This window comes from Phyllobates terribilis, unplaced genomic scaffold (genome assembly GCF_046119375.1).
Source record: "Phyllobates terribilis strain yellow unplaced genomic scaffold, ASM4611937v1 Scaffold_1__5_contigs__length_1240528914, whole genome shotgun sequence".
Lineage (NCBI taxonomy): Eukaryota > Metazoa > Chordata > Amphibia > Anura > Dendrobatidae > Phyllobates > Phyllobates terribilis.
Window position 1 is genome coordinate 445806462 of NW_027362761.1, and position 144179 is coordinate 445950640.

The window sequence follows — 144179 nt, forward strand, 5'->3', positions numbered from 1 at the left end:
TTTATCCTTTATCCGCTGCTGAGACCCGGTCGATGTCCGAATATATTGAGGAGAATCTGGCCAGGGGATTCATCCGGAAATCTACCTCCCCGGCGGGAGCAGGCTTCTTTTTCGTCAAAAAGAAAGACGGCTCTCTCCGTCCCTGTATAGACTATAGAGGCCTTAACCAGATCACGGTGAAGAATAAGTACCCCCTTCCGCTCATTCCGGAGTTATTTGATCGTCTGAGGGGGGCTAGAATCTTCACCAAACTGGACCTCCGTGGGGCGTACAACCTGGTTCGTATCCGTCAGGGGGATGAATGGAAGACGGCATTCAACACCCGGGACGGCCACTATGAATATCTGGTAATGCCCTTTGGTCTCTGTAACGCTCCTGCCGTCTTTCAAGAGTTGGTCAATGACATCTTCCGGGACCTTCTCTACTCCTGCGTAGTGGTGTACCTGGACGACATCTTGGTCTTCTCTCCGGATCTCCAGACTCACCGGAGGGACGTTCGTCAGGTCCTGCTCAGGCTCAGGCAGAATCACCTCTTCGCTAAATACGAGAAGTGCCTCTTCGAGCAGACCTCGCTTCCGTTTTTGGGCTACATTATTTCTCAGACCGGCCTACGAATGGATCCAGAGAAACTGTCTGCCATCGAGAAATGGCCTCGACCGGAGGGGTTGAAGGCCATTCAGCGATTCCTGGGCTTCGCCAACTACTACCGCCTCTTCATACCACACTTCTCTTCCCGGACTGCCCCAATTTCCGCGCTCACCCGTAAGGGTACTAATCCCAAAGAGTGGCCGCCCGAAGCAGAGGAGGCCTTTCTTTCCCTAAAACAGGCCTTCTCTTCCGCCCCGGTGCTGCATCGCCCGGACGGCAACAAGCAGTTCTTCCTGGAAGTTGACGCCTCCTCCTCTGGAGCCGGAGCGGTACTTACTCAAAAATCATCTTCCGGGAGAATGGTAACTTGTGGCTTCTTCTCCAAACTCTTCTCCTCTTCTGAGCGCAACTATTCCATAGGAGACCGAGAGTTATTGGCCATCAAACTGGCATTGGAGGAGTGGCGTTACCTACTCGAGGGGGCTCTTCACCCGGTAATAATTTACACTGACCACAAGAACTTGGCTTACCTCCAGCATGCCCAGAGACTTAACCCGCGCCAAGCCCGGTGGTCCTTGTTTTTTGCTCGCTTTGATTTTGTTCTTCATTTTCGCCCGGCTGACAAAAACGTCAAAGCAGATGCCTTGTCCCGATCCTTTCTGGTGTCCGATCTCGAGGAAGAACCTAAACATATCATCGATCCCGCCAGAGTAATGCAGGTGGCTCCCGTGAGCCTAAATCGTCTCCCTCCCGGTAAGACGTTCGTATCAGTACCTGATCGGGAGAAGATCCTACACTGGGGTCACTCGTCTAAACTAGCTGGCCACGCCGGTCAGAAAAAGACCCTCCAGCTTATTGCCCGGCACTACTGGTGGCCTACCCTGCACAAGGACGTAATAGACTTTGTTTCTGCCTGTGTGTCCTGAGCCCGCAACAAAGTCCCGAGACACCTGCCAGCCGGTCGCCTTCTTCCGCTTCCTGTGCCTGCTGCCCCCTGGCAGCATATTGCTATGGACTTCATAACTGATCTCCCCGTCTCTGCCGGTTGTACGGTCATTTGGGTGGTCGCTGACCGCTTTTCCAAGATGGCTCACTTTATTCCCCTGCCTGGCCTCCCGTCTGCACCCGAGCTGGCTAAAGACTTTATCCGCCACATCTTCCGTCTTCATGGCCTGCCCCTCCACATCGTGTCGGATCGTGGGGTACAGTTCACCTCACGTTTCTGGAGAGCCACTTGTAAACTGCTAGACGTTACCCTGGACTTCTCTTCCGCTTACCACCCACAGTCCAATGGTCAAGTGGAGCGGATCAATCAGAACCTGACCAGTTACCTCCGGCACTTCGTTAATGCCCATCATTCTGACTGGGTGGATCTCCTACCATGGGCCGAGTTCTCCTATAACAATCACGAGAGCGAATCCTCCTCCAAATCCCCGTTTTTTGTAGTCTTCGGTCAGCATCCTCGGATTCCTTTTCCTGTCTCCACCTCTGTGGACAACCCGGCTGCGGAATCTCTAGTTAGCAAATTTTCCTCCATTTGGGAGAGTACCCGATCCGCACTCCTTCAGTCGTCCGAACGGATGAAAAGACACGCTGACAAAAAACGCCTGGATCCTCCACAATTTCGTCCTGGAGATAAAGTCTGGCTCTCATCTAAATATGTCCGACTCAAGATACCTTCTTACAAGTTAGGGCCTCGGTTCATCGGTCCTCTGGAGGGCATCAGTCAGATCAACCCGGTGGCCTATAAATTAAAACTCCCGGCCAACTTACGGATCCCTAACTCCTTCCATGTATCTCTCCTCAAACCTGTGGTACTTAACTCTTTTTCCAAGTCTACAGGTACGCCTCCTGCTCCGGTTTCTGCTGAGGACGAGTTTGAGGTAGAGAACATTCTTGCCACCAAAAGGGTAAGAGGAAAGACCTTTTTTCTAGTAGATTGGAGGGGGTTTGGTCCTGAGGAGAGAACGTGGGAGCCCCGGGAGAACATCCATGCCCCTCTTATCCTAGCTAAATTTCTGTCTGGCCTAAAAAAGGGGGGGCCTAAAGGGGGGGGTACTGTAGCGCCGGCGTCCCTGCCCTCTGCTAGGCAGGGACGCTGTTCCCCTCACCTCCCTGCTCCGTGCCCGGCGTCCTCCTCCCGCTCTGCTGGCAGCGCGCGCTCCTTCCCGGCCACTGTGCTTAGGGCGCGCGCGCTCTCCCTCCCTCTTAAAGGGGCCGCGCGCGCCGTCCTAAGGAGTCACCGGCCAATGGCCGGAGGACTTCACCATATATAAGGCACCTCCTCCAAAATGGAGGTGCCCGAGCAATGTTGTTGCACTGTTCACTACTCTGCTTCAGCCCTCAGGTCCCGTTGCCAGTTACCTGCCAGTTACCTGCCAGATTCTTGCCTGATTATCTGCTACCTGCCTGCTAGTCTGAGGTCCGACGATCTGCCTTACTACTCCTGTCAGTCTGTCTAAGGACCAGTCTGCCCGCTCACCTGGGAGCGCACATCAGCCACCTGCCTGCTTGCCCGAGGTCCGACGGTCTGCCTTCCAACTCCTGTCAGTCTGTCTATGGACCAGCTTGCCCGCTCACCTGGGAGCACACACCTGCTACCTGTCTGCTAGCCTACCTGGAGGCTCTGCCGTCACGTGCTGTGACCACCCGCCTGTCCAGAGACTTCTGCCCACTCATCTGGGAGCGCTCATCTGCCGCCTGTCTGTTGGTCTTCCTGGAGGCTCCGCCGTCACATGCTGTGACCACCCGTTTATCCAGAGACTCTCGCCTGCTCACCTGGGAGCTCAAGTCTACCATCAGCCGCCACAGGTCGTACCAACCCTTTACCCAGAGACTGCCCCGGTCACTTGCCGTGACCATCTGCCCGTTCATTCAGAGACTGCCCCGGTCACTTGCCGTGACCATCAGCCCGTTCATCCAGAGACTGCCCCGGTCACTTGCCGTGACCTCCAGCCCGTCCACTCAGAGACTGTCCCGGTCACCTGCTGTGACCTCCTGCCCGTCTTCCCTGGTCGCCACCCGCTCCCTTACAAGGACTGCCCCCTTGTATAGTAGCTCAGAGGTTCCGCCTCCCAGACCCGTTACAGTAGCATTGCCCTTAAACTGAATGACTTGGGGCAAATGTTTGGGATATTCTTCCACAAGCTTCTCACAATAGTTGGTCAGAATTTGGGCCCATTCCTCCTGACAAAACTGGTGTAACTGATCCAGGTTTGTAGGTCGCCTTGCTCACACCTGCCTTTTCAGCTTTGCCCATAAATTTTCAATAGAATTGAGATCAGGGCTTTGTGATGGCCACTCCAAAACATTGACTTTATTATCCCTAAGCCACTTTGTTATCATTGTCCATTTGGAAGACCAATTTCAGCCCAAGCTTTAACTTCCTGGCTGATGTCTTGAGATGTTGCTTCAGTATTGCCACATAATCTTCTTTTGTCATGATGCCATCTATTTTGTGAAGTTCACCAGTCCCTCCTGCAGCAAAACAACCCCACAATATGATGCTGCCACCCCCGTGTTTCACAGTTGGGATGGTGTTCTTAGGCTTCCAAGCTCCCCTTTTCCTCCAAACATAACGATGGTCATTATATCCAAAAAGTTCAATTTTAAATTAATCAGACCACAGGACATGTCTCCAAAAATTAAGGTCTTTGTTCCTGTGTGCATTTGCAAATATTAATCTGGATTTTTTATGTTTCTTTTGGAGTAATGGCTTCTTCCTGGCAGAGTGGCCTTTCAGCCCATGTTGATACAGTACTCGTTTCACTGTGGATATTGACACAATCTTACCAGCTTCCGCCATCATCTTCACAAGGTCTTTTGCTTTAGTACGTGGGTTGATATGCACATGTCGGACCAAAGCACGTTCATCTCTGGGACACAGAACCCGTCTCCTTCCTGAGCGGTATGATGTCTGGACATTCCCATCTTGTTTGTACTTGCGTATAATTGTTTGTACAGATGAACGAGGCACCTTCAGGTATCTTGAAATTGTACCCAAGGATGAGCCAGACTTGTGCAAGTCCACAATTCTCTTCTTGATATCTTGGCTGATTTCTTTAGACTTTCCCATGATGCTACACAAAGAAGCAGTGTGTTTCAGGTGTGCATTAAAATACATTCACAGGTATGTCTCTATCTCATATGTTGACAAAAAAAAACTATCAGAAGCTTCCAAACACATGACATCATCATATGGGCAGTCCAGAATTGTTTAAAGGCATAGTAATCTTAGTGTATGTAAACTTTTGACTCTGCAGTAAGTAATAAAAATGGCTTAAAACATTCTCTCTCTCTCTCATTATTCTGGCATTTGGCAAATATTAAAAATGATGGTAATCCTAATTGACCTAAAACAGGAAAGGTTTATTCAGATTTCATGTCAGATATCGAGAAAAACATGCATGTAAACTTCTGGTTTCAACTGTAAGTACTCTATACACCTGTATATTTGATGTGTGCATTTGTAAGTGATAAATATTCTTAGCAGTGTGACTGACTTGTTTATGTAGCTTGTGCAGAATTATGCCCATGCTGTGTTTGTTAATGCTTGTCTGATGTATGCATTCATTGTCAGTCCTACACTTCTGTGATGTGTGCAATGTTTATGATATCTGCACTTTACTTATGTTATGTGTGCGCTGTGCTTATTTGACATGTAGAATGTGTGCACTGTGCTTGTGTAAAGTGTAGAATGTGTGACTGTGCTTGTGTAAAGTGTAGAATGTGTGCACAGTGCCATGTAGAATGTAAGCACTGTGCTTGTGTGATGTGTAGAATGTGTGTGATGTGTATAATGTGTGTGCTGTGCTTTTGTGACATGTAGAATGTGTGTGCACTATGCTTGTGAGCCATGTGGAATGTGTGCACTATGCTTGCTTGATGTGTAGAATGTGTGCTCTGTGTTTGGGTGATGTGTAGAATGTGTGCACTCCACTGATGTGATGTGTGTAATGTGTTTTGTACTTAAATTGACCTGTATTGTGATTTTCTGATGTGTGTCTGTAATGCCAGTGATGCACTACTCTTCAGGGTGGTGTGCTAGTATTATCACTCCACTAAGGCAAGAAGAAAAAAAAAAAAATGTAGTTTGTGACGCCAGGGTGCACTGTATTAACTTCTGTTATCTGGTGTGATGGTATGTTGTGCACCCAATAATCTAGAAAAACAGAGACAGGGACAGGCTGTTGGTAAACTTTACTTCTTGTAAACAAATACAGGTAAATCCAGACAGATGATTCAGCAGAGATTCTATTTCAATGCAAAAAGCAGTTAAGGCCCCGTCACACTTAGCGACGCTGCAACGTTCCCGACAACGATACGACCTGTCAGGGATCGTTGCTGCGTCGCTATGTGGTCGCTGGTGAGCTGTCAAACAGGCAGGCTCACCAACGATCAGGGGAGCAGCGACATCGTGGAAAGAATCTTTCCACGATGTCCTGCTCCGGGTTACCAGCCTGCAGCTGAAGCAGGAGCAGGCTGGTAACCATGGTAAACATCGGGTTACTAGGGGCACACGCGCACCTACTAACCCGTTGTTTACCATGGTTACCACTCTGCTACAGTGAGCGGGAGGTTACCGCTCACTTTAGCAGGCTGGTAACCATGATAAACATCGGGTTACTAGGGGCACACGCGCACCTAGTAACCCGATGTTTACCATGGTTACCACTCTGCTACAGTGAGTGGGAGGTTACCTCCCGCTCACTGTAGCAGAGTGGTAACCATGGTAACCATCGGGTTACTAGGTGATGGTTACTAGGTGCGCGTGTGCCCCTAGTAACCCCATGTTTATCATGGTTAAGAGCCTAATCGCTGCTCCCGCTGGTCACACACAGTGATGTGTGCTGACCAGCGGGAGGGCAACGACCAAAAAATGGTCCAGGACACTTTGCAGCGATCAGCGACCTCACAGCAGGGGCCTGATCGCTGCAAAGTGTCACACATAGCGACATCGCTGGTGAGGTCGCTGTTGCGTCACCAAAACCGTGACACAGCAGCGATCTCGCTAGAGATCTCGCTATGTGAGATGGGGGCTTTACTTTCCAGTTTGATAATGTAGATCCACCAACTGTGCAATGACTCCTGAGTCCTAGCTTCTGCTTATCTGTACAGTCCTTATCACACAGCTGATTGCAGCTGCCACTGTGGTCTCTCATATACCAGATATCTGAGCTTCCATACCTGTTCCTCAGCTTATCACAGGCAAGATCACACACCACACCATGTCTCCTACTCTCTCAGCACACAGCACTAAGCTCAGGACCTTGGCAATGTGGTCTAACCATGTGACCTTATTGCCATATATGGAAAGCAGGGCTAATTCATTAACTCTTAGTAATCTGATAATGTGTTCTGCTAAGTAGTGTTGAGCCACCCCCGAAGTGTTCGGGTTCGGTTCGTCGAACACCGGGATGTTCGTGGAACTGTTCGTCGAACACCTTAGAACACCGTCGAACACCGTTAAAACCAATGCCAGGCAAACAAAAACACATAGCAAACACATAGAAAACACCTTCAAAGGTGTCCAAAAGCTGACAAACTGCTCAGAAGACACTCTCTTTAAAAAAGCCGGCCGGCAATTCAGCAGTGGTATACATCGGTACCCAACAATTTAGAACAGAAAGAATAGAGCATCACACATAGATTAGATAGATAGAAACATGTCAGTCACATATATAATAAATACAGTGATAGTGTTGATTACTGTACTTGTCATTTAGTGTTAAAATAAAGGATTTATTAAAAAAAAAATTGGTGTGGGGTTCCCCGTAATTTTAGTCTCTAGCGGAGGTTAAGCAGACGGCTGGGGCAGATGTTTGAAGCCTGGGAAGGGGGTAATACCCACGGAGCTTCCCAGGCTACTAATATCAGCCCCCAGCTGAATACCTAGCCTTTACTAGCTATTAAAATGGGGGACCCAAAAAAAAATGACGTGGGGTCCCCCCTATTTTAATAGCTAGCAAAGGCTAGGCAGACAGATGGGGGCTGATATTAATAGCCCAGGAAGGGTGGCATGAATATTGGTCCCCTCCCAGGCTAGAAACACCAGCCGTCAGACGACCCAGAAATGGCGCATCCATAGGATGCGCCAATTCTGGCACTTAGCCTCGCTCTTCCCACTGCCGGGATATCATTCATTGCTGTCCCCCATATACTCCCCCATCATACCCAGTGGTAAGTAGGATTTATTTGACTTATGGGACGTAGCATTTATGCACACTAATCTATAGTACATACTTCAGCTTTTCTGGCTGGACCCATGGATACCACAGGGGGCTTTATATTGGGGTGAGGCAATGGCCTTTCTAATACTTTGCACATTACTCTACCTTGATTGAAATTTGGAGATTTAATATTTTATGACTGTTGATGTATGCATTTTAATTAATTACAAATAAAAATCTTTTTTATGCCATATATACTCGCTATTCCTCTGTTTTTTTCATGTTTATTCGAGTAGGCACTTGGGTGATAGGCACGGTATGTTGACTGGTGGCCTGGTAACCTGATCCGAGATATGAAGGCCAATTCTTGTTTACTCTTCCCACTGCCCTGTAGCGGTGGCAGTGGGGTAATAGGGCTGGGGTTGATGTCAGCTTATAATGCCAGCTGACATCAAGCCCAGGTTAGTAATGGAGAGGCGTCTATAAGACACCCCCATTACTAACCTCATAGTGAAAGTTAAAAAAAAACACAAACATCCAGAATAAAGTCCTTTAATTGAAATAAACACACAATTCTTTAATGTTCTAAATTAAACTCTATTTACCGTCACGCCCATTCCAGCTGAAGCCAACGATCTCCTGCAATAAAAATAAAATAATAAACCAACCTCATCCTTACCTTTCCATGGCTCCCAGGACAGCTTCAGCTCTGCTACATCGAGATGACAGGCTGCACCGCAGCAGAACGGTGCCATCCAGCTCCTCAGTGAAGCTCCTCAGTGTCTGGCTGTGACGGCATCCAGATGAGCCGAGTTCATGTCCAATGAACTCAGCTCACCTCATGCACGTCACTGACAGCGTGGGAGAATTCTCCTGCGCATGCGGTGAGCGCAGGAGAATTTTCCCACGCTGGGATGGCATTGAGATGACAGCCTGGATCACAGCCTCCCTGCGCTGCGGATTCCAGCCCCCAGCTGCCTAGTTGTACATGGCTGGACACAAAAATAGGGCGAAGCCCCACGTATTTTTTTTTAAATTATTTCATGAAATAATAAAAAAAAGGGCTTACCTATATTGTTGTGTCCGGCCAGGTACAAATAGGCAGCTGGTGGTTGGGGGCAGCCCGTTCCTGCCTGCTGTACTTGGCTGGCATACAAAAATATGGCGAAGCCCACGTCAAAATTTTTGGGAAAAATTAATTCATTAGCCTTCTATTTATGCCTGCTTAGCTGTCTGGTGAAGATAGCCCTAGGGTGGGAGGCCATGCTTAACACTTAAGCGGTGGGACGATGGATGCTTCCTTTTTCTTAAAAAGTCGATTTGCTATAAATAAGTTGGTTCCATTATTTGATATTCTTGCTGCGTGATTAGAGTGGCGAATATATCTGAATGAGGGTGAGGAGGTGTACTATATCCCCCGGTTTTTTGATTGTGGTAGTGGATTTCTTTTTTCCTTCCTCCCTCCCCAACCACCGCTCTGTAAAATGCAGATTAGGATCGGCGGTTTTGGTTTCAATAAAGCGCTAGTGTAGTGTTCAAGATGCGCTTCATTAATGCATACATGCATTCCAGTAACCGGAAATAGGAAGGACGTCACCGGATGTGATGTCAGCGAGATGCTGTATGCGTTCCACCTGGATGGTGGATGCGTTCCAAATACCGGATATACCGGCCCACGTGACCGGATGTGACGTAGCGGCGTGTTGTTAGTGCGGCAGTTTAAAGGAGACATCGTGTAGGAAGTGAGAGGTCGTATAACAATAACCTGAAGGATTCTTTTAGTGAGGCTCTGTTGATTTTCTCTGACACGGTCCACGGTACCTTTTTTGAATAAAGGGCATGTGGGATTTCACTGTATAGTCCATGTAACCTTATTGTTAAAGGGCATGTGGGATTTCATTGTATACCTAAGGTTTTTGATAATGTATTGCACACTCCTGTGAGATGAGTCGCAGGATTTATATACAGTACAGACCAAAAGTTTGGACATACCTTCTCATTTAAAGATTTTTCTGTATTTCCATGACTATGAAAATTGTGCATTCACACTGAAGGCATCAAAACTGTGAATTAACACATGTGGAATTATATACTTAACAAAAAAGTGTGAAACAACTGAAAATATGTCTTATATTCTAGGTTCTTCAAAGTAGCCACCTTTTGCTTTGATGACTGCTTTGCACACTCTTTGCATTCTCTTGATGAGCTTCAAGAGGTAGTCACCGGAAATGGTTTTCACTTCACAGGTGTGCCCTGTCAGGTTTAATAAGTAGGATTTCTTGCCTTATAAATGGGGTTGGGACCATCAGTTGTGTTGTGCAGAAGTCTGGTGGATACACAGCTGATAGTCCTACTGAATAGACTGTTAGAATTTGTATTATGGCAAGAAAAAAGCAGCTAAGTAAAGAAAAACGAGTGGCCATCATTACTTTAAGAAATGAAGGTCAGTCAGTTTGAAAAATTGGGCAAACTTTGAAAGTGTCCCCAAGTGCAGTTGCAAAAACCATCAAGCGCTACAAAGAAACTGGCTCAAATGAGGACTGCCCCAGGAAAGGAAGACCAAGAGTCACCTCTGCTTCTGAGGATAAGTTTATCCGAGTCACCAGCCTCAGAAATCGCAAGTTAACAGCAGCTCAGATGAGAGACCAGGTCAATGCCACACAACACAGAGTTCTAGCAGCAGACACATCTCTACAACAACTATTAAGAGGAGACTTTGTGCAGCAGGCCTTCATGGTAAAATAGCTGCTAGGAAACCACTGCTAAGGACAGGCAACAAGCAGAAGAGACTTGTTTGGGCTAAAGAACACAAGGAAGGGACATTAGACCAGTGGAAATCTGTGCTTTGGTCTGATGAGTCCAAATTTGAGATCTTTGGTTCCAACCACCATGTCTTTGTGCGACGCAGAAAAGGTGAACAGATGGATTCTACATGCCTGGTTCCCACCGTGAAGCATGGAGGAGGAGGTGTGATGGTGTGGGGGTGCTTTGCTGGTGACACTGTTGGGGATTTATTCAAAATTGAAGGCATACTGAACCAGCATGGCTACCACAGCATCTTGCAGCGGCATGCTATTCTATCAGGTTTGCGTTTAGTTGGACCATCATTTATTTTTCAACAGGACAATGACCCCAAACACACCTCCAGGCTGTGTAAGGGCTATTTGACCAAGAAGGAGAGTGATGGGGTGCTACGCCAGATGACCTGGCCTCCACAGTCACCAGACCTGAACCCAATCGAGATGGTTTGGGGTGAGCTGGACCGCATAGTGAAGGTAAAAGGGCCAACAAGTGCTAAGCATCTCTGGGAACTCCTTCAAGATTGTTGGAAGACCATTTCCGGTGACTACCTCTTGAAGCTCATCAAGAGAATGTCAAGAGTGTGCAAAGCAGTCATCAAAGCAAAAGGTGGCTACTTTGAAGAACCTAGAATATAAGACATATTTTCAGTTGTTTCACACTTTTTTGTTAAGTATATAATTCCAAATGTCTTAATTCATAGTTTTGATGCCTTCAGTGTGAATGTACAATTTTCATAGTCATGAAAATACAGAAAAATCTTTAAATGAGAAGGTGTGTCCAAACTTTTGGTCTGTACTGTATGTGCTAGGTTGGTGAATATTATCTTGACCTATTATACATCTTTTTGAGCACATGTATGGTATCTCTATATGATTGTTACTAAAAATGTCAACCAACACTAGTAAGGGTAATATTTAATTATATGATCCTCTATGTTCTGGATGTACTGAGGCTGACTCTTTTAAACCCTATATACTCGGTACTTGGCATTTTGAGGTGTGGTTTGCATGTATATACAGCTAAATAAAACAATATAACACACAAAAAGCTCAAGCTCAAGTGGCCCAGCTTCAAAAGGAAGATGGATAAAATTTGTAGATAAAAAATAAATTTTATTTCCAATCTTTAAAATCAACAAATAATTAAAAATAATTAAAAAACAGAGACCTTCGGGTTCCATCCATCAACATCATGCATAGATAACAGGAAGCACAGCTTCTCAAATAAATACAAAATAATTGTATAACATAGTCCCATACAATATCAAAACGTCCTATATCAGCCAAAAGTAGCCAGGTAAATACACCCAAAACTGCAGACTAAATGACAATACTGGACTCAGTTACTAATCTCAGACATAAAGGTGCAAAGTGCATATATCAGGGAAATCCCTTATTATGAATAGAGACAGCTGGATGTAGATAAACAGATATAAGTAGATAAAAGTAGTGAATCAAAACCGGACTAGAGGATATATGTATTAACTCACATGAGGAGGGAAGGAACCTACCCCGACGACGCCGTTTCGCAAAGTGCTTCAAGGAAATTTTATCCATCTTCCTTTTGAAGCTGGGCCACTTGAGCTTGAGCTTTTTGTGTGTTATATTGTGAACTCAGGAAGTATATTTATGTGACCTTTGTGACTTGTATGTATATACAGCTGTAGGCTGTTGATGGTAATTCAGAAGACCCAGGGTTCATTATATGGCTCTTTGGGTTTTTTTTTTCAAGAAATTTTAATATATATTTAATTAACGTTATATTTTAACTACCTTGCTTATGATTTCATTGATCTGGTGGTTACCCCGATAGCTTGTAACTGTATGGAATAATGTTACTTAAGGCTGTGTGCCCACTATGCGTTTTTTAAGCATTTCCGCAACGGCAATTCCGCTGCAGAAACGCTTAAAAAACACATGGTAGAAGGCCAGCCACGTTCCCCAATGATAATCCGCATGCGCTGTGCACATGCTGCGGAAATTTCCGCTGCGGATTATCATTGCGGAAAAATCTGCAGCACTACCAATTATTTTGCGTAATTGCAGCATTTTCGCAGCCATTGACTTGCATTGAATCGCTTAATATCCGCATGACTACATGGGCACATGCGGATATTAAGCGATTCAATATGAGAAGGAGACTCTCATCCAGACCCGGGTACCATAGTACCTGTAAAAAAAAATAATTTAAATAAAAAATATACATTATACTTACTTTCCGATGGCCCCCGGTCTCCTGTACGATGCGTCCTGGCTTCCTGGCAGCTTGCGATGGTGTAAAAGGACCTTCCATGACGTCATTTAGTCATGTGACGGGTCACGCGACCGCTGACATCGGCGGTCGCATGACCTGTCACATGACTAAATGACGTCATGGAAGGTCCTTTTACACAACCGCGAGACACCGGGAAGACTGGACGCATCGGAGAAGGAGACCGAGGGCCATCGGAAGGTGAGTATATGTTTTTTTTGTTTTTTTTTACCATTTTTATTCTTTTTTTTTAACTAACTTTGTTACACTATATAAAATCTATGGATTTAAATAGTGTGACCAAGTTGTCAAGCACTTTTCCAAGTGATGCTAAAATCGCTTGGAAAGCGCTTGACAACCCGCATGTGAAATCGCATGATCAAAACGCTTCACATCCGCATGTCCCTGGCAGGAAAAACGCATGTACAATCCGCATGAGTTTTTTTTGCCAGGGAGATGCAGAAACGCTCAGGAAAAATCCGGAGCATTTCTGCATCGTGGGCACATAGCCTTATTCTCAAAATATTGTTTCTCAAAACCATAATGAAGTCTAACATGTTTCTACTTTTGAAGGGATAGTTTTTATGCTAAACAAGTAAGGAACCACATATAATAATATACTGTATTTCTTGGATTTCACAATCACTAGGGGCACTTAGCCTAAAGGGATTTTCTGTTTTAATTCTTTTAATGCCCTTAGCCTTCTGCTCTGAAACAATGAAATCAGAGTTATTCATCTGATCGGGTTAATTTACTTTATATTTTGATAGATCTAGCATTTCTGAACGCAGCGATACCAAACATGTGTATTTTTTTTATTATTATTGTTTTATTTTGAATGGGGCAAAAGGAACGTAATTTTTTTTTTTTTTTTACTGATTGCCTGTGCTACATATAGCAGGGCCTCAGCCCGGTCATGGGCGGGTGTTCATAAATTTACAATAACAGGCACGGAGGGTCTTCTGCAGACCCCTAGCTGTCATGACAACCCATGGGCACTCCGCATTTAAGCGACAGGGGTGCTAATGGAAGTGTCCTATATATATGCTTCCGGTTTTTGCAGGTTAAATGTCACTGTCAGAGATTGACACCAGCATTTAACATGTTAACAGCCGTGAGTGGATCGCGAATTTACCAGCCACTGTTAGCAGCACATGAACGCTGATCAGCACCAGAGCCCGCATCAAATTAAATGAAATTACCTTGGACGTACCTATAAGTCTAAGGTCAGAAAGAGGTTAAACCATGTGACTGCTGGAGCTAATCACTGCGCTCAGCAATCATGCCAAGGTAAACTGCACAAGTTGCTGAACCCTGTGATTGGCTAAAGTGGTCAGACGTGACAATACTGCTGCAGCCTGTAAACATAGATGGAGTAGTAGCAAAGAGACATCACTGGACCAGGTGAAAATGAGTAACTAATTTTATTTTATTTTTTTCCTAGCGCAAGTCGATGAGCATAACAAAAATGAAAAGATCCCTTTAAATGGAATCTGTCAGTAAGATCAACCCTGCTAAGCCATCTATATGGGCATAGAGGTCATAGGAAGCGGAATAAAGTGATACCTTGATATCTGCGATCTGACATCTTATTCCAGAGAAATACATGTGTTATGCTCGCACCCCGGACTGACTGGCGTGAGCGTGATTAGTGATCCCACTGTATCATGAACTGAGGAGTGCCTGGAGGGGTGTAACTAACTATCAACCCCATCCGACCAAGGTCACACAGCGGCTCAGTCGACTCCGTGAATCAGGGAGGAACCGAGCAGAGGGACCAGGTGCTACTTCAGGTCAGACCCCGGTCACAGGTGTTGACACACACCGGGGAATGTAGGAACAGGCAGGTTAGCTGGTATGCAGACAGGTGGGCACTGGCAGGCACGGCTGGTATGAAGGCAGGTGGGTACTGGCAGGCACGGCTGGTATGAAGGCAGGCGGGTGCTGAAAGGCACGGCTGGAATGCAGACAGGCAGATACTGGCAGGTATGAACGCAGGCTGGATAGGGACCAGAACAGACTGGGATACAGGAACAGAGCCGCAGATGCGGTGGACTAGCAGAGCAAAACCGCAGGAGCAGTGAACAAGCAGAGCGGAGAAAAACCGCAGGTGCGGTGAACAAGCAGAGCGGAGCAAAACCGCATGTGCGGTGAACAAGCAGAGCGGAGCGTAACCGCATGTGCGGTGAACAAGCGGAGCAGAGCGGAACCGCCGGAACGGTGAACAGGCAGAGCAGAGCGGAACCGCAGGTGCGGTAAATAAGCAGAGCAGAGCGGAACCGCCGGAGCAGTGAACAAGCAGAACAGAGTGGAACCGCAGGTGCGGTAAACAAGCGGAGCAGAGCGGAACCGCCGGAGCAGTGAACAAGCAGAGCAAAGCGGAACCGCAGGTGCGGTAAACAAGCAGAGCAGAGTGGAACCGCAGGTGCGGTAAACAAGCAGAGCAGAGTGGAACCGCAGGTGCGGTAAACAAGCAGAGCAGAGCGGAACAGAGCAGAAGGTTAAGGCAGACAGGACAGGGCTCTGTTCACATGGAACAGACTGGAAGATACAGGAAGATAGCTAGAACACAGGAGGTAAATATGGAGGCAGGGAAACAGAACGAGCAGAACCAGATACACACAAGGTACTTACAATGAAGTAGCGAGTGGACACAAAACTCACAAACAGAAGTACAGAGACAATGAGTTGGAGTTAGGTGCAAGTTAAGACACTGCACGAAAAGGGAAGGTACAAACATAGAAACAAACAAGAAATGGGCTAGGACACTGTTCAGACAGGAACTGAAACAGAAACAAGATACAGAAAAGAGCCTGGGAACTCAGCCCCTAGGGTGGCGGAAACAGACAGGTAACAGGCCTGGGTATACAGCCCCCAGGGCGGCAGAACAGACAGGTAACAGGCCTGGGTATAAAGCCCCCAGGGTGGCGGAACAGACTAGATACAGGACAGGACCTGGCACTTCAGTTGCAAAGGACAAACTGAGAGAAAGTGTTGCTAAGGCACCTCCTACTGGGTGGAGGGGGTTTAAGTATCCAGTGACACACAGCAATAGGCTGGGGACGCATTAAGACTGTACACACAGTAGCTATAAGAAACAGGCAGAAAGCCGCGCCGACGCCCTAAGCAATCAGACAAGAGACATGTACACAGCAGGTACAGGAGCAAAGTGTGCAGCCTGGACTGACATGTAAGATTGCGGTCTTGCATGGTGGGAGGTGGTGCACTATTCAAGCACGCCGCCGGGGATGGTACAACATGTTTTTTTATATGTAAATAAACTGTTACAGGCTATGGCTGGACACTGATCTGCATCAGTGTCCATTATTATACATGAAGGGGGAGTTATCAGTGTGATGTGTGATGGCCGCTTTCTGCTCTCCTGATCTCACTGCAGAGCTGTGTGAGATTATACCTGACACATCTGCAGGTTCCTCTCCGCTTCACCTTCCATCTCACAGACAGACAGGGTGGCTATACAACAGAGTTGTAAGAGCTGCAGCAAATGTGTTTGTAATGAGACAATTCAGTTACACTGTTCTACAGTATGTTGGTTACAAGTCTCATACTGGTAATGCCCCCTTCATGTAAAATAAGCTCTGGAAGCAGAGTTATCTTCCAGGCAGCACCCTCCCCATATCCTGGAAGAGGTCATTTACATATAAGAAAAACATGGATTTTTCTGGAATAAAACATCAGATCGCAGATATCAATATATCAATTTATTCAGCTTCCTATGACCTGAGTGCCCATATAGGCTTTGGAGGGTTGATTCTACTGACTGATTCCATTAACTCCTTTCCGACGTGGTACATAATAGTAAGCACCACGTCGGAACCCCCAGTTTAGCGCGGGCTCCAGAGCTGAGCCCGCACTGAACCGGGCACATGTCAGCTGATTTATACAGCTGATATGTGCCTGCAACAGCCGCGGGTGGATCGATCGCGATTGTTAACTAGTTAACTATCAATCTCTGACAGTAGCATTTAACAGCGCCGCGACGGAAACGCGTCACTAACGCCGCCCATCGGTTACCCCGTCACATGATCGCGGGTCACCAATGAGTTGACATGACAACCCGGGGTCTTCAGCAGACCCCTGTGGTTGTCATGTTCAGATTGCTATGAGCGTAGCCCAGTGATCGGCGCTCACAGCAAGTGAGCACATCTGCTGCTTCTAGTCTCCCATGGAGACTATAGAAGCAAGCAAAAAGTTAAAAAAAAATGTTTTTAAAAATATTAAAAAAATATAAAAGTTTAAATCACCCACCCTTTTGCCCCGTTCAAAATAAAATAAAAAAAACCACATAGACATATTTGGTATCGCTGCGTTCAGAATCGCCTGATCTATCAATATAAAAAAAGAATTAATCCGATTGGTAAATGGCGTAACGAGAAAAAAATTCTAAATGTCAGAATTACGTTTTTTTGGGTTGCCACAACATTGCAATAAAATGCAATAACGGGTGATCAAAACATCAGATCTACCCCAAAATGGTATCAATAAAAACGTCAACTCGGCGTACAAAAAATAAGCCCTCACCTGGCCCCAGATCATGAAAAATGGAGACGCTAGAAGTCTCGGAAAAGGGCGACTTTTTTTTTTTTTTTTTTAAGAAAACTTTGGATTTTTTTTTCACCACTTAAATAAAAAGGAAACTATACATGTTTGGCTTCTACATGTTTGGTCTCGTAATGACCTGGAGAATAATAATGGCTGGTCTGTTTTAGCATTCAGTGAACGTGATAAAAAAAACAAAAACAACAACTGCGGTATTGCACTTTTTTTGCAATTTCACTGGACTTGGATTTTTTTTCCCGTTTTCCCGTACACGATATGGTAAAACCAGTAATGTCGTTCAAAAGTACAACTTTTCCCACAAAAAACAAAGCCCTCATATGGTCATCTTGAACAAAAAATAAAAAGGTTATGGCTCTGGGAACAACGGGAGCAAAAAACGAAAATGCAAAAACGGAAAATGATCCGGTCATGAAGGTGTTAAAGAGAGGAGAGGGGGGGGCGTACACAATTCTTGCACAGGGGCTCTTTGCTTTCAGTGTCTGCCCCGATGGATAGGTTATAATTTTCAAACCTGGGATAATCCTTTGATGGGTTAAAGGACAGGTCTGCCTCCATCATTGGAAGCTCAGATCACGGCAGAGACTGATTGTTTTAAAGTTGTTGACCAGGCTTGGGACAAACGTCTCTAGGCAATCTTTGTGACTGCAGAATTATGACAGCATACGATATGCACCCTGTCACGGTCTTCACATCATGTGACTAGATGTTGTCATTCGCATACTTGCAGTCACATGCTGACAACACGTGTCCTGGGCCGCCATTAGGGCATTACTGTCCTTAATTGGTGTATGGGGCCCAGTGAGCAGAAGCCCCATACATTTGCTTCTGCTCTCCGGGCCCAGGAACAGGATTCTGCCGATTCACTAAGTAATTGAACGTGTGTCCTTGGACACACATTCAGTTTATTTATTTTCCTCACTTATATAGCATCATTAATTCCACAGCGCTTTACCGACATTATCGGCACTGTCCCACTGTCACAATCTAAATTCCCTATCAGAATGTCTTTGGAGTGTGAGAGGAAACCGGAGAACCCAAAGGAAACCCACACAAACACGGGGAGAACATACAAACTCCTTGCAGATGTTGTCCTTGTTTAGAATTGAATCCAGGACCCCAGCGCTGCAAGGCTGCAGTGCTAACCACTGAGCCACCATGCTGCCCTATTGAACTCTATTGTGGTGGCTCCCTGCATGGCATTAGTTACCAGCCACAAGCTGAAGTCGGCACGCACGTCACCAGAATATGATGTCACTCCCATGCGCCAGCGCCTCAAACGGATGAGGAAGAGGGCACCGCTGGACAGCGGCCATGTAAGGAGAAACTTTTTTTTTTAATTTTTTGTACTGAAAGCCGCAATATGGGGCAAGGATGGGAGAACATGAGGGTAGGATGGAGACACATGGGGCTAGGATGGAGACACATGGGGCTAGGATGGGGGACATTATTACTGTAAGGGCTAATTAAGGGATATTATTACTGATGCCCCATCTCATGCTGCACATAACACATCTGCATCTCTGGCTGCTATGGGCATAAAAGGGGACAAACTTATGGTGTGGCCCCCATGCTCCCCTGACCTCAACCCCATTGAGAACCTCTGGAGCATCATCAAAAGGAGTGTCTATGATGGCGGGAGGCAGTTCACATCTATGCAACAGCTCTGGGAGGGTATTCTGTCCTCATGCAAAACAATTGGAAGCAGAAACCATCTAAAACCTGACAAATTCAATGGACGAGAGAGTTCAGAAGCTCCTTTCGAACAAGCGGTCCTATGTGCAAATGTAACATCACCTAGAATAAAGTTTTGAGTTGAAAACTGTTTGATTTCAGTTTGTAATAACCTGCTAATGCTTATAATTTCAAAAATGACCATTTTTTTGGTTCTTTATTAAAATGAAAAGGTTGAAAACTCTGCTGTGTATAATAATTTGGAACATGCATTTTGAGTGCAGTTTGAGTTTTTTATTTTTTTAAAAATATACTGTTATCATAGGCAGTTTGTACAAAAACCTTTCAATTGTACTCTAATAGTTATTTGACTGGAAAATTACAATGACTGCAATTCATATAGGTAATTTGGGAAAATCTGAGAAAATATTATTTGCATAATAATTTGGAACACAGTGTATTTTATTTTTGAGATTCTGTGTGGGGGGGGGGGTTCTGTTACTGTGCAGGACGGCACTATGTCGCTTTTTTTCTTCATCTGGCATAGTGTAGAAGTTGGGGAATGTGGTCTGAAAGTGGTCCTCTAGATAATATGTTATTTTCTGCAGAGACGAGTCTTGGTTGGAAGAAGTAATGATGGCCTGTGCTGAATGAAGAAGAAAAGCGAAGATGAATATCTTCAACTAGAGACGTTAATGGTGAGTCAGTGTGTTACCTGTACACTTATACTATATAGTGAGCTCCTGTGTATAATGTCACTGGTAATCCCTGTACACTGACACTAAATACAGAGCTCCTGTGTATAAGTCACCAGTGATCCCTATATACTATAAACAGAGCTACTGTGTAAAGTCGTCACTGTTAATCCCTGTATTACCTGCACACTGACACTATACAAAGCTCCTGTGTATAAAGTCACTGGTGATCCCTGTATTACCTGTACAGTTACACTATATACAGAGCTCCTGTATATAATGTCATCAGTGATCCCTGTATTACCTGTACAGTGACACTATATACAGCGCTCCTGTGTATGTCACTGATCACTGTATTACCTGTACAGTGACACTATCTACAGAACTCCTGTGTATAATGTCACTGGTGATCACTGCATTACCTGTACACTATATACAGAACTACTGTGTATAATTTTACTGATTACTATATTACCTGTACACTTGTACTATATACAGAGCTTCTGTGTATAATGTCACTGGTGATCCCCGTATTACCTGTACACTGACACTATATACAGAGCTACTATGTATGTCACTGGTGATCCCTGTATTACCTGTACACTTACATAGTTACATAGTTTATAAGGCCGAAAAAAGACAAGCGTCCATCCAGTTCAGCCTATTTCTTGTGCACTGAAGCTATTCCGCAGCGTTGATCCTGGGGAAGGCAACAAAAAAACATGCGGTATAGGCCAATTTACATCATTGAGGAAAAATTCACTTCCCGACACCAATCTGGCAGTCAGATTAAATCCCTGGATTAATTAACTAAGCATAAGATGTAATTTTATTGTTCTCAAAAAAGGCGTCCAGGCCTCTCTTTGAACTCATTAAGTGAGTTGGACATCACCACTTCCTCTCCCAGAGAGTTCCAGAGTCTCACGGCTCTGACCGTAAAGAATCCCCTTCTATGCTGGTGCAGGAACCTCCTTTCCTCCAGACGCATAGTGTGCCCCCTCGTCTTTGTCACCATCCTTGGTATAAACAGGTCATGGGAGAGATCTCTGTACTGCCCCCTGATGTATTTATACATGTTTATGAGGTCTCCCCTAAGCCTTCTCTTTTCCAACGTAAATAGGCCTAATTTTGACAACCTCTCTGGGTATTCTAGTCCCTCCATTCCCTTTATTACCTTAGTCGCCCTCCTTTGTACCCTCTCTAGCTCCAATATGTCTTTCCTGAGCACCGGAGCCCAGAACTGTGCACAATATTCTAAGTGCGGCCTTACCAGCGCTTTATACAGAGGAAGAACAATGTTCTCATCATATGCCCCTATTCCTCTTCTGATGCATGCCGTGACTCTATTTGCCTTCGCAGCTGCTGCCTGACACTGGGCACTCCAATTTAATTTGCTATTAACCAAGACGCCCAGGTCCTTCTCCATGTCAGATTTCCCCAACGGTTTGCCATTTAATATGTATGGGTGACTGCTGTTTTTCTTTCCCATGTGCATGACCTTCAATTTATCGGCATTGAACCCCATTTGCCATTTTTTGGCCCAACTCCCCAATTTATCTAAATCCTCCTGTAGCTGTGCCCTATCCTCATCTGTATTAACTACTTTACAAAGTTTAGTATCATCTGCAAATATTGCTATTTTACTATGCGCTGACACTGACACTATATACAGAGCTCCTGTGTATAATGTCACTAGTGATCACTTTATTACCTGTACAGTGACACTATATACAGAGCTCCTGTGTATAATGTCACTGGTGATCACTGCATTACCTGTACACTATATACAGAACTACTGTGTATAATGTTACTGGTGATTACTGTATTACCTGTACACTTATTTATTTTATTCATTTATATAGCACCATTATTTCCACAGCACTGCACAGACAATATCGGCACTGTCCCCATTGAGGCTTACAATCTAAATTCCCTATCAGTATATCTTTGGAGTGGGGGAGGAAACTGGAGAACCCGGAGGAAACCCACACAAACACGGGAAGAACATACAAACTCTTCGCAGTTGTTGTCCTTGGAGGGATTTGTACTATATACAGAGCTTCTGTGTATAATGTCACTGGTGATCCCTATATTACCTGTACAGTGACAGTATATACAGAGCTATTATGTATGTCACTGGTAATCCCTGTATTACCTGCACACTGACACTATACAGAGCTCCTGTGTATAATGTCACTAGCGATCACTTTATTACCTGTACAGTGACACTATATACAGCGCTCCTGTGTATAATGTCACTAGCGATTACTTTATTACCTGTACAGTGACACTATATACAGCGCTCCTGTGTATGTCACTGATCACTGTATTACCTGTACAGTGATACTATCTACAGAACTCCTGTGTATAAAGTCACTGGTGATCACTGCATTACCAGTACACTATATACAGAACTACTGTGTATAATTTTACTGATTACTATATTACCTGTACACTTGTACTATATACAGAGCTTCTGTGTATAATGTCACTGGTGATCCCTGTATTACCTGTACACTGACACTATATACAGAGCTACTATGTATGTCACTGGTGATCCCAGTATTACCTGTACACTGACACTATATACAGAGCTCCTGTGTATAATGTCACTAGTGATCACTTTATTACCTGGACAGTGACACTATATACAGAGCTCCTGTGTATAATGTCACTGATCACTGCATTACCTGTACACTATATACAGAACTACTGTGTATAATGTTACTGGTGATTACTGTATTACCTGTACACTTATTTATTTTATTCATTTATATAGCACCATTATTTCCACAGCGCTGCACAGACAATATCAGCACTGTCCCCATTGAGGCTTACAATCTAAATTCCCTATCAGTATGTCTTTGGAGTGTGGGAGGAAACTGGAGAACCCGGAGGAAACCCACACAAACACGGGAAGAGCATACAAACTCCTTGCAGTTGTTGTCCTTGGAGGGATTTGTACTATATACAGAGCTTCTGTGTATAATGTCACTGGTGATCCCTATATTACCTGAACAGTGACAGTATATACAGAGCTATTATGTATGTCACTGGTAATCCCTGTATTACCTGCACACTGACACTATACAGAGCTCCTGTGTATAATGTCACTAGCGATCACTTTATTACCTGTACAGTGACACTATATACAGCGCTCCTGTGTATAATGTCACTAGCGATTACTTTATTACCTGTACAGTGACACTATATACAGCGCTCCTGTGTATGTCACTGATCACTGTATTACCTGTACAGTGATACTATCTACAGAACTCCTGTGTATAAAGTCACTGGTGATCACTGCATTACCAGTACACTATATACAGAACTACTGTGTATAATTTTACTGATTACTATATTACCTGTACACTTGTACTATATACAGAGCTTCTGTGTATAATGTCACTGGTGATCCCTGTATTACCTGTACACTGACACTATATACAGAGCTACTATGTATGTCACTGGTGATCCCAGTATTACCTGTACACTGACACTATATACAGAGCTCCTGTGTATAATGTCACTAGTGATCACTTTATTACCTGTACAGTGACACTATATACAGAGCTCCTGTGTATAATGTCACTGATCACTGCATTACCTGTACACTATATACAGAACTACTGTGTATAATGTTACTGGTGATTACTGTATTACCTGTACACTTATTTATTTTATTCATTTATATAGCACCATTATTTCCACAGCGCTGCACAGACAATATCAGCACTGTCCCCATTGAGGCTTACAATCTAAATTCCCTATCAGTATGTCTTTGGAGTGTGGGAGGAAACTGGAGAACCCGGAGGAAACCCACACAAACACGGGAAGAGCATACAAACTCCTTGCAGTTGTTGTCCTTGGAGGGATTTGTACTATATACAGAGCTTCTGTGTATAATGTCACTGGTGATCCCTATATTACCTGTACACTGACAGTATATACAGAGCTACTATGTATGTCACTGGTAATCACTGTATTACCTGCACACTGACACTATATACAGAGCGCCTTTGTATAATGTCACTGTTGATCCCTGTATTACCACTACACTTTACACTATATACAGAGCTTCTGTGTATAACGTCATCAATGATCCCTGTATTACATGTACACTATGTACAGAGCTCCTGTGTATAATGTCACCATTGATCACTATATTACCTGTAAAGTATACAGTGGGGAAAAAAAGTATTTAGTCAGTCACCAACTGTGCAAGTTCTCCCACTTTAAAAGACGAGAGAGACCTGTAATTGACACCATAGGTAGACCTCAACTATGAGAGACAAAATGAGAAAACCAATCCTGAAAATCACATTGTCTGATTTGCAAAGAACTTTTTTTCAAATTTTGGTGGAAATTAACTATTTGGTCAATTACAAAAGTTCATCTCAATACTTTGTTATATATCCTTTGTTGGCAATGACAGGGGTCAAACGTTTTCTGTAAGTCTTCACAAGGTTGGTACACACTGTTGCTGGTATGTTGGCCCATTCCTCCGTGCAGATCTCCTCTAGAGCAGTGATGTTTTTTGGCTGTCGCTGGGCAACACAGACTTTCAACTGCCTCCAAAGGTTTTCTATAGGGTTTAGATTTGGAGACTGGCTAGGCCACTCCAGGTCTTACGAAGCCACTCCTTTGTTGCCCTGGCAGTGTGCCAAGCTGAAAGACCCAGCCACGTTTCATCTTCAATGTCCTTGCTGATTTAAGGAGGTTTGCACTCAAAATCTCACGATACATGGCCCCATTCATTCTTTCAAGTACACGGATCAGTCGTACTGGTCCCTTGGCAGAGAAACACCCCTAAAGCATGATGTTGCCACCCCCATGCTTCACAGTAGGTATTGTGTTCTTTGGATGCAACTCAGCATTCTTTCTCCTCCAAACACGACGAGTAGTGTTTCTACTTTGGTTTCATCTAACCATATGACATTCTCCCAATACTCTTCTGGATCATCCAAATGCTCTCTAGCAAACTTCAGATGGGCCCAGACATGTAATGACTTAAGCAGGGGGACACGTCTGGCACTGCAGGATCTGAGTCCCTGGCGGCGTAGTGTGTTACTGATGGTAGCCTGTGTAACGTTGGTCCCAGCTCTCTGCAGGTCATTCACTAGGCCCCCCCGTGTGGTTCTGGGATTTTTGCTCACCGTTCTCGAGATCATTTTGACCCCACGGGGTGAGGTCTTGTGTAGAGCCCCAGATCGAGGGAGATTATCAGTGGTCTTATATGTCTTCCATTTTCTAATTATTGCTCCCAGTTGATTTCTTGACACCAAGCTGCTCGTCTATTACAGATTCAGTCTTCCCAGCCTGGTGCAGGGCTACAATTTTGTTTCTGGTGTTCTTCGACAGCTCTTTGGTCTTCACCATAGTGGAGTTTGGAGTGTGACTGTTTGAGGTTGCGGACAGGTGTCTTTTATACTGATAACAAGTTCAAACAGGTGCCACTACTACAGGTAATGAGTGGAGGACAGAGGAGCCTTTTAAAGAAGAAGTTACAGGTCTGTGAGAGTCAGAAATATTGCCTGTTTGTAATTGACCAAATACTTATTTTCCACCAAAATTAGAAAAAAAATTCTTTCCAAATCAGACAATGTGATTTTCAAGATTTGTTTTCTCAATTTGTCTCTCATAGTTGAGGTCTACCTATGATGTCAATTACAGGCCTCTCTCATCTTTTTAAGTGGGAGAACTTGCACAATTGGTGGCTGACTAAATACTTTTTTTCCCCACTGTATATAGAGCTGTGTATGTCACTGATCACTGTATTACAGGTACACTGACACTATATACAGAGTTCCTGTGTATAATGTCACCAGTGATCCCATATTACCTGTACACTGACACTAATACAGAGCTCCTGTGTATAATTTCCCAAGTGATCACTGTATTACCTGTACAGTACATATTATCTCAGGTAAAAATAGAGTCCACCTCACTCGCATGCACAATTTGAAGATCGGAGGCAAAGGAAACGTACGTGCCTTGGACGTAGATGATTGCAAAGAAAGAGGAATCCAGCTCCACGGAAATACAAAACTCTTCTTTATTGGTGTGAATAGAAACACTTCAGTTGGTGAATTTAAAATGCCATGGTAGTTGATAAAACAACTAGTTTCAGGTAATAAAATCCTTTATCATGTTTAATCATATTACCAGTACACTGTATACTATGTACAGAGCTCCTGTGTATAATGGAACTTATGGTAATATTAGCATTCCGTTTTTTTTTTTATTATTAATGATCAGTATTGTAGAATTCAGTCACTATGTGGTGGTAATATGTGCTCCGGTCAAGGTGTGGTGGTAATATGTGATCCGGTCATGGTTTGGTGGTATTTTTCTCTTGCATGTGGTATAATTCGGTCGCTATGTGATGGTAATATGTGGTCTGGTCATGGTGTGGTGATGTTTCTTGTATGTGGTATTATTATTCAGTCACTATGTGGTGGTAATATGCGATCTGGTGATGGTGTGGTGCTATTTGTTAAGCAACCAGGCAACAAATATATGAAACAGGTCCTAATTTATCAGCAACAACCAGAGGAGAAAAGACCCCTAAAAAATTACTTTTATTAATTAAGTCTCAAAAGGACTGAAAAAATCCATACACGAACAACAATAATCCTCAAAAAAATCTTCAAAAAATGGGACATCAGATACAGATCTTATACCGACAGGAAGGAATACAGATTAATACTGTCCCTAATTCCTCTCCCTTCCTGGCAGCGGAGGTTGGCACCCTAATTTGTACTTTGTGGCGCCCCTGTTCGACGTCGCTTATGTCCCTACAAAGACCCTCTTCAAAATATTAAAAAAACACAATAGTGAGAAAAGGGTAGAAAAATAAGTGAACGTATAGGTTTAGAAGCCGATATATAATAATAAATATGACCAAATCTGTTCAATGGGACAGATGCCAACCTGGAGACCAGAATAGATGATCAATCCTAATGTTGCTTAAATAAATCAATTCATAGATAGATGTACTTTAGCAGCTAGTATCCTGATGCATTATAATGATCCACTACACAGCTATCTTGATCAATCTGTCTTGAACAATGAATAAGAAATCTCCAGTGTGGGTTCCACACAGATAGGTATCACATATATAGCATAGGGTTAGATAAAATTAGCCATTAGAGCAAAAGATTATATGTAGAGGGCTATTTAACACAATTGTCTCTAGGTCTTCAGGCTACAACTTGAGCAAACAATCTGACAATTCATACAGATAAAGAATGGCACTTAAGACTTAATAGTCCCATATAGATAGTCCCAAATGAAAAATGGCACTTATCATTAGTAGACCCTTAGTCCCTCTGACAATTCATACAGATAAAAATGGCACTTAAGACTTAATAGTCCCATATATAGTTCCAAATAAAAATGGCACTTATTACAAGTCCCTTAGTCCCAATGCGTTTCCCCTGGATTCATCAGGGGACCTTAGGAAGACATCAATCTCTCTCCTCAGACAACTAGTCAATGCTGCGTGTCTGGAGGGAAACATCCACATCCCATATATATATAAGAAACCCCCACCAATATATAATTAACATACCCCTGTTATGACTCCCAATGCGCACGTCTCATGTTTGCAGCCAAATACAAGTCTGTGAAACGCACAGTGTGCGTGTGGAACGCACGCCGGCGGAAGTGACGACTCACTGATGAGGCAAACCGGAAGTGGGATCACTGGACCGCATCTAGAGTTGCCGGAGCACACAGATGGAAAGCAAACCTGGAAGACAAGCTGACATCTAGTGGTACCTGCCAAAATGACAGAGAGGACGCCAATAACCACCCAGGAAGCCAATAAAAACGCGTTTCCACCAGGGTTCATCAGGGCACCTGAGGAGAACATTAATCTCTCTCCTCAGACAACCAGTCAATGCTGCGAATGAGGATGATACGCAGGATGATATATATGGGATGTGGATGTTTCCTTCCATATAAGCAGTATTGACTGGTTGTCTGAGGAGAGAGATTGATGTCCTCCTCTGGTCCCCTGATGAACCCTGGTGAAAACGCGTTGGGACTAAGGGACTACTAATGGTAAGTGCCATTTTTTATTTGGGACTATCTATATGGGACTATTAAGTCTTAAGTGCCATTTTTTATCTGTATGAATTGTCAGAGGGACTAAGGGTCCACTAATGATAAGTGCCATTTTTTATCTGGGACTATCTATATGGGACTATTAAGTCTTAAGTGCCATTCTTTATCTGTATGAATTGTCAGATTGTTTGCTCAAATTGTAGCCTGAAGACCTAGAGACGACTGTGTTAAATAGCCCTCTACATATAATCTTTTGCTCTATTGACTAATTTTGGATCTAACCCTATGCTACTGTATAAATGTGATACCTATCTGTGTGGAACCCACACTGGAGATTTACTATTCATTGTTCAAGACAGATTGATCAAGATAGCTGTGTAGTGGATCATTATAATGCATCAGGATAATAGCAGCTAAAGTACATCTATCTATGAACTGATTTATTTAAGCAACATTAGGATTGATCATCTATTCTGGTCTCCAGGTTGGCATCTTTCCCATTTCACAGATTTGGTCATATTTATTATTATATATCGGCTTCTAAACCTATACGTTCACTTATTTTTCTACCCTTTTCTCACTATTGTGGTTTTTAATATTTTGAAGAGGGTCTTTGTAGGGACATAAGCGATGTGGAGCTGGGGTGACACGAAGTACAAATTAGGGTGCCAACCTCCGCTGCCAGGAAGGGAGAGGAATTAGGGACAAAATACGGACAGTATTAATCTGTATTCCTTCCTGTTGGTATAAGATCTGTATCTTGATGTCCCATTTTTTGAAGATTTTTTTGAGGATTATTGTTGTTCGTGTATGGATTTTTTCAGTCCTTTTTAGACTTAATAAAAGTTATTTTTTAGGGGTCTTTTCTCCTCTGGTTGTTGCTGTGGTGGTATTTGTCCCTTGTATGTGGTATTATTCATCACTATGTGGTATTATTCATCACTATGTGGTGGTAATATGTGGTCTGGCCATGGTGTGACGGTATTTGTCCCTTGTATGTTGCATTATTGGTCATTTTAAAAAAATATATGCGACTAATTTCCTTAAAGAAAAATAAAGATATACCTAAAAAGAGTATTGGATATTTTAAGAAAAGTTTAATAGGTTAGAGCAGAGTAGGGCCCTGCCAAAAGAGTCTACCTTGTATAATGTCACTGGTGATTACTGTATTACCAGTGCACTGACACTATATACACAGAGCTCCTGTGTATAATGTCACTGGTGATCACTGTAACATAGTAACATAGTTTGTAAAGCCGAATAAAGACTTGCGTCCATCAAGTTCGACCTGTTAGTTCTGTAATTGCTAAAGTTGATCCAGAGGAGGGCAAAAATGATTTGGCCAATCTTCACCTGAGGAAAAATTCCCTCCCGACTCTGAAACCAGCAGTCAGAATAAATCCCTGTATCAACCTACTATTTTATTTTTAAGTATATGCTGAAATCTGCCTGGTATCTAGAAATGCATCCAGTCCCCGCTTGAACTGGTGTAGTGAATCCGACATTACCGTCTCCTCACTCAGTGAATTCATATTCTCACTGCTCTTACCGTAAAGAACCCCTTCCTATGCTGGTGCTGAAACCTTTTCTCTTCCAGTCTTAGTGAGTGCCCTCTTGTTACCGTAATATCCCTCCTTTTGAACAAATCCCGGGCAAGATCTCTATACTGTCCCCTAACATATTTGTACACATTTATTATGTCCCCCCTCAACCTTCTCTTTTCCAGGCTGAATAGTTCTAGTTTTGCCAACCTCTCTGGGTATTGCAGTCCCTCCATTCCCTTTATTAATTTTGTTGCCCTCCTTTGTACCTTTTCAAGCTCATTTATATCCTTTCTATATATTGGGGCCCATAACTGAGCACAGTATTCCAAGTGTGGACTGACCAGTGCTTTGTACAGTGGAAGAACAATGTTCTCATCCTTTGCAGCTATACCTCTTCTGATACATCCCATTACCCTGTTTGCCCTTACAGCAGCGGCCTGGCTTTGGGCACTCCAATTTAGTTTGCTATCAATCAAGATGCCCAAGTCCTTCTCCATCTCTGAATTCCCCAATGATTTCCCATTCAGTGAGTACTGGTGACTTCCATTTTTCCTTCCCATATGTATGACCTTACATTTCTCCTCGTTAAACCTCATTTGCCATTTAATGCTCCACCTACCCAGCTTATCCAAATCCCTCTGTAGGTCTGCACTGTCCTCTTTTGTATTAATTGTTTTACATAACTTTGTGTCATCTGCAAATATTGATATTTTACTATTTATCCCGTTGACTATGTCGTTAATAAAGATATTAAATAACATTGGGCCTAGTACAGACCCCTGTGGTACCCCACTAGTGACGCTTACCCAATCTGAGAATATTCCATTTATAACCACCCTCTGCCTTCTATCCTTTAGCCAGTTAGCTACCCACTTGCAGACATTTTCCCCCAGCCCCATCATTCTCATTTTGTATACCAACCTATTATGTGGCACGCTATCGAACGCTTTTGAGAAGTCGAGATACACGACATCCACTGGTTCCCCCTGATCTACTCGAGAGCTAACCTCCTCGTAGAAGTCAATCAGGTTTGTTTGGCAGGAGCGATTCCTCATGAATCCATGTTGGTTCGGGATTAAAAGATTATTAGCATCAAGATGCTCCGTAATTGCCTCTTTAATGAAGCTTTCAAAAATTTTGCCCACAACGGACGTCAGACTCACCGGCCGATAGTTTCCAGCGTCACTTTTCGCTCCCTTTTTGAATATTGGCACTACATTCGCCTGTCGCCAATCAAGTGGCACAGACCCAGTCTCAACAGAGTCCTTAAATATAAGATATAACGGTCTGTCTATCACATTACTTAGTTCCCTTAGTACCCGTGGGTGTATGCCATCAGGTCCTGGTGATTTGTTTATTTTAATGTTACTGAGGCGTTTCTGTACCCCAGCTTGGGTTAGATTTGTCATACTTAGTGAAGGATTAAGCTTGTCACTTCTCATTTCTCCTGTTAGTTCGATTTCCTTTGTGAAAGTTGTCGAAAAAAAAATATTTAATAGATTAGCTTTATCCTCATCTTTCTCTATGATTTTGCCTTCCTCACTTTTTATCGGTCCAATATTATCCGATTTAATCCTTTTACTATTTATATACGTAAAGAACAGTTTGGGATTTGATCTACTTTCCCTAGCAATACGTCTCTCTGTTTCCTCCTTCGCTATTTTTAATTGTTTTTTACAGGTTCTCGTTTTTTCCTTGTAACACATTAGTGCCTCCTTACTGTTTTCCTGTTTTAATCTCTTGAATGCCTCTTTTTTGCTATTTAACGCCCCTTTTACGTTCTTGTTCAACCATATTGGTTTCCTCTTATTTCTGGCCCTTTTATTCCCATACGGTATATATCTCTCGCACTGAGTATTCAGAATTCTTTTGAAGGTTTCCCATTTACTATTCGTATTCCTTTGATTAAGAACTTTGTCCCAGTCAATAAGTTGAAGGCTTTCTTTCAGCTGATCAAACTTCGCCCTCCTAAAGTTTAATGTTTTTGTTGTTCCCTTATTGATAACCCTACTGAAGGGCATTTTGAAGTCGATAATATTATGGTCGCTATTACCTAGGTGCCCCCCTATCTGTACCTCAGTTATTCTATCAGGCCTATTAGTCAATATTAAGTCCAACACGGCCTTCCCTCTCGTTGGTTCCTGCACTAGTTGGGAGAGATAATTATCCTTAATATTTGTCAAGAACCTTTTTCCTTTCTGAGATCTACAGGTTTCTGTTTCCCAGTCAATATCCGGGTAGTTGAAATCCCCCATTACAATCACTTCATTATGTTTTGCTACTTTGTCTATTTGTCCTAATAGCAGATTCTCATTCTCCTCTGTTATATTTGGTGGCTTATAGCAGACCCCCAGTAATATTTTATTATTATTTTTAGTTCCCTCTATCTCTACCCACATGGACTCGACCCCCTCTTCTCCCTCTCCTATATCTTCCCTTAGTCTGGGTTTTAGACATGACTTTACATATAAGCAGACTCCTCCGCCTTTCCCCTGTTTCCGGTCCCTTCTAAATAAACTATAATCTAATAAATTTACCGCCCAGTCGTAGCTATCGTCTAGCCAAGTCTCTGTTATACCTACGATGTCATACCTCTCCTCCGATATAAGCGCCTGTAGCTCATCCGCCTTATTGGTCAGGCTTCTTGCGTTGGTCAGCATGCAAGATAAAACTTTGGGGTTATTTAGCATCCTATTCTTCTCTAACGATCTAACTGTACTATCCCCACCCCCCTCTCCACCCTCATTATATTCACTTCTCCCCTTCCCCCTTGCTTGCCTCACATCCCACCTATTTCCTTGGTTTCCCCCCCCCCGTCTCTAGTTTAAAAACTCCTCCAACCTATTAGCCATCTTCTTCCCCAGCACCGCTGCACCCTCCCCACTGAGGTGCAGCCCGTCCCTACGGTAGAGCCTGTAGCCGACCGCGAAGTCGGCCCAGTTCTCCATGAACCCAAACCCTTCTGCCTTGCACCAACTCTTTAGCCACTTATTCACCTCCCTAACTTCCCGTTGGCGCTCCTGTGTGGCTCGCGGGATTGGTAGTATTTCTGAAAAAACTACCTTGGAGGTCCTTGCCCTAAGCTTCCTACCTAGGTCCCTGAAATCATTTTTAAGGACCCTCCATCTACCACTCACTTTGTCATTGGTGCCGATGTGGACCATGACCGCTGGGTCTTCGCCAGCCCCACCCAGTAACCTGTCAACCCGATCCGCGATGTGCCGGACTCGAGCGCCAGGGAGGCAGCACACCGTTCGGCGATCCCGGTCTTTGTGACAGATTGCCCTGTCTGTCCCCCTAATAATAGAGTCACCCACTACCAGAACCTGTCTTGCCTGCCCTACACTTACCCCCTCCCCCTCATTACTGGAGCATACACTCCCCCGGCGGTCAGAGGATCTGTCGTGCTCCAATAATGCCGGTTCTGAACCAGCCTTCCTATACTTCTTCCCTCTATCCCTCCTAACTGTTATCCAGCTCCCTGCCTGTTCAGCCTGCACTTCCCCTCTATGCTCCACCCCCAGTATTGACCCATTGAGTGTCTGCTCGGTGAGCAGCAAACTCCGTTCCATGTTGTCGATGCTCCTCAGTACCGCTATCTGAGCACTTAGATCCAGAATTTGGGCTTCCAAGTGCACGATATGCTCACATCTCTCGCAGCAGTATGGATCCTCGAGCGGTTGCTCACGGAATGCATACATTGCGCAAGATGTACACTGCACGGCTCCGGCCAAAATGGACGTCATTCTAAATATGGGGATACAGTCAGTATATATATACAAGTACAAAACACAATTACTTATATATAGGTGTATGGACGGGGATCAATTAGGGATGTGCAAGTGTATCAATTAGATATCGGCGTGGGATCAGTTAAGTATCAAGTATGGACGGGGGAATCAGATAAGTAGGTCAGGTGGATTAATTAAGTAAAAAGTAAAGTAAAGAAAGAATGAAATACAGTCAGCAATTCAGTCCTAAGTCCTCCCTTCCAAACTCCCTGAATCCAAAGTCACTGAAAAACAAGTCACACACTTACTTTCGTTCGCACTTACGCTCCGGACACACGCAGCTCGTTCACACTCGCAAACTAAGAGATTTAAAGAGTTTTTTTTTTTTTTTTCTTCCTTTTCCATCAATGCACCCTTCACCTCAATGCACTTCCAAAGGTACACTATATACAGAGCTCCTGTATATGTCACCAGTGATCACTGTATTATCAGTACACTGTATATTATGCACAAAGCTCTTGTGTATAATGGCACTCATGGTAATATTAGTATTGTTTTTTTTTTATTAATGATAAGTATTGTAGTATTTGTTTACTTTGTGGTGGTAATATGGATCCGGTCATGGTGTGGTGGTATTTGTCCCTTGTATGCAGTATTATTCGGTCACTATGTGGTGGTAATATGAGCCTGGTCATGGCGTGATGGTAATATGTGATCTGGTCATGGTGTGGCGGTATTTGTTCCTTGTAAGCGGTATTATTCGGTGACTGTGTGGTAGTAATATGTGTTCTGGACATGGAGTGATGGTATTTGTCCATTTGTATGTGGTATTATTGATTATTTTAAAAAATGTATGCGACTCACTTCCTTAAATAAAAAACAAATAAAAATATACCTAAAAACAGTATTGTGTATTATAAGAAATGTTTAATAGGTCAGAGAAGAGTAGGGCCCGGCAAAAAGAGTCTACTTTGTCGTGGTGACGGCTTAAAAAAGTGTTTTGGCCAAAACAAAAGTACGTGATATGGTGTTTGATGGGAACTATTAATATGTGATTGGTGATGACGTAGCGCCGAAGTGGAGATTTTCCAAGAGTGGGCGGTGAACTGTGGAAGGTTCGAGGGGTGGATTCTCCAGAGGAGGGGGGGATTTGCCAATGAGGGGCCCAGAAATTCCCGGTGCCAGCCCTGCACATGTGCGCACCTTCGCTCACTCACTCTTTTTCTTGAGAACTGGTTAAGACCAGTTGACCCTTCACCAACAGTTAGAAAATCACAGCATCTGGTCCAGAGAGGCTCACAAGTATGATTATCACCAGACACGTGGCCTCATGGTGCCATCACAGCCCCTTTACAATACATTATTGCCACCCAATGACACTGAACAGCACATGCCCCAATAGTCTCACACTTCCTCCTATTCGGTAGAGCCCCGTAGCCCGCCTCCACTCCTCTATGGGGATATTATATTAAAGCCTATTCACACCAGACTTCCCTGGCTATGCAGGGGATCTCGCGGTTACAGCAGCACAGCGCTGAGCGCCGTCACCCTGGCAGCGGCCCCTGAGTTTCCGCCTGACAGAGACAAGCCCATAATAGACATTGCTCGACAGCTGCACCAACGTTAATGAACTTCCTGCCGGAGTCTCGGCGGCTGAGCAGCTCCATCCAGGCACTACTTCCCCTCAGCCAGCCGCCGGAAGTACGCCGCTTACGTCACCCCGAGCCGCCACTGTCTAGGATTCGCCTCGTGTGTACACGCCCCTTTGATAACTCCGCCCATCCTCCGCTCTGCACTCACCTAGAATCGCATGATGACCACGCCCCTTAAGTGACGACGAACACGCTGTTGCCGAGTGCGGGGCGGAGTCAGCGGTTTTCGTGTGAATCCACGGCCTGAGCTACGCGCCCTGCAGCGCTCCCGTGACGTCACGCCTGGGGTTTCCATCCATCGTGAGTTTCGGAGGAGCTCGGCGGCGTCATGGCGGCTGCCAGGAGATAAGGAGAAGGTGGCCGGGAAGAAGCGTGTGACCCGCGGTAACCTCCGCCGTCGCCGCGCTCCAGTGAGACTCGGCCGAGTGTGGCTGCGCGGCCGCCGCGTCCTGTAAACAAAGGCACGATAACTCTCCTTGAGTGGGGATTGGAGGGAGAGTCGGAGCCGGAAGGAGGCCCAGGCCTCGGGGCAGCGCGCACGTAGCGGCCTGTGTTCGCCCGGGACGGTCAGTGACTGGAGGCTGCCGAGGACGCGGCAGGTGAGAGCGCGGCGGGAGATGGCGGAGCAGGCGGGGGCCGGGAGCAGGCCGCGGTGAAGGACTTCTCCAGGGCGCAGGAATGCGGGCGGCTCCACTGCTCGGGCCTGAGGTGCTGGGCTGCCGGCCGCGGGGTTGAGCAATCGTGTGAACACAGCCTTGTTACGTGTGAGCGGCGCAGTGACCGCTGCTGTCGGGAATGTCGTGATAGGACAGGCTAAGCGGCTCACTGCTGCCGGCTATATCGTGATAGGACAGTGTAAGCGGCTCACTGCTGCCGGCTATATCGTGATAGGACAGTGTAAGCGGCTCACTGCTGCCGGCTATATCGTGATGGGACTGTGTACGCGGCTCACTGCTGCCGGCTATATCGTGATGGGACTGTGTAAGCGGCTCACTGCTGCCGGCTATATCGTGATAGGACAGTGTAAGCGGCTCACTGCTGCCGGCTATATCGTGATGGGACTGTGTAAGCGGCTCACTGCTGCCTTCTATGTCGTGATAGGACAGTGTAAGCTACTCACTGCTGCCGGGTATGTCGTGATAGTGTAGTGTAAGCGGCTCACTGCTGTCGGGAATGTCGTGATAGGACAGGCTAAGCGGCTCACTGCTGCCCGTCTATATTGTGATAGGACAGTGTAAGCTGCTCGCTGCTGGGAATGTCGTGATAGGACAGTGTAAGCTCCTCACTGCTGCTGGGAATATTGTGATAGTAGTACTATTCATTATAAGCTCCTCTCTGCTGTACAGGAGCCTGTAATACCTTGGTGATACTGTACATTATACGCTCCTCTCTGCTGTATAGGAGCCTGTAATACCGTGGTGATACTGTACATTATACTCTCCTCTCTGCTGTATAGGAGCCTGTAATACCGTGGTGATACTGTACATTATACACTGCTCTCTGCTGTACAGGAGCCTGTAATACCTTGGTGATACTGTACATTATACGCTCCTCTCTGCTGTATAGGAGCCTGTAATACCGTGGTGATACTGTACATTATACACTGCTCTCTGCTGTATAGGAGCCTGTAATACCGTGGTGATACTGTACATTATACTCTCCTCTCTGCTGTATAGGAGCCTGTAATACCGTGGTGATACTGTACATTATACGCTACTCTCTGCTGTACAGAGGTCTGTAATACCGTGGTGATACTGTACATTATACACTGCTCTCTGCTGTATAGGAGCCTGTAATACCGTGGTGATACTGTACATTATACGCTCCTCTCTGCTGTACAGAGGTCTGTAGTACCGTGGTGATACTGTACATTATACGCTCCTCTCTGCTGTACAGGAGTCTGTAGTACCGTGGTGATACTGTACATTATATACTCCTCTCTGCTGTACAGGAGCCTGTAGTACCTTGGTGATGCTGTACAGAGGCCTGTAATACCGTGGTGATACTGTACATTATACTCTCCTCTCTGCTGTACAGAGGCCTGTAATACCGTGGTGATACTGTACATTATACACTACTCTCTGCTGTACAGGAGCCTGTAGTACCTTGGTGATGCTGTACAGAGGCCTGTAATACCGTGGTGATACTGTACATTATACTCTCCTCTCTGCTGTATAGGAGCCTGTAATACCGTGGTGATACTGTACATTATACGCTCCTCTCTGCTGTACAGAGGTCTGTAATACCGTGGTGATACTGTACATTATACGCTCCTCTTTGCTGTATAGGAGCCTGTAATACCGTGGTGATACTGTACATTATACTCTCCTCTCTGCTGTATAGGAGCCTGTAATACCGTGGTGATACTGTACATTATACACTACTCTCTGCTGTACAGAGGTCTGTAATACCGTGGTGATACTGTACATTATACACTGCTCTCTGCTGTATAGGAGCCTGTAATACCGTGGTGATACTGTACATTATACGCTCCTCTCTGCTGTACAGGAGCCTGTAATACCGTGGTGATACTGTACATTATACGCTCCTCTCTGCTGTACAGAGGTCTGTAGTACCGTGGTGATACTGTACATTATACGCTCCTCTCTGCTGTACAGAGGTCTGTAGTACCGTGGTGATACTGTACATTATACTCTCCTCTCTGCTGTACAGGAGTCTGTAGTACCGTGGTGATACTGTACATTATACGCTCCTCTCTGCTGTACAGAGGTCTGTAATACCGTGGTGATACTGTACATTATACGCTCCTCTCTGCTGTACAGAGGTCTGTAATACCGTGGTGATACTGTACATTATACGCTCCTCTCTGCTGTACAGGAGCCTGTAGTACCTTGGTGATGCTGTACAGAGGCCTGTAATACCGTGGTGATACTGTACATTATACTCTCCTCTCTGCTGTACAGAGGCCTGTAATACCGTGGTGATACTGTACATTATACACTACTCTCTGCTGTACAGGAGCCTGTAGTACCTTGGTGATGCTGTACAGAGGCCTGTAATACCGTGGTGATACTGTACATTATACTCTCCTCTCTGCTGTTTAGGAGCCTGTAATACCGTGGTGATACTGTACATTATACGCTCCTCTCTGCTGTACAGAGGTCTGTAATACCGTGGTGATACTATACATTATACACTGCTCTCTGCTGTACAGGAGCCTGTAGTACCTTGGTGATACTGTACATTATACTCTCCTCTCTGCTGTTTAGGAGCCTGTAATACCATGGTGGTACTGTACATTATACGCTCCTCTCTGCTGTACAGAGGTCTGTAATACCGTGGTGATACTGTACATTATACGCTCCTCTCTGCTGTATAGGAGCCTGTAATACCGTGGTGATACTGTACATTATACGCTCCTCTCTGCTGTACAGAGGTCTGTAATACCGTGGTGATACTGTACATTATACACTGCTCTCTGCTGTATAGGAGCCTGTAATACCGTGGTGATACTGTACATTATACGCTCCTCTCTGCTGTACAGAGGTCTGTAATACCGTGGTGATACTGTACATTATACACTGCTCTCTGCTGTACAGGAGCCTGTAGTACCTTGGTGATACTGTACATTATACTCTCCTCTCTGCTGTATAGGAGCCTGTAATACCGTGGTGATACTGTACATTATACGCTCCTCTCTGCTGTACAGAGGTCTGTAATACCGTGGTGATACTGTACATTATACTCTCCTCTGCTGTATAGGAGCCTGTAATACCGTGGTGATACTGTACATTATACACTACTCTCTGCTGTACAGAGGTCTGTAATACCGTGGTGATACTGTACATTATACACTGCTCTCTGCTGTATAGGAGCCTGTAATACTGTGGTGATACTGTACATTATACGCTCCTCTCTGCTGTACAGAGGTCTGTAGTACCGTGGTGATACTGTACATTATACTCTCCTCTCTGCTGTATAGGTGCCTGTAATACCGTGGTGATACTGTACATTATATACTCCTCTCTGCTGTACAGGAGCCTGTAGTACCTTGGTGATGCTGTACAGAGGCCTGTAATACCGTGGTGATACTGTACATTATACTCTCCTCTCTGCTGTACAGAGGCCTGTAATACCGTGGTGATACTGTACATTATACACTACTCTCTGCTGTACAAGAGCCTGTAGTACCTTGGTGATGCTGTACAGAGGCCTGTAATACCGTGGTGATACTGTACATTATACGCTCCTCTCTGCTGTACAGAGGTCTGTAATACCGTGGTGATACTGTACATTATACTCTCCTCTCTGCTGTACAGAGGCCTGTAATACCGTGGTGATACTGTACATTATACACTACTCTCTGCTGTACAAGAGCCTGTAGTACCTTGGTGATGCTGTACAGAGGCCTGTAATACCGTGGTGATACTGTACATTATACGCTCCTCTCTGCTGTACAGAGGTCTGTAATACCGTGGTGATACTGTACATTATACGCTCCTCTCTGCTGTACAGAGGCCTGTAATACCGTGGTGATACTGTACATTATACGCTCCTCTCTGCTGTATAGGAGCCTGTAATACCGTGGTGATACTGTACATTATACTCTCCTCTCTGCTGTACAGAGGCCTGTAATACCGTGGTGATACTGTACATTATACGCTCCTCTCTGCTGTACAGAGGCCTGTAATACCGTGGTGATACTGTATAGTATACACTACTCTCTGCTGTTTTTATCTTAAATGCTTCGGCGTTCCAGGTAGAGCCTGGCTGAGTGACAGGTCTCTCTCATGTATGTACATAGGGAAAACCTGGTGATCAATAGTGCGGTGCTGGTAAAAGCCATTCATGGGCTTCACTGGAAAAATCAGGTTTCTCCCTATAGTCCCAGGCAGGCTCTTCAGACTATGACTTCTCTGAAACAATGGACTGTTTCAAAGAAAATATACCTGCCTGCAATCGTTCAGGTTCTGATTCGTGCTGCATGAATTGACTTCAGGTTTCCTCTTACGGGGTTGCTCAGCCACCAAAATGTTTTTCGAAAATTATTTAGTAGTAAATAAGACTATTACTAGCCTTACCAATTTTCCACTTATCCTGATATAATGCTTCCTGGGACCCCCCACATGTATCAGTTTTTTTACTCCAGTGACATGTCAGTGCTGTCACCTGACCTCTGGAACTTCTCACTTGTCACATCGATGACCTTCAGTGGAGTTGACACATTTTTGCTGCGGCCAGTGATTGGCTGGGGGGGGTCACATGTCTGTTTCAACAGATCATCTGTGTAGCCAGAAGAATAGAGATTGGCAGGAGACTGTCTCATGGGAGTGGCGGGGGATCTCAGAGATGTGGATTACTACTTTTATTAGTTTATAGTAACGACAGTTCTTTCGGGGTTTATATATAGCTCGTGAAATCCTGAGAGAACTGTCATTACTACAAATAAGTTTTTGCTGTCTTGTAAATCAGGAAATGGATCTTGTGTATTTGCATGTCATGCACGGTCTGTCATAGCACTAATAATGCTCTCCTTAATTAGCTATGTATCTGATATACGTGACAGCACTGTGTTACTGATGGAGGGACGTGATCTTCAAGTTCTGTAAATGTAAAACGGATCTTTCTGAGACAGACCAGTCCCGTACATTTATAGCATGAATTTCCATTTTCTCAGTCTTTACTGATTAGACTGGATGCTCTTGAGCTCACTTATTGTATGAGGAGTAGATGATTGCAGCATATACCTTGCATCTTCAGTGCTACCTAATGCAAATTGCAGCTTTATATGGACTGCTTAATCACCATGTTCCCTTTACAAAATAAAAGCAGCCATGCTCCCCTCTGGTGCTGACACCTCCTCTCCCGGGGGTCTCCTGACATCAGAATGTAACTTGTGCCCTGCCGTCCGTCAGTGGCCGCTTCACTCTCTCCTCCATAGTAAATAAGAAGGGGTTGTCTGAGTAGTGGGAAACCCCTTGAAGGCTTGGTTCGCTTTAATACAGTGCTCTCCACCAAGCACTATGTCTGGTTTATGTTGGAATCCCCCAAACTGTAACCCTAGTGGAGCCGACAGTCACATTAGACACTATCTGGCAGTATTTTTTTTTTTTTCAGACATCACTAGATGTGACAAACCATGTTTCTGTGCATGTCTGAAAAACACAAATGCTGTCAGGATGGAGGCCAGATAATCCTACAATCACTGTGGACACTGATTCAAGTGACTAGCTCTGTCAGGGTTCCCGTCAAAATACTTGTTTTTTGGGGACAGAAATCCTGAATGTGAACCTAGCGGAACGAATGAAGGCATTTCCCATATTACCCAATAAGCTCTCTGCCTTCTTTCCAAGCTACTGCAGAAGAAAGCAAGTTGCGATCTGAATGGATATTTTTGTATCCAGACTAGTTTTCACTTCCACAATATTTACATTTTTGTGAATCTGTTCTTGGTCTGTGTACAACTCTTTCCTTACTATGACCCAAGAGACATCAATACACTTCTTTGGTAGAACCTCAAAGGTGTACGGTCTCCATTACCGTATTCTGCTTGTGAGCAATATTAAGACTGCCCGTGAATGCATTGTGACCCCATACAACCTCTTGAGTTGTATAGATCTGCAATATGGCTCCTATAGTCTTCTATGGGGCTGTCCTGTTTCTCTGTTACATAAACTGGTTGTTTGTGGCTAGAGTTTTGCGGGTTTCACCAGTACAACATATGGCATCACACAAAATACATGTCTCTGCGTATTACAGAGCGGCACTCTACATCTAGCCATCTCTTTCTGCCCCCTTCTCTTCCATACCTGTTAGACCTCAGACTGTGGTGAGTCTGACTTTCAATCATCTTTATATTAAAAAAGCAAATCGCTCTGAAGATTAATTGTTCATCAGCTTGGCTTCCTAGGGTATGTGCACACAATCAGTAATCGCTGCAGAATGGACGCAGTGCACTTGCCCTGCGTGCAAACTGCAGCGGCCAGATGTTACAGCACAGTGGATGGGATTTGTAGAAATCCCATGTCCACTATGCGTCTGCGGATCACCCGCGGAAACTGACATGCGGCGCGTCGGGGCCGCAACAGGCTCCGGATGGTGAGAACGTAGCCATAAGGATTTTGTAATTTTATCCAATATGACATTTATGTATTTTTTTTTCCTATGAACTGATTTAATTATAAGGGGTTGTCATGTGAAAACAAGTTATCACCTGGGTGATAACTTATTGATCGATGGAAGTTGGCACCTGCATCGATCTGCAGAACGTGGGACTTTTATCCACATATGAGTGGAGCGGCTGGGCACATGTTAAATGGAGCTGCAGTCAGGTGTTCAGCCTGCCGTGCCATTTTGTAAGAAGTTTAAAATTTCCCCGATCTGATGATTGGTGCAGGTTCCAGTAGTGGGACAGCCTCTGTTGAGCAATTTATCACCTATCTGGAGGATAACTTGCTTTAGCTGGATAACCCCTTTAAATGTTTCCCGTCGGGTCCACTGCATTGTATGTTGCAGCTTATTTTACTGTTAACAGTTACATATTAATTTTACTTTTTTTTTTTCTTTTCAGATGACCTTTCCTTAGTATTTTTTAAAAGTAAGAAGCTAAATGTGGAAGTATTAATATCCAGCTCCTCATCTTCAATTTGTACATATTTGTTTTAAATCTGTGAACATTTGACAATGAACGGGCAGAGTGATGACGAAAGCAATAGCAGTGGAAATTCAAGGTGAGATTTACTTTGTTACATAGACATTGTTAAAGGGGTTGTCCATTACTAGCAGGGCTGTGGAGTCGGTAAGCCAAACCTGCGACTCCGACTCCTCAATTTTCCTTACACCGACTCCACGACTCCGACTCTCACATATATTGCTTATATTTAAGTGAAAAATTTATTGTAGTACAATGTGAACATAAGACATTTAAGCATTTTTATGATACAATAATCAAGATATTTAGATAGAATATAATATATATTTATTGGAATACAACTTTAGAACACAAAAAACTGTAATAAATTATAAATATTTAATACACTATGTAATATCGATTATTTATATACATATATAGTGTTTGTATGTGTGTGTGTGTGTGTGTGTGTGTGTGTATATATATATATATATATATATATATATGTGATAAACTATGTAAGTGGCAAAAAACAGTTTTCAACAAAAACATACTAAATAACCTTTGTGCAGTCTATGAATTTGTTCTAAGAAATAATATCGCCTCCATCAGATCCTCCTTCATAGATGATCTCAAATCTGACCTAATAATTTTAAGGCTACAGAACAACCTCTCTACACTAACTTGCTTTGGAGGCAAAGCCTTAACCACATGGGCATCATCTCTAACAATTTCCGGGTATAAAGGAATTGCCTCATGCACAGTCCGTTTTGATGAACGGTTTAATTTTTCTGTTTCTTTGAGAGCAAGTGAAATATTTTGCTGAAATATGGTCAATCTGCTTGCTATAGGAGATGGAGTGAAATCTTTTTCCTTGCGGCAACGCTTTGCCTGCTCCATGTCATCCTAATACTTGTCAAAGTCAAACTCCTCATCTGATGAGGATGAAGATATGGCAGCAGTAGCACTGTCAGGACCCAAGTCCTCTTCCGCCTGGCAGTCCTGTTGATCATCAAGCAGTATACGATGACTTGGGTCCACATAAACAGCTGCCATAAAAATTTTATTTTCCAATAGCTGTGTCTCTCTCCGTTTCATTGAAGCTGAAATGCCATCTGCGATTAAACCTCCTCTTTGGGACAGGCAAAATAGCAAGTTCTTCCACTCCCTTATGAAAATGCCAGCAGTTAAATCCTCAGCTTGTAATTTTTTAGTCACGGTAAATGGGTGATTAAGCAATTGCTTCAATTCAGCCACCTGTGTCCATTGACCTTCATTTAGGTTTACCTGAGGGTCCGCCATATCTATAAGAAACGGTTTTAGTTCAAGCAATCGCTCAATCATTAAATAAGTGCTGCCCCACCGAGTGGCTTGATCGACAATTGCCCCTTTCCCAGCGCGTCTCTTCAAGATGGAATCAATTTTAGGGGTTCCGGCGGCAATAACCAATTTCCTCACTTTTCCAATCAGATTTCCAGCATGTCCCTCTTGCAGACTATCTCTTATTGCCAGCTGCAGCGTGCGCACAACACAGCGCATGTGATGAATAGGAAAGTGTTTTGAAGCAGCTTCAACGAGATCATCTATTTCTAAAGTATAATTTTGCTGTTCTGTTGAAATATCTGTTTGTTCCTCAGTTACATGAACAGCACTGTGACCTTCCATCTCAAACATACTGAATCCTAAATTTTCTTCTAGCTGTTGTTCATTACTCTCATTCATCAGTTTAATTGTACTTATCATGTTTGAAGCATTGCCCGTTACAATAGCAAGAACCTGTTCTTTTTTGAGTTCATAATCTTGCAGAACTTTTTCCACTAAGGCCTGGAGAAACTGGCTGGTGTGAGGAGCTTTAGTATCTTTTACTGCCAGTGTCTTGGTAACAATTTCTTTGTTGTCACAAACATATCGAACATTGATGGCAAAATAGTTCACACTGTGACGTGTGCAGGCATCCATTTTAAGAAACATGAAGCGTCTTTTCGAGTCTTTTTAAAAATATTCCCCACAAACTGCATTGATCTACTGCACCCAATTTATTATATATTTTTGGAGTCGGAGTTGGTCCATTTTATACCGACTCCACCAAAATGAACACCGACTCCACAGCCCTGATTACTATTACACCTCCTTCCTATATGCTATATTTTCTTTTATAAAATAAAAATGCCTAATACTCTCCTCTAGCACTGGTGCCGTTCTAGCGATGTCCATCTCCTTTCCCAAGGCTCGCCTGACAATATGCCCTGTAGCAAGTCTGTGGCCGCTGTCGAGCTTTTCCGATCTCTCTTCTTTTGGATGAACCTCCACCGGGGAGGAGTCAGCAGGGCGGTGGAGTCAGTATAAAAGGACCGACTCCAACTCCTAAAATATATAATAAATTGGGTACAGTAGTTCAATGCAGTTTGCGGGGAATATTTTTTCATAAGAATTTGGGAAAGTTATGAAATGTCCTATTCCTGATCTAAGGGTCTAGACTTTTAGCGGAGATTAATCTGTGCTGCAGTAAATTTATCACTTAAACATGAGCCATGTATGAGGGAGTCGGAGTCATGGAAATGAAGGAGTCTAAGGTTTGGCTTACCGACTCCACATCCCTGGGAGTCAGGACTGCAGAGGCAGCTGATTGTCTGCAGGGCTCGCGTGATCCTCGGGAGACCTGGCGCTGACATCGATGCAATGGTGCCAATATGGGAGTTGAGTACAGGGAATTTTTGATTTACAAGTGACAATATAGTATTTAAGTAGAGGCTGACCAGGCAATGGAAAACCTTATGGATACCTGACAATTCAGTTTTTTTTTTTTTTTATTTCATTTTTTGTTATTTTGCAACATTTGCACGTTTCTAGTGATCTACTAAAAAGAAAAGCATTCTCTCAAGGACAAAGCTGTTGAAATTCAAAGAGATTTCTTAGTTTGTTAGTTACATGTATATTTTCATACACTTATTGATAGGCTGCCTTTTTCCCATCATCTGTCTTGTTAGACGCCTATCTCTCGGTTAGAAAGTTGCACGGTGATATGTACTCTGTGGAGTGGACTCATTACATGACTGAAGCTGCCAAGGCATGCCATCTGCTGTGACCCAGGGTGCTGGCTACTGGCCGCTGCAGTCATGTAGTCGCATTTCACAGTAGCTTTCCAAACAGTGGGGGCAATGGAAGTATAGTAAGTTAAGTATATTATATAACTTTAGGCCCAGACAATCCTTGTAAAAGAGGTTGTGTACTACTTTTACATTAATGGCCTATCCTTAGGATTGATGGTTTATCAATGGCTGATCGGCAGGGGTGCTTTTATAAGGGGCAGCCGCCGCCGACTGGAGGTACTTACTTGCGGAGCTGGCTGTCTACTTGTAGTGGCTGCTGCAGGGTACTGCATATCTGCCTCCTATTCAAATCAATAGGAGGTGGATTTACAGTAACAAGCCCCGACTACTATGAATAGATAGCATGCTCTGCAAGTAAGTAATTTCAGCCGGCAAGCGCCGCCACCGATAACAGTTGATCGGCGGGGGTGCCGGGCCCCGGCCGATCAGACATTGACAACCTATCCTAAAGATGGGCCATCAATGTAAAAGTAGTGGACAACCTCTTTAAGGAAATGTTGTTAGTATCACCAGTTGGAGGATATCCAAGGCCTTTAAAAATCAAATATACTTGTGTTAAATGGGTAAAATCCTTGAAACTTTTTTTGTGTAACTGTTTATCCCATGACTGCTTATATGTGCCGATTGCGTGAATCTTTCTAGTTAGTCACCAATTGTTTTCTATAATGATAACATGCATTGACTTTCCGGTGAGTTTTAGGGTATGTTCACACGTGACACACTGCACAAATGGTATGTTGCACTTTATCATTGCTTTTTATTGGTAAAAAAAGGCTAAAAGAATTGACATGTTGCAGATTTTAAAAAATTCTTCAGTGAATAGATTCAGTGAGGAAAAAAAAGAGCTTCATGAGCATGAGATTTCTGAAATCTCATTGCTGTTGCATCTGCTGTAAAATGAAACTTTGCTGCAGCAAAAAAAGTTGCGAAAATGCCATGTGTGAACATAGATTGCTTGGAGAGTATAATGCTAACTAAGGAAAGCTGAACTGTAAAGTATAGCGCAAGATCACAGCTGTAGCATAATCCTCTAAGTAGGGGGAATTGGGAAACCTGAAACCCACATTTGGCAATATAACCACCTTGCTGTCATTAAGAATTTTGCCCTTAGGCTAGATTCACATGCAGTTTTTTTATCCAAACACTGGAGTGATGAGAAGTGAGAGGTAGCTGTCTTCCCTCTTACCTTTTATACTTCTTTCTATATGTACTCGTGGTTGGAGTAAAGGCTGCTTCAATAAAAGCCTTAGGCTATGTGCCCACGATTCAGAAATGCTGTGGATTTTTCCTGAGCGTTTCTGCATCTCCCTGGCAGAAATAACGCATGCGGATTTTACATATGTTTTTTCTGCCAGGTAGAAGCGTAAGTGAAGTGTTTTGAACATGTGGGTTGTCAAGCGCTTTTCCAAGCGATTTTAGCATCACTTGGAAAAGTGCTTGACAACTTGGTCACACTATATAAATCCATGCAACCGGCATGGATTTATATAGTGTGACCAAGTTACGATGCTTCAAATGCAGCATCAATAGTTAAAAAATGAATAATAATGTTAAAAAAAAAAACAATTATGCTCACCTTCAGATGGCCCCCGGTCTCCTCAGCGATGCGTCCGGTACTTAGGCGGCTCCCGGTGCTCTGAAAAGGACCTTCCGTGACGTCATCTAGTCATGTGATGGTCTTGCGACCATCACGTGACCGCTGACGTCAGCCCGGGGGGCGCCGGAAAGGTGAGTATAAGGGTTTTTATTTTTTTTTATTTTAATTCTTTAACTACAGGTACTATGGTACCTGGGTCTGGAGGAGAGTCTCCTCTTCAGACCCGGGTACTATCCGCGCATTGAACCGCATTATATCCACATGTCACAATATAAGTTTCTCAATTGGTGCATATTAAAGATAACATATATGCTTGCTCAATGGCTAGCACCTAATGGTGGAAATATAGGTTAGGTCATTCGACATAGATAAATACTTGAAGAGAAAAATACGACCATATCAACCCAAAATAATATTAAAAATTAACTTTTATTCATAAATAGTATAAAAAGTTACTTCATAATCAATATAGGGCACAGTACAGCAATACAGAAAGACACATATCATGTAGGATGACCATCTCACTGAAGGGACGATCCGGTCCACATGTTATAGGGTCCGAGGCACCACAGCAAAAAAACATATATATATTCCTTCATATGACAGACCAATAAAGAGGATTATCAAATGACCACAGTATAATACCCATAGTAATACCCATATGGTAGTGCATATAACAAATGTATATGTAAGAATAATATCAAATATTTGGCAATAGCTCATAGGGAACTCAAAACCTATACTGTCAGGGTGCCATATACCAGCAGCTAGGATATACATTCATCATATCAAAACGCCACATAAGGGACACTAATAATGGCCACTATAGCACTATTATAATCAAAGTATGGCGGCTAGGAAGGTTCAATTAATAGAGTTATGTTGCCAGAGTGTATACCAAGCGAGTATGCAGATAGGTGAGTAAAAAGCAAGTGCTGCGTTATGTAGGGGAGAATTACCTGGGCCACAAGCTGTGATGTCAGGGCACCCACATGTGGACCGCTCGTCCACCCCAACGCACGTTTCGGCGTTTGCCTTCTTCAGGGGGCGTCAACTTCCTCTAGGGGCGTGTGTACTTAAATGTTATGTTGGCCAATCAGGTGGAGGGGGTGGACCCGCAGTAACGCGCGCAGCGTCCCCGCTACCAAGCAACCGGTGGCGCGGGCGTCATGTAAGGGATCACGTGGTAGTCACATGGACCCACGTGATGCAGGTCCTTGCATAGAGACGCCAGGCGGCACGGGGCACTCAGAGCGGCGACGCTCGCGCGTAAGGTCCTTAAACCTCCCATAGTCAGGAACTATAACAAGAGGTATAAGCTCAATTAAATGACGTATATACTTCCACCACCACCACATAGATATATAGATAGATCATATGATAAAGATAGTATCCCAGCCAAGTAAAAATTAACAATATGACAATCCGCATACCATGTATCATCACATCAAGTAGTATATATAGCAACATGACAAGATACCCATACAGATCATGTTCAATCCCATATGTATATAAAGGAATGTGGAAAAGCCATATTGTCCTAGTATAATACATAGTAGGCGGAACATAAAAAGACAACATCCTATATATCATCATGATTAAATCAAGGGAAACAATATCTAATGTAGGGGTGGCGAACTCCCAGATATAACTTCCATTTAAACACATTAACATATAAAGATCTTTGAACACGAGAGGAAGATCCACAATATATATACACCACAGTAGTCGTTCCCGGATGAAATAGATTATTCAGTATATTCTTATTCGCATATTCATCCATATAATATCAGCCATGATGTAGACACAACTCGCCAGAGGAAGTAAATTGCAAATGGATGATGAAGAATACTAAAAAATAATAATAAAAGAATGTTAAAATCATAAAAACCACAACAAAATATGTGACAGGGGAGAGATTAAAGAAAAGGAGCGAAGCTGAGATTCTCATTTAGTCCATTGGGATGTACAGTATTTAATCGCCAAATCCATCTAGATTCGTACATAGATAGTACATAGTCACTATCAAACTGTATCTGGCACGTCTACTATTTTTGGTGCATTGAGTCCTGAGTGTGGTAGTTTTCCGTGCGGTCGATGCGTCGCTTGCCCCAATATGGATAGAACCAATATTTTCTCCAATGCAGCTGGCACTAAAACCTATGAAATAAGGAGCCGCATTACATGTACCTCACGCTTTGTTATTTATTACGCTACTTGCCCCTGTGGGCTCATTTATGTTGGCCTAACAACGCGCCAACTCAAAGTGAGAATAAGAGAACATGTATTGGGGATATCGGTGGCGATCGACTGCGCGGATCCCTCCACACTCAGGACTATACCAAAACATTTTAAACTCCATCATGACTGTGACAGCTCCCTCCTGCGGGTTCGGGGGATAGACGCGTTAAGAGTTGGTATTCGTGGAGGGAAACTGAGCCAACGTCTGGCTCAGCTCGAATCTAGATGGATTTGGCGATTAAATACTGTACATCCCAATGGACTAAATGAGAATCTCAGCTTCGCTCCTTTTCTTTAATCTCGCCCCTGTCACATATTTTGTCGTGGTTTTTATGATTTTAACATTCTTTTATTATTTTTTAGTATTCTTCATCATCCATTTGCAATTTACTTCCTCTGGCGAGTTGTGTCTACATCATGGCTGATATTATATGGATGAATATGCGAATAAGAATGTACTGAATAATCTATTTCATCCGGGAACGACTACTGTGGTGTATATATATTGTGGATCTTCCTCTCGTGTTCAAAGATCTTTATATGTTAATGTGTTTAAATGGAAGTTATATCTGGGAGTTCGCCACCCCTACATTAGATATTGTTTCCCTTGATTTAATCATGATGATATATAGGATGTTGTCTTTTGATGTTCCGCCTACTATGTATTATACTAGGACATTATGGCTTTTCCACATTCCTTTATATACATATGGGATTGAACATGATCTGTATGGGTATCTTGTCATGTTGCTATATATACTACTTGATGTGATGATACATGGTATGCGGATTGTCATATTGTTAATTTTTACTTGGTTGGGATACTATCTTTATCATATGATCTATCTATATATCTATGTGGTGGTGGTGGAAGTATATACGTCATTTAATTGAGCTTATACCTCTTGTTATAGTTCCTGACTATGGGAGGTTTAAGGACCTTACGCGCGAGCGTCGCCGCTCTGAGTGCCCCGTGCCGCCTGGCGTCTCTATGCAAGGACCTGCATCACGTGGGTCCATGTGACTACCACGTGATCCCTTACATGACGCCCGCGCCACCGGTTGCTTGGTAGCGGGGATGCTGCGCGCGTTACTGCGGGTCCACCCCCTCCACCTGATTGGCCAACACAACACGCCCCTAGAGGAAGTTGACGCCCCCTGAAGAAGGCAAACGTCGAAACGTGTGTTGGGGTGGAAGAGCGGTCCACATGTGGGTGCCCTGACATCGCAGCTTGTGGCCCAGGTAATTCTCCCCTACATAACGCAGCACTTGCTTTTTACTCACCTATCTTCATACTCGCTTGGTATACACTCTGGCAACATAACTCTATTAATTGAACCTTCCTAGCCGCCATACTTTGATTATAATAGTACTATAGTGGCCATTATTAGTGTCCCTTATGTGGCGTTTTGATATGATGAATGTATATCCTAGCTGCTGGTTTATGGCACCCTGACAGTATAGGTTTTGAGTTCCCTATGAGCTATTGCCAAATATTTGATGATATTCTTACATATACATTTGTTATATGCACTACCATATGGGTATTACTATGGGTATTATATGAAGGAATATATATATGTTTTTTTGCTGTGGTGCCTCGGACCCTATAACATGTGGACCGGATCGTCCCTTCAGTGAGATGGTCATCCTACATGATATGTGCCTTTCTGTATTGCTGTACTGTGCCCTATATTGATTATGAAGTAACTTTTTATACTATTTATGAATAAAAGTTAATTTTTAATATTATTTTGGGTTGATATGGTCGTATTTTTCTCTTCAAGTATTTATTATGTGCACGTGTAGTCATGCGGATGTCATGCGGTCCAATGCAAGTCAATGGCGGTTAAAACGCCGCGATTCCGCAAAATAAATGGTAGTTCTGCGGATTTTTCCGAAATGATAATCCGCAGCGGAAATTTCTGCAGCATGTGCATAGCACATGCGGATTATCATTGGAGAACATTGCAGACCTTCTACGCTTAATTCCGTAGCGGAATTGCCGCTGCGGAAACTCTTAAAAAACGCATAGTGGGCACTCAGCCTTAAAGTGCTTTTCCAGGACTTTTGACTTTTACTATGGGCCTAAGAAATAACAGACAGTCAGTTGCTAACTACCTGCCTATTCTACTTTGCGCCGGCTCCTGTTGGCGATTCTGCTGCTCCTTAACGTAAAAAAAGCAGCTTTTCCTCTTCCGGTCTGCTGTGTCTACGGAGTGGTATTGCCGGCTTCACTCATTTCAGCAGCGGAGTGCTGGCAGTCAATCAGCATGACATAGGTAGTCATGCCCTGTCAACACAGCAGAGCAGAAGAGGAGCAGCTGTGCTGTCGATTTGATGTTAGCGGAAAGCGCAGAATTGCCGGAAGAACAGACCTGTGACCCTTCTCAGCCTGCAGAGATCGGCAGTGGGCAGAATAGGTAGGTAGTATGCAACTGCCTGCCTGCCTGTTCCTGTAGTAAAAAAATAGTCCCGGACAACCCCTTTAATCTCTTCACAACTTTTGACCTGTATATATGTGAAAGGTCGTGTCCCTGCAGAGCCCACATCTTTCCCTGCACATAACTGATTTAATCAGTTAAATCCTGCTGTCAAGCAGTGACAGCAGGATTTAACAGTCGCCGGACGAAAGTGCGTCATTCATCCCGCCCATCGGCGCCCCCATCATGTGATCGTGGGGCGTTGATGGGTTGTCAAGACAGCTGGGGGTCTGCTAAAGAACTCCGTGCCTGTCATTATGATACTCTTGTGAACTCTGGTTCATGGCCAACTTTCATAGGAGATCGTGATTTTTTTGCTATACATAACAGAGCTGAAGCCCTGCTATGTATAGCACAAGCGATCAGACTATTCCAGCTTCAAGTCTCCTAAGGGGACTACTAAAGTAAAAAAAAAAAAAAAAAATTCAAAATCCCTCCCTTTTGCCTCATTAAAAAAAATACAATTTGGTATCGCTGTCTTCATGAAAGTCGTAGCTATCAAAAAAATAAATGAATCCAATCCGTAAAGAAAATGTAAAAACTCCAGAATTACGTTTTTTTGGCAGCTGCAACGTTGCAATAAGACACAATCAAAACATTGTATCTACCCCAAAATGTTATCAATAAAAACATAAGCTCAGGGAGCACAAAATAAGCCCTCACCCAGCAGCACATCCCAAAAAATAAAAACGTTACGGGTCTCGTAAAATGGTGACAAGCGGAGATTTTTTTTTCTTACAAATGTTCGAATTTTTTTTTTCACTGCTTAAATAATAAAAAAAAAACTATACATGTTTGGTATCTGCATATAGAATTTTTGTATGATTTGAGCCTGTACATAAGGGGTAGAGACCATAATGTTGTTCTGTGGCCATACTTGGATTCCTCTATGGTTATGCTAGATATGTGATAAAATTCTGGTTACTTCCAATTTGGAATTGCCATGTCTCTGACTAAATGAACATCTCGGCTAAATGTTTGCTCTTTACTCTATCAACAGCCGATCAGATGATGAATCTGGTTCAGGATCTGGTTCCAGTTCAGGGAGCAGCAGCGATGGAAGTAGTAGTCAGTCTGGAAGCAGTGAGTCTGATAGTGGATCAGATTCAGGGAGCCAATCAGAATCTGAGTCTGACACCTCGAAGGAAAAAAAAGCTGTTCCACCAAAGCCACCGAGAATGGATGGAGCAGAGGTAATATTGCAATGATGGTGCTGAGCCATGTAATGTATCATTAACCGCATGCCACTGTAACACTTAACAATATGTTACGCAGCAGGTGCATTTTAAAGCGCACCTGTCAGCAGGATTGTGCTCAGTAAACTACATAAACTGTCAGGAGGACGACATTACACTGATTAAAATGATATGCTGGTTGATGAAATCCGTCCTGTGGTTGTTGTGTAATCTTGACTTTCAGTTTGGAGATAATGATGTTCTTGTGCTCCGTGGCGGCCTGTGTGAGCATTTTATATGGTGCTCTGCTTACTTATTCATCTGTATGCTCTTATGACAGCTCACTGTACCTACACTGACCTGCCTTCTATTTTACCTAGCTCCGCATAACTAGATTCATTATGTAAAATATGCGGCAGGTCACTGAACGTTCAGTGAGCTGTCATAAGAACATATAGCTGAATAAGTAATCAAGAGCACGAGCTCATTCTCTCCAAACTGAAAGTAAAAATTACACAATAACCACAGGATGAATTCCATCAACCAAGGTATCCTTTTAATCAGTGTAACAGCGCCCACCTGACAGTGTATGTGGTTTAAAGATCACAATCCTGCTGACAGGTGCGTTTTAAGGTTAAATTATAACTTGAGTTTTATGTTTGTCTGTTTCATGTTCCTTGTGTAGTTCTGGAAATCGAATCCCAGCATTTTAGCTGTACAGAGATCTGCTATGTTGAGAAAACAGCAACTACAGCAACAACAACAGCAACAACAATTGCAGCAGAGGCAACCAGCGTCTTCTAACAGCGGCTCAGATGAGGCATGTTGATATCTTATTTTTTTTATAGTTCTCAAAATTAAAAAAAAATTTGTGTGCAAATTAGATAATTACATGCAGGTCCGGTTGGTGGGATCCACATCCTCTACACATTTGTGACTTATCTTGTGGATGTGCCATAAATATATCACATGTTAACATTAGTGATGAGTGCGCATGCTCGGGTGCTTACCGAGTAGTTTCGGCGTGCTCGTATATTATGTTCGATTCCCTGCGTTTACATGATTTTACAGCTGTAAGACAGCCTCAACACGTGAGGATTCCCTAACAAACAGGCAATCCCTGCTTGTGGTCAGGCTGTCTTACATCTGTAAGTTAAGCAGACGCATGGACTCTAACATAATATACGAGCACGCCAAAGTGACTTGGTAAGCACTGGAGCATGCTTGATGAAAGGGTTAAACGAGCACACTCGCTCATCATGGACTGGACAGAAGCAGTGCTCTTAGGAGGGCATTCCTCAGTCGAGTCCAAATAAACTGAAGTTCATGGTTTTACTGGTGTCAGGGGAATGGAATCAGAAATACTATCTAGGTTTTACAGTGGCTTGCGAAAATAATCACCTGCTTGACATATTTCGTGTTTTGTTACCTGACAACCTGGAATTTCACGTTTGTTTGTTTTTTTGAGGGTTTGCATCAGTTCATGTAAAAAACATGCCTACAACTGTGAATATTTGCTTCACAATAAAAAGAAAACAACAAATAAAACAAAATAACTGAAAACTTCAGTGTGCATAACTTTTCATCCCCCTAAAGTCAGTACTTTGTAGAGTTTCCTTCTGCGGCAATTACACCTACAAGTCGCTTTGGATAAGTCTCTATGAGCTTTCCACATCTTGCCACTGTGCTTTTTGCCCATTCCTCAAGGCAAAACTGCTCCAGCTCCTTCAAGTTGGATGGTTTCCTCTGGTGAACAACAATCTTCAAGTCTGACCACAGATTCTCAATTGGATTAAGGTCTGGGCCTTGACTAGCTCACTCCAACATTTACACATTTCCTCTTAAACCACTCGAGTGTTGCTTTAGCAGTACACTTTGGGTCATTGTCTTGTTGGAAGTTGAACCCGTGTCCCTGTCTCAAATCGCTGACACTGAAACAGGTTTTGCTCAAGAATGTCTCTGTATTTCACACCTCCCATCTTCCTCTCGACTCGGACAATTTTCGCTGTCACTGCTGCTGAAAAACATCCCCACAGCATGATGCTGCTGCCACCATGTTTCACTTTGGGGATGTTGTTCTTAGGTTGATGAGCTGTGTTGGTTTGGCGCCAGACATAGTGTTTACCTTATCTGACCACAGCACCTTCCTCCAGACGTCTGAGGAGTCTCCCACATGTCTTTTGGCAAACTCAAAACAAGCCTTACAATTGTGTACGTAAAGGCTTTTTTCTGTCCACTCTTCCATAAAGGCCAGCGTACGTCTCACTTGGGACCTATGCCGCTTCTTCAGGGTTATCGTTGGTCTCTGTGCTGTCTCTCTGATGCCTTCATTGCCCGGGCTGAGAGTTTTGGTGGGCGTCCCTCTCTTAACAGGTTTGTTGTGGTACCATGTTCTTTCCATTTGATGATAATGGATTTTATGGTGCTCCAGGGGATCATCAGAGATTGGGATTTTTTTTTCGAACCCAACCCTGACTTGTACTTCTCAACAACTTTGTCCCTGACTTGTTTGGAAAGCTCCTTAGTCTTCATGGTGATGTTTGGTCAGTGATGCCTCTTGATTAATGGTGCTGCAGCCTCTGTGGCCTTTCAGTAAAGGTGTGTATATACTGACAGACCATGTGACACTTAGAGTGCACACAGGCGGACTTCCTTTCCCTAAGCATGTGACTTATGAAGGTTATTGCTTGCCCCAGAAATTTTTAGGGACTCCATAGAAAAAGGGGTGAATACATATGCACTATTTTAGTAATTTGATCCCATAAATTTAATTTATGCCTATATCTTTCTCACTTCACCAACTTAGACTATTTAGTGCTGATGCATCACCCACAAATAGAATTAAAAAAAGCCAAGGTGGGTGACTACTTTTACAAGTTTAGCCACTGTAATATACATATAGATATAGAGATATACATCTATATATCACACACACATATACATATGCATGCATGTTTGTATGTATGTACAATTGGCTGTATGAGATTTAACTGAAACCTTTTCTCATTTTCATCAAGAATACCTTGATATAATCACGTCCAAAGCCAATAAAAATGTTTAAGCTTCAACATTGCTTGTTTTAAAGAGGGTTTCCGAGAATAAAATGTTTGATCCTTTAAGCCTCCACAGTATCTAAATATAGATTTACTCACCTTCCCCTGCTCCCATGCTGGCTCTCTGCTGCTGCATTTGTCCTTATTGACTGGCTGCAGCAGTGACCTCACGACTACAGTCCACATGACTGATGCAGCCAGTCGCTGGGCTCAATGGTCTTGTGTCCTCAACCTCAGCATGTCCACTGAAGTTTGTAATTGTCTGCAGCGGTCATGTGTACTATTGTCTGATTTCACCATCTCAAGACTGTTAGCAAAAATCAGGACCGTGGCAGGCAGGCGGCGCTGGAGCACGAGAACTGTTACTTTTAAACAGTTGAAGCTTTTTGGGTCAAAAATGTAATTAGTGGGAAACCCCTTTAATTCATTTGCCATCAGCAAACACTTATAAAGTGTCATTAATTCTGTTTTCCAGGACTCATCCAGCAGTGACAATGATTCAGACGAGGATTCCTCAAGTGATAATAAAAAGAAAAAGCCCAAAGAGTAAGTTTTCTGGTGTGTGATGAGCTGTTGCTTTTGAATTAATGTGTGCCGATTCCTTGTCTGTCGTTTCAATGCTTCTTGGTGCTGGTGTTATTTTCATTGCTCTTTCCAAAGTGTTTGTCTACCTTCAAATTTAGTACTTGTTTATCCTGTCCCGTTCAGCCTCTAAAGTGTGACTTTCCTGGTTGGCTTAATGCTGCCTTTCCTCATGTTGATAGGATTAGCCTCCCCGCCATTTTGGGCTTAATCAGGAGGTGCAAGTTGAGTTTGTTCTCACATCCTGGCGTTCGTGTAAAGTTTCTGGCCTCCGTGTTTCTTTGGTATTGCAGCTTCTCTGTCCCCGTCTCTGTTCTGCTAGTCTTAACTACCCAATTGTGCTTGCATTACTATGGATAATTTTATAGCCGCTTCTTGCAGTGTACGTCTTGTTCTGCTTCATGGTATATAGTATGTGATCCCCTTATGTGCTATCCTTCATGACAGAAAATTTGCTGGTTTTATGCTTGGAGAATTTAAAAACTTAATTTTTAGTTATATGGGATTTAATTGTCTAGTTTTGGTGTCATATTCTACATTGACGTTTAAAGGGTGGGGGCTAATGATTGGGATGATGGTCCCATATTTAGGGTTTGTTTGTGAGGCAAGCATGCATGTTGTAACTTCTCATCATTTCCACCCTCTCAATATATCCAGTGAAGATTGGCAGATGTCCAGCTCAGGTTCTGGTAGTGACTCTTCATCGGCCAGTTCCAGTTCAGATTCCGACACTGGGGGGGATAGACAGAAAAGCAGCAGTAGGGACAGCGAATCTGATTATGATCCAAGCCATAAAGTTAAAAACAAGAAATCTCAAAACAGGTAAGGGCTAGACTCCAATGTTGGTCTTTTAACGTGACTTAATTTCTGCTTACATAGTCCCCTTCAGGGCTACCGTGCAGACTTTGGTTACATCTAGTGTCAAGAAATGTAAACCATCTTCTATTGTATTACTCACTTTCATCTAATGAAAATACATCAGCACATGGACGAAGCAATAGTTTCCTTTTTCTTTAAATGTTCTGGTTTTCATAACGGTGAAAATCTGCTTAGAGTAAAAAATTGTCTCCTGTACAAAGGGGTTTTGATGAGTTGTTTACTGTTTAAATCTCCTGTATTGTTGGTCAATTTCCCTTTCTGACATTTCAAACTTCATAGGTTCCCCTTATTTTTGTGAGCTTTATATTTGTGGTGTTTATTGAAAGCAATCCAATACCTTTCTTCTTATGATCACCTTGCAGCACATATGGAATTGTCTTTGGATCATTTGTTTTTTAGAGAATTTTACACAGTGATTACCTCATCTGTTAATAGACCTACCTTTGCTCTAATTACCTGCTAAATACAGAACGCCATTTGAAGGGTACCAATTATTTTAACAAACCTCAACATGAAATTTCGACTCAAAAAGGGGCAGAAGAACTTAGCTGAGCTCTCTCTCTTCGTTTCTGTACAGCTGTGCTCAGAGAGCGGAGTGCGTGGTGTGCATGTTCATAGTCTATGGACCTAATATGAATCCATATATCACAAGCGCAGTTGTCGTCAGAACGAAGGGGCACAGCGCTCAGCTAACAGTTCATGGCCCTGCCATTTAGGGATTGATAGGGTCTGAACACCAAGGTGAGCCAAATAATGAAGGGGCATAGCATTCAGGTAAGCATGTTGTTCACCATTAATTCCACAGCATTTTAGAGACATAATCATTGCTGTCCCCATTGGGGCTCACAATCTAGATTCCGTATCAGTATGTCTTTGGAGTGTGGGAGGAAGCCCACACAAACATGCAAACTCCTTGCAATTGTTGACCTTGGTGGGATTTGAACCCAGGATCTCAGTGCTGCAAGGCTGCAGTGTTAACCACTGAGCCATCATGCGTTATTCTCATCACTGGCACTATGGAAATAACTGAGAGCTACTCTGTTCTCGTAATCCCTATAGAAATGAGTAGGGGCTACAGAAAGGCTGTAGCTTGACTGCTCCACTCCACCTTCAGTGGTGTGTGCATAGATGGATTGTTCCTGTCTGAGCCATGAATGGCTAATACGGGAATAATCCTTTAAAGCGCACCTGTCAGCAGGATTGTGCTCAGTAAACTACATACACTGTCAGGAGGGCGACATTACACTGATTAATATGATACCTTGGTTGATGAAATGGGATCTATCTGGTGCTGTGCTTACATATTCATCTGTATGCTGTTATGACAGCTCACTAATCGTTCACTGACCTGCCTCCTATTTTACGTAATGCATCTAGTAGTGCGGGGCTAGGTAAAATAGGAGGCAGGTCAGTGAGCTGTGATAAGAGCATACAGATGAATAAGTAAGCAGAGCACCAGATAGAGCCCCCCACAGGCTGCCCCGGAGCACAGGTATATCATTATCTCCAAACTGAAAGTACAGATTACACAAGAACCACAGGATGGATTTCATCAACCAAGGTATCATATTAATCAGTGTCATATCGCCCACCTGACAGTGTATGTAGTTTACTGAGCACAATCCTGCTGATAGGTTCGCTTTAAAGCAACAGCCTGGGAACCAGTTGACAACGATTGTATATTGATTAACTTGTGTCTGCTAGTAGGGAATCTTTCCACACGTATCTTTCTATAGTCTGGGTGTTTGGAGCGTGCACTCTTTTTTTTTTTTTTTTGTTGACGGTTCCCATCTTGGGAGATACTTCTTGTCTAGCATTCTTGTGTGCACTACCATTGTAGACAGCTAGCAGATGTCAGCTCAGCAGCCATTGTTTTCTGCGAGTTATTATCCTATTGTTGGATAATTGTGTGCAAAAAAACAAACATTTGTTACAAGCAAAATAATGAAACACACATTGATGTAATCATGTAAAATATCAGATATCCACGTTACACTATATGTTGTGATTTGTTAATCATGTCATTTTTCTTTTCAGGTCCAAAGCTAAAAATGGTAAGAAGATTAGTGCTCAGCAGAAGATGGGTGCAGATTCCTCTGACGAGGACTTTGATAAGAGAGGATCTAGGCGGCAGGCCACAGTAAATGTAAGCTACAAGGAAGATGAGGAAATGAAGACGGACTCTGATGACTTGTTGGAAGTATGTGGTGAAGACGTCCCACAACCAGAGGAAGATGAGTTTGAAACAATTGAAAGAGTAATGGACTCAAGATTTGGGCGAAAAGGAGGTAAAGTTTATGTAAAATATTCAGCTTATTTAGGGTTAATTAGCATCTTTATAGAATGCAGTATCCATGTTGTGTATTTTGGTTGAATATATTTGTCTCTGTAGATTACTCATTCTCTTTTAGCTTCTTATCGACTTGTTATTTTAGGCTGTGTGCCCACTATGCGTTTTCAAGCGTTTTGCCACGGAATTTCCGCAGCAAAAACGCTTGGTAATACTTGTCCCCTGGTCCCCAATGATAATCCGCATGTGCTGTGCACATGCTACGTAAATTTCCACTGCGGATTGTCATTGCGGAAAAATCCGCAGCATGTCCATTATTTCTGCGCATACGCGGCGTAATCGCCACCATTGACTTGCGTTGAATCGCTTAATAACCACATGAGTACATGTGCACATGCGGATATTAAGCAATTCAATGTGCGGATGGTACCTGGGTCTGGAGAAGAGGAGACTCTCCTCCAGACCCGGGTACCATAGTACCTATAGTTAAAGAATTTAAAATAAAAAAAAAAACATTATACTTGCCTTCCGATGGCCCCCTGTCTCCTCAGTGATGCGTCCTGGCTCCCCGGTGGCTCACGGTGGTGTAAAAGGACCTTCCATGACGTCATTTAGTCATGTGACAGGTCATGTGGCCGCTGACGTCGGCGGTCGCGTAACCTGTCACATGACTAAATGACTTCATGGAAGGTCCTTTTACACCACCGTGAGCCACCGGGGAGCCAGGACGCATAACTGAGGAGACGGGGGGCCATCGGAAGGTAAGTATAATTTTTTACCATTTTTATTCTTTTTTTTTTTTTTTTTAACTATTAACTTGGTCACACTATATAAATCCATGCCGGTTGCATGGATTTATATAGTGTGACCAAGTTGTCAAGCACTTTTCCAAGTGATGATAAAATCTCTTGGAAAAGCGCTTGATAACCCGCATGCAGAAATGCATGCAAAAACGCTTCACAAACGCTTATACCTGGCAGGAAAAATGCATTTAAAATCCGCATGCGTTTTTCCTGCCAGGGAGATGCAGAAAAAATCCGGAGCATTTCTGCTTCGTGGGCACTTAGTCTTAGTCCCTTCACGCCATGGCCATTTTCCCTCTTTTCCTCTTTCTTCCAAGAGCCATAACGTTTTTATTTTTCCGTCAATAGGGCTTGTTTTTTGCGGGAAAAGTTATACTTTTGAATTAGATCATTCATGTTATCATGTGATGCCCTTGAAATCAAAAAAAAAATTACAAGTTCATTTTAATTGTAAAAAAAAAAGTGAAATTTTATGTGTTTTTTTTATTTACTATGTTCATTGTATGTTAAAACTGACTTGATCATATGATTCTCCAGGTCAGGATGAGTACGCAGATACAAAACATGCACTGTTGTGTTTTCTTTTTTTTTTAAGTGGTGAAAAAAAATTCAGAAATTTGTTGTCACTTTCCGAGACCCGAAAACTCTTTCAATTTTCAGGATCTGGGGCTGGTTGGTGGTTTATTTTTTATGCCCTGAGCTGATGTTTTTATTGGTAGCATTTTGGGGTAGATACAATGTTTTGATTGACCCTTATTGTATTTTATTGCAATGTTGCGGTGGCCCAACAAGCATTCTGGCATTTTGATTTTTTTTTTATTCATTACGCTGTTTACTGATCGAATTAATTTTTTATATTTTGGTAGATCGGACTTTTACGAAAACAGTAGTACCAAATATGTGTATCTTTTTTTGTTTTATTTTTCATGGGGCAAAAGCGAGGTGATTTGAACTTTTGTGTTTTTTTTTATTTTATTTTGTACTGTATTTAATAGTCCCCTTAGGGGACTTGAAGCTGCGATCATCTGATTGCTTGTGCTATACATAGCAGTGGATTAGCACTGCTATGTATAGGGGAAATCATGATCTCTTATGAACTTTAGCTAAACGCTGGCTTTCACAGGAGAAATGCCAGGCACGGGAATCTTCAGCAGACACCCGGCTTTCATGACAACCCATCGGTGCCCTGCGATCACGTCACGGGCGCGCCGATGGACACTTGGAATGACGCACCCCACTGCCTGCGTGTGTTAAATGCCGCTACAGCTGTTGGAGGCATGTGGTGGCTGATTTAAATCAGCTGTCATGTGCCGGGAAAGATGTGGACTCTGGGTACTAGCCTCATGAAATTCAGGGAGCCAGCATATGACATACCAGCATGTCATATGTCGGTAAGGGGTTAAAGTAGCACTCCAGCAATGTTTTTATTACCTATAGATTCCTTTTTTTATCAAATGGTTCCTCTAATGCAGACTACATTTACTGTGATGCGTATTGTTTTCAGATGGGATGGCAGTTTATTACATTTACCCTGCCTCATGCTTGGGATAGATTTTTTCCTGTCAGCTCTCACAAGCAGGAGGCAGGGGAGACAGTCAAGGTGTGTCTCACTGGATACACTAATGTATTTTCACACCGCATTTACAGATATAGATCTGTAGTTTGAGTCAGAGTAGACGTAGATCTGTAACTATTGTATGGACTCACCTACTATATCACTGCTTTCTTGTATAGGGCAGAAATGTATACCTTCAGCTGCACAGAGGGATGAAAATGTTATGGTGTAATTCACAGGATACCAGAGTCTGTTAACCTGTCTATACAGAACATTTACTATAATGGTAGTCAGACTCGATCACATGACACAGCGCCCATAGTGAAAGGTTCAAAATGTAGAGATGTAACCAAGCTTGGAAGAAACTTGCACAATTAGAATATTGCTGCTGAATTCTTCTAAATGTTTCTGGAGTTCTCTGTAAAAGTTAATGGATGTATAGCTGTTATCAGTGCTGATTTATATATGCACATATTTTACTACAAGCCCAACTTATAGGAAATCTATGACGAGCTGATGTACAGCATGTTTGATGGCAAACATCTGCTCATGGGTCAGTATCACGGACCTGTATGCTGTCTCCAGGCTGCCATGCGCTGGCTTATAAAATCTTGTCTCTGCGAGGTGATGGTGTGAATAATAGACCCTGCTTCTTACAGTATTCATAATTTAATTGTGACTTGGTTAATGCTCAGACGTTTGTCCCCATTTGTTTGTCCATTGCTATATTGCATTAGGATAATGTATGTCACCATTTCTCATATATCTGCTTACCTGAATTATCCTTTCACTGTTTGATGCAATTTTATTCTGTAATTTTTGTGAGGTATCACAAACTCCAGTGCTGAGCACGTCTCCATTTCGGGACAAGCAGATAGTTGGTGCGGATTGATTTGCTAGATCTCTTCCATCAGAAAGGTGATTATTTAGTGGCCGTCTGATGAGACCTGCAAACTGTCTTACCTGCTGGCATCCACAGCTCCCCCTTTCATTAGCCAAACTGGCATCATGTCACTGTTGTGAAGTGACCCATGTGCAATATCATGCCACACAGGCTAATCAAAGGAATAGCCGCGGATGCAGGGAGATGGAAGGCGTCTCGCAGGGATCTTGTCCTAAGGCCACAGAATACTCATCTAGTCACTGGACTGGTGGGTCAGGCGAATTGATTTATACAAACTCTGCATGCAGCCCTTCAAAGTATCACCTGTGATCTATCAACCCTGTACCCCTCTGAGAGAAGACCCAGCATTGTGCAGACATGTAAATTGTCTTCTAATCTAGAAGTGTAACAATATTGTATATGTACTATGATTCGGTGCTATACTGATATTGATGATGTGGTTATGCATTGCTGCGCCTCTATTTCTTTTTTTCCTTTACAATTAAGTGCTCTGTATGCAAAATGTTAGTAATTGGATATTTCCCCATTGACAGTTACTGGTGGCACCACAACGATATATGCTATTGAAGCTGATGGTGATCCCAATGGTAATTTCGACAAGGCAAAGGAAGCTGGAGAGACACAGTATTTAATCAAATGGAAAGGTTGGTCCCACATCCATAATACTTGGGAGACCGAAGAAACGCTAAAGCAGCAGAATGTGAAAGGAATGAAGAAACTAGACAACTACAAGAAAAAGGAACAGGAAAAAAAAAGATGGTAATGGCCAAGTTCTGAAATAGTGACCTTCTAGGTTAACCTCTTCATGCCATGGCCATTTTCTGTGTTTTTGTTTTCTCCCCCCCCCTTCTTCCAAGAGCCAAAACTTTTTTATATTTCCGTCAATATGGCAGTGTAAGGGCTTGTTTTTTGCGGGACGAGTTGTACTTTTGAATTACACCATTGATTTTACCATATATCCTATTTTTTAATTTTTATTTATAGACTTGAAGCTGCAATCGTCTGTGCTACAGATATACATGGCAGTGCTGAAGCCTTGCTATCAGAAATCACCATCTCCTATGAACGAAGGTCACGGGCCGGCGTTCACAGGAGTATCGTAATGACAGGCAGACCCCTGGCTATCATGACAACCTGTCAGCGCCCCCTCCATAATGTAAAAGGGCTGCCAATGGGCTGGATTTTTGACTTGCTTCTGGCTGGCGCGTGTTAAATTCTGCTGTCGGAGAGTGACGCCAGGGATTTAACAGATTAACAGCCGCATGTGGATCTCTGATCCACCCACAGCTGTTAAAGGCACATGACAGCTGATTAAATGTACTCGCTTCTTAGACTGGCACCTTTTTTGGCAATGTTTGCTCTGTCTGCCGTTTGCTGATTGGCTGCAGCACTTACCCTTCCCCCAGACTACAGCGCCAGCATCGCTAGAAAGATGCAAATTTCTCTGATTTAAGTTTTATATTACAAATTTTCTTATTTTCACGAAGAAAAAAATGACCGATTACTATTTAAAACTTGTTTTTTTTTTTTTTAAATGCAGTCTCCAATCTAACTTTGTTTAAAAAAACTAAAACTGTGCTTTATACATCCTCCCCTGGTTCTGCGCTGTCTCCGCCACTGCTCCCGGTGTCTATTATTGTATGTATTGTAGTGATGACCTCACGCCGAGAATACTGCAGCTAGTCAGTGAGCTCAGGGGCTCTTGTCGTCTATCCGGGCAGAACTGCTGAGCTTGGCTATTAGAAGCAGCAATGTCGTCGTGATGTCGGCTATACCAGAAACTAGAGGCAGCAGAGGACTCATTGCTAGACCCAGGGAGAGTAAGAAAAGCACAATGTATTTTTAAAAACAAACTGCAGCCGGGGGAGAGGAGTTTTCTGAAGTCTTTCCTGCCATGAGCTGGAAGGAAATTTGGAGGGAACCTGTCAAGGGGATTTAGCCCTATAATGTATTAGAAGCGCTTTATCAGCCTCCTAATAGGTGAGAGAAAGGGATCACTGAACATCTTACTTATTGCTACAGTGTTTGTAAAGATTCCGGTTAATCACAGCGCAAGTTTGCTGGTGCACACAGCTGCGTGATTGACAATCCGGCATGAGCAGAAATAGGAGACGAGGGACTCTTCCTTCTCCTTCCTCCTCTCCCGTTAATCTACTTGTACGCTTAGTAAGATTATGACTTTTGGTCTTCTCACTTCGATTGCCTTTAGCAATTTTTTTTAGAGTCCTAATAAGTAGATTAAACTGTTTTGTCCTTTTACTTTTTGCAGGTTGAAAGCTGCTTCTCCAGAAGATATAGAGTATTATAACTGTCAGCAGGAACTTACTGATGACCTCCATAAACAGTATCAAATTGTGGAAAGAATCATTGGTCAGTATGGTGCCTATAGGCCTTATACAGTGCTTTTGGCATATATTTTGGTCTTATATGTATTGTGAACCAGGGGTGAAGTCATTACTGTGTGCAAATAAACACACACCGCATGCGGTGTTCTTGTTTTAACGGTAGTCTTCGTCAAATGCAGGGCTTCGGAGTCGTGGAGTCGGTATAAAATGGACCGACTCCTAAAATATATAATAAATTGGGTTCAGTGGTACAATGCATAATGTGCTCTAAATTTTTCCATAAGAATTTGGGAAAGTTCTGAAATGTCCTATAAATGTCAGTTCTGTTCCTGATCTAAGGATCTCGGCTTTTAGTTGAGATGAATCTGTGCTGCACTTTATGTACATGCTCAGTAGTGAGGCAGGGCTGTGGAGTCGGTGTCATGGAAATTGAGGAGTCGGAGGTTTGGCTTACCAACTCCACAGCCCTGGTCAGATGTATTCAACTGTATAGGTATAAAGTTATATATGTCTATGGCATACAGAGGTGTCCAGGAATTGATAGCCTAACCTTGAGTGCATTTATCTCTATTGCCCTATACTTGAGGCTTGCTGACCTGTGCACTCTTCAGGGGGCCTGTACCTACGTCATGCTACCTGTATTGGGCAGCAGTAAGGTGATTACCATTTCACTTACATGAAAGTTGGGATACAGTGGTGACCAAAAGTTTAGCATTTTTTTTTTAAAGTGTGATTACTTCTGTCTGGTTATTTTGATGCCATTTTCCTGGTGATTTTAGTGAACAAGATGCAAATGGTTGTCAGCTATAAGGACGAAAATTGTGTTTGCATTGTTTCATACCTTTATGTGTTTTCAACATTTGCTGGGCCAAATGTTTTGCATATTTTGTCATGCGTAGTCAAATTTTGCCTAAATTTTATATCATTTTTTATGTTTTTTTATTTATTATGTTTTTAGGTTAAAACATGACAAAGACAAAACCAAATGTGTCACCAGATGTCAGGAAGCTTATTATTTTGAGAGTGAAGTCAGGCAAAAGCCAAAACGAGGTAGCAATGAAATCCAACTGTTCTCAGAGTGAAGTGTCACGTATATTAAAGAAAGAAAAAGATGATTATGGAAAAGCTGACAAACCTAGAAGTGGATGACCACCGAAAACTTCCTCCAGAGTTGATCACATTATTAAGAAAGTCAGTATCTGATGTCCATAAAAGTGCTGTACAGATTTAACACAAAATGAACGGAGAATATGGGGTCAAACTGAGTCGCCAAATTGTGGTGCGATGGCTAAGAGCAGTAGGGTTGAATGCACGATTTCCAGACAAGAAGCCTTTCATCTCTGCAAAGAACTGGAAGGTCCGACTTGAGTTTGCCTAAGAACACAGCCAATGGAAAGAGACAGATTGGTCTAAGGAGTTGTGGTCTGATGAATCCAAGTTCAGTCTGTTTGGTAGTGATGGCAGCACTATATATACCTCCCAATTGGAAAACGTAATGATGTAAGATACCAAAAACCTACAGTGAAATATGGTGGCAATGTCATGATTTGGGGCTGCTTTTCTGCATCTGCCATTGGCCCTCTGCATAGAATTGATGGAAATATAAATGCTACCATTTTCAAGGATATACTGGAGAATTTAATGCTGCCACATGGTAAAACCAAAGTAGGATGGAGATTCCAGCAAGACAATGATCCTAAGCACACATCCAATTTAGTCAAAATTTGTTTCGCAAAGAAAAATGTTCGCTTGTTGCAGTGGCCAAGCCAATCACCTGATTTACACCCTATAGAGCACCTTTGGGGTGAGTTAGGGTGACAAGTTGGGGCCCGTACCCATAGCAATAAAGATGAATTGTTTGCAGATTTGCAAATGTAATACAGCAAGATCCCTCAAGATGTCTTGAATACCCGTGTGGCTTCAATGCCCCTTCGGTGTGGTGCAGTAATTAAAGGTTATGGTACAAAATACTAAGTTATGGCATTGTAACCAATGAATTACTCTCTATGTTGTGATCAATAAACAGTATATGCAAAACTTTTGGCAGTCAGTTTTCTTTAATTAAAAGACCATACCTATATTCAAAAGCATTTTGGTTAAAGTTAAGGTCTTGCATGATGACAACTTCATGCACTTTCAATTCATCACCAGGGAAATGGCAACACAACAACCAGACAGAGGTAATCACACTTTAAAAAAAAAAAGCAAAACTTTTGATCTCCACTGTATGTTCACATTCGTATTCAAAGCTCTGTTTGCAACTTAATTCGTAACTCCCATCAGATTTGATGGCAAGGAAAGCATATAACATGCATAACTTTTTCTGTCATATGGGAAACTACAATGCTTTCCGTGAAAAGTCCTTCAGACAAAAATACTGCCACCATCGCAGGTGCGAACTGAGCCATAAGCTTGCTAACTAATAGGTAGGATTGTCTGTCTTCTGTATCACTTTCTCTAGCAAATGTTGGTAAATGGTTTAAATGTCATTTTAGAGCTTAATTTTTCCTCATTTTAAAGTGCTGTGGAATATGTTGAAGTGCTATAAAGTGTAGTAAAAGTATATTTAACCCTTCCTTTTGTGAGCATCAGTAATCATTGCTTTCATTGTTCTTCAATAAAATGTCTAGATGTTTTGAGCTCACGGTATATTTATTTTTCTTCCAGCTCATTCCAATCAGAAATCCGCGGCAGGATACCCAGATTATTTTTGCAAGTGGCAGGGGCTTCCATATTCAGAGTGCAGTTGGGAAGATGGTGCGCTTATTGCGAAAAAATTTCAGGCACACATCGATGAATACTTCAGTAGAAATCAGTCCAAAACCATTCCTTTTAAGGAATGCAAGGTAAGAGTTAATAGATGCAGAGGAGGTAATTGATCATTCTTTTACACCAGAAAACTGTTTTTATGCCAGGGTTGTCACTTCTCAAAAAGTGGCTGGGACTAACTGGAAGGGCAGAGCCAATCGCAGCCTGGCTAACTCGCAATAATATATTCTCTGCCACGCGTTCACCCCGCCTCGCAGACTTGCATTCGCTCAATGTTTTCAATGTTACAGGGCTTGTTTAGTCTATAATAGTTTGTCTGAGAATAAATAGCCATAAGCTGCTTTCTTCCAAAGACAGTGCCACCCCTGTGCACAGGTTGTATGTGGTATTGCAGCCCTGCCTCGTTCACATCAAAGGAGCCGAGCTGCAATACCAGACAGTACAAATAAAAATTAGCTGCTCTGCTTTTAGATGAAACCAGCCATGATTTAATCATTCTGTACAACTCTTAACACTAGAACTACTGATGGAGTCATTTTGACTCCTTTTGTTTTTTATTTCTCTTCTGTGACTACATTTTTCAGAATTCCGGCTTGAAACTCTGTGACTTTTCCTCAAATATGATGTGAAAAAAGATTTTGTGAGAATAAATAATTTTGGTGAAAAATTTGCGCGTTTTTTTCAAAATTTACCAAGAACTACTGAAGGGAGTCATTTTGACTCCCTACTATATTTTGAGGTCCTTTTGTCACTAAATGTTGCTATAAAGTTTTGTGCATAATTTTTTCACTCTGTCTTATTTACCCTGATGTTCATATAGATGTAGTTCAATTTACATGTCAACTTTTCACATTTTCCTTGTGTTTTACCTGCTTGTATTACTGTGTAATGCTGAACAAACTCTATCTGATGAGGAGCTAGATGCATTCATTGCGATATTCTATGCTCGTGGAATATCTGGCACGAACCGTCACTCGATTAGCAGTATTTGGTGTAATGACTGGGGAATACCGTTTTGCAAAGCGACAATGTCTAGGGACCGCTTTTTTGAAATTATGAGGTTTCTCAGATTTGATGAGAAATCTACTCGATCGGAGAGACTGCAAACGGACAAGTTTGCTCTATTTTCTACTGTGTGGGACAGGTTTATTGAAAATTGTATTGCGTGTTACAAACCTGGCCCATACATAATGGTGGATGAGCAACTTTTCCCAAGCAAAACTAGGTGTCCATTCACGCAGTACATGCCTTCCAAACCAGATAAATATGGCCACAAATATTGGCTAGCTGTTGATAAGAGGAGCAAATATCTGGCAAATGGCTTCCCTTATCTAGGCAAAGATGACACACGCCGTGCTGAGGACCGTTTAGCTGACCATGTGGTAATGAAGTTATTGGACCCGTTTTTGAAAAAAGGTCGCAATGTTACAACCGATAATTATTTTACTTCAGTAAAATTAGCTAAACAGCTAAAAAGCAAAGGAACAACCATCGTGGGAACACTGAACAAGATAAGGCGAGAAGTGCCTAAAGAAATAAAATCCATGAAAGAGGAATTGTACAACACTAAAGTGTTTAGAAATGAAGACAATTTTACACTTACAGTATATCAAGGAAAGCCCAACAAAAATGTTGTCATTTTGAGTTCCGTCCATCCAGATGTTGTTGTTGCGTCTGATTCCGCTAAAAAAACTCCAGAAACGGTAAAGTTTTACAATGAAACAAAATATGGAGTAGATGTAGTGGATCAGATGGCACGAAAATATACCACACGAACATGCACAAGGAGATGGCCTGTTCATGCATTTGAAAATGCCTTAGACTTTGCGGGTATAAATGCATGGATAATATTCAAGGAGATTACCCACCAAAAAATGTCACGCAAGGCATTTTTGCAAACGCTTGTGAGAGAGTTGAGTGGTCCTTATGTCACAGATAGGGAAAAGGGTTCCACGTCCCAAGTTTCTACATGCTCAGAAGTGATGGTTTAAACAAAATTTTGCCAGATCAAAGAAAAGTGCAAGAAAAATAGATCTGTCGGAAATTGTAAGACTTGTGGTAAGTCTTTGTGTGGGCAATGTACTGCCATAAATCAAAGGCAATGCCTAAAATGCGAAACACCAAATGTTTAGAAGGTGAATTCTGCGCCATATTTTCATTTTTATGCTCCTCCACCTACATTTTCTCTGCTTTTTGTTCTTCAGTTGTTGTTTATATGTGTGCACTTGAATAAAAAAAAATGTTTGAAAAACGTCTATTATAATTATTGTTATTTTCTGTAGAAAAATAAGAAAAGCAGAAAAAAAACAATCAAAAGCATTACTGTTGGATCTCACAATAATAATACATTACAAAAAATATAATTATTAATAAATAACCACAAATGAAACTCTAAAAATAAACGAAAACAAGCAAGGAGTCAAAATGACTCCTTTCAGTAGTTCTAGGCGGGGTCACGAGTCCAGTAGTCCTAGTGTTAAGAAAGGAACAAGACTTTGATAACTTTGTCCATTGCAGAAATATCTGAGAGGAAGATTCTTGTTAAACCAGGCTGCCTCCAAGTGGGATGGCTGTTTTTTTGAAAGCCGATCATGCATATCAGCTTGGTTTTATCCATAGGGCTACAAATCAGTAGTACCATTAACTCACTAGACTAAACCAGCGCAGGTCTGCTTTAATTTCCTGACAAAGAGAAATGGAGAATTGGGCTGACCTGAAGTGATCGACCCATGTGGCTGATCAATGTCATACACTTGTAGGTTAGAAAAACTCCAACATGACAGATCACATTTTTAGCAGACAGTACTGTCTACACCAGCCTTCACTAATGGTGGTTTGCAAATAATCGGCCATTGTACCTCCTTAAATATGCTTAGACAACCTTTATTTCTTGCTCCAAAGTATGGAAAGTATTCCCTTTTTTTTTTTTTTAATGTTTTTTTTTCCATCTATCAGTATTTTTAACATCATAAAGGTTTTTCCCCATGAGGACAACGCCTGCTTATATGTATTACTAGAGCATATTTCTGTCATACAGTGAGTTTCCTCAACTCTGGCACGTTCACCTTTCTGACTGGCTGTACTTTTCTCCCTCAAAATTGGGCAACAATCTCCAGGAGTTGCATGCAATGAGAAATTTTCAGATGAGCAGATTCTTGTCTAATTGATTTTCACTTTTTTTTTTTTTATTCCATTAAATGGGTTGCCCCCTTTCAGAAAAGATTCCGGCCCCAGCTGCAGTTTGTTAAAAAATATCAAGCCACATTGTACTCTTTTTCTCCTGGTCCACCAATGAGTGTCTGCTCCTCCTGGTGTCTAACATTGGCTGCGGCACTGATGTCATGTTGACAGTGCAGCAACCAATCAGTGAACTCAGCAGCACTGCCAGTGTAGATGGATCGCTCACTGATTGGCTGCCGGGCTGTTGATTTGACGTCGCAGCTCAACTGAGGACTCGGAGAAAGCAATAAAAGCGCGGTTTATTTTTTTAACTAACCACAGCCGATGTGGAACATTATTTGAAAGGGAACAACCCCTTTAACTTTGCACAGGCATACAATGTAAAACCTCTGCACAGGTGGGAATTACAAAGTGGGAAGTATATATTCCAAATATATTATGCACCATATTTCTCTTCCATTTTTAGACATCAGTAGTATTAGTATCTATGTAATTACACTGGTCACCATATGTTAATGTGCGCTACATTGTATGAAACAGGTGTAATATTTGTCATAGGTTTTAAAACTGAGGCCGAGGTTCGTGGCTCTGAAGAAGCAGCCACCCTACATTGGAAGGACTGATACACTGGAGCTAAGGGACTATCAGTTAAATGGCCTAAACTGGCTGGCACACTCATGGTGCAAGTAAGTGCTGCTTTATTCTTTGCTAGTTGTTTACATTTATTTCTTGGATGCAAATTATATTACCACTACTTTAAAGGGATTGTGCCATGAAAGTCGCTTATTAGCTAATCACAGGCTAGGTGACAAACCTGTAATCAGCAGGGACCAGTGGCCTACTGCGAATAGCAGCACCCTTGTAAGTTGGGAAGCACACTGCTGAACGACCCTGTACTCCCCCTTCCTGTGTCACAACATGAAGGGCATCTGCAACCTCAGAATACAGATATAGTTGAAGCCGATGGTGGAACAGGTAGAAGTTTGCTCTCTGCTCCACTATTCAGCCACGCATCTAAGTCTTTATTCAGCAGGTACGGTGATGTCACAAGATTGCGCTTGTTGCACATACAGGAGCAAAGCTAGGTAGATGAATAGGTTTTTTTTTCTTCATTTTAGTAATTGTGGTCAGGGCTGTGGAGTCGGTAAGCCAAACCTCAGACTCCTCAATTTCCCAGACTCCACAACTGCAACTCCACAGCCCTGCCTCACTACTGAGCATGTACATAAAGTGCAGCACAGATTCATCTCAACTAAAAGCCGAGATCCTTAGATCAGGAACAGAACAGACATTTATAGGACATTTCAGAACTTTCCCAAATTCTTATGAAAACATTTACAGCACATCTTGCATTGTACTAATGAGCCCAATTTATTGTATATTTTAGGAGTCGGCCCATTTTATACCGACTCTCAACTCCATCAAAACGAACACAGACTCCACGATTCCGACTCCACAGCCCTGATTGTGGTGCCATCATGCTGTCGATAGGGGGAGGAGGCGCGTATATTGTGTGTGGGTTAATGTACTGTGGCGTTATACTGTGTGGGGTGCATCATAGTGTGTGTGTGGTAGAACTATGCGAACATCATACTATGCGCACTTTGGGGGCATTATACTGTATTGAGTGGAACTATGGGGGTATGATTCTGTGCATGGGGACCATTTTGGGAAGTATCACATTCCTTTCATGGCCTCTAGAGTATCGTAGTGGGTGAGAACACTAAAGTGCTTCAATAGGGGAAAAATTGCTGCGCAAGTGCTTCAATACATGTCCCTTCCCAGGGGAGATTGGGAGGTGTGCCTTTCTGGGACTACACCACCTATGCTATGCAGAATGACACCACTAAAAATATATAAAACATACTTTTTTGGGTGGGGGAGGAGGGAACTCTTTTGGGGGAACCACGGTGTAAAGGGAAACAATTAGGACTTTTGCTTTGGGGTCTCATGATTTCTATGTACACTCCTGGAGGGCAACTGACTGTTGTCCCCCTTCTCACCCTTGTGGATATGTGATAAATGTCCCTTGTTTTGATGCCTCCGGCCTCACTTTTCTGCTGGATGTCATTTTGCTTTTTGCTATATGTTAGCTCACATTAACCTCTAAAATGTACTGTAACTGCAACTGTGCTTCTGCCGGGCTGCAGAAATAATTGAAATTGTGCATTTTTTTTCTACAGAGGAAACAGTTGCATCTTGGCAGATGAAATGGGATTAGGAAAAACCATTCAGACCATTTCTTTCTTAAATTATTTGTTCCATGAACATCAGCTTTATGGGCCATTTTTGATTGTGGTTCCCCTTTCTACTTTAACCTCCTGGCAAAGAGAAATCCAGAATTGGGCGCCCTTAATGAACGCTGTGGTGTACTTGGGGGACATTAATAGTAGAAATGTGGTAAGTTGAAGTTATATTGGTATTCTTTTTATTTATGTCCAAGATTTCTCACAAGGAAAATTAATTGTGCATTAACGTGTACAGCTTTTGCTTAATTTTTAGATTGTTTCCAGAGCCAATCTATTGGAAAAAGTGTTAATGAAGCCTGTAGTACCAGGCATAGAGAAAGGAAAAGGGACCCTTTTTCCTAATTCTGGGCAACCCTTTAAAGGGGTCATTACTGGATCTCAAAATTGATCACCTATCCGTAGCATAAAAAAATCAGTGTTAGGCTGTGTGCCCACGTAGCGTTTTTCAAGCGTTTTTGATGCGGAATTTCCGCAGCGGAAACACTTGTAAAACGCTTGGTAACCCGCACCCCATGGTCCCCAATGGGATTCCGCAAGTTCTATGCACATGTTGCGGATTTTTCCGCAGCGTTTATGCCGCGTTCAAAAATCCGCAGCATGTCATTTAATTTTGCGTTTCCGCAAGCGGAATTGCCTTAGTCCAATGCATAAAAAACGCAAGGCAATTCCGCATGTGGAAAACGCGTGATAAATGCGCGATAAACGCGTGCGGAATTCCGCATGCGTTTTTCCGGGAGAGGACTTGCATTTATGCAGCAGAAATTTTCTGCTTCATAAATGCAACGTGGGCACATAGCCTTAGATTTGCACGCTCTTCTTCTGCGTCCCCACTGATCAGCTGGTCAAAAAGGGGCTTCAGTGGGACTATGCTGCACAACCGCCTCTATTAAGTAGTCGGGCGTCAATATAGCAAATTGACATTGATTAGCATCACAACCCCTTTAGACAGCTAATGAGCGGGGGGTTGCCGAGTGCCTGAACCACCCCCCACCTATCAACACTTGTTTAATTTATCGGTACAGCTCAGCGGGGTTTTGCAGCGTTTAGTTTATTTTATGATCTGTACAGTAGATGCGCAATATACCAGTGGGCAAACCCCTATAAGATTGTCTGTCTCTTCTGCTCTGGTTCATGTTGCCTAAACCAGATTTCTTTGTTTCAGATCCGGACACATGAGTGGATGCACCTACAAACAAAGCGATTGAAGTTCAATGTTGTATTAACCACATATGAAATTTTACTTAAGGACAAAGTAAGTGTAACATTCTAGCAAAAGCTTTACCCCCTTTTTTAGCATGTGGCATAACCAGTGATCTAAGTGTTAAGGCATGCATCTGAAAATTGCCGAGGATATTCTTGCATTGTTTTACTCTCTCCAGATGAAGCAGATTATGTGATTATTATTTTATTAGGGTAAAAATGTAGGGATTGTTACCATGTACAGTAGTCAGTATTGTGTGAATCAGATGGCTGAGCCATTTTAACCTATATACAATATGGTAACAATATTTGTTCCAGTATTGGAGCCATTTTATTTATTTTGAAAGAAAAGCTGTGACTTTTTATTGGCGTATTAGTTAGCATATCATCGCCATAATAGATGATTGGCCTTTGATGTTATCTTGTTGGCTGCCAGGAGACTACATGCCCAGATATACAGTGCCTACAAGTAGTTTTCAACCCCCTGCAGATTTAGCTGGTTGACACATGCGGAATTAACTTGGCATTGTGACATTTGTACTGTAGATCAGCCTGGAAGTGGGAAATGCACTGCAGCAAATTTTGTTTTTGTTTTTTTTTAAAACGTTAAAAGTTAATTCAGCGTGTCATTTATTATTCAACCCCTCAAACCACAAGAATTCTGTTTGGTCCCCCTAAAGTATTAAGAAGTAGTTCAGGCACCAAGACTAATGAGCTTCACATGTGTGGATTAAAGATCTCTTTTGCCAGCCTTTTCTGACTATTTAAGACCCTCCCCAAACTTGTGAACAGCACTCAGACATGGTCAACATGGGAAAGACAAAGGAGCATTCCAAGGCTTTCAGAGACAAGATCGTGGAGGGTCACAAGGCTGGCAAGGGGTACAAAACCCTTTCCAAGGAGTTGGGCCTACCTGTCTCCACTGTTGGGAGCATCATCCGTAAGTGGAAGGCTTATGGAACTACTGTTAGCCTTCCACGGCCTGGACAGCCTTTGAAAGTGTCCTCCCGTGCCGAGGCCAGGCTTGTCCGAAGAGTCAAGGCTAACCCAAGGACAACAAGGAAGGAGCTCCGGGAAGATCTCATGGCAGTGGGGACATTGGTTTCAGTCAATACCATAAGTAACGTACTCCACCGCAATGGTCTCCGCTCCAGACGAGCCTGTATGGTACCTTTACTTTCAAAGCGTCATGTCAAGGCTCGTCTACAGTTTGCTCATGATCACTTGGAGGACTCTGAGACAGACTGGTTCAAGGTTCTATGGTCTGATGAGACCAAGATCGAGATCTTTGGTGCCAACCACACACGTGACGTTTGGAGACTGGATGGCACTGCATACGACCCCAAGAATACCATCCCTACAGTCAAGCATGGTGGTGGCAGCATCATGCTGTGGGGCTGTTTCTCAGCCAAGGGGCCTGGCCATCTGGTCCGCATCCATGGGAAGATGGATAGCACGGCCTACCTGGAGATTTTGGCCAAGAACCTCCGCTCCTCCATCAAGGATCTTAAGATGGGTCGTAATTTCATCTTCCAACAAGACAACGACCCAATGCACACAGCCAAGAAAACCAAGGCCTGGTTCAAGAGGGAAAAAGTCAAGGTGTTGGAGTGGCCTAGTCAGTCTCCTGACCTTAACCCAATTGAAAACTTGTGGAAGGAGCTCAAGAATAAAGTCCACATGAGACACCCAAAGAACCTAGATAACTTGGAGAAGATCTGCATGGAGGAGTGGGCCAAGATAACTCCACAGACCTGTGCCGGCCTGATCAGGTCTTATAAAAGACGATTATTAGCTGTAATTGCAAACAAGGGTTATTCCACAAAATATTAAACATAGGGGTTGTATAATAATTGACCCACACTTTTATGTTTAAAATTTAATAAAATTCAACTGAGCAACATAACTTTTTGGTTTGTAAGATTTATGCTTCTGTTCATAAAACCTACTCTCGTTTGCAGTTTGAAGGCTCTAACTTATTTGCATCTTATCAAACCAGCTAAATCTGCAGGGGGTTGAATACTACTTGTAGGCACTGTATGTGAACACCCAAAGATTGCATCCACTTTGGCATTGATATGAGACATTCCCTTTTGCCCTTCTTTAAGGATTATTCTCAGGTTCATTTTTGTTTTAAATTGCAAAATGCTTGTGAAATCAAGCAACTTTGTCATTTACTTTTTATTAGATACTATTAACTGAGTTGTTGGTTTTCTTTTCCCTAGTCTTTCCTAGGTGGTGTTAACTGGTCTTTCGTAGGTGTTGATGAGGCTCATCGGCTAAAAAATGATGATTCTCTGCTGTACAAGACCCTGATAGACTTCAAGTCAAATCATCGTCTCCTCATCACTGGAACGCCTTTGCAGAACTCCCTGAAAGAATTATGGTCCTTGCTTCACTTCATTATGCCAGAAAAGTAAGAAATTCAGATATGAAAGCATTAATACCTAGCAATAGGTATTGGGCCGGTTTTACACATCCGTGTTTCGTGGTCCGAATACGATTCACAGACTGGCCACGAGTGCCTCCTGACCAGAACTCATTAGCCTTATAGGCATATATCAGGCTGTCAAGTTCGGGTGAGGAAAACCGTGACCGATTGTTACTCGGACCGCGAAGCCTTAGAGATGTTGTATTCCATGTAAGATTGTGTTTTACACACCTGTTTTTAATATTATGACCCCTTATGTCTTGTGGCTTCTGCAATTTGTAGAACTACAATTTGTTCCATAGAGCTTACTAAACAAAAGATTTTGTATTATTTATTAGGTTCTCTTCTTGGGAGCACTTTGAGGAGGAGCATGGTAAAGGCAGAGAATATGGCTATGCCAGTCTTCACAAAGAACTTGAGCCATTCCTTCTAAGAAGAGTAAAGAAAGATGTGGAGAAATCTTTACCAGCTAAAGTAGAACAAATTTTAAGAGTAGAGATGAGTGCTCTGCAGAAACAGTACTATAAGTAAGTATACATGCTGTGGGTTGTGCAAAAAAACGTCTGAACATAAACTTATGAATGCAATTTTGGACCACAATAAGTATTAATAATAAAATTATTTTATATTGGGTTTGTGTAAGACCCTAGTAGTCCTTACTAGCCTTTACTAGCCCTGTGCTTCTAGGCAGGAAAATTGCATGTTATTCGGCATCCAATAGTTATGACAAGAGTTTATCTTATGCTGCCTTGTATGGTTATATTTTCACATGGCGTTATAACGAGCCCTCATTGAGCTATGTGAATTCCTTATCCAGAATACATTTAATACTGATCTTCAATATGTTTGTGTATATGAGCTCTTTAGTCATTATTATTTCTGTGCTTTCTTTAGGTGGATCTTAACACGGAATTACAAGGCCTTGAGCAAAGGCTCGAAAGGAAGTACCTCAGGGTTTTTAAACATCATGATGGAGCTTAAAAAGTGTTGTAACCATTGCTACCTCATTAAGCCTCCAGAAGATAATGAATTTTACAACAGGCAAGAAGCTTTGCAGGTAAGACATGCTGACCCTTCATTCAAAAGTACTACAGCAATAAAATCCTATGTTTCAGGCTGAAGGCGAACATTGTGGATGTGATGTAGGTTTTGCTGCAATTTTCAAAAACCATCGCAATCCCAATGAGTTTTTTGCTTCGTCTCTGAAAAGCGTAGCAAAAAAGCAGGACTACTGTGATGTACATTTGTGCTCAAAAGTTTACATACCCCGGCAGAATTTTACCTTTCTAGGCCTTATTTCAGAGAATATGAATGATAACAAAAAAACTTTTTCTCCACTTATGGTTATTGGTTGGATGAAGCCATTTATTGTCAAACTACTGTGTTTTCTCTTTTTAAATCTTAATGACAACCAAAAACATCCAAATGACCCTGATCAAAAGTTCACATACCCTGGTGATTTTGGCCTTATAACATGCACAGAATTTGACACAAATGGGTTTGAATGGCTACTAAAGGTAACATCCTCACCTGTGACCTGTTTGCTTGTAAGCAGTGTGTGCATAAAAGCGGAGTGAGTTTCTGGGATCCAGACAGACTCTTGCAACTTTCCTCCAGCCACTGACATTTCTGCATTGAGAGTCATGGGGAAAGCAAAAGAATTGTCAACGGTTCTACGGGAAAAGGTAGTTGAACTGTATAACATGGGAAAGGGATACAAAAAATATCCAAGGAATTGATAATGCCAGTCAGCAGTGTTCAAACTGTGATTAACAAATGGAAAATCAGGTGCTCTGTAAAAACCAAACCACGGTCAGGTAGACCAACAAAAATTTCGGCCACAGCTGCCAGGAAAATTGTTCAGGATGCAAAGAAAAACCCACAAATGACATCAGCTGAAATTCAGGACTCTCTGAAAACTAGCATTGTAGCTGCTTCAAGATGCACAATAAGGAGGCACTTGAAGAAAAAATGGGCTGCATGGTCGAGTCACCAGAAGAAAGCCATTACTGTGCAAATGCCACAAAGTATCTCACCTACAATACGCCAAATGGAACAGAGACAAGCCTCAAAACTTCTGGAACAAGGTAATTTGGAGTGATGAGACCAAAATTGAACTTTTTGGCTACAACCATAACCGTTACATTTGGAGAGAGGTCAACAAGACCTATAATGAAAGAAACACCATTCCTACAGTAAAGCACGGAAGTGGATCGCTGATGTTTTGTGCATGTGTGAGCTACAAAGGCACAGGAAACTTGGTAAAAGTTGAAGGAAAGATGAATGCAGCATTTTTTTCTCATTAATTACTGGAGGCAAATTTGCACTCATCAGCCCGGAAGCTGCGCATGGGACGTACTTGGACGTTCCAACATAACAACGATCCAAAACACAAGGCCAAGTCGACCTGTCTGCTACAGCAGACCAAAGTGAAGGTTCTGGAGTGGCTATCTCAGTCTGCTGACCTCAATATCATTGAGCCACACTGGGGAGATCTCAAGCGCGCAGTTCATGCTAGACAGCCCAGGAATTTACAGGAACTGGAGGCTTTTTGCCAAGAAGAATGGGCAGCTTTACCATCTGAGAAAATAAAGAACCTCATCCACAACTACCACAAAAGACTTCAAGCTGTCATTGATGTTAGAGGGGGCAATACACGGCATTAAGAACTGGGATATGTGAACTTTTGATCAGGGTCATTTGGATGTTTTTGGTTGTCATTAAGATTTAAAAAGAGAAAACACAGTAGTTTGACAATAAATTGCTTTACCCAACCAATAACCATGAGTGAAGAAAAAGTTTTTTTTATCATTCATATACTCTTAAGGCCAAGAAAGGAAAAATTCTGCCGGGGTATGTAAACTTTTGAGCACAACTGTATGCTGCCTAAAAATAACTTTGCATGAGAAAACTCTTGCACTGAAGGATAACTCCCAATCCCAAATTTACAAGCTACTATTCTAGAAAAGCATATGGAGGGGGGATAAATGGCTTCATGAAAGTGACGTCTTAAAGTAGTAGTCCACTCTGGAAATTTGAAACCCAAAAAAAAAGCTCTAGAATGCTTAAAAACTTGATTAGTGGGAGTCCGACCACTGAAACATTCACCGATCGGTTCATCATGACACTTTCATCCCCATTACAATGCTCGACCGCCGCTCAATTCACTCCCTTTAGGATTGCTGAGCGCAGCTCTCGGCTTTTTATGACAGTCTATAATTTTAAGCGTAAGGTTAATTTTAACATTGAGAGATAGAATATCCAGAAAAAATCAAGAAAATCACATTGTATAAATTTAGATACATTTATTTGCATTTTGCAGTGAGAAATAAGTATTTGATTCCTCTGGCAAATAACACTTAATACTTGGTGGCAAAACCCTTGTTGGCAAGCACAGCAGTCAGACGTTTTTTGTAGTTGATGAGGGTTACGCACATGTCAGGAGGAATTTTGGTCCACTCCTCTTTGCAGATCATCTCTAAATCATTCAGATTTTGAGGCTGTCGCTTGGCAACTCGGAGCTTTAACTCCATCCGTAAGTTTTCTATGGGATTAAGGTCTGGAGACTGGCTAGGCCACTCCATGACCTTAACTTCTTTACAGCCTGGGATGTATTAGTATGCACCAGGCTGTAACCCCCGATTCAGTGAGGGCTCCGGCGCTGAGCCCGCACTGAACCGGGCACATGTCAGCTGATTATTACATCTGACATGTGGCCACCCGCGGCTGTTAACATGTTAAATGCCGCTGTCAATCTCTGACAACGGCATTTAACAGCGCCACTCCGGAAGTGCATCACGCCGCCCATCGGTGACCCCGTCACGTGATCGCGGGTCACCGATGGGTGGTCATGACAACCCTGGGTCTGTAGCAGACTCCAGTGGTTGTCATGAGCTGATCGCTATGAGCGCCACCTAGTGGTCGGCGCTCATAGCACAGGAGCATTTATGCTGCATACAGGGGATCTACTCGTATGGAGACTATAGAAGCAAGCTAAAAGGGAAAAAAAAATGGTTTTAAAAATATTAAAGTTTAAATCACCCCCCTTCGCCCCATTCAAAATAAAATAATAAAAAAAAAAAAAACACATACACAGATTTGATATAGTCACGTTCAGAATCGCCCGATCTATCAATCTAAAAAAAGAATTAATCCGATCGGTAAACGGCGTAACGAGAAAAATTCTAAACGCCAGAATTGCGTATTTTGGTTGCCGCAAAATTGCAATAAAATGCAATAACGAACGATCAAAACATCGAATCTACCCCAAAATGGTATCATTAAAAACTTCAGCTCGGTGTGCAAAAAATAAGCCCTCACCCGGCCCCAGATACTGAAAAATGGAGACGCTACGGGTCTTGGAAAATGGCGCCTTTTTTAAAAAAAAAAAAAATTTTAAAGCTAACTTTGGAATTTTTTTTCACCACTTAAATAAAAAAGAACCTATACATGTTTGGTGTCAACAAACTCGTAATGACCTTGAGAATAATACTGGCAGGTCAGTTTTAGCATTCAGTGAACTTGGTAAAAAAAAAAAAAAAAAATCTGTGGTATTGCACTTTTTTTGCAATTTCACCGCACTTGGATTTTTTTCCCGTTTTCCCGTACACGATATGGTAAAACCAGTAATGTCATTCAAAAGTACAACTCGTCCCGCAAAAAATAAGCCCTCACACGGCCATATTGACCAAAAAATAAAAACGCTATGGCTCTGGGAACAAGGGGAGCAAAAAACGAAAATGCAAAAATGGAAAATCCCAGGGTTGCGAAGGGGTTAATGTGTTTCTTTTTGAGCCACTCCTTTGTTGCCTTAGCTGTATGTTTTGCGTCATTGTCTTGCTGGAAGACCCAGCCCCGGCCCATTTTTAATGTCCTGGCGGAGGGAAGGAGCTTGTCACTCAGTATTTTATTGTACACGGCTCCATCCATTCTTCCATTGATGCGGTGAAGTAGTCCTGTGCCCTTAGCAGAGAAAAACCCCCAAAACATAATGTTTCCACCTCCATGCTTGACAGTGGGGACGGTGTTCTTTGGGTCATAGGCAGCATTTCTCTTCCTCCAAACACGGCGAGTTGAGTTAATGCCAAAGAACTCAATTTTTGTCTCATCTGACCACAGCACCTTCTCCCAATAACTCATAGAATCATCCAGGTGTTCATTGGCAAACTTCAGACGGGTCTGCACATGTGCCTTCTTGAGCAGGGGGACCTTGCGGGCACTGCAGGATTTTAAACCTTTAAGGAGTAATGTGTTACCAATGGTTTTCTTGGTGACTGGGGTCCCAGCTACCTTGGGATCATTAACAAGTTCCCCCTGTGTAGTTTTAGGCTGATCTCTCACCTTCCTCATGATCAAGGATACCCCACGAGGTGAGATTTTGCATGGTGCTCCAGATGAATGTCGATTTGACATTCTTTTTGTATTTCTTCCATTTTCTTACTATTGCACCAACAGTTGTCTCCTCACCCAGCGTCTTACTTATGGTTTTGTAGCCCATTCCAGCTTTGTGCAGGTCAATGATCTTGTCCCTGACATCCTTAGAAAGCTCTTTGGTCTTGCCCATGTTGTTTAGGATTGAGTCTGTGGACAGGAGTATTTTATACAGGTGACTATGTAAGACAGCTGTCTTTAATGCAGGTAACGAGTTGATTAGGAGCGTCTAACTGGTCTGTAGGAGCCAGAACTCATAATGGTTTGTTGGGGATCAAATACTTATTTCTCACGGCAAAATGCAAAAAATGTATCTAATTTATACAATGTGATTTTTTTTTTTTTTTTTTTTTTTATCTAATCTCTCAATGTTAAAATTAATCTACCCTTAAAATTTATAGACTGTTCATGTCTTTGTCCTTGGGCAAACTTACAAAAACAGCAAGGGATCAAATAATTATTTCCTTCACTGTATAACTAGCACATCACCACTGCAGCCAGTCATAGTGTAGGGCATGTTTGTAAGACTTTATTTTAAGAAGTCTGGATGGTTTCAAGAAGCGGGTACTCATTGATCTGTCAGGAACGTAACCCTTCATACAGGAAATAAATCCTTACTTCCCGGCAGCCATTCTCCAGTTACTCAGGTGCTGTTGTCCAGAAGTGTAGATTATGCTTGTAATTACATGGTAAACAGCATCTGCCAATTTTAAAATACAGAATATAGCAAACTTGGTTTTGCTAATGTATTTAGTACTGTAGATGGCCATGCCAGTGTGTAGCTACAGCTAAGCAATGATGGAAACTGGATCATTATCGATTATTCATTTTTTTGTTCTGTTTTACTTTCTTTGCACTTAAGCACTTAATTCGGAGTAGCGGGAAACTAATTCTTCTGGACAAGTTGTTAGTACGTCTGAGAGAACGCGGTAACAGAGTCTTGATATTTTCTCAAATGGTTCGGATGCTGGACATCCTTGCAGATTATTTAAAGGCACGACAGTTTCCTTTCCAGGTAAGTTTCAGCGTTCAGTTTTATTAAGTTTGGAAAACTGTTTTTGCTTTACATATAAATTGTGATTGCTTAAACTTGTCATGTTCGTTTTTAGAGATTAGATGGATCCATCAAAGGAGAAATAAGAAAACAAGCATTGGACCATTTTAATGCTGAAGGATCGGAGGTGAGGATTTTGCTTTGTTTTGTTTTTTTTAAGTGATAATGAAATCTTTAGAATCATTGTTACCATATACACTCGAGTATAAACCGAGGTACCTAATTTTACCACAAAAAACTGGGAAAACTTGTTGAGTCGAGTATAAGCCTAGAGTAGGAATGCCGCAGCTACTGGTAAATTTCCCCATGCTGGTACGCATTATTCTCTCATACCCCAATCCTGGTCTGCATGGCTCCCCTCATACCCCAATCCTGGGATGCATGGCACCCCTCATACCCCAATCCTGGGATGCATGGCACCCCTCATACCCCAATCCTGGGCTGCATGGCACCCCTCATACCCCAATCCTGGTCTGCATGGCTCCCCTCATACCCCAATCCTGGGATGCATGGCACCCCTCATACCCCATTCCTGGGCTGCATGGCACCCCTCATACCCCATTCCTGGGCTGCATGGCACCCCTCATACCCCAATCCTGGGCTGCATGGCACCCCTCATACCCCAATCCTGGGCTGCATGGCACCCCTCATACCCCAATCCTGGGCTGCATGGCACCCCTCATACCCCAATCCTGGGCTGCATGGCACCCCTCATACCCCAATCCTGGGCTGCATGGCACCCCTCATACCCCAATCCTGGGCTGCATGGCACCCCTCATACCCCAATCCTGGGCTGCATGGCACCCCTCATACCCCAATCCTGGGCTGCATGGCACCCCTCATACCCCAATCCTGGGCTGCATGGCACCCCTCATACCCCAATCCTGGGCTGCATGGCACCCCTCATACCCCAATCCTGGGCTGCATGGCACCCCTCATACCCCAATCCTGGGCTGCATGGCACCCCTCATACCCCAATCCTGGGCTGCATGGCACCCCTCATACCCCAATCCTGGGCTGCATGGCACCCCTCATACCCCAATCCTGGGCTGCATGGCACCCCTCATACCCCAATCCTGGGCTGCATGGCACCCCTCATACCCCAATCCTGGGCTGCATGGCACCCCTCATACCCCAATCCTGGGCTGCATGGCACCCCTCATACCCCAATCCTGGGCTGCATGGCACCCCTCATACCCCAATCCTGGGCTGCATGGCACCCCTCATACCCCAATCCTGGGCTGCATGGCACCCCTCATACCCCAATCCTGGGCTGCATGGCACCCCTCATACCCCAATCCTGGGCTGCATGGCACCCCTCATACCCCAATCCTGGGCTGCATGGCACCCCTCATACCCCAATCCTGGGCTGCATGGCACCCCTCATACCCCAATCCTGGGCTGCATGGCACCCCTCATACCCCAATCCTGGGCTGCATGGCACCCCTCATACCCCAATCCTGGGCTGCATGGCACCCCTCATACCCCAATCCTGGGCTGCATGGCACCCCTCATACCCCAATCCTGGGCTGCATGGCACCCCTCATACCCCAATCCTGGGCTGCATGGCACCCCTCATACCCCAATCCTGGGCTGCATGGCACCCCTCATACCCCAATCCTGGGCTGCATGGCACCCCTCATACCCCAATCCTGGGCTGCATGGCACCCCTCATACCCCAATCCTGGGCTGCATGGCACCCCTCATACCCCAATCCTGGGCTGCATGGCACCCCTCATACCCCAATCCTGGGCTGCATGGCACCCCTCATACCCCACTCCTGGGCTGCATGGCACCCCTCATACCCCACTCCTGGGCTGCATGGCACCCCTCATACCCCACTCCTGGGCTGCATGGCACCCCTCATACCCCACTCCTGGGCTGCATGGCACCCCTCATACCCCACTCCTGGGCTGCATGGCACCCCTCATACCCCACTCCTGGGCTGCATGGCACCCCTCATACCCCACTCCTGGGCTGCATGGCACCCCTCATACCCCACTCCTGGGCTGCATGGCACCCCTCATACCCCACTCCTGGGCTGCATGGCACCCCTCATACCCCACTCCTGGGCTGCATGGCACCCCTCATACCCCACTCCTGGGCTGCATGGCACCCCTCATACCCCACTCCTGGGCTGCATGGCACCCCTCATACCCCACTCCTGGGCTGCATGGCACCCCTCATACCCCACTCCTGGGCTGCATGGCACCATCACTGCACACATAAAAAAATAAACACTTATACTCACCTTCCTTCCTCACCTCTGCTTCAGCGCTGCTTCCTGTTCTGCTGCAGCAGCTGATGTCAGCATCTGAGCAGCGCATGATGTCACTGCCATGCGCTCTCAGACGCTGATGTCAGCTGCTGCCAGCATATTCACTCTGTTCCACACCGGGGCTATGTGCGTGGAGAAGAGTGAATATGCATTCTCTTTAGTAGCGGGCACTGTCAGCTGGAGCCGCGGCTCAGCGCTTCTCTGTGCCTGCTATTAAAGAGAATGATTATTCATTCTTCTCCACGCCCATGGGAGTGGAGAAGAGGGAATATTCATGTCCCTTTAGCAGCGGGCACACGTGGTAGCTGCAGAAGCGGCTACTGTGTGTGCCCCTACTCCCCCCTCCCCCTCCCCACTATCCACCACCAGAATTTCTAGATACTAGAGTATATACCTGAGTATAAGCCGAGGGGGCTTTTTCAGCACAAAAAATGTGCTGAAAAACTCTTCTTATAATCAAGTATATAGGGTAAGTCTCTTCTCCCCCCCACCCTAATTTCTCATGCAGCATTGTTTCACTTCCATTCTGATTGCAAGAATAAAAGAAAATTACAAAAATACTTTATTTTTCTTTGCACAGGACTTTTGCTTTCTGCTCTCTACCCGTGCCGGTGGTCTTGGAATAAACCTTGCTTCAGCTGATACAGTAGTCATTTTTGATTCTGACTGGAATCCACAAAATGACCTTCAGGCCCAAGCAAGAGCTCATCGAATAGGACAAAAGAAACAGGTAATGTGTTTTTCTTTTTGGAATTCTGCTTGCAATACTTAGTTTACAGGCAGAGTGCCCCTAAATAGATGTACCTAGCCAGCAAAATCGTTTTTCTTACATACACACATCATGTAATGAAGAAAGCAGCACAATCCACATTTCTTGAAAATTAAAATTCTTTCATTGCATTTCCATTACAAAAAGGAGTGTGAAAAGATAGAAAAATCTGACTCATTAACACCATTAGTCAAAGTCCATGTTAAAGAATCATGGAAATTATTGAAAATCAAAACCAATCAAATGTGAATCATCTAACTATAATAAGTCCTATGTTGCACGTGTTACATTAGTCTTAATAACTAAAAGATAAATCATGTTTAAAGTTCATGCATTCATCTGGTGTTCAGCTTCAAAACCCAATAAGCCTCTCTTATTAACACTTGTCTCTATACCATAAAAATAAAAACATTAGTGTTTGGGCATTTTTCTTCTATATATGAAAAATACACTCCACAATTAATTTTTTTAATCATATTGTGCAGGCAATTTGTTTGATGTTACACTGTATCGAATGTAAAGCATGTATCACATGTTGCGTGTAACAATTGATAAATGTAACCGACAGCACATCGATAATCTTATTTTCAGCCCTAAAGGAAACTGTCTATTTGAGCCATTCTACAAGTCTTACCACCTAGTTATTGACCAGAAGTGTTATGGAGAGACAGAGCGCAGAATTCAGTCCTCCATTTTTAAACACTTAACATAACATAATATAGGAATTATAGAATATGTTGACTTCTTAACATTTTTTTTTTACGCTTCTTATGCAATATTTTCTTACACCTCCATTAAAGGGGGTGTCTGGTCTAAAATGATTCGTCTGTTGTCACTGTGTGTGACTGCAGACTTGTGAATCCCCCCAGCGCACGGTTTCTGAGCCAGGATCGGTATGTACTATACTTACTCCAGGGCAGAGCCCATCTAGTGAGTGTGGCCTTTCTCCTTCCACTACTATTGAGCAAGGCTATGCCTCATCCAATAGGTGCAGCCTCGCTCTATACAAGGAGGAGTCTGCTCCTCCCCTGCAGGTTACACCTGCCTACTGACAACCAAGTTATTCAGTTTAGCGTCACTAGGAGGCAGACATGGGTCTCGAGTTCCAGACCAGTTTCTTTAAAGGAGTATTCCCATCTCCAAGATCCTATCCCAATATGTTGTAGGTGTAATAATAGTAATATTAGCAAATACCTACAATTAGAAATGTAATATAGTATTTCTGGTTCACGATGTCTCTTTCCTCATGTGCAGGCATTGCAGGACCTTGGGTATCCATGGTTACGTCCACTGATAAAGTGACAGTTTTCTAGCTGCTAGCGGTCGTAACCGTAGACACCTAAGGTCCTGTATTGCCTGCACATGAGGTACCTGGCATAGCGAATCAAAAATACTATACTACATTTCTTATTGGGTGCATTTGCTAATATTATTATTATTACACCTACTACATATTGGGATAGGATCTTGGAGATGGGAATACCCCTTTAAATGCTGGTGTTACGGTGGAGAGTTGCTGCTCCGATGGCAGCAGTTAAACCCGCCTGCCAGCCATGTAGTACAGCCTAAACCCGCGCTGTATGGAGTCTGCTCAGCACCAGACGCCTGCTCCAGGCAGTGATGATGCATGTCCGCCACACGTAATGCAGTAGTCACCAAGGGATTAATGGAATCTTTTGGTGGGAAGTTTTGTTTACAATGTGGAGCAAAGTCCACACACACACTTACCAGATCCACTGTGTTTAGGTGAACATATATCGCTTGGTCACAAAAAGCTCTGTGGAGGAGGAAATTATTGAAAGGGCAAAGAAGAAGATGGTGCTGGATCACCTGGTAATTCAAAGAATGGACACCACTGGCAAGACTGTGTTACACACTGGATCAACACCATCTAGGTATGTCTGCGTGTAGTGAAATCTATTGTATTGGATTCATTTTCTTCTTTTTTTTTTTTTTTTTTTTCCCCCCTACAAGTATTCGCATTAACTAAATAATTCTTTATTTTCCACATTTAAGCTCCACACCGTTTAACAAAGAAGAGCTTGCTGCTATTTTAAAATTTGGTGCTGAAGAGCTTTTCAAGGAACCAGAAGGAGAAGAGGAAGAGCCTCAGGTATGTGTATACTAATAACGCTTATTCTCCTATGTTGTGTATCTTAGTCAGCTTTACCCATTAACAATCATCTATCGTTAACTCAAGGAAATGGATATTGATGAGATATTGAAGAGAGCAGAGACCCGTGAAAATGAAGGTGGACCGTTTACTGTAGGCGATGAATTACTTTCACAGTTTAAGGTACTTTCTGTAAATATAGTTTACCTCGCTAGCCATAATGCTACCTCTAAGGTTAGCGGACGTTAGGGATGACTTGGCATAATACCGGTTCTTCTTGCTTGTTAGAAAATCTCTCCATTTTTGTGGATATGTTTTCTTTTCCATGTAACAAGCTTATTTACTTGTTTTAAGGTTGCCAATTTTTCAACAATGGAAGAGGATGATATTGTGGAGCCTGATCGAAATACAAAATCCTGGGAAGACATTATACCCTCAGACCAGAGAAGAAGAATGGAGGAAGAAGAACGACAAAAGGAGCTTCAAGAAATCTATTTGCTTCCCAGGATGCGAAACTGTGCAAAGCAGGTGAAAATCTGATTTAAAGAATTAAGGACACCATTGAGGCATTTTATTTACGTAACCCTTTCACGCCATTGCTATTTTTAGTTGTCGTTTTTCCCTCCCCTTCTTCCAAGAGCCATAACTTTTTTTTTTTTTTTTAATTTCTCCATTAATATAGCCAAATGAGGGCTTGTTTTTTACGGGACAAGTTGTACTTCTAAATGACACCATTGATTTTACCTTATAGTGTACTGGAAAACAAGTGCGGTGAAATTGCAAAAAAAAGTGCAATTCCCCAATTGTTTTTTGGATTTTTTATTTACCATCTTCACTATATTGTAAAACTGACCTGGCAATATGCTTCCCCAGGTCAGTACGATTATACAGATACCAAAACATTTGTAGTTTATTTTTTATTTAATTGGTGGGAAAAAAAAAATCTCAAATTTGTATGAAAAAAGTTCTTGTGTTTGTCGTTATTTTCCGAGACCCGTAGAGTTTGTTTTTCGAGGTCCAGGGCCGTGTGAGGGCTGACGTTTTTATTGATACCATTTTGGGATAGATACGGTGTTTTGATCGCCTGTTAATGCATTCTATTGCAATGTTGCAGCGGCCCAAAAAAAAGTAATTCTGGCGTCTAGATATTTTTCTCATTATGCAGTTTACCGATTAGAATAATTTACTTTATATTTTGATATTTTCAATGGGTCAAAAGGGAGGTGATTTGATTTTTTTTTTTTTTTTTAATCTCATACTTTTAAAAACTTTTTTTTTACTTTATTTAAAAGAATTTGACGCTGCAATCATCCGATCACCTTTGCTATACATAGCTGTGCTTCAGCACTGCTATGTATAGCAGAAATCATGATCTCCTATTCACAGGAGATTTACTATAACAGGCACAGGGGTCGTCTGCATACCCCCAGCTCTCATGACAACCCATCAGTGACCCCCGCTCATGTGATGGGCACTGATGGGCGGCATTTGTGACACTCTTGCTGGCGTGTTAAATTCCACTGTCTGAGATTGACAGCGGGATTTAACTGGTTAATAACCGCAGGTGAAGCTCGGATCCACCTGTGGCTGTTAAAGGCACATGAAAGCTGATTAAATCAGCTGTCATGTGTGGGGAAAGATGCGGACTCAGTGCCGGAGCCCGCATCAAAGTCTGGGACTCGACATGTCATGTCATGAAAGGGTTATAAAGGGAATGTGCCATCCCCTAACATTGTTTTCAACAGTTGAAAAAATGTAAAGTATTAATATTTTAGTTTAAAAAAAATATATATATATTTTTTTAAATTTGTATAAAATATGAAAAATGTTGCGTTTTGATATTTTCCACTTTTAAATATTAAGGGGAGCTGCTGCTGAAATTTGACATAAAAAACAAGTGTAGTGCTAGCTCGCATTACTACTGCAGTAAAGGTGGGTGTGGTCTGCTCACATATGTCTGTCACTCCTCCCCTTCTGGGCGTTGGCAAAATGATAACAGAGAAAGAAGTTTAAGATCACAGGACCCGAAATGTTTTGTTGGTGACTGCAAAGTGATACTGAGACAAGGACCGTGTCTTAGAGGCTGACTGGCAGCACCAATTCTGTTAGTTGGTGCTGCTCGCTATAGCTCGGACTACATCATGCTCTGGGATTAGAGATGTGGACTGTATCACACACTGGGTCTCAATACAGGGCTCAGTGTAGTGTATTACACGTGATTCTTTAGAAACGCTTCTCTGAACCCTGTATCACACAAGATGGGATTAAATACACGGACTGTCATGCGCTGAAATTAGATAGAGTATATCACAGGATGGTATTAGATGCTGGCCTCAACGGAGTGTATCACACAGGACAGGAATAGATGCGTATCTTTGCATCACGTGCTGGGATTAAATACTGGAAGTGTATCACAAGCTGTGATTAGATATGCGTCTCTGCGGGCTGTATCACACATAATGGGATTAGACACGTGGCACTGCAGGCTGTATCACACACGAGGCGCAATACATATATAGCAGAGCTCGGTCAGTGTTTAGAGCACAGTAGCCTGATGATTACACTACTGTGCACTGAACGCTGCGGTGAGTGCAGATCTGCAGCCTGACATTGCATTACTAATCCTAAGCTACCGCGCTGTTCTCACCGCTGAAGGAAGTTTTCCATGCGCAGTGCTCTCTGCTCAGCGCAGGGCTGCAGCGACTTTTCCAGCATTGAGAACAGTGCGGTAGCCTAACAGTAGTATAATGTCAGGCTGCTGATCATTGCCCTGATGCTCACGGCACCCCGGCACCTCCGCTCATCACATCCTAGCTCCTATCACCGCTCGTGCTGAACACTGAGCAGTGATGGGGAAATTGTAGCTCACTGCTCAGCTGTGTGCTACAAAATAATGGCACCTGGCTCCCCCCCCCACAGCTGTGACCTGGACAGCCTAGGGAGCATGCCCAGTTCACAGCCGGAGGCAGCCACAGTGTAGATGTGGTCGGTCACCGAACACAGTTTCCTATGCCCAGGGTCTGCCATATTTGCGGTGTGTGTAAGTGTCGTGCTCAGACACTTATACTATGTTCACATATCCAGTAGTGATCTGTTAGAATGGATCCAGTAGCAATTCTTTGACAAAAAAGTTGTTCAGACACAACTTTAGTCTGGTATTTAAAAAAGTCTGCACTTCTATTTTGCAAACTATTTTTCATATTCTTCAATAAAGCTGTGACATGCATTTTTCTCTGCAGAGCTAGAGCTACCGATTTGTTTTTGTGGGCTATTGGGTTCTGTTTCAGAAGAAATATTTCTGAATTTTAGGCAAGCTTTAATGGAAGCGAAGGCAGGCGCAGTCGGAATAGAAGGTATTCGGCTTCTGATGACAGCGATTCAGGCTCTGATAGAAAACGACCCAAGAAACGCGGTCGACCAAGGACCATACCAAGGGAAATCATTAAAGGTTTTAGTGACGCTGAAATACGGAGGTAAGAGGCGATCTATGCAGCATGTGGATAGTAAAGCTGGTAGTAGACTTACCATTTCAATAGGCTCTGATGGTTGTAAAAATGTTTGAAACAATATTTATCATGTTTAGAGTCAACTTACAAATGCAGCGAGTATTGTTCTTACTTGTACGTTTCCTTAATGTACAAATTATAAATAAGATCTTACCAGCTTTACAATTTTGCAGCGCTCAGGTCTTACAAGCATTTTCTAATCTGTTTTTTGTTTTTGTTTTCATTCTAGATTTATTAAAAGTTACAAAAAATTTGGTGGACCTTTGGAAAGGTAATTTCTTTTTCCCATTGATTGAGTTTATGGGGCCTTTGCTGGGCATTGACATTAAACTGGCCATACAATGACAATAAACCTGGCTTATACAATGCAGGTCAGAATGGTGTCTAGTTATATTTTTTGCTTGATGTTTTTCATGTAATGCTAAAATTTTATTTATTGAAATGTGCTATAAATGTTTATCAATTGCTACCATTTACTTAACAATATTTTAAGATTGTTTCACATTTTGTATGAAAATCTTTTCTAGGTTAGATGCTATAGCTCGAGATGCAGAGTTAGTGGAGAAATCTGAAATTGATCTGCGTAGACTTGGAGAATTGGTGCACAATGGATGTATCAAGGCTCTTAAGGATAGTTCTGGCAGTGAAAGGACAGGTATGTGATGAGATGACGGTCTACTTAAAAACGGGTTTTAAGAAAAGGATTTTGCTATGTTCCTCTGATTAATTTTTTGCAAATGTGAATATAGACACTTGTTCCAATGCAGTTTATTTAAAAAAAGCAAAAAAAAAAACTATATATATAATTTTTTTTAAATAAACTGCGTTGGCACAAGTGTCTATATTCACATTTGCACAAGTGTCTATATTAACACACATATATATATAAGTCATACAGATGTGTGTATACATATATTATATGCACATAGCACTTTATTTCCATCTGATGGTGAAACTCGGTCAACACAGACATAGATTTACTACATGAGTCAAATCAGTGATAGGATTTTGGACAGTATATTCTGTCTGTGCATACATGTACTTCCAGCACAATATAAATAAAACTAGATACTATTATTCATTCTAACTGATTCATTTATATGAGATTTGGCCAACAATTAATTATTCGTCTCTGTACGTCAAAATCCTCGTGTTTCATAGTTGCATTGTATGGTTATGTATAAATGTTTTTAATTTTAATTAAGATATTTAATAAAGATTATTTAGGTAAAAATACTCCTTGGTATCCTTGACTTAATAGTTGGTGAACCTTATATAATGTATAAATAGAGATATAGATTTCTCTCTATCGCCAATCATGTTTTTATTTTCTTCTTTTTGTATAACTTTTATAATATAAGGTTGATTTTTAACCATTTCCCGGTGTAGCCATTTTATTTTTTATTTTTTTTTGTCCGTTTTTTCCTCCCCTTCTAAGAGCTATAATTTTTATGTCCACTTAGACGTTTGACAGCTTGGTTTTTGTGGGAAAAGCTGTACTTTTGAATGACACCATCCATTTTACCACATGGTGTAATGGAAAATGGGGATAAATAAAATTCCAAGTTCGGTGAAATTGTAAAAAAAAAAAAAAAAACGCAATTCTGACCACCTTTTTTGGGAATTGTTTTAATGACGTACATTGTGTGGATTAAAATGACTTGGTAATACGATTCTCCACCTCAGTAGGATTATGGCTATGCCAAATATGTTCAGTTTTTTTTTATTATTTTAGTCGTGAAAGAAAGAATCGGAACTTTAAAAAAGCAATCATGTCATATCTTTTACAAAATGGTATCAATAAAAACAACTTCTCGCCCTGCATAAAATAAGCCGTCACACAACTCCATCGGCCAAAAAATGAAAGTGTTACAGGTTTCTGAATATGGTGACAAGAAAACATTTTATTTTTCTGAATGTGGCAATACCGCATAAGTGTATTCTTATTATCTTTATTATTTGAACTTTTCTTTGTTTGATTTTTTTTTTTGTGGGGGGGGGGGGGGGGTTCAGATGATTTTTTTAAGACTTTTTTTTCTTTAACTTTTCATTATATTTATTAGTTCCCTAACTGCACTTGAACCTTGCAATTGTCTAATCAATTGTACTATGTACATCAATACCAAACTATTGCTGCATTATAGTAAAAATCAGTCTCCTTTGAAGCCTAGCCAAAGGCTGTGTTTCAAGGCAGCTCCGTATTGACAAGCAAAGAGGTGTTCATCAGACCCCCAGCTGTCTTAACAATCCATTGGCACCCCGCAATCATGTCATGGGTTCCCCGATGGGCGCATAGAATGACGTACCCCCATGAGTGCTTTTAAATCTGCTGTCAGTTGGACAGCTGCATTTAACAGGTTAATAATGCTGCACTCCACGCCACTTACTCACGGTTGTTAGAGGATGGTCCTGGTTGTAAACACACAGTGATCACCTGCCGAGTATGGGGAGGGCTCACCCCGTTAGCCCGCTGCTTACGCTCGCTACTAACTAGCACCGTACATGTACAGTGATGTCGGTAAGGGGTTAAATTATTGAAATGCTTGTAATATTGCATGTTTAATGTGGTTTATCAAATTGTTTTTCATCCAAGGTGGAAGGAGAGGAAAAATGAAAGGACCAACGTTCCGTATCTCAGGAGTCCAAGTTAATGCAAAGCTGGTCAGTTCTCATGAAGAAGAGCTGCTTCCATTGCATAAATCTATTCCGCCAGAACCCGACGATAGGAAAAGGTGTGTGCCATTTATCTCAGTGCGTTTATGGCATGGCTTAATTCTATAGCTATCAAACTAGGGGTGATCATAAAATACACAGGTGTCTGCAGAGGTGAACACTTAATTTCAAACCGCGTACCTGGAGTTTAGTCAAAGAGGAGCTGAATCTGCCCATCAGAGATGTGTTCGAGTACAGACCTCAGGGTCTCGTATCTCCTCAGTATTAAAGTATGACTAGGCTATTTCTCACATAACATTATCAGATTTTTAAATTCATTTCCATCTGCAGAAACCTTTTTATTTTTCTTTGCTTGGTCTTTATATTTTCTATGTAGTTTATGCTTTGTTTCTCTTCCTGATTGTTAGATATGTTATTCCATGCCACACAAAAGCAGCACACTTTGACATTGACTGGAAAAAAGAAGACGACTCAAATCTTTTAATTGGAATCTATGAATATGGGCATGGCAGCTGGGAAATGATAAAAATGGATCCTGACCTCAACTTAACACAAAAGGTAAAATGGATTGCTCTGTACAGTGCACATTGGTCTCTGGGCGAATACAGGAAGGAACTATATCCTCTCCAATTCCCTTTACATATTAACTAGAAGGAAGCAATGGCAGCCACAGGTAAATTGTACACCCCTCTTTATTTGTGGCTGGAAGTGGTGAACCATAAGGCATGCCTGGCCACCGTCATCTGATCCCTATTTATTAGCTAAACATTCTGTGAGGATACTCCTCTCACAAGAAGGATATATTCCAAATATTGCCAATCCACATATGGTATCAAATGAAATATGGCTGTTATTGAAGTATACAAGGTCCTCCAAAAAAGACACTTATCTTAGGGGACACACTGCATTATTCAGTTATGTAGCGCTTCATCAGAGACCTTATTTGTGGACCTGCAACTGGAGAGCGAGTTGTGTGATTCTCCGTTGTGGGAAAGCCAGTGGTCTCGCCTGGCACCCATAGTCCCATTCTCTGTTATCTTAGATTAATATGGTTAAAGAATTTTCTTGCCAGGACCCATTGTGGATATAATTAATTTCTAGTCAATGTTTTTAGTGTTTTTTTTTTGCCTTTTGAGCCTTTTATGATTTTTGACTGCTGAGGGCTCTTCATATTGGCTTTTCCTTTGCAGTCTCTTATGCCCTGATTCTAATACTTGTGGGCTTGTTCTTGATTTAATGCTTTTTCTGTTTTGTTTGCTGATCGACTTTTATTTGGCACTTAGGTTTCATAAATCTCCTATGTTGCAGTGTACGTTATTGATGTTTTTTAGTGGAGTCCCACCAAAGTGTTTTTATGACTTCACGTCATAAAACATTGGTGGGTTTTTAGATGCTTGGTTTCCTATAATTGAAGACTAAGACTTGTTTTCTCCCCATCATTTTTGCTGTTTTCATGAAGTGAATGTGTAAAGTGCAGGAAAATAAATTAAAATTACTTAAAGGGAAGGTGCCATGAAAAAAAAAAACATGTTTACTCTGTCGCATCATTTGGGGACACAGGACCATGGGTGTTATGCTGCTGTCCACTAGGAGGCGACACTATGCATAATCTGAAAAAGATTAATCGTGGCTCCTCCTCTGCAGTATACACCCCTGGACGGCATCAGCCTTCTCCAGTTTTTGCTTAGTGTCGCATAGGAGGCACACCTAAAACTTTCACTCCGTTTTTCACCGACGGGATTACAGATGAAGAAAAGTGGGTCTACTGCGAGACTCCCAGCATGGCTCCTTAATCGGCCCCTTATTATGGGGTGCACGGTTGAAGTTGAGATGGCTATTCCCCATGTCGCTCCTTCCCCAGCCCCTCGGGTGCTGGTTAGAAGTCGAGACCCACCTCCTTCCCCAATTCCTTTTGGTTTCTGGGTTGAGGTCGAGGCGAGGATATAGCCCCCTGATGGTGACAACAGCACCTCCCTAATTCTCCCCTGGGGGTATTAGGTTGAAACGCCTCAGGTAGGGCCTGAACAGGCAGCAGCTCCCAGCAGCCAGCATACTATGGCTGAATCCAGGGACCCCAGCCCTGCTGCGGGCTCTTGTCTGGATCGGGGGGAGCGCAGGCAGAACACAACAGAGGCACAGGCCTCCCTGCGCCCTGTTTCTGCGGCAGCACCAGCTCTACGGTGCCTTAGGGGGACTCTTCACAGGGCCCCCCTTCCGCTTATACCCCACCGCTATCCTGCCTTTAAATCCGGGGGGGGGGGGGGGGGGTTCCGGTTCAGATCTGGCCCCCTCCCGGACTTCCGCCGGCCTGCAGTCCCTTTGGGCATCAGGCATCTAATTTAGGCCGCGGCTTTTTAGCCGCCGCCCCCGGATGACAAATATGACACTACAGTGTCATAGAGGGGGCGGATCGAGACTGAAAGGGCGCGATTTCACACAGTTCTGCCGCCCTTTTCAGCTCTCCGCCCCCCTTCTTTCTTAACTTTACTCCAGTGGCCATTATCTGCTGCAGGATAAGGGAAGACCAGCCAGTCTCCGGGGGGCACAGGACTGTGGATCTTCGGCGCTGGACCTAGGGGCACACTGGTGGGATAAGATCACAGCTGGAGTTCTTCCTCGGCTGTGAGTCCAGGCTCCTCTTCATAGCCACCCCTGTAGGGCCCTCTGTATAGCCACCCCAGTGCACTATGCCGGGCTCAAGGTCCAAGAGAACCAGGCAGGACTGCTATTATGCACTCTGTACAGCCTGCAGCAATACTCTCCCAAGTGGCAGCACGTACCCGCACTGCCAGGACTGCATCCAGACTTCTGTGCCAGAGCCCCAAGAAGCCCCTGCCAATGCTTCGGTGTCTAATGCCACGCCGGAATGGGTCACTCAGATGTCGCAATCTATGACGCAGTCTATAGATAACCTAACCTCCACATTGCTTCAGGCTCTGCAGAGTCATGCCTCGGCTATGAACGCTACCCAGCAAATGGAAGGCTCGACTCAAGGACATGACGACCCGGGCACATCCACGTCTACGTCAGGACACAAGCGGACCCACAGGTCACGTTCATCTGCATTATCCCATAGCACACGGTCATCCCCTTCTAGGGAGAGACTCCGTAGTTCCAGGTCATCTAGACCGTCCCCTACCAGGGACAGACAATGCAGTTCTCCGCAGCGATCCCCGACCAGAGAAGGCCTGGTTCACCCAGCAGGAGACGCCTTAGCGACACACAGGATTCGGAAGGCATCTGTGATTCCGACTCAGACAAGGAAACTGAAGGGTCTCGGATCCCAATCCCCCTAGCAATACAGCGTTAGTTGAGGACGTAATCTCGTCCATCCATCGGGTGCTGGACATTTATGATCCGCCCCCGGAGGCACCACAACACAAGATTTCCTTTGAAGGACTTCTGAAGCCGCCTAAGGTCTTCTTTGACCACCCAGAGTTTAAGTCGATCCTTAAAAACCAGTTCTCACAGCCTGAGAAGAAGTTTACCAATCGCTAATATCTGGAGGCGCGGTACCCCTTCCCACAGGAGACCACCAAGGAATGGACAGATCCACCCGAAGTGGATCCCCCAGTCTCTAGGCTAGCAGCACAGTCACTCCTTTCACTGCCATATAGCTCAACCCTCAGGGACACAGCAGACCGGCAGGTAGAACGCATGGCTCATTCAATTTTTGAGGCCACAGGGGCCTCCCTGGCTCCTGCGTTCGCTTCAGTTTGGGCTTCCAAGGCCATCCTGGCTTGGGCCCAAAATTTACAAGCTGGCCTCCAAGTATCTGCTCCTGAGCTGTTGGACCAAGCGGTTCAAATAGCAGTTGTAGCAATTACATGCTTCATGCAGCTCTGGATTCTGCAAGGGGTGCAGCGGGGATAGCATCAAACGCCATCACGATTCGGTGTATCCTCTGGCTGCGGGAATGGAAAGCAGACACAACCTCAAAGAAGTCCCTCACGCACCTCCCGTACCTCAGTGGTCGACTTTTTGGTGAACAGTTGGACACGATGATATCCAACGCCACCGGGGGTAAGAGTACCTCTCTCCCCCAACTGAAACCCAAACGCACTTACAAGAAGCGTAACCAAACTCGATTCCGATCCTTTCGGAACTCTTCGGGCTGGTCCGTCTCGCGGCCAGCACAAAATAGCAACCGCTCCCTACGCAGGGACAACTCGCTGTCGACGCAAAAGTTGGACAAGACCTGGCAGTCAAAATCAGGCCAGTCAAAGTTCAAAGGAGGAAAATCTCAGACTTCCTCCTCATAATGACTCACGGACTCCGGAAGACATCCCACCTGTAGGCGGCCGACTTTTGCTCTTTCATCAAGTCTGGCTGCCTATTACAGAAGACAGGTGGGTCAGGGAACTAGTGTCTTCGGGATACAAGATAGGGTTCACTTCCAACCCACGAAACAGACTCTTTCTTTCTGTTCCTCCATAACCGCCAGCCAAGGCTTGTGCCTTCCGCCAAGCGGTCTTCTCGCTTCTTCAAGCAGGAGTCATAGTAGCGGTCCCCGCGGCCGATCGCTTCCGAGGGTTCTACTCCAATTTATTCATAGTCCCCAAGAAAGGAGGCGGTGTACGGCCCATTCTGGACCTAAAACAGCTCAACAAATATGTACGGGTACATCACTTCCGCATGGAGTCCCTTCGGTCCATCATTGCGTCCATGGAAAAGGGAGAATTTCTTGCCTCCATAGACATACAAGACGCATACCTGCATATACCAATTGCACCCATCCTCCTGGCATTGAGAGCCTTCCATCACTTACTAGCAGCCTCTCACATCAGAGTACAGTCGGACAATGCCACGGCTGCGGCATATGTGAATCACCAAGGGGGGACTTGTCGTATATAAGTTGTGTAACTGCTGTTAGCCACCAGCAAATGCAAATGGCAGCCTCCAGATTTTAAATAAAATAATACAGTTAAAGCAGTGAATTTAATTTTGTATTAAAAATAATTGATTATATAATCAATAATTATTAATATAAAAATCATGGCACTTTCCCTTTAAGTTGTAAGAGGAACGTATATATTTATGGACTGTCAGAAAAGGTGCAGACTCTTTCAGCTAATTTCTAATTGTTCCACATCAATGGAATAAATTGTGCAGCACCATTTGTTTATAAAGATCAGACCTTATCAATAGCTGTTTAAATGTATATCCACTGGAAGCTCCATGACTGGGATCCCACCAATCAATAGAACAGGGTCCCTGGTTCCCAGTAATATAATAATAATTTTGATTTATATAGCGCCAACATATTCTGCAGCACTTTACAATTAAGTAGGGACATGTACAGACAATATAAACAATACAATGAATCACATTTCAACAGTTACAGGAGGATTGAGGGCCCTGCTCGCAAGCTTACAATCTATATGGAAAAGGGGGGACACAATAGGTAGAACATGGTCATCAGCCAGTATCTGTCTAAGGGCAGTTACGTGTGATATTTGGTGCATGGAGGCTGTGGAGACAGATGAATACGCAGGGGCAAATTAAGATGAACATTTTAGAAGGAACAGGGAAGAGTTAGGTTGGTGATTTGAGGTGATGGGCTTGTCTAAACTGATGTGTTTTTAAAGAGCGTTTAAAGATATGGGGGCTAGATATCAGTCTGATCGTTTGGGGCAGTGCATTCCTGAAAACTGGCGCGGCACGAGAGAAGTCTTGGAGATGGAGGTGTTAGGTTCGGATTAAGGAGGATGATAGTCTTAGATCACTTGCAGAACGGAGGGCACGGGAGGAGTGATGGACAGATATGAGTTATGAGATATAGGGCGGTGCCGAACTGTGGAGAGCTTTGTTTGTATTGTATTCTGTGGTGAATGGGTAACCAGTGCAATGACTGGCACAGGGTAGAGGCGTCGGTTAAGCGGCCTGATAGAAATACGACCCTGGCTGCAGCATTCCGAATGGATTGGAGAGGAGAGAGTTTGTTTAGAGGGAGACCGATTAGAAGAGAGTTGAAGTAGCCCAGACGAAAGTGAATGAGAGTGACGGTAAGAGTTTTTGCAGTATCTAAGGTGAGAAAGGTCGGATTCTGGAGATGTTTTTACGGTGCAGGTGACATGAGCGAGTGAGTGATTGAATATGGGGAATAAAGGAAAGTTGTGTGTCAAATATGACTCTAAGACAGCGAGCTTGCTGCTTGGGAGTTATGGTGGCTCCACCCAAGGAAATTGAAAAGTCAGGTTAGTACAGGGAGGAAAAATAAGGAGTTCAGTTTTGGAGAGATTCAGTTTCAGATGGAGGGAGGACATGATGTTAGAGACAGCGGACAGACAATCATTGGTATTTTGTATTAGAGTGGGGATGATGTCAGGTGAAGGGGTGTATAGTTGGGAGTCATCAGCATAGAGATGATACTGGAAACCAAATCTGCTGATGGTTTGTCCAATAGGGGCAGTATACAAGGAGAAGAGGAGGGGACCTAGGACAGATCCTTGTGGAACCCCGATAGTAAGGGGAAGATTAGAGGAAGAAGAGTCGGCAAAAGATACCGTGAAGGAGCTGTCAGAGAGATGGCAGGAGAACCAGGAGAGCGGTGTCCTTGAGGCCTATAGAGCGGAGCATAGTGAGGAGGAGCTGGTGATCCACAGTGTCAAAAGAGGCAGATAGAACCAGGAGAAACAGCAGGGAGTAGTGATCATTAGATTTAGCTGTTAGTAGATCATTACAGACTTTAGTGAGGACCGTTTCAGTAGAGTGTGAGGAGCGGAAACCGGACTGTTAAGGGTCGAGAAGAAAGTTATCCAAGAGATTGCGGATTAGACTTGAGTGGACCAAGCGTTCCTGGAGTTTAGAGATGAAGGGAAGATTGGAGACTGGTCTGTAGTTAGCAGTGCAGTTCTCGTCCAGGGATGGCTTTTTAAGTAAACTGGTTATGATGGCATGTTTGAATGAAGAGGGAAAGATATCCAAAGAGAGAGGTTAAATATTTTAGTTAGGTGGGTAATGACAGCTGGGGAAAGGGACTGATGGAGATGTAAGGGAATAGGGTCACTGTTGCAGGTTGTAGGGCGAGAAGAAGCGAGTAGTCTGGTCACTTCTTCTGTGACCGGCTCGAAAATGGAAAGTGAACTTGAGGTGCGGAAGGGAAGGGGATCCAGACTCTGAGGGGATTTTGCAAGAATGTCCAGACGGATATGATTTTTTTTTTTTTTTTTGTAGGAAATAAGTGGCCAGATTGTCAGCACTTAGGTTGGTGACTGGGGTCTGTACTTTAGGGCTCAGGAGGGAGTATGAAGGTAGCACTAGTCATACGTGAGTTATCGCTTCTTTTAGAGACAGACGGTTATAGCTGCTCTCCAGCTCTACATATTGAATGAAGCGGTAGTGCTCATACGTGTACACCATGCCCACTCCATGGAAAAGGGGGACTCGAGACGCCCAGAGGGAGTTTATAAAAATATTTAGACTTTTTGTGCCAAATAGAAGTTGCCAATTTAGACACTTTTTATGCCAGCCTCATCTCTTTTCTTAAAAGTGGGCAAGACTTTGTGGCAGGGGGTTACTCAAATACTTCCTGATAGATTCGGTGTAACAGTTGAAAACTAGCAATAATTTTGCTTTGTGGCACATAAACACCCCAAAGATGTGACAAATTTATAAAAAGACGTGCACCTTTTGCATTTTCCCCAGCAGGATTTTGTGTTTTTGTTTTTTTTTCCCATGTAGATAAGCTGATAATGGCATATTTGCCCAAGTTTTATATTCCTGACTATAGTGGCAAAGGGTTTGGTTGCAAGAAAAGTGACTTTAACCTCTAGTTTATGATGATGTTTGTCTTCTGTTTTAGATATTGCCTGATGATCCAGATAAGAAGCCCCAAGCTAAGCAATTACAGACTAGAGCCGACTACCTCATTAAACTGCTGAGCAAGGACTTGGCTAAAAAGGAAGCACAACGGCTTTCAGGAGTGAGTTGTTAATCATGAATTCTCTAAAGAATCTGTAGAACTTATTAGAACATTTACAATTTAAATTATCTTATATTTACCCATCATATTCCACAGCTATATTTACCCATCATATTCCACAGCACCTTACTGACATTATCACCACTGTCCCCATTGGGGCTCACAATCAAATTTCCCTATTAGTATGTCTCTGTGGTGTGAAAGAAACCCACGCAAACACGGGGAGAACAGACAAACTCCTTGCTGATGGATTTTTGTCTCGTGTATGTACATTGTGTCTGCAATGAAGATATTAGCAGTAATAAACTTAGTATTGGTTTAATTTTCAGTTGAGCTTTTTTTTTTAAACATCTCAACTTTATTGTAGGGAAGCTCAAAACGAAGAAAAACCAGAGCAAAGAAGAGTAAAACGGTGAAACCTGTGAAAATTGAAGAAGTCAAAAGTGAATCCTCCCCGCAAACATCAGAAAAATCAGAGGAAGAGGAGGAGGAAGAAGAGGAAGATGAGGATGATGAAGAGAAGGCAAGTTTAGCAAATGCACACTGTTTCACACACAGAACATTGTCATCGGATACAACTGGCGCATTATACCAAAAAGTTTACTAAAACAGCACTCGATAATAATAGTAATATTTTAGAGGCTGCTTATAGTGATCACTAGGGAAAAACAACCTGAATTTGATGTCTTTTAAATGGGTTGTCTTCTAACTGGCCAGCCTCTTTTTAAATGATATAGTCCCCATCCAAAGATTAAAACAGATTTACCTCCCGCACCAGAGCTGTTCCAGCTATGTTGGAGTGCGGATGTCCTGGGGCTCGTATGACATTGGCTGCAGAGCACATATGGCATATCAATCAGTGGCCATTATTGGGCTTCTGCCATCTTACTTATCTCACTTGTATGAGGTTCGTCCAAGGGAAGTTAGAGTGCAAAAGCGGCCGCTAATTGTCTGCAGTGCTCACATGACAACCATGTCATGCATGCAACGGGAGACCCAGTGCCAACATAGCTGGAATGGTGCCTGCGCGACAGGTAAATATGTGGTATTATTTTACAAGGGAGACTACTTAATTTAAAAAAAGTGTTTTGCAGGTAGTGGACAACCCTTTTAAGGCTGGAATCACACATACTACTTGTAAAGCGTTTTGTGAGAGGGGGGAACTTTGATGGAATGGGTAATTTAAGGCTAAGACTTTTTCTGCTTGATCCTTTTTTAGCTTTGGCTAAGAAATTGTATGTGTGACTCCTAATATTGATGTCCCCTATAAGGTGAATCTGAAAGAGCATAATTGGCAAGGCTCAATGCATCAGAAGACTGTACCCCGCAATGACTGTCTTCTTATCACTTTGTTCAGCAACACTAAGGTTGGGATTCTTGGGCCACAAGGGTTGCAGGGTTGGTGTCATCACTGGGTGGTACGGGGGTGCTCCTGTAAGAGGTAACTGTGTGGTTGGGGGCTGTATGTAAATGTCCCCAGAATTGTTTGCGACTATGGTAGCAGTGGCCGTTCCCCGCGCAGTAGCAGCTAACTAGGGTAGGTACAGGGCGTAAATGAATACTTATTGCTGTTTTCTATATGCTTTTGAAAGTGACAGTTTTGTTTTTCTTGCAGGAAGAAGATGCTTCTGTGAAAACAAACAGTAAAAAAGCTAAAGTAGAGAAAGAAAATGAGGAACGGACAGAGGCAGAAGTTCCTTTAAAAAAGGAGCCGGAAGAGAAAAAGGAAATAAAGGAGAACAAGAAAGAGGTAAAGAAAGAAAGGAAAGATCGCGATGAAAAGAAAGAGGAAAAAGACAAAAAGGAAGCAAAAACAAAAGAGCTAGTAAAAGATAAAGAAATCAAAGAAGAAAAGGTCAGTCATATTTTCTGCTCTTGGTGAATGGTTCATTCTTCATTTATTCCATGGGCTACAGATAAGCATTGATGATTTGTAACTTTCTTTTGATAGGTAAATGATGTGAAACCAGAAAAAGAGAAGGCAAAGAAAAATATCGCCGCAGAAACCCCTGTTCACATAACTGCAAGCAGTGATCCTGTTCCGATTTCTGAAGAGGCAGAAGAACTGGATCAAAAGACATTTAGTGTGGTAAGTTATTTTCGATTTACTTAAGTAAGAGATTAGCTAAATTGATTACTAACTAATTTTTAATTTTTGGTTACCGAAAATGAATACCCAGCTTTCGTGATTAGAAAAACCTTTTTGGTTCATGAACGCTTTTTAAATGGTTTGCATGCACTACCTGCCTTGAACTGGTATACCATAGAAAAGTGTTTCTTGGTCATGTAGCCAGCATATAATGTTCCCCTGGCACCAGCTTGTATTCTGACGTCTACGAGAGTGCACTAAGTGAAGGGCTGTAACAGGCTCCTGAATTCTACCTTAGTTTATCAATCCCTGGGTAGACTGCTCCAGCCTTTTGTGTATTTGTGAGACTTATTACAGTAGCAGTATTTATCTGTGATGTGCACCCTGTTGCCACAGATTTAGTAGGACATTAGACATGTTTGGGGTCTGGCATTAATACCGTCGCAGTATTATCTAACGTTGACAAGAGAGCTACTGTTTCTCGGTTGAGAGATTATCTTCTTGGGCAAGTATTTTGTTTTTGATATGTATATAATAACAAAAATGCTATTTTTTTTCAGTGTAAAGAGCGAATGAGACCAGTGAAAGCTGCATTAAAACAGCTCGATCGACCAGAGAAGGGACTCTCTGAGCGTGAACAACTTGAGCACACCCGGCAGTGCCTGATTAAGATCGGGGACCACATAACCGAATGTTTGAAAGAATATGCAAACCCAGAACAAATAAAACAGTGGAGGAAGTAAGCGAATAGCTTTTGCCTCCCATAACTTTTTATAGGACATACAATGGTTTTACTATGTTATACATGTATATTTTTTTTCTATAATTTTCTAATTCTGACTAATGTAAAATGTGGCACTTATTGCTCTAATTTGTTAGGCTGCAGTGAAAGTTATCACATAAGGCTAGGTGTGGAAATTATTTTCAGTTAATGTGCTTTCTTTACCATAATTTTCAGTGTTATCTGATTTTTGACATTATAAGGATTTTTTTAACATGAAAGTAGGGATTAAGCGGCTTACCAGTCCTGAAGTTTCACCTGCTCCCAGCATCTGTGTCCTGAAATCTCATTCCATTGTGGGCCTGATGATTATACATGTTTATGGCCATCTTAACCAGTTCTGGACTGCCCATGAACTTTTACCTTCCAAGTGGTCCACACTTTAATCTGCACTGACATTCCAAAATATCATTGCAGAGTAAGTAGCTGCAGCGGGGGAGCCGACTGTCAGACACAGCCAGTCACCCCAAAAAGAAGGCAGAGATAGTTCAATACCATATTGCCTTCCTGATTGCTGTATACAAAATACTGAACAAGAAACAGAGCAAGAGCTGCTAGGTCCTAAGAGCTGGGGCAGACATAAAATTGGTGCAATCTGTGCAGCCACACAAGGGTTCAAGAGGTAAGGGGGCCCACTTCTACCTCTAAAGCAGGTGGAATTGTATATTATGATGAGGTATTGGACTGAAAAGTGACTATACTGTATATTGTTCCTGCACAGGGGCCCTCTTCTGTCTGTCTGCTTCTGCCTAGAAGACCCTGACAGCTGTTATGCAGGCAGGAGCTGTGGCTGAATTTGCTCTATAACTGGGGCTAATATACCATCCCCAGTTACAGGATAAATCAACTATACAATGTATAATATTTTAAAATGCCACCAACCCTCATTCCCTACACCTTATAAAGAAAGACTTTTTAGGATCTTATGGGGGCACAGTGTGTGAAATAAATGAATAACTAAAAAAGTAAGAAAAAAATCATTGGGGGGAAAAAAAAAAAATTCCACCTGCCCTGTGGAAGCGGGAGCACAAGTTTAAAATGTTTTTGTTTGTTTTTTTTTAGTGGCCATTTGCCATAGAAAAAAAATGTGAAAAATAAGCACATTTCCTATTTTTCTTTCCAGTTTTCTGTTATATCAAGGAAAAAAAGGAATATAAAATCACTTAAAAATTAAAACCCATGTATCCTGAAAGAGACACACATTTATTTGAATATCCAACAAGTAAAAATTTTAGAGCCATTATAAGTGTATAATGAATAAAATTCTGTCTGGTCGAGAAGTGGGGAAAAAGGCCCGGTCTTGAACTAAAGACTAATTCCTCCCACAATTTAAAGTTATGACAGTCAAACTTTGATGTTATATTTACAGTAGCCATTTTTCAGCTAATACAGAAGTGATGTGCCATATCGCTGCACTTCTTGTAACATTTGCAAAAATAGCTGCCACCACAACACAAAGTCGTAGAAGAACGACAAGCTTTCACTTCTGCACTTACTTGATGCACTAATATTTGGCTGTAACTAGTTTCTAAGTAAAAACCTGGTTTGTGTTTTTTCTTATACTTGGCTGCAACAAGCAGGGCATTCCTTCACAGTAATGCATTAAGTCATGGCAACTAGTTCTCTTTTATAGAATTTTGCACTTTTATTGACTATAGCTCTATCATTTCATTTTAGAAACTTATGGATTTTTGTATCCAAGTTTACGGAGTTTGATGCCCGTAAACTGCACAAACTATACAAGCATGCCATCAAGAAACGTCAGGAATCTCAGGTAATCATTCACAACTCCAATTACAGTACTAGTTTTGTTTGTTTTTTTATTTAACAAGCAATTGATCTTTGGGACCCTGGTTCTTATCAGTTTATTGATCTATTCCCCCTTCCCCCCAACAGCACAATGACCAGAACGTCAGCAGCAGCATGAACACAATCATTCGACACCCAGGTAATTTACTCTGTTTTTAAATCCATTTTCTTTAGTCCCTGTATTCCGTAAGTATTGAGATTTTTCACCCTAGTATTGTATCCCTCTGATTCTTTGGAGCATCTCCCCATTTTCGAGCACTCCCCTGTCTTTTCTTTGCATAGCATTACACTTCTTTCATTAACCCTTGGTATACGATGCGTTTTCAGTTTAGTTGAAAGTTTTTTTGCTGATAATGATTCTACAGATACGGAAGGGTCTTGTGTACAGTCACCACATTTCAGACTTTTTCCTTTCAGATGTTGAAAGGTTAAAAGAAAACACAAACCATGATGACAGCAGCAGAGATAGTTATTCCTCTGATCGACACCTGTCACAGTATCACGATCACTATCACAAGGACAGACATCACAGTGATGCTTACAAGGGCGATTCCAGAAAAAGACCATATTCTAACTTCAGCAATGGTAAAGACCATCGAGACTGGGATCATCATTACAAGCAGGACAGGTAAGTGTCCAGTGCTGCCGGTTAGTGTTGTGCTCGCTAGGACTTTCCATTCTTTCAAGTTCTTTCTATTAGGAGGCTTGCGATGTAGTAGGTTTATTTGCTCCTATGTTCTAAGGGCAATATCTGCAGAGAGTTTTTATGTTCTCCCTGTGTTTGTGATGGGCTCTCTTGGGTGCTGGGTTTCCCCTGGACTCCAAAGTCATTACTGATGATTTGAGCCTCGTTGGGAACAGGCACCGATCCATGTGATGGCAATCTTTAAAAAGTTTCTGAATATGTTGAACATTTATCTAAAAACATGATGATAAATCAATGCAGAATTGTTTATTATGGGAAAGGGAGGCTTTATTAAAAGGAAATACATGGCAACTTTCCTCTAAATACTGCACCACACATAATCTGGTATTGTGGCTCCCCTCCATTGAAGTGAGATCTGCAAATACCAGACCTAATCTCTGCGGAGGTGTGGTGCTGCTTTTGGAGGAAGATAACCATGTTTTCTATTCCTAAGCAGCCCATTTACTGATTTCCTGTATTCTATACTTTCTCCTTTGTGGTGAATCTATTTAAAAACTAATATTTTACGTACCAGGTCTTTATACATCAGGGTTAATGCGTGTGCTTCTCTTTTAGGTACCACAGTGAAATCAAACATCGAAAATTAGATGACCACAGAAGCAGAGATCATAGGTCAAACGTTGAAGGAAATTTAAAGGACAGGTCACTTTCAGATCTCCGATCCCATTCTGACCACCGTTTACATTCAGATCACCGATCCAGTTCTGACTACAGCCATCACAAATCTTCCAGGGATTACCGGTACCATTCGGACTGGCAGATGGACCACAGAGCTTCTAGTAGTGGGCCAAGATCTCCATTGGACCAGAGGTCTCCTTATGATTCGAGATCACCGTTGGGGCGCAGATCACCTTTTGAATGTTCTTCAGATCATAAAAGTACGCCGGAACATTTATGGAGTGGCCGCAAAACATAACACAGGGCCATCAGTCCTGGACATTAGCCATATTCCGTAAAATTATCACAGTGATTGCCTTACATGACTTGAAAGAAATGGACTGGATCTGCCCAGTGCAGACAATACTACTTTCCTGAATGCAAGGTCTAGCATCACACCAGATCAGAGAATATTTTTGTATTTAAGGTATATGCTGCACTGTGCTGCAAATGTGGCATTGTTTTTTTTTAATGAACTTAAAGATGTTTACTATTATGGAGACCTCAGCACTGCCCAATTTGACTGAATTTTATTAAAGAAAGGTATAAAAAAAAAAAAAAGAAAAGCATCTTTGAACTATGAATGACAACCTTTTGACCTATGATCATGATGACAAGTAATTGGAGAGGCTTTTATTGTCTGGGAAATGCTCTCAAGGACTTAATTCACTTTCCAAAGCTATTTGTTTACATTGTACACTGCAACCACCTTGCCGCTTCTCATCATATGCTTGAATATTTAAAACCTGTACCTAAAAGTGTAAAATAGCCAGTTTTTTTTTTTTTTCCCGTGATCAATTGTAATATTTTTTTATACAAAAACTGCTGTAAATTATTGTAAATTAATTAAATGGACATTTCTTCCTTCCTCAGGCTTTCTTTGACTGTTCCTTTCCCCACCAACTCAGGCCTTCTCATAAAGTATGGATTATATGTACATTCATTACATATTTTATTTTTTTCTCTTTAGTTTTTTTATGGAATAAATGTTCAGAATGTAAAAATAAACAGGGGGAAAGGGAACACTAATTCCATTTTATGTTGCTTAGTGCTCCAGTTTATAGTACACATTTTACTTTTTTTTTTCTTATTAATTTTAAGCAAATGTCAATGTTGTGATTAATCTATGGATAAATTTAATTCTTGGAGAGATTTTATGCAGCCTGAAATAGTTTAACGTATTGTTTTAAAACCAGGCAACTTGTCAGACAAGCAGCTCTATTGTCCAAACCAGCCAACATTTTATTGTTAATCCATTTGTTTTCCCTTTTTTTTTTTTTTTTTTTTTAAAGAAATGGGCAATAATGTCAAATGTGCTATGCAGCCAGTATGAATTCCAGTAAATTGGTTGACTTTATATACTGTTTAAATGCACACTGATTGTATATAGATTTCTTCTATATAAGGATATTAAAGTGTAAGAACTTCTGAATCGTCTGCTTTCTCAAGCTTATTTCAGTGGCATTGCTTCTATATTACTGTCCTGCACACAGTTTCACACACTTGGGCCACTTGATGTCCCTGTATACGTCTGCATTGAGCAGGTTGCTAAATATCACAGGGGATTCCTCGTGCAAAGTGTCCTCCGTGACTCAGGGATGATGCTGCTTTTTCTGTGGGTCTCTGTATACAATCACTGGTAACAGTGAATAAGGGGGCTGAATATATTAACAGTAGCAAACTCTCAGAAAATCTGGATACTGCTAAATATTTCTATTCATATTGTTTTTATTGGTTGATATTCTTTTTTTTGTACATAATGGAGGTGACCAGCTTGCATGAACTAGTCAGAGATACTTTACAGCAGATAATAGTATAAGTGAAAAACCAGCTCATCAAAGCTCTAAGCGTGTAGAAACACTGATTCCATGGGACCAAATGTGGAGGTAAATGAAGAAAGAAGGCTCCAAGCTTCATAAAAATCGTAAAGCTTTATTGAAAAAAATATTTTAAAAAATTCCATGTCATGATAGGACAAGCAACGCGTTTCAAACGCAGGCTGCGTAGACCATAGGAGTCATGAGGACCATAGCAGCTTGAAGATAAATCCAGAAAAGAAACAGAATGATGGGAGATTTTACCAAGTCTGAATTCTGGTGCCAGAAGTTTCATTCATGTAAGGCAAAGATTATTAAATTTGTTTTATGTCTGATCATAGACCAAGCCTGCACAACATGTGGCCCACCAAAGGATTTTTTTCAGCCTGTGGAATAGCCAGCCTCCACCTTTCAAATGTATTTTGTGTCTTTCATACTTGAATACATTTGAACATTTGAGCACGGGGCAGGGCAGAGCTCGTCCACTCGCTGCCCTATAGTGCAGCTGCACGAAGAGGCCATTATGCTGCTAACCTCATCACACTACTGCTGTCACAGCAGAGGTGGCAGGGAAGTGGTGGGATATAGCAGGAAACAGCACTCCATGTAGGAGCTGATGTGTGAATATATAAGGGCTGTTATTGTAGATGGGTGGGGAGTGGGTTTTCTGTGAGTGGACATTATGGGGCAGTGGTGGGAAAATTGTGAGAGAAGGCGCAACGTGGATGAGATTATAGAGAGGGGCAGGGTGTGGGAGATGATATGGATAGGGGCACTTTGTAGAGCATCTTAGTGAGGTACATTGTGATGGGATACTATGGTGAGGGCAACTGTATGGGGTGTATTATGTATAGGTGTAGTGTGGGAGGGCAGTATCAAAGATGTGAGTATGAGGGGATTACAGTTGGAGATGTAGCAGCATGGGGGACACTGAAGATGGGGACAGCATGAAAGAATACTGTGGAGGCCATAGTTAAGGAAGGACAGTGTGATGGTTATAATTTATAAAGTGAGACTATGGAGGCAATGTATTATGTCAGCATGGGGGTCATATTTTGTGCAGGAAGCACAGTGACGGGCTATTTATTATGGTGCACGGCCCGTGAGATTTTTATTCATGGAGCATGATCATGATATTTTTAAGGGCACCATGTTGAAATGCGCTGCAGATGTGAAATTTCATCATTGCGTCTCTACTACTTGGAGATAAAAGGGATGGGCACAACTTCAGTCGGAGAAGATGTCACCTATAAGGCACCTGGATAAATACTTACGTATTTGTGATACTACATCTCATCAGTACTGTGGTTTCTATATGGTCCACAGTGTTGATGGCTGATAACTTCCAACATCTCCTTACCATTGTTAAACCTGTAACACTCAGTATTTTCTTATGTAATACAAGGGTATATAACACTTACCTGACATTGCAATTGAGAGTTATACTAAGCTTTGGCGTCGTATTCATGTACTGATGGTGGTCCGGTGATGTATTCATGTACTTATATTGGTTCTGGTGCTGTATTCATGTACTAATATTGGTTCTGATCTTGTACTCAGGTACTGATAGCGGTTCTGATCTTGTACACACGCATCAATCCATTTGTCAGAGGACATGCTACATGGTCATATTAAAACTCAGCTTGGAGTTTTCAGATTATGAGAAGGATCGGAGAGTTTGCACAGTCTCTGCTCCTAAAATGCAGTGGAAGTTGGGGTGTGTTTAAACTGAAAAAAATGTATGGCTTTTGGGATTGGTTCAGTATGACAATGTGACCCTTGGACCAAAAAATTTTATGCACCACTGTCATATACTATCACAGATAAATGATTTTTAAAAATCATATTAGGAGGCTATTCCCTACATTTTACCAAATTCCCCAAGACAGAATTATTCTTATGTGCCAATTGAATCCATTGGTCTCCTTAACCTCTTTACACCGCGGCTAATTTCTGTTTTTGCGCTTTCGTTTTTCTCCCTCCACCATGACAGCGCCACGGAGAGAGGGGATCCACCCTTCAAGGACAGGAAACCTACAGATAAAAAGGGCAGTACCTCCCTTGCATCAGTTGGTTTCCTGTCCTTGATGGGGTACCTACAGTACCTGGAGGAGGCATACCTGTGGGGTGCCAGAAGAGTGAGATCATCGTTGGAGCCAGGTCCAGCCAGACCGGCTCAGGCAGTGGGGTTCCCTACCTCTGCTGGTGCGGTGTCCTGAAGCGCCCAGCTGGGCTCAGGGGCCTTTAAGGTGTGCGGGGGGGTCCAGATTAAGAGGGAACGGCGTCGGTCGGGGCCCGCCGAAGCTTACAGCGCTGGACCTCCCTGGATGCTGCGACGTGATCGCGGCGCTGCCCGGCGGCGGTATGGAGCGGAACTTCCGGGACCCACCGCGTAGGCGCCTGGCGCCTCCGGATGCCAGGGCGCCGTAAGGCATGACTGAGAAACCAGTCTGCGCAGGCGTGAGCGTCCTGCAGGTACTGCGGAGGGGCGCACCAGAAGATATCGCAAGCGCTATGGGGAACAACTTGATGGCCAGCTGGAGAGGACCCTCAGGGCTTTATAAGACAGCTAAGAATGCTCTGGCACACTGTCTTTGGGGCATGAGTGACCAGGAGTTACTTGGGTTGCAGGAGCTGCATCATCAGTCGCCACCACCACCGCCGCCAGCTCAGCATAAAAAGAAACGGGACACCAGGACCCAGGCCATCGCCGGGAACGGGATAACAGTGGAAGCGGGTGCTCTGGCAGGTTAACCCAGTGCAGCAAAGACTCCACTACAGCATCTACTAGGAGGAAAACCCTATTTACAAGGATAGCTCCACCTTGTGAAAGTCCACCTTGTAACTAGAGCCCCCCCCCCCTCTCTTTTTCTCTTATTAGGGAAGAAAGAGTACAGTCATGGCCAAAAGTTTTGAGAATGACACCAAAATTATATTTTCACATGATCTGCTGGCCTCTGGTTTTTATTAGTGTTTGTCTGATGTTTATATCACATACAGAAATATAATTGCAATCATATTATGAGTACCAATAGGTTATATTGACAGTTAGAATGAGTTAATGCAGCAAGTCAATATTTGCAGTGTTGCCCCTTCTTCTTCAAGACCTCTGTAATTCTCCCTGGCATGCTCTCAATCAACTTTTGGACCAAATCCTGACCGATAGCAGTCCATTCTTGCATAATCAATGCTTGCATTTTGCCAGAATTTGTTGGTTTTTGTTTGTCCACCTGTCTCTTGATGATTGACCACAAATTCTCAATGGGATTAAGATCTGGGGAGTTTCCAGGCCATGGACCCAAAATCTCTATGTTTTGTTCCATGAGCCATTTAGTTATCACCTTTGCTTTATGGCAAGGTGCTCCATCATGCTGGAAAAGGCATTGTTGGGCGCCAAACTGCTCTTGGACGGTTGGGAGAAGTTGCTCTTGGAGGATATTCTGGTACCATTCTTTATTCATGGCTGTGTTTTTAGGCAAGACTGTGAGTGAGCCGATTCCCTTGGCTGAGAAGCAACCCCACACATGAATGGTTTCAGGATGCTTTACAGTTGGCATGAGACAAGACTGGTGGTAGCGCTCTCCTTTTCTTCTCCGAATAAGCTGTTTTCCAGATGTCCCAAACAATTGAAAAGGGGATTCATCAGAGAAAATGACTTTGCCCCAGTCCTCAACAGTCCACTCTCTGTAACTTTTGCAGAATATCAGTCGGTCCCTGATGTTTTTTCTGGAGAGAAGTGGCTTCTTTGCTACCCTCCTTGAAACCAGCCCTTGCTCAAAGAGTCTCCGCCTCACAGTGCGTGCAGAAGCACTCACACCAGCCTGCTGCCATTCCTGAGCAAGCTCGGCACTGCTGGTAGTCCGATCCAGCAGCTGAAACAGTTTTAAGATAAGGTCCTGGCGCTTGCTGGTCTTTCTTTGGCGCCCTGGAGCCTTTTTGACAACAATGGAAGCTCTCTCCTTGAAGTTCTTGATGATGCGATAGATTGTTGACTGAGGTGCAATCTTTGTAGCTGCGATACTCTTCCCTGTTAGGCCATTTTTGTGCAGTGCAATGATGGCTGCACGTGTTTCTTTAGAGATAACCATGGTTAACTGAAGAGAAACAATGATACCAAGAACCAGCCTCCTTTTAAAGTGTCCAGTGATGTCATTCTTACTTAATCATGACTGATTGATTGCCAGCCCTGTCCTCATCAACACCCACACCTGTGTTAATGGATCAATCACTAAAACGATGTTAGCTGCTCCTTTTAAGGCAGGACTGCAATGATGTTGAAATGTGTTTTGGGGGTTAAAGTTCATTTTCTGGGCAAACATTGACTTTGCAAGTACAGTAATTGCTGTTAAGCTGATCACTCTTTGACATTCAGGAGTATATGCAAATTGCCATTACAAAAAATGAAGCAGTAAACTTTGGAAAAATTACTATTTGTCTCATTCTCAATACTTTTGGCCATGACTGTACAGGCAAAACTAAGAATAGGACCTGTGCACTTTGCACGGAAGATTTACCCACTACTTGGGATAAAAGACTCTGCAGTTCCTGTATAGAGCAGACCATATGCGAGGAAACTCCGAAATTTGCCTCAGAACTTAGATACCTGATAAAATCGCAGGTTGAAGATGCTATTAAGTCCCTTCAGGGAGGGGGAACTTAAAAAAAAAAGTATCCCCGGAGTCCGGGTCTAGCAGTTCGGAGAACAACGAAAATTCAGACACGTCTGATTCTTCGTCATCCTCTTCCTCATCTAGGAATAGGGGAGGACGGAGCTGTTTTCCTATGAAGGAAACATAGTCTCATTAAGGTCGTCAGATCCACCATGGGGTTGGCGGACCCTCGGCCCAAAAGATCTATCCAAGGCGTGATGTTCAGCGGGTTAGAACAAAAAAAAAAGGAGTTCTCGTATCCACTTAATGAGCACGTTCACTCTTTAAAAGGAGTGGAAAAGACCGGAAAGCAAGGGCCTCATTTCCCAAAAAGACAGTACCCGTTCAATGACCCTGCGTGTTTCTTTTGGGAGAAAGCGCCAAAACTGGATGTAGCAATTGTTAAAGTCTCAAAAAAGTTCTCCCACCCATTTGAGGACATGGGCTTGTTAAAAGACCCCATGGACAAAAAAGCAGACACCTTCCTAAAGGGTTCCTGGGAAGCCGCTGGGGGAGGGTTAAAACCTGCGGTAGCAGCTACATGTACGGCCAGGTCATTAATGGTCTGCCTAGACCAGCTTGAAACACAGCTGCGAGAGAAAACGTCTAGAGATACAATATTAGAATCCATCCCGGTAATGAAAGGGGCGGCTGCCTTTTTAGCTTTCGCCTCTGCGGACTCTGTCAGATTAGGAGCTAGGGCGACAGGGCTCACTAATGAGGCCAGGCGAGCCCTCTGGCTTAACTGTTGGCTCGGGGATCTACAAGCAAAATCAAGATTATGCTCCATCCCCTGTGAAGACGAATTTCTGTTTGGGCCCACCCTTGATGACATCTTAGAGAAAGCCGGGGACAATAAAAAGCGTTTCCCTATCCTGTCTAACACTGCTTACAGGAATCCCTTTCGGAGCAAAAGGTTTATCCGCAGGAAGCCCCCTAAAGACCAGGATAAGTGGGAGGATAGAAGTAGGAAAACCAAAGGGTTCCTGTTCAACAAATCCCCCAGTGACAGCAGAAAGCCCTCCCAATGAGGGTTTTCCCCGGGTGGGGGGAAGGCTATCAGAATTTCTCCCTGCCTGGGAAAGAATATCCAACAGCTTATGGATTCTGAACCTAATAAAATCAGGTCTAAAATTCCAGTTCCTCTCATTTCCACATCCAAACTTTATATGAACACCCAAAAGGAGCAGCTGGCCTTGGAGCAAGAAATCTGAGGCCTGATAGAGAAAACGGTCCTTCAGGAGGTCCCGACGGGGAAAAAAGGCGAAGGCTTCTACTCTTCATTATTCCTGAGGAAGAAACCAGATGGGACTTACAGAACGATCATAAATTTAAAAAAACTGAACAGGCTATTGAAGGTGCAAGCGTTCAAGATGGAAACATTAAAAACATCAGTGAAAATGCGGTTTCCGGATTGTTTTATGACCATTCTGGATTTAAAGGACGTCTATTATCACGTCCTCATACACAAAGATTACCAGAAATTCCTCAGAGTAGCAGTTTCTGCTACTGGTGGAGTGGTCAAACACTATCAATATACAGCCCTCCCATTCGGCATTGCCATAGCCCCAAGGATATTCACCAAGATTATTGCAGAGGTGATGGCACATCTAAGGGAACAGAACATCTTAGTCATTCCATACCTGGATGACTTTCTGGTAATAGGCAGGTCCTTCCTACACTGAACCCAACTAGAGGTCATGAATTCCTTGACAAACTTAGGTTGGTTTTGAATCTGAAAAAATCCAAAACAGAGCCATGCCAGGTAAAGAAATATCTGGGCATCGTGTTGGATTCAAAAAAGACAAGAATGTTGTCTCCTCACAGGGAAAATTCACAAGATCATAGATCGCGGTAGGACCCACCCGTCTATGACTCTACGGAAAGCCATGTCCCTTCTAGGCTCCCTGACTGCGTGTTTCCCGGCCGTCCAATACATACCAGGGCCTTGCAGTGGGAAATCTTAGAGGCAGAAAAATCTCTAAAAGGGCATTTAGAAGGGCCTTTAACGCTATCATCACAGACCACACTTTCCCTAAGGTGGTGGGAGAAGATAGACAATCTAGCCTGAGTATTCCATGGGTAATCCCTACACCTCAAATCTTAATGACAGGCGCAAGTCCCGGGTGCTGGGGAGCTCACCTCAACAATCTTATGGCTCAGGGGGTCTGGACAGAACACCTGAAGCCAGTTTCCTCAAACATGAAGGAGCTTCTAGCCATAGAGTTTGCACTCCGGGAGTTTGAACACACACTTCAAGGTCACCACGTGAGGGTGTTCTCGGACAACCGAGTAGTAGTAGTGTACCTGAACCACCGGGGGGGGGTACCCGGTCCCATTCTCTGATGCAAGAGACGGAGGTCATCTTTCAGTTAGCCGAGGAAAACTTACAATCCCTATCAGCCCTACACATAAAAGGAATAGAAAATCGCACGGCAGACTTCCTGAGCCGGACACAGCTAAGACAGGGTGAGTGGGAGTTGAATCAGTCAGTGTTCAATCAGATTGTACAGATGTGGGGACGTCCTTCCATAGACCTGTTCACCAACAGTCAGAACAAGAAAACAGACACATTCTGCTCTCTAGACCCCAAAGGGAACCCCATAGCTTTAGATGCCTCCATGATCCCATGGAGTCACCCTCTAGCTTACGCTTTTCCTCCGACTGCCCTGATTCCGGATGTTCTGAGGAAAATCAGGGAAGAGAAAGCTAGAATAATCTTGATAGCACCCTTCTGGCCAAAGAGGGTGTGGTTTTCTTGGCTTAGTATGATGTCAATCTCCGACCCATGGGTTCTTCCGGCGCTCCCAGACCTTCTTTCGCAGGTTCCGGTACTTCATCCTCAGGTAACAAACTTGCACTTGACAGCCTGGAATTTGAAAGGGCTCTCCTGAGGGACAAAGGATTTTCCCCAAATCTCATCACCACACTACTTCAAAGTAGGAAACCCGAGACCACCAAACTTTACGGGAAAACTTGGAGGAAGTTCCTTTCAGTCTCAGGTTCAGGTTAGGAGGGGAGGTTCCATGAACAGCTATCCTAGAATTCTTACAGAGGGGTTTAGAATAGGGCCTGGCCACAAGAACCTTGAAAGTCCAAGTTGCGGCGCTGGGAGCCCTATACAACTTTGACCTGGCCAGGATTAGATGGATATCTAGGTTCATTAAGGCTTCATCCAGATCCCGACCCATCCCCTCTCGAAATACTGCCCCTTTGGATTTAAACTTTGTCCTTTCAGCTTTAACAAAGGCCCCTTTTGAACCTCTGTCAGAAGCGTCCCTAAAAATCATATCCCTCAAGACAGCGCTTTTAGTAGCTCTCACATCGCACGTAGGGTCAGTGATATTCAGGCTCTATCTGCAGGCCCTCTCTTCACACAAATCTTGGAGGATAGAGTTACTCTTAGAACCGACCCTGCCTACCTACCAAAAGTGGTGTCAAGATTCCACAGGTCTCAGGAAATCACCCTCCCTTCTTTCTGCCCCAATCCTAGGAACAAGAAAGAAAGAGACTTGCATACCCTAGATGTCAGAAATTGTCTAATCTGATACCTAGAGGCGACACAAGAGTGTAGGGAGGATATGTCTCTCTTTGTTTGCTTTCAGGGCCCTCGAAACGGGAAAAAAGCTTCTAAAGGCCCCGTCACACTAAGCGACGCTACAGCGATCCCGACAATGATACGACCTGTGAGGGATCGTTGCTGCGTCGCTATGTGGTCGCTGGTGAGATGTCAAACAGTCAGATCTTCCCAACGACACAGCAACGATGCGGTGACCCGTAGCGATCTGTATAACGATGCACGCCTATGTGTTTCTGTGTCTGAGTCGTCAACAAGGTGGTTGGTAAGGTGTCAAACACACCGATGCATGCTACCCTGCGGGACCTCAACGATCAAAGAAATGTCCAGACCATTCTGACACGACCAGCGATTTCACAGCAGGGGCCTGGTCCCTGCTAAGTGTCAAACGTAGCGAGATCGCTACTGAGGTCGCTGTTGCGTCACAAAACTTGTGACTCAGCAGCGATCTCGCTAGCGATCTCGCTTAGTGTGACGGGGCCTTAAGGGCACGCTGGCTAGGTGGATAAGGGAAGCTATCACACTGTCGTACTCCTCACGTGGGGAAGCCGCTCCGGAGAAACTGAAGGCCCACTCAACAAGAGCGGTGGCAGCCTCCTGGGCGGAAAAGGCCGGTGCCACTATAGAGCAGATATGTAGAGCGGCAACCTGGTCTTCCCCCCCTACTTTCTTCTATCACTACCACCTAGACTTAACCTCTTCTTCAGACCTTACTTTCGGGAGAAGGGTTCTGGAAGATGTGGCCTCCCTTAATGATTCACCTCTCTGTAATTCTCTTCGTGGTGCCGTCATTGGGGAATGTACGCCACCCGTACATTCCTTCCCTTCACGTGTGGGTGTGCACACTTACTGGTTACCTATATATAGTCACATGGTGTCCCTGATAAGGTTCTTAAAAATGTTAAATTTTGTGTTACTAATCTGGTGGTCCTCTCGTGCTTTGTAAACAACTGATGCTGGAGAGAGATACCGCCCTTTTTATCTGTAGGTTTCCTGTCCTCGAAGGGCAGATCCCCTCTCTCCGTGGTGCCGTCATGGGCTCTGAGAAATCCTGTTACCGGTAAGTAACTAAGTTATTTGCTCACCTTCTTCTCAGAGCCATAACTTTTTTTTTTCTTTGATCAATATGGCCATGTAAGGACTTGTTTTTCTTTATCGATTTATTAGAATCCTAATGCCAGGTCCCATCCCAGGAGGGGGCTCGGGATGGGACAAAGGCAAGAATCAATGCTCCATTCATCCTGAACACTGTGAAGTGACGGGGAAGGGGTACTGCGTCGCAGACCAGAGAGTGGGTGACACCATATTGCTCTCTTTGTCACACCTGTGTGGGAAAACAGGGTGAGACCTTACACCCTGTCACCCTGGGAAGGAAGAATCTGAAAGAGAAAAGATTAATAAACAACAGGGTACCTAAAAAGGACGGATCTGGGATCAGATCCAGGTTCGCCTTCTACGGACACCAAGATTAAACTGACAAGCTTAGTGCCAGTGGTGGGTGTATACTGCTGAGGGGGAGCTAATTCTTTTTTCTAGCCGAGTGTCAGCCTCCTAGCGACAGCAGCATACACCCATGGTTACCTGTGTCCCCCAATGAAGGCTCCAAGAAAGAGATTTTATGGTACCAAAAATACCTCTTTTGCGAGACGAGTTGTAATTTTGAACGACACCATTGGTTTTACTATATCATGTACTGGAAAATGGGAAATAAAATCAAAGTGTGGTGAAATTGCAAAAAAAATACAATTCCACAATAATGTTTGTAGTTTATTTTTTACCTTGGTCATTAAATGCTAAAACTGACCTGGCATTAGGATTCTACAGGTCATTAGTAGTGTTGAGCCACCCCCGTAGTGTTCGGGTTCGGTTCGGTTCGTCGAACACCGGGATGTTCGAGGAACTGTTCGTCGAACTGTTCGTCGAACACCTTAGAACACCGTCGAACACCGTTAAAACCAATGGCAGGCAAACAAAAACACATAGAAACACATAGAAAACACCTTCAAAGGTGTCCAAAAGCTGACAAACTGCTCAGAAGACGCTTTCTTTAAAAAAGCCGGCCGGCAATTCAGCAGCGGCATACACCGGTACCTGACAATTTAGACAAAAAGGAATAGAGCCTCACACATAGATTAGATAGATAGAAACATGTCAGTCACATATATATGAAGTACAGTGACAGTGTTGCTTACTGTACTTGTCATTTAGTGTAAAGGATTTATTAAAAAATATAATAGTGTTTTCATGCACTGTCTCTTTAAAAAAGCCGGCCGGCAATTCAGCAGCGGTATCCGACAATTTATAACAGACAGAATAGAGCTTCACACATAGATTAGATAGATAGAAACATGTCAGTCACATATATATGAAGTACAGTGACAATGTTGCTTACTGTACTTGTCATTTAGTGTAAAGGATTTATTAAAAAAAGTAATAGTGTTTTCATGCACCGTCTCTTTAAAAAAGCCGGCCGGCAATTCAGCATCTGTACCCGACAATTTATAACAGACAGAATAGAGCTTCACACATAGATTAGATAGATAGAAACATGTCAGTCACATATATATGAAGTACAGTGATAGTGTTGGTTACTGTACTTGTCATTTAGTATTAAAATAAAGGATTTATTATTAAAAAAAATTGGCGTGGGGTTCCCCTTAATTTTAGTCTCTAGCGGAGGTTAAGCAGACAGCTGGGGCAGATGTTTGAAGCCTGGGAAGGGGGTAATAACCACGGAGCTTCCCAGGCTACTAATATGAGCCCCCAGCTGAATACATAGCCTTTACTAGCTATTAAAATGGGGGACCCCCCCCAAAAAAATGACGTGGGGTCCCCCCTAATTTAATAGCTAGCAAAGGCTAGGCAGACAGCTGGGGGCTGATATTAATAGCCCAGGAAGGGTGCCATGAATATTGGCCCCCTCCCAGGCTAGAAACACCAGCCGTCAGCCGCCCCAGAAATGGCGCATTCATAGGATGCGCCAATTCTGGCACTTAGCCTCGCTCTTCCACGCTGCCCTGGTGCGGTGGCAGGGGGTAATAGGGCTGGGGTTGATGTCAGCTTATAATGCCAGCTGACATCAAGCCCAGGTTAGTAATGGAGAGGCGTCTATAAGACACCCCCATTACTAACCCCATAGTCAAAGTTAAAAGAAAACACAAACACCCAGAATAAAGTCCTTTAATTGAAATAAACACACAATCCTTTATTGTTCTAAATTAAACCATACTTACCATCACGCCCATTCCAGCTGAAGCCAACGATCTCCTGCAATAAAAGAAAAATAATAAAGCAACATCATCCTTACCTTTCCATGGTTCCCACGACAGCTTCAGCTCTGCTACATCGAGATGACAGGCTGGACCGCAGCAGAACGCCGCCATCCAGCCTGTCATCCCGCAGACACTGAGAAGCGCAGGCTTGCTTGCGCTCTGCAGTGTCTGGCTGTGACGGCATAAAGATGAGACGAGTTCATGTCCAATGAACTCGGCGCACCTCATGCACGTCACTGACAGCGTGGGAAAATTCTCACGCTGAAGCGCTGAGTGCAGGAGAATTCTCCCACGCTGTCAGTGACGTGCATAAGGTGAGCTCATGTCCAATGAACTCAGCTCAGCTCCTGCACGTCACTGACAGCGTGGGAGAATTCTCCTGCACTCAGCGCTTCAGCGTGAGAATTCTCCCACGCTGAAGCGCTGAGTGCAGGAGAATTTTCCCACGCTGTCAGTGACGTGCATAAGGTGAGCTCATGTCCAATGAACTCAGCTCACCTCCTGCACGTCACTGACAGCGTGGGAGAATTCTCCTGCACTCAGCGCTTCAGCGTGAGAATTCTCCCACTCTGAAGCACTGAGTGCAGGAGAATTTTCCCACGCTGTCAGTGACGTGCATGAGGTGAGCCGAGTTCATTGGACATTAACTCGGCTCATCTGGATGCCCTCACAGAGAGACACTGTGGAGCGCAAGCAAGCCTGCGCTTCTCAGTGTCTGCGGGATGACAGGCTGGATGGCAGCGTTCTGCTGCGGTCCAGCCTGTCATCTCGATGTAGCAGAGCTGAAGCTGTCATGGGAACCACGGAAAGGTAAGGATGATGTTGCTTTATTATTTTTCTTTTATTTCAGGAGATCGTTGGCTTCAGCTGGAATGGGTGTGATGGTAAGTATGGTTTAATTTAGAACAATAAAGAATTGTGTGTTTATTTCAATTAAAGGACTTTTTTCTGGGTGTTGTGTTTTTTTTAAATACTTTACTAGAAATTCATGGTGGTCATGTCTAATATTGGCGTGACCCCATGAATTTTGGGCTTAGGGCCAGCTGATAATGCCAAGCTGGCCCTAACCCCTTTATTACCCAGTGAGCCACCGCATCAGGGCCCTGGATGAGTTGGGTACAGCGCCAGAAGATGGCGCTTCTATGAACGCGCCATTTTCCGGGGTGGCTGCGGACTGCAATTTGCAGCGGGGGTGGCCCAGAAAGCTTGGGCCTCCCTGCACTGCGGATTCCAGCCCCCAGCTGCATAGTTGTACCTGGCTGGACACAAAAACAGGGCGAAGCCCCACGTCAATTTTCTTTAAATTATTTCATGAAATAATTAAGAAAAAAAGGGCTTCCCTATATTGTTGTGTCCGGCCAGGTACAAATAGGCAGCTGGTGGTTGGGGGCAGCCCGTTCCTGCCTGCTGCACCTGACTGGACACAAATATAGTGCGAAGCCCCACGTCAATTTTTTTTTAATTATTTCATGAATTTCCTGAAATAATTTAAAAAAATTGAAGTGGGGCTTCGCACTATATTTGTGTCCAGCCAGGTACAGCAGGCAGGAATGGGCTGCCCCCAACCACCAGCTGCCTATTTGTACCTGGCCGGACACAACAATATAGGGAAGGCCTTTTTTTCTTAATTATTTCATGAATTTCATGAAATAATAAAAAAAAAAATACGTGGGGCTTCGCCCTATTTTTGTGTCCAGCCAGGTACAACTAGGCAGCTGGGGGCTGGAATCTGCAGCGCAGGGAGGCCCAAGCTTTCTGGGCCCCCCCCGCTGCAAATTGCAGTCCGCAGCCACCCCGGAAAATGGCGCGTTCATAGAAGCGCCATCTTCTGGCGCTGTACCCAACTCATCCAGGGCCCTGGTGCGGTGGCTCACTGGGTAATAAAGGGGTTAGGGCCAGCTTGGTATTATCAGCTGGCCCCAAGCCCAAAATTCATGGGGTCACGCCAGTATTAGACATGACCGCCATGAATTTCTAGTAAAGTATTTAAAAAAAACACAACACCCAGAATAAAGTCCTTTAATTGAAATAAACACACAATTCTTTATTGTTCTAAATTAAACTATACTTACCATCACGCCCATTCCAGCTGAAGCCAACGATCTCCTGCAATAAAAGAAAAATAATAAACCAACCTCATCCTTACCTTTCCATGGTTCCCACGACAGCTTCAGCTCTGCTACATCGAGATGACAGGCTGGACCGCAGCAGAACGCTGCCATCCAGCCTGTCATGCCGCAGACACTGAGAAGAGCAGGCATGCTTGCGCTCCTCAGTGTCTCGCTGTGACGGCATCCAGATGAGCCGAGTTCATGTCCAATGAACTCAGCTCACCTCATGCACGTCACTGACAGCGTGGGAAAATTCTCACGCTGAAGTGCTGAGTGCAGGAGAATTGTCCCACGCTGTCAGTGACGTGCATGAGGTGAGCTCATGTCCAATGAACTCGGCTCACCTCATGCACCTCACTGACAGCGTGGAAAAATTCTCCTGCACTCAGCGCTTCAGCGTGAGAATTTTCCCACGCTGTCAGTGACGTGCATGAGGTGCGCCGAGTTCATTGGACATGAACTCGTCTCATCTTTATGCCGTCACAGCCAGACACTGCAGAGCGCAAGCAAGCCTGCGCTTCTCAGTGTCTGCGGGATGACAGGCTGGATGGCGGCGTTCTGCTGCGGTCCAGCCTGTCATCTCGATGTAGCAGAGCTGAAGCTGTCGTGGGAACCATGGAAAGGTAAGGATGAGGTTGCTTTATTATTTTATTTTTATTACAGGAGATCGTTGGCTTCAGCTGGAATGGGCGTGATGGTAAGTATGGTTTAATTTAGAACAATAAAGAATTGTGTCTTTATTTCAATTAAAGGACTTTATTCTGGGTGTTTGTGTTTTTTTTAACTTTGACTATGGGGTTAGTAATGGGGGTGTCTTATAGACGCCTCTCCATTACTAACCTGGGCTTGATGTCAGCTGGCATTATAAGCTGACATCAACCCCAACCCTATTACCCCCTGCCACCGCACCATAGAATCATAGAATCATAGAATCATAGAATGGTAGAGTTGGAAGGGACCTCCTGGGTCATCTGGTCCAACCCCCTGCTCAAAGCAGGATTCACTAGATCATCTCAGACAGATGTCTGTCCAGCCTCTGTTTGAAGACGTCCATTGAAGGGGAACTCACCACCTCTCGTGGCAGCCTGTTCCACTCATTAATCACCCTAACTGTCAAAAAGTTTTTTCTAATATCTAATCTGTGTCTCCTCCCATTTAGTTTCATCCCATTGCTTCTAGTCTTTCCTTGTGCAAATGAGAATAAAGATGATCCTTCTACAATGTGACAGCCCTTGACATATTTGTAGACAGCTATTAAGTCTCCTCTCAGTCTTCTTTTTTGCAAGCTAAACATTCCCAAATCCTGCAACCGTTCCTCATAGGACATGGTTTGCAGACCAGTCACCATTCTGGTCGCTCTTCTCTGAACTTGCTCCAGTTTGTCTATGTCTTTTTTAAAATGTGGTGCCCAAAACTGTACACAGTATTCCAGATGAGGTCTGACCAAAGAGGAGTAAAGACCGATAATGACTTCACGTGATCTAGACTGTATGCTTCTGTTAATACATCCCAGAATTGTATTTGCCTTTTTTGCTGCTGCATCACACTGTTGACTCATGTTCAGTCTATGATCTATTAGTATACCTAAGTCTTTTTCACATGTACTGTTGCTTAGCTCTTTTCCTCCCATTCTGTATATGCTTTTTTCATTTTTATTGCCCAGATGTAGTACTTTGCATTTTTCCCTGTTAAAAACCATTCTGTTGGTTGCTGCCCACTGCTCCAGTTTATTTAGGTCTTTTTGAATCCTCTCTCTCTCTTCTCTAGTATTAGCTATCCCTCCTAGCTTTGTGTCATCAGCAAATTTAATCAGTTTACCCTCAATTCCTTCATCTAAATCATTGATAAAGATGTTGAACAATACAGGTCCCAGGACGGAGCCCTGTGGTACCCCACTTGAGACATTCATCCAGCTGGATGTGAAGCCATTTACAACCACCCTTTGAGTCCGATCACTAAGCCAGTTATGAATCCACCTAACAGTTGCCTGGTCCATTGCATACTTGGTCATTTTTTCAATAAGGATGGTGTGAGATACTTTGTCAAATGCTTTGCTGAAGTCAAGATATACTATATCTACAGCATTTCCCTGATCCACCCAGGGCAGCGTGGAAGAGCGAGGCTAAGTGCCAGAATTGGCGCATCCTATGAATGCGCCATTTCTGGGGCGGCTGACGGCTGGTGTTTCTAGCCTGGGAGGGGGCCAATATTCATGGCTCCCTTCCTGGGCTATTAATATCAGCCCCCAGCTGTCTGCCTAGCCTTTGCTAGCTATTAAATTAGGGGGGACCCCACGTCATTTTTTTTGGGGGGTCCCCCATTTTAATAGCTAGTAAAGGCTATGTATTCAGCTGGGGGCTGATATTAGTAGCCTGGGAAGCTCCGTGGGTATTACCCCCTTCCCAGGCTTCAAACATCTGCCCCAGCTGTCTGCTTAACCTCCGCTAGAGCCTAAAATTAAGGGGAACCCCACGCCAATTTTTTTAATAATAAATCCTTTATTTTAATACTAAATGACAAGTACAGTAACCAACACTGTCACTGTACTTCATATATATGTGACTGACATGTTTCTATCTATCTAATCTATGTGTGAAGCTCTATTCTGTCTGTTATAAATTGTCGGGTACAGATGCTGAATTGCCGGCCGGCTTTCTTAAAGAGACGGTGCATGAAAACACTATTATTTTTTTAAATAAATCCTTTACACTAAATGACAAGTACAGTAAGCAACACTGTCACTGTACTTCATATATATGTGACTGACATGTTTCTATCTATCTAATCTATGTGTGATTCTCTATTCCTTCTATTCTAAATTGTTGGGTACAGATGCTGAATTGCCGGCCGGCTTTTTTAAAGAGACGGTGCATGAAAACACTATTATTTTTTTTGATAAATCCTTTACACTAAATGACAAGTACAGTAATCAACACTGTCACTGTACTTCATATATATGTGACTGACATGTTTCTATCTATCTAATCTATGTGTGATTCTCTATTCCTTCTATTCTAAATTGTCGGGTACCGCTGCTGAATTGCCGGCCGGCTTTTTTAAAGAGACGGTGCATGAAAACACTATTATTTTTTTTGATAAATCCTTTACGCTAAATGACAAGTACAGTAAGCAGCACTTTCACTGTATTTCGTATATATGTGGCTGACATGTTTATATCTATCTAATCTATGTGTGAAGCTCTATTCTTTCTGTTGTAAATTGTCGGGTACCTGTGTACGCCGCTGCTGAATTGCCGGCTTTTCATGTTTCACTGTTGGCACTGTTCCCATCGATTTGGGCAATCACTGTAATGCCACAACCACCATGGCTGTGGCATTACAGTGAGTGGCAGACAATCCCTGCATGATTGGTGCTCTAAATAGCGCCAGACATGCAGGACACGCTTTTGGTGCACGAACAGTTATCGAACATAACCTCGAACAGCCAAATTTTTTGCAAATCGTTCGGGTTCGTCGAACAACTCGAACACCGCCCAAAACAGCTCGAATTTGAGATTGGCGAACAGTTCTAGTCGAACACCGCTCATCTCTAGTCATTAGGCATTCACAGATACCAAACATGCATAGGGTCTTTTTATTTTAAGTGGAAAAAAATATTATTATTTATTATAGCGCCATTTATTCCATGGCGCTTTACATGTGAAAAAGGGGTATACGTAGCAAATACATTTACAATAATCTTGAACAAAACAAGTCAGTGACTGGTACAAGAGGAGAAAGGACCCTGCCCGCAATGGCTCACAATCTACAAGGGGGTGTGAGGATACAGTAGGTGGGGTAGAGATGGTCGTGCAGTGGTAAGGTGGAGCGGTGGTCACTGCAGGTTGTAGGCTTGTCGGAAGAGGTGGGTCTTCAGGTTCCATTTGAAGGTTTCCACGGTAGGCGAGAGTCTGATATGTTGGGGTAGAGAGTTCCAGAGTAGGGGGGATGCATGGGAGAAATCTTGTATACAATTGTGGGAGGAGAAGATAAGGGGGGAGTAGAGAAGGAGATCTTGTGAGGATCGGAGGTTGCACACAGGTAAGTACCGGGAGACTAGGTCACAGATGTATGGAGGAGACAGGTTGTGGATGGCTTTGTATGCCCAGGTTAGGGTCTTGAACTTGAGTCTCTGGGTAATGAGGAGCCAGTAAAGGGATTGACAGAGGGGGGAGGACAGGGAGTAGCGTGGGACAGGTGGACTATTCGGGCAGCAGAGTTTAGTATAAATTGGAGGGGTGTGAGAGTATTAGAAGGGAGACCACAGAGCAGGAGGTTGCAGTAGTCGAGGCGGGAGATGATGAGGGTACACACTAGTGTTTTTGCAGACTCTTTGCAGAGGAATGTACAGATCCGGGAAATATTTCTGAGTTGGAGTCGGCAGGAAGTGGAGAGGGCTTGGATATGTGGTTTGAAGGAGAGATCAGAGTCCAGGGTTACACCGAGGCAGTGAGCTTATGTTACTGGGTAGAGTGGGCAGTCATTATCTTTGATGGATAGGTCAGATGGGGGGGTTGAGTGAGGTGGGGGAAAGATGATGAATTCAGTTTTATCTATGTTAAGCTTTAGAAATCTGGCAGAGAAGAAGGATGAAATAGCGGACAGATATTGTGGGATTCTGGTTAGTAAGGAGTGGATATCGGGTCCAGAGAGGTAGATCTGTGTGTCATCAGCATAGAGGTGATACTGAAAGCCATGAGACTCAATGAGCTGTCCCAGGCCCTAGGTGTAGATGGAGAAGAGCAGGGGCCCTAGGACTGAACCTTGGGAGACACCGACAGATAGGGGGTGAGATGAGGAAGTGGTGTGTGAATGTCCGGTCTGTTAGGTATGAAGAGATCCAAGATATGGCCAAGTCTGTGAAGAGAGAGTCTGCAGTAAGAGGGAATGGTCCACTGTGTCGAAGGCAGATGACAGGTCCAGGAGGAGGAAGACTGAGTAGTTGCGCTTGTATTTGGCAGTTAGTAGGTCTTTGACTTTAGTCAGGGCAGTTTCAATAGAGTGGTGCAGTCGGATGCTTGATTGTAAGCGGTCAAAGAGGCAGCAGGAGGAGAGGTGGGAGGACAGTTCAAGGTGGATGTGTTGTTGCAGTAATTTTGAGGCATAGGGGAGGAGTGATATGGGGTGATAGCTAGACAGAGAGGACGGGTCGAGGGAGGGCTTTTTGAGGATGGTTGAGGCATGTTTGAAACATGAGGGGAAGACTCCAGTTGTTAGTGACAGTTTGAAGAGGTGGGGTTGGGATGAAGACTGTGGTAAGGTTAAGGATTAGGTGGGACGGGATTGGGTCGAGTTCACAGGGGGTGAGGTATGATTTGGAGAGTAAAGAGGAAACTCGATCTTCTGTAATGGTGGAGAAGCTGGTTTTGGAAGAGGAAGGTTGAGTAGATATGAGCAGGGGCTGTGGGAACTTAAGGCAAAAGCTTTGTCTGATGCTGTCAATCTTCTGCTTGAAGAATGAGGCAAAGTCTTCGGCTGAGAGGAGAGGGAGGATGTGCTGGGGCATGGAGGAGAGAATTGAAAGTGTTGAATAGCTGTTTGGGGTTGTGAGACAGGGAGGATAAGAGAGATGAGAAGTATGTTTGTTTTGCTGCAGAGAGTGTGGACTTGAAAATAGTAAGGGATTGTTTGAATGCGATGAAGTGCTCGCTGGAGCGGGACCTTTTCCATCTCCCCTCAGCAACCCTGGAGGCCCGTTGCAGTTCTTTAGTTAGGTTGGTGTGCCAGGGTTGCTTATTGATTGTGTGAGCTTTGGTGTGTGTGAGAGAGGCGACCGAATCAAGAGCTGCAGCTGTTGTGGTGATACATAAAGCAGCAGCAACGTCTGCATTATGTAAGGAACTTATGTCTGTAAGAGGGAGAAAGGATTCAGAGAGTGAGTGTAGGTCAAGGTGTTTGAGGTTTCTGCGAGGGTGTGTAAGTTTGTGGAGTGGGGTTTGTGGACCTGGAGAGGAGAGGGAAGAGAATGTAAGTAGGTTCTGGTCAGATAGAGGGAGAGGTGAGTTAGAGAGATTAGATAGGGAACAGATGCGGGTGAAGATGAGGTCCAGTGTGTGGCCATCTTTGTGAGTGGCTGTGGAAGACCACTGAGCAAGGCCAAAGGAGGAAGTGAGGGATAGAAGCTTAGAGACAGATGAGTGGAAAGTGTCAATGCAATGGGGATGTAGAAGTCGCCCATGATGATAGTGGGGATGTCAGTGGAAAGGAAGTGAAGTAGCCAGGTGGTGAAGTGGTCGAGCAAAGTGGTGGCTGCCAAAGTTTGTTTAAAGAAAAAATGGCACCATTTTCCGAGACCTGTAGCGTCTACATTTTCTGGGATCTGGGGCCAGGTGAGAACTTATTTTTTGCGTGCTGAGCTGACAATTTTATTTCAGGTAGATACAATGTTTTGATCACCTGTTATTGCATTTTATTGCAATGTTACGGCGACCAATTCTGCCGTTTTGATTTTTCTTCTCGTTACACCGTTTACCGATCGGATTAATTCTTTTTATACCTTGATAGATCTGGCGATTGTGAAGTCGGCGATACAAAATATGTGTATTTTTTTTATTGTTTTATTTTGAATGGGGGTGATTTTAACTTTTATATTTTTTATTTTATTTTTTTATATTTTTAAACTTTTTCTTTCTACTTTTTACATGCTTAAATACACTCCATAGCAGACTTGAAGCTGCAATCACCTGATCGCTTGTGTTTCACATAGCAGGGCTTCAGTCCTGCTACGTGTAACAAAAATGCTCATCTGCTATGAATGCCGATTGCTGGGTGGCGCTCATAGCAGATCGGCTATGACAACCACAGGGGTCTCCTGCAGACCACGGGTTGTCATTCCAACCCGATGGGCAGGTCTTATGACGCACTTTCGGCACGGCAATATTAAATGCCGTATATATACGGCACATGTCGTGAAGGGGTTAAAGAGTTCCTGAACAAAACAATCTCTTAACCTGCGTTTTATTATCAACATGGAAGAAATCTTTCCAGGGCTCAAACCAGAAGTCTCCTGATAGAATGAGATATTCAGAATGGAAATTCTGCTATTCTCATCCTGTATCTTAGGGACATTATGGGTAATCTACAATGAGGAAAATAAGTATTTGATACACTGCCAATTTTGCAAGTTTTCCCACCTACAAAGAATTTAGAGGTCTGTAATTTTTATCATAGGTTCACTTCAACTGTGAGAGACAGAATCTAAAAAACATCCAGAAAATCACATTGTATGATTTTAACATAATTAATTTGCATTTTATTGCATGAAATAAGTATTTGACACAATAGAAAAACAGAACTTAATATTTGGTATTAAAACCTTTGTTTGCAATTACAGAGATCAGATGTTTCCTGTAGTTCTTGACCAAGTTTGCACACACTGCAGTTGGGATTTTGGCCCACTCCTCCATGCTGATCTTCTCAAGATCTTTCAGGTTTCGGGACTGTCTCTGGGCAACATTGAGTTTCAGCTCCCTCCAAAGATTTTCTATTGGGTCCAGGTCTGGAGACTGGCTAGGCCACTCTAGGACCTTGAAACGCTTCTTATGGAGCCACTCCTTAGTTGCCCTGGCTGTGTATTTCGGGTCATTTTTATGCTAGAAGACCCAGCCACGACCCATCTCCAATGCTCTTAATGAGAGAAGGAGGTTGTTGGCCAAAATCTAGCGATACATTACCCCATCCATCCTCCCTTCAACACAGTGCAGTTGTCCTGTCCCCTCTGCAAAAAAAAGCACCCCCCAGGTATGATGTTTCTCCCACCATGCTTCACGGTTGGGACGGTGTTCTTGGTATTGTACTCATCCTTCTATTTTGGTCTCATCTCACCACATGACCTTCTCCCATGCCACATGTCCTTCTTCCCACGGGCCTGGACATGTGCCAGCATGAGCAGGGTGACCTTGCGTGCCTTGCAGCATTTTAATCCATGACGGCGTAGTGTGTTACTAATGGTAATGTTTGCGACTGTGGTCCCAGCTATCTTCAGGTCATTGACCAGGTCCTCCTGTGTAGTTCTGGGCTGATTCCTGACCTTTCTCTGAATCATCCTTAACCCACGAGGCGAGATCTTGCATGGAGACCCAGACTAAGAAAGATTGACAGTCATCTTATGTTTCCTCCATTTTCTAATAATTGTGCCAACAGTTGTTGCCTTCTCACCGAACTGCTTGCCTATTGTCCTGTAGCTCATCCCAGCCTTGTGCAGGTCTACAATTTTGTCACTTGTGTCCTCAGACAGCTCTTTGATCTTGGCCATGGTGGAGAGGTTGGAGTGTGATTGATTGAGTGTGTGGACAGGTATCTTTTATACAGGCAACGAATTCAAACAGGTGCAATTAATACAGATAATGAGTGCAGAGCAGGAGGGCTTCTTAAAGAAAAACCAACAGATCTGCGAGAGCCAGAATTCTTGCTGGTTGGTAGGTGATCAAATACTTATTTCATGCAATAAAATGCAATTTAATTATTTAAAAATCATACAATGTGATTTTCTGGTTTTTATTTTTAGATTCTATCTCTCATAGTTAAAGTGTACCTACGATAAAAATGACAGACCTCTCCATTCTTTGTAGGTGGGAAAACTTGCAAAATTTACAGTGTATCAAATACTTATTTTCCCCACTGTATATCCTATTTGCACATTTGTATTTCATTGGAAGTGAGTAAATTTTTCAAGATTGCTGGGTTTGAAGGAAAATTCTGTGATTTTCCATCCATCCAGAGCTCTCATGATTGGATTACCAGATTACCATCTTTAATGGTGTTCGCAAAAATAGTCATTGTTGTCATAATTGCTTTATTTATTCAGGAAATACGTGTCATTCCATATTCAGATGATTGTTGTATACAACAATTTTTTCCTATAAGCCTGTAATTTTGTCTTACCTGAAAACGACTCTCTATTTTCTCCAGAAACTGTGGTTTCTTTTCAACTTTAGTAATTTCCAACCACCAAGAAGTTCTTCCTTGGTTTCATGGTGGGTTCCACATAGCAAATTTCTCCTAAGAAAAAAAGTCGGTCACCATATTTATTCTCTCTTTCTCTCAGTAATTCAGCCATCTGAGGCTGTTAATCACTTGTATCAATGTGGATCCTGATCATAGTTTTGGGACCTGCAACAGAAATTCTTTCTGTCTGAGATTGAAATCTTTCATGTTTTCTTGAGAAATAGAAGATCAGTTCCCAGACTTCCATAAGTTTATTGTGGTGGATTTAGGATAGCAACCTTTCCAGAGGTAAATGTTTTCTTCTTCTATTTTCTAAGAAAGTAAGACTTTTTCAATCACAGGGAAATTAAGCACATAAGAATTGCACCCCTTCATTTCAAGAGGAGAAGATCTAATAAGACTGCAAGGTTTGTATTTTACATAAAACAGGAAGGGAGCACAAGAAGTCAAACTTTGTTATGAGAACTCAAGACAATTCTGAATTGGGAAGAGTGAAATCTGCGAGACTGAAGAGTTCATTAAATAAGAGGTTCTGTGATTATTAAGATTGATCTTCAGGGTGTCTTTACCTAGCTAAATGGAATCTTCACCATTAAGTGATTTTCACCCGCAGATTGGAAATTCCCCAAATAGAGCTGTTGGTGACCAAGGAAAGCCATAAACTGACTTCTTTTTTTCAGTAAGACTAACCATCAATATGTCCTAGGCTCATTTGTCATTCCTGCAAAGTCCTACACCCTTTCCTCTTCCCAATATTCCACCTCCTGTGCAAAATCAGGCTAAGAAACTGTATAAAATTCTAAGGGCCCTGTTTTGTTTTTGAGGAGCGTGGTTTCCAATATTTTAACAGCTATGGAGCAGAGAATACTGAACTTGTTTTTAGCACAAAGATCATCTAGTCCAGACTATCTGTTTCATCATTTTCTAAACGTTCTGCTTTTCTCTTCTTGGAGGTTAATAGGTTTAAAGCAAAAGAAAAACGTCTTTCACAAAAAATGATCAACACTTTGATGGTTGGCAGAAAGCCCTCTACCAATAGATTATAATCTAAGGTCTGGAAGAAATTCTCTTTTTCGGTCAGCGCAAGATTATTCTTTACAGATCAACCTATTGTGCTTTAACTTCTGTAAGATGATTTCTATAAGGGTCTCAAAATCAATGCCAATTCCCTTATAGCATTCATTACTGCTAATAAACTGTTTTACTGATGGCAAGTTTTACGTTTTCAAGAAACTCTCAGGACAAATCTCCATCTTTCAGTATCCACTTGAGATCTCTCTCTTGTCTTGAAAAGACTGTCTCTCCATTTGAATCTCTTTTCTGAGGTTCACATCACCTGATTGTACTTTAAAGGGGATGCCCACCATCCTGAAAACCTTTTCTAAATCACTGTTTTTCCCAAATAAAATAATAGCAGTTATATGCACCTCCGGTGTAGGCGCCATTCCAGCGTTTTCAGCACTGAGCTCAGGTGACATAATCTCAGTGGTCAATCAGTGGCCGCTTCACTGTCCCTTCCTTGGGACGTAACTGGCATCTCACTTCCTACAGATGTGTGATTTGTCCAAAGGGAGGGGAAAGTGAAGGGGCCGCAGATTGGCCTCAGGGATTGCGTGACATAATGTCACGTAAGCCTCGGGCGAGCTAGTGTCGAAACCACTGGAACGGGGCACCCACATCAGAGATGAGTACATATGCTATTATTTTACTTGAGAGAAACATAGTGATTGAGAATGGATTGTCCGAATAGTGGACAACCCCTGTAAGGTCTGGTTCTTTGCGACCATCCCATCCACAATGATATTGGGAGAAATAAAATACTTTATTTTTCTCAGTCTAGTTCTAGATGATTATCTTCTAAGGACTGTTCCATTCTTTGTCCCAAAGTTTCCTCAAACACACAATAAAGACCTGCCTTTACAGAACATTTTCTTCAATTAAACTTTTTTCTGTTATTCCCAGCCCTTAGAAAGGGCTTACATTCTGGGTAAAAAGGATTTACCCAAATTGATAGAACATGTATCACGAAAATATATAACTTGGAAGAACTATCTCACTTTATCCCACTTAAAGCTTTTCCTATCAGATCTACTTCCACATAATGGACAGAAGAAGCTCGAGATCCACATCATCTATAATGCCACGTTTTGGTTTCGCTTCTTCAGCTTTGCAAAACATTACAGTCTTTACATTGAAGCTTTCAAGGATTCCACCTTTAGTACAGGGGACACTAATTTCAGTGCTTGAGTAATTTTTCACCCTTATTTGGGGAGCCTACAGATTCCTTGTGTCAGCACATGTAACCCACACAATAAATTGTTTTGCATTTAATTTCGAGTCTATTATATCTACATATGTGAGGATTGTATGTGGTGCTTTTATATTATGTGCTCTGACATAATCGGTTAATTGTTTTTATTCTGACTGTTAGGTGGGTGGTTCTAGCCATGGCGAGTTTCAAAATATCCCTTGCTTTCTGACTACAGAAAAGAAAAATTACAGGAAATTACAAATTTCCAAAAGAATATCAATTTATAATTTCACATATCTTGTTAATAATTTAATATTTCTGGTTAGCCAATAAAGATTTTTGTCTTTGAAATAAAAGTATTACACATCAAATTGATTTTCACAAGTAAGAAAAATGTAATTGTCACCACTAGGGGGCAACAAATGCTAATTGTTCAGAAAGATTTTGGCAGTCCCTCTCAGAGAGGGATCACTCTGAAGACTAACCTTCACAATTAATTCAGAGATCAGTTTTACCAGGAACATTGTTAAACTATGTTTCCTGCAGTGCAAATGCATCACATCATGTGTAAAGCTCCTCTACCACCTAGTTGAACAGATGAGAAAATTATATTAATATTATAGTAAAAAAAACAAACAAATACTTTAAAAACAAGTTGAAAAAAGTGTCATTTTTAGCTATGAAAATGTATTAAATGTTATGAAAGCTCTGCTGTCTCCATCAAATGAGCATTTTAGGTAAGCAAATTTTAACTTTCGTGGTTGTCCTTCAGACAGCACAAGATGAAATTTAAGAAGCAGTGTTAGGGGTGGACTTGCATACACTTTTTTAAGAAATTGAGATCCAAAAGTTGAATGCTCTAAAGTCAAGATTAACTGGTCCATATTAGTGTTGAGCGAGTATGTTCGAGTATGCTCGCTCCCGTGTGCATGATTTGCAACTGTTTGACAGCTTTATTATATGTGAGGAATGTGTAAGAAATAGACATTCCTCACATGTATTAAAACTGTCAAACAGTTGAAAATCATGCACACGGGAGCGATTCAAACATATCACCGAGCAGCTGTAAATACTCGGAGCTCGGCCCGAGCATACTCGGCGAAAAGGTTAACAGAACATACTCGCTCAACACTAGTCCATATTATTGGAATCAGTATGGTGTATCAGACTTTGTCCAAGTAGTTGTTTGTTGACCAAGATAAGGTAGACCAGAGATTAAAGATCTGCTGTGAATTCACTTCAAGCTGAATTTCATGACATTTGCACGTCCCGGCAAATTTAAACAGTATGTGATTAAGTTAGTGTGGATAGCTAAAAAATGTCTGGTTCCATTTCACACATTGCCAAAGATTGCATTAGCCAGCAGTTGGGCATAAACGATGTTAGGCATGACTGCAGGATGCATTGCAGCTATTATATTACACGCATTACACTAATACAGTAATCAGGGGGGGGCTAACAGCCACTATAAAGGATGAGGCAGGGAACGCAGTGGCCACATTAGGGTTTTACAACCTAGGGATAGGAAATTAGACTTGATATCATTAGAGATAGGCATACAGAGGGCTAAAGCAGAGTATGGTGTGTACTGCAACACTGAAGAACACAGAAAATGGGAATTGTAGTCTCAGTCTGTGAATAATAATAAAAATAATACAATGGTTCAATTGATAGGAAAGTGCAGGACCTTCACAGTCTGTGTGATTGTAAATTGATTGGTGCATGATATACTGCAGTACAGCACCTTATACAATACAATTCAATACAGTCAATATTCAATACAAAAATACAAAGATATTCAATACTGTCCTGTGAGACCTTAGAGTATTATACCTCTTCTCTGGGCAATTAAAGGCTTATAAAGACTGGCAATTCACTGTGAAGCAATATTTTTGGAAAAAATTGTCAAACAGAGACCTGTTCTTCCAGACTGTAGCAATTATAATGCTATTAATCCATTTCACCAAAAATAATTTGCTAATTGTATTCCTCTTTTGTTATTACCTTGATTTTGATTAAAGAAGGCCTCAGGTTTCCTTCAAGATTAAGATGCTTGGCATAGATAAAGGTACGTAAATATTCTTTAAAAATGTAAATTTTTTATTTCAGGAACATGAACATTAAAAGACAATTTCTATTCAGCAAAAAAACAATGCGTTTCTGCCATGAGGTTTAATCATGGCTACATTATTTGCAAAAAAAAAGTCATTGTATACACAGAGATAAAAATTACTACACATTGGTGGTTGTATCCATCATTAAAATCAACATACCAATTAAAAAGCATTAACACATGGGAATGTGCATAAATAATATATAACAGCGGGAGAAAAAGAATAAAGAAACATTTTTTTACACTAATATCCCATCCCCTGATGACACCTCTTTGCCGGTGAAACATGTTAGGGGGACATGTGCTGCATGATTGAATTTTATATTCAATATTTGCCATACAGTCAGTTGATGGTACCCTTGGGTCTAATTAATAGAGAGATAAGCCACTGCTACTCAGCATAAGGGCACAGACTGCCTGCAGTATTACTTGCGTATCGCATCGCAATCCTTGGACTGGCCATTGGCTCTCCTGACCTGAGCATGACAGCTGAGCATGACATAGAAATACATGCTGTCACTCTTAGGTCAGGAAAGCCGACGGTCAGTCCGAGGATTGCAATGTGATCCTCGCGTGAGTAATACAGCAGTCAGGCTGCGCCCTAATATTAATAATGGAATAATTGCAAATATAAACTAATTCTTTTTATTCGGACCTCATAGCATAAATTTTAAAATAACTAACATAGTAACGTAGGTTGAATAAAGACCTAGGTCCATCAAGTTCAACCTTTCTCCCCCAATTGCACTCCCTACACTAATAATACACTAACTTACTAACTTACTAATAAAAGCTCAATTTTATTGACCTGTCAGAGAAGGGTCTATTTAGTAGGGCTTTGCCTTTAGGTTGTATGTATAGATATGTTAAAAGTGAAAAATCAAATCATATCTATTTGATTTAAACCTGCTGGAAAATGGGTGCCCATTGAAAAGATCCAGAAAGCCTCATGCTTTAACAGTAGAGATGAGCGAACATGTTCGAAAAATGTTCGCCAATTTCAAATTCGTCACAAATATTGCACATTCGGATTTGTGATCAGACACACGAGCATTTTTACTTAAAATCGGCAAAATTCGTTAAAAGTGCAGGAAATGATTGCGTTTCCATTACAGTAGTTTTATCACTTCTCCTTGGATAGTGGTGCTATATGATGAGTGGGGGGGACGTGATTGAGGAGGGAAGGGGGTGGGGAGAGGTCAGAGGAGCAGCGTGCTTGTAATCTTTTTTTCCTAACTTTATGTGTGCAAATTGTGGCTAGCCATTCAGGGTGCAGGAACCATCCACAATGTCCAGACACAAGGGCTTGTGCCATTGGCTGCTGAAATCACATGTCCCTCTCTACAGTATATAAAGAGTGGACATGTTGTTTTAGCGCCATTTTGTCAGTATAACAGGTCAGAGAGGCTGCTCCTGGATACTGAGAGATTTTAGCTAGTTAGCTAGGAGGTTGCTTCTAAGTCAGATAGATTAGATAGCTAGCATCTTGTGTGGCTGTGAAATCGACCTTCCAGCAGATTTTTTTCTTGTGCCATTAGTGAGGTCCAGACTAGTGATGAGCGAGCACTAAAATGCTCAGGTACTTGTTGCTCGGGTCGAGCTAATTGGAATGCTCGAGTGCTCTGTCCAAGTAATGAGCCCCCTGGAGGTCTGCAGAGGGCCTAAACATTGCCCAAATCGACAGGAACAGTGCTCAAATGACATGGGAACAGCATGGACAAGACCCCTGGAGGCATTTCTGACTCCCAGGTCACTGCTGTCAACAACGTTGTCAGAGGTATCACGCCACTTTTACGGATTCACAATAAAACATGCAAAAACAAAAACAAAATGGATTTTCCTGGGAAATATGTTAAAGAACATCTATTCCAGGGTAATGACTTGTATATAAGGCAAATAAATAACCAAAAACAAAAATGCTCCTCCATACCTTGGGCTATGTTCACATGTACCGTTTTTGATGCATTTTTGCACTTTTGCGTTGCTTTCAACCAAGACAAATGCATTCACTGGGAAATGTCATTTGAACATTTTACAACATTATCTGGCCATGTGGTGTGTGACATCATCAGACACATGCATACAGTGCTGAAAAGACATGGGAACAGCATAGGGAAGACCCCTGGAAGTATCTCTGACTCCCAGGTCACTGCCTAAAAGTGTGCCCATCATAAGTGATCCTTGGCGCATGCAAAGATGCCTCCCACCATGCACCTGTCATTGCAGACTTGCAACAATCACCGTCCACGTCCTTGTCCCAGCGCAGCGTTCAGTTGTCACTACCCCATTCCTTGGAATGCAAGCGCAAGTATGCAGCCAGCCACCCACCCACGCACAGGCTGCAATACTATACTTCCAAATTTTTGACAGCTGTTAGCACTTGAAATGTGGCCTTTTAGGCTCGTGGAGGCGGAAGCTGTCCACAACCTCATGGCTGCGGAGGCCGGGTGTCCATATTCGGTCCCCCGCCGCCACTATTTTTCCCGGTGTCGTCTCCGCCTTCAACAAGCACGGGTCCCACATTACCCGTGCCCTCCCCAGTGCACTTACTGGGAAGGACCGCCTAACCACAAACAAGTGGACAAGTGAATGTGGCCAGGGATGGTACGAAGCCAGTCCACAGCTTGTCGGTGAATTGTATTTCACCACAGCCATATTTTTAGCTCGGTGAAAGGACTGACTTTTGGGAAACCGTATCTACTCCAGCTGTCATTTTTCCATCACCAAGTTCCGCCTGTATGTTCAGCGTTGAAAGCCACAGATCAGGCTGCTATGTTACAGCTTTCAACAACTCTGCAGCGGTGGGCGTTTTGTCACCTAAGCATTAAGCATGTTATCTTTAGCTCAGCCTGTTGCCGCTTAGCCAAGGCAGTGCTGCAGTGCTTTCAGCTTGTGACTGATGTGGTCTTTCGGAGATGGAGGCCGAACTGGAGGAGGAGGTGCAGGAGCTGAACAATGTGATTACATTGAGGTTATATTGGCGACTCTGGTTTTTATACTAAAGAAAGATCCTACTGTATTTTTTTTCTTATGTTATTTTTTAAGACAAATGCATTCACCGGGAAATGTCATTTTAACATTTTACAACCTTATCTGGCCATGTGGTGTGTGACACATCATCAGACACATCCTGTTTCATTTATGATGGAGGGACTCTGAAAGTCACAAAGCCTATTTTTATAAGGCCATCTGGCGGCCCTTACTATTTTTAAAGGGCCAGCAGTTGGCTCTTGCTATTGTTAGAGATCCTTCAGCCAGCTATGCTTTGTTGTTCCCATTATTAACGAGTGAGTCTCCTCTACTGTTATTGCGCATGCAGTGACTTCAAGGGCTGCCAAAAATTTGGAGAAACTCCAATGCCCCCAATGCCCCTTGCAAGAGACGTAGAGGTCAGAGAGCCTCCTAAAAACAATGTTCCCATTATTAGGAAGTGGGTCTCCCATAGTGTTTGCCTATGCAGTGAAGCAACGGCTGCCAGAAATTTGGAGGAACTCCAATGCCCCTTGCAAGAGACGTAGAGGTCAGAGAGCCTCCTAAGAACATTGTTCCCATTATTAGGAAGTGCGTCTCCCATAGTGTATGCCTATGCAGTGAAGCAACGACTGCCAAAAATTTTGAACTCCAAAGCCCCTTGAAAGAGACGTAGAGGTCAGAGAGCCTCCTAAAAACAATGTTTCCATTATCAGGAAATGGGTCTCCCATAGTGTTTGCCTTTGCAGTGAAGCAACAGCTGCCAAAAATTTGGAGGAACTCCAATGCCCCTTGCAAGAGACGTAGAGGTCAGAGAGCCTCCTAAAAACAATGTTCCCATTATTAGGAAGTGGGTTTCTCATAGTGTTTTCCTATTCAGTGAAGCAACGGCTGCCAAAAATTTGGAGGAACTCCAATGCCCCTTGCAAGAGACGTGGATATGTTGATATGGTACATATGGTGGTGATATGGTGGTGGAGAATAGGATGCAGAGAAGGAGGAGGACAAGAGCAAATAGAGAAAATCAGGAAGCATATACCCATGTCTGGGTGTGAAGACAGAGGTGCATGGGAATAGAGTTAGACCTCCCCCAAAAAAAGACACTGTATTTGAGTTTATGTTATGCTGCTATCATTCGATGGTGGTGAGAAGTCTGGCCCAATCCAGCACTTGTTCATTTTTATAAGAGTTAGCCTGTCAACATTTTCAGTTGACAAGCGAATGCGCCTATCGCTTATAATTCCACTAGCGGCACTAAAAACTCGCTCTGACAAAAAGCCAGCGGCAGGGCAGGCCAGGACCTCCAAGGCGTGGAGAGCCAGTTCATGCCACGTGTCCAGCTTGGATACCCAATAATTATAAGGCACAGAGGAATCATGGAGGACATTGGTATGGTCGGCAAGGCACTCCCTCACGATCTTCTGAAACTTTGCACTCCTTGTGAGAGTACCCCCCGCCTCAGGGCCTGTGCGATGGGAGGGTCGGAGAAAACTGTCCCAGAACTTTGACAGTGTTCCCCTACCTCTGCTGGATTGCATTTGTGGCTCTTTCGTCTGTACTCCTTGGTTGTCCAATGAACTGTGACCTCAGCCGCCAGCGTTTTCAGATGGGAATTTTTTCACTAATTCCGCAACAAGGGCCTTCTCGTACTGCCCCATTTTATTAGGCCTGTCCTGCAAAGGAATAAGAGACATAAAGTACTCCCTGTAGTGTGGGTCTTTAAGCGTCACCAACCAGTAATGACTGTCATCCAAAATTTGGACAACGCGAGGGTCAAGGGAAAGGCAGCGTAACATAAACTTAGCCATGTGTGCCAGACTGCAAAGAGGCAAGACTTCCATGTCCTCACCAAGAGGACGACTGACCATGCTCTCCTCCTCCTCTTCCTCCTCCTCCCAGTCCTCAGGCCATCCACGCTGAACAGACGGTATGGCAGTTTTGCAGGTAGTAGCGCAGGAAATTAGCTCCTGTTCTTCCTCCTCCTCCTCTTCCTCATTGTCACCCAATCCACGTTGGGAGGAGATGAGGCTGGGTTGTGTGTAATCACCCTGTAAGGTTCCTTGCTCCAGCTCATCGTGCTCCGCCTGCAATGCATCCTCTTTAATTGAGAGCAGAGAGCGTTTCAGAAGACAGAGAAGCGGGATGGTGACGCTAATTATGGCATCATCGCCGCTCACCATCTTGGTGGAGTCCTCAAAGTTTTGGAGGATGATACAGATGTCTGACATCCATGTCTACTCCTGAGGTTTTATGTGTGGAGTCTGACCTGAATACCAATGGCCTTGTTGATGCAGGTAGTCAACAACTGCCCTCTTCTGCTCACAAATCCTTCCCAACATCTGCAATGTAGAGTTCCAATGCATGGGGACATCACACACCAGTCGGTGAGCCGGAAGCTGCAAACGCTGCTGAAGCACGGCAAGAGCGGCGGAAGCTGTAGCTGACTTTCTAAAATGGGCACTTTGATGAAAGGGCACTTTGATTGAAATTTACATGGAGGCCAGAAATGGCTGACTATGGAGTGAACTTATATGTGATACGTGTGATGGAAAACAACAGTTTTAAATAGCTGGCCTGTATGTTACTATTTTTCACAGCGACCTGGTGTCAATAACTTCACTGACACACTGCAACAAAATTTAAATGGAGGCCAGAAATGGATGAATTTGGAACGAATTTATATGTAATAAGTGTGACGGAAAACCAATTTTAAATAGCTGGCCTGTAGGTTACTTTTTTCACAGCGACCTCAAGTCAATAACTTCACTGACACACCGCAACAAAATTTAAATGGATGCCAGAAATGGCAGAATTTGGAGTGAACCTATATGTGATACGTGTGACGGAAAACCACAGTTTTAAATAGCTGGCCAGTAGGTTACTATTTTTCACAGCGACCTCATGTCAATAACTTCACTGACACACTGCATCAAAATTTAAATGGAGGCCAATATTTTCCACGTTTACTACAAATTTCTGGATTTTTATAGCTGTAATATGGAAAGAATCTGGCTGTATTCTGCTGTGGCAACAAGCAAATGGAGCAGAAAAACGGTGTTCTCTGTGTCGCTTTTTAACCAAATAATCAGGATTAAGATCAAAAAATAATTATCCCTGGCCCCTGATACCTGGGGCTATTTGTAGAAATATCTGTAACAGCAGCAGCAGACAGAACTGGAATGGAGCCTCTTGTGCTGTATTATACAATGCAGTCTGCCACATACACTGCCTGCCTGCCTACCTCTAATATATATATATATATATATATATATATATATATATATATACAGTACAGACCAAAAGTTTGGTCTGATGAATCCAAATTTGAGATCTTTGGTTCCAACCACCGTGTCTTTGTGCGACGCAGAAAAGGTGAACGGATGGACTCTACATGCCTGGTTCCCACCGTGAAACATGGAGGAGGAGGTGTGATGGTGTGGGGGTGCTTTGCTGGTGACACTGTTGGGGATTTATTCAAAATTGAAGGCATACTG

General features: G+C 43.1%; 1 protein-coding gene and 1 long non-coding RNA gene across 3 annotated transcripts; one reads left to right on the forward strand and one right to left on the reverse strand.

The window, feature by feature from the left end:
* Positions 1 to 19600: 19600 nt before the first annotated feature.
* Positions 19601 to 35372, reverse strand: LOC141265225 (uncharacterized). Its single transcript, XR_012320065.1, has 3 exons — positions 34902 to 35372; positions 20365 to 20456; positions 19601 to 19707 (listed from the first exon to the last, which is right to left on the reverse strand). It is a non-coding gene; the product is annotated as an uncharacterized lncRNA (long non-coding RNA).
* CHD1 (chromodomain helicase DNA binding protein 1) lies at positions 34936 to 110260 on the forward strand. 2 transcript variants are annotated; one of them, XM_073678021.1, is made up of 37 exons: positions 34936 to 35352; positions 42285 to 42444; positions 52777 to 52969; positions 53637 to 53771; positions 56480 to 56550; positions 57244 to 57408; positions 59503 to 59753; positions 63551 to 63776; positions 65287 to 65387; positions 68030 to 68208; positions 71870 to 71997; positions 73495 to 73711; positions 74723 to 74812; positions 76986 to 77176; positions 77530 to 77718; positions 78086 to 78248; positions 83484 to 83636; positions 83731 to 83802; positions 86534 to 86683; positions 88469 to 88617; positions 88739 to 88835; positions 88923 to 89018; positions 89190 to 89363; positions 92145 to 92308; positions 92571 to 92612; positions 92869 to 92996; positions 94935 to 95073; positions 95422 to 95572; positions 102819 to 102938; positions 103306 to 103465; positions 104558 to 104793; positions 104890 to 105027; positions 105588 to 105766; positions 107486 to 107582; positions 107705 to 107756; positions 108035 to 108245; positions 108879 to 110260. In XM_073678021.1, the coding sequence occupies exons 2-37, from the start codon at positions 42398 to 42400 to the stop codon at positions 109237 to 109239; spliced, it is 5415 nt and encodes a 1804-aa protein (XP_073534122.1). In that variant the 5' UTR covers positions 34936 to 35352; positions 42285 to 42397; the 3' UTR covers positions 109240 to 110260. The 2 variants fall into 2 exon arrangements, with proteins under 2 accessions (XP_073534122.1, XP_073534130.1); XM_073678029.1 differs by lacking the exon at positions 57244 to 57408.
* The last annotated feature ends 33919 nt before the right edge of the window (positions 110261 to 144179 follow it).

Excerpts from the sequence above, each read along its gene's own strand:
- CHD1 (XM_073678021.1), top strand. The coding sequence starts at position 42,398 with ATGAACGGGCAGAGTGATGACGAAAGCAATAGCAGTGGAAATTCAAG. Across the intron at positions 89,364-92,144 it reads TGCGAAACTGTGCAAAGCAG|GCAAGCTTTAATGGAAGCGA; the intron begins GTGAAAATCTGA and ends TCTGAATTTTAG. Across the intron at positions 105,767-107,485 it reads CAAATAAAACAGTGGAGGAA|AAACTTATGGATTTTTGTAT; the intron begins GTAAGCGAATAG and ends ATTTCATTTTAG.